The 144,179-nt window shown below is 44.7% G+C and overlaps 1 protein-coding gene across 2 annotated transcripts; it reads left to right on the top strand.

Moving 5' to 3' along the window:
• The first annotated feature begins 31,140 nt into the window (after window positions 1-31,140).
• Window positions 31,141-133,997, top strand: AJAP1 (adherens junctions associated protein 1). 2 transcript variants are annotated; one of them, XM_044996486.1, is made up of 6 exons: window positions 31,141-31,317; window positions 74,725-75,503; window positions 117,120-117,207; window positions 122,181-122,423; window positions 124,450-124,581; window positions 133,629-133,997. In XM_044996486.1, exons 1-5 carry the CDS (start codon window positions 31,289-31,291, stop codon window positions 124,520-124,522), a joined length of 1,212 nt encoding a protein of 403 aa, XP_044852421.1. In that variant the 5' UTR covers window positions 31,141-31,288; the 3' UTR covers window positions 124,523-124,581; window positions 133,629-133,997. The 2 variants fall into 2 exon arrangements, with proteins under 2 accessions (XP_044852421.1, XP_044852422.1); XM_044996487.1 differs by lacking the exon at window positions 124,450-124,581.
• Window positions 133,998-144,179: the final 10,182 nt, after the last annotated feature.

Raw genomic sequence — 144,179 nt, 5'->3', positions numbered from 1 at the left:
ACTCAAACTCAGATCAGATCCCGAAGGAAATCTTTTGGGGATTTCAAAAAAAGTTTCAATGACTTTCCCTCCTATTATTTATCATGATTGTTCATTTCTTCACTTCTGGCTTCCAGCTGTTATTGGAAGCCAAAATGCTGTTGTATTTCTGGAAATGAAATTCATGGGGGGCCACTGGTTTCCATGAGCTTTCCAGACCAATTTTGCAGACTCAATGTTTGGATAAATATCTGGGCCCAGATTTTCAGAAATGCACGTGTGCATCTGCACATGCAAAAATGCGTGGGCAGTTTCAGACCTAAATGAACTAATTTGCATGTATAGTGATCACGGGTACCTGTGCAGAGGGTTGGTTAAATCTTTTACTAGTCAGTTATGTGCACACTTATCATGACTGCGCACATTGTCGCAGTAACGCACATACAAACAAAATCAGATGTACAGATGCGCACCTATAACTATATGCTACCTTATGTGTGCAATTCCGTTAATCTGGGACCTGAACTTTTATCTCAACTGAAAATCAAACCTTTGGAGATTTGCCCTGCACTAACTAAACCACCCATCTGTCCCCAATATATCCGTTACCACCATTGGCTATTACCAAGACATTTTTCTTCAAGGAAAAATTCTAGTGTCGTCAGCCAATTCCTGTTGTCTGATTCATTAATCACAATCCACAATAGCGAATTGTGGGGGTCTGTAGCGATGCGGCGACTCACCGGCGTGGCGCCTCCTGCTGGTTGTCCTGGGAATTAGCTCTGTCCACTCAGGAGCACCCTCAGGAGCCGCTGTCTAGCTTGTCGCTGGCCCCGGTGTCCCTCCCAGACCCTGGTGCCCCTTCTCTCGGGGTTCTACCCCCTGCAGTACCCCACAATATCTGGGTCTCCCCTCCCTGGGGATCCCCCAAACCCCCATCCCCACCATGCCTCAGTCTTTGGCTACTGTCCGATGCCCCCCACATCACACCTCCTTCAGACTCCTTGTCCTTGCTGTCACAGCCCACCCCCTTGCCCCACGCCATTTTGCTCCATCACAACCCTCTCACAATCCCTGTGCTACCCCTGCCTGGGGCACCTGCCACACGCCTGTTCACCAGGCCACCTTCCCTGTGTCATGCGCAGCCCTCCTGGAACCCACTCTGATCGGAAATCTCCAAGAAGCGGGGAAGGGAAACTCTACCCTGCCCTCCAAACCCAGGGGTAAGGCTGGAAATGCTGCTCCATTGGGCGTGCTAGCCAGCAGGCTTAATCTGCAGCTTAAATAACATGCTGCCAGCCTAGGACCCTTCTCTGGGGTGCAGGGGAAACCTGCACCCGGCTTCCAGAATTCAGTGGGGCATGAGACAGCGCAGTGACTGTGATTCTTTCTTAAAGCCTCTGGAATTTGGGAGCGCCCTGGGTTCCGAAAGCCTCGCGGGCCCCCTCCCAAACGCCTACATTTCCCTCTCTTGGTGACGCTCTACGTGGCCCTGGGCTCAGAGGAAAGAAGCAGGTGCAGATCGGTGAGGACAGCACTGCACTTGGATTGGCAGACACTGGGGCTTTGCGTAAGGGGAGGGGAGGGAGACAGAATGCTCTTGTTTCTCTGCGGCGCGCTGGGTCGCCGGTGCCCCACGGGGAATGCACGAGGCTCAGCGGTTGTTTTATGAGATGTGTAAAGGCCTCGTAGCAGTGTTTAAGATTGCTCCTGCTGGGATAGAAAGGAGAGCGATGACGATTCGCCCACTTCCCCAGAAATCTCAGGGTAGCTCTGGCTTATTCATTTTAACTGAATAGGCCACAGCTGTGAAGTGCTAGACCGACAGCCCTGGAGCCAGCCTCTCGCTCCAGCTCCACCCCAGGTGGGGCACAGGCCAGGGCAGCCTCTCCCCTGGGCTGCCCAGTCCGCTACAGGACTCACTTCTAGGGATGCCGTTGCAACGCAGCCCCCGACACAGCCCCTGAGGGTGCCAATCAGCCCCGAGATGGGGGTGTCTGCAGTGATGGGCCTGCACCAGGACATTTCACACTCAGGCCCCTGATCCGTCCTCAGCCATGACCCTTGGTTACTTCTAGGGTGACCAGATGTCCTGATTTTATAGGGACAGTCACAATATTTGAGGCTTTTTTTTTTATGGACTTCTATTACCTCCCACCCCCTGTCCCGATTTTTCACACTTGCTATCTGGTCACCCTAGTTACTGCTGGCTTGCGCCGAGTTCACACGGACAAAAGGCTGCAGATCCATTACCAGCCCCAGGAGCATCCCAGGCCGTAAGATCAGCAGCGATGGCAGGACTTGGGTCAGAGCCTCAGCTGGTATAAATCAGAAGAGCTCTACTGAAATCAATGGAGCCACAAGGAACTGGCCCCTGGACTGTAACTGGTGAGTAGATAAAGCATCGTACAGCAAAGCCATCAGCAGGGGGCTGAGAGACAGAGCTGCAGCCTAGAACCCAGCCAAGGAAGGTTTTCCCAACCCGGCTCCTTCTGAATCTGAGATTGTTAAAGCAGCACTTTGAAAAAAAGAGGCTGAAATGTACTGGAAATAATTCCAGCGTTAAATGTATTCATCTCTGTTTGTTTGTTTGTTTTTAAATTAACATCGGCTGTAGAATTATTCACTGAACTACAAAGAGATCCCTCTGCTTGACAAAAATTACAGGTGGAATTCCCTCTGCTTTCAGTTATCACAGGAAACAGCATTTCAACATCGTGTCCGCTCAGCGCAGGGGAAAGAGTTTTGTACTGTGTGCTTAGACAACAAGAGCCTGATCAAAACATCTCGGGCATCAGCAGGGATTGCGGGGCATGGTTAAACTCATTCTCAGCACCTAATAATCTGCAATATTCTGACCTGTCCATTTCCCTGGTAGCACTGAACTTTGTGTGCATGAACTTGAGCCCTCTAGTGGAGCATTGTCCTATACAGTAAGCTGCAATTGCTGTTCCTTGCATCACTCAGCTTTTGGACAATCAGAGGCTCGGGAGCCAAAAGGAACCATACAATCATTCAGAGGAACTGAAGTTTGACAGCCTGATTTTCCTAACAAGACAGAACTGATGGCATGAGAGCAGTTTTCCCAGAGGAAGTAGACTGGTAGCAATTTAAACAGACCCTTGCCTCAGGTTGGAATGGGCAAGGATGGAATCCTACTTTCCCAAGAGTTTGTAAATTCTCGACTCTTTCTGACTTGCCCAATTCTGGTGTTTTCTCTGAGATTCCTCCAGACAACACAGTTCCTGGTTCTGAACATCACTGAACCTGAGTCCCTGAAAGGCATGACTGGGAGAGAGAAAGAGATCCTTGCATGAGAGCTCAGCGCTATAGAACGTACAGATCCCCTTTAGGAATCCTGGTAGTCATCTCCAAAAGCCGTTGTTTTCCAGGAAACACTGGATTTGTATCTATACATCACAAAGACCTCTGTACCCAACCTCACTGGACATGTCTAGGAGAAGAGGAAAGCCAGTGAGAGGGCAGGAGGTCTCCCATACTCTCAGGAAGCATGTGCTATGTTCCACTTTAGGACAGGGCTTTTATGTGCTAGCAATATTGACTAACGAGGCCAAGAGGAAGCACAGACAAGAACAAGTGTGTGCTCAGAAGGAGAAGGAACAGAACTCCGGCAATTTGCACCCAGTGTCAGAAAATAAAAGTTGCTCACTGATTCTCTTGAAGAAGAAACCAAGATTTAAAGTGTGAACTCAAAAGACACGGGGGGCGAGAGAGAAGGAGAGAGGAAAATCCACACTGCAAGCTCCATCTCAGGGCTGTCTGCTCCTTGCACCCCTGGTGCTGCAGAGTATGGCTCTCTAGGATAACCAGACTGCTCCGGCTTTACCTCTGCCCCGTGCCCTGCTCAGACCCACCCTGCAGATGTACAGGAGCTGCCCTGTTTTCCCATCTTTCCCTGCAGGACTATCCTAGCCCCGCCCACACTGCAGCCAGCGGATAGTGTGCTTGGGTATCAGCAATGGGTGCACAAGCAAAACCAGTGGTCAGCATCACATCAGAAACCTGCTCTTCTCACACTGGGGTCTCCACACCCTGAACTTTCTGTCTCACGCAGGCTCACACTCCCCACCACACAAACACACAGACACAGAGTCCAGCATCCTATTACGAACCTCCCCTCCCCTTTCCCCTTGGTTAAATTCCTGCCAGCGCCCCACAGCCCTGGCTATTGCAAGGGACTCTAATTGTTCATTAGCCATAGATATTTTGTGCACATTGAGGTGATGACAGTAATGATGATAGAGATTAGAAGCCGAGGCAAGGAAAGCAGGGACAGATGAGCTGGGCTAGCCAAAGAATACGGCAAGCCCAGGGCAATAATTAGACATTTGGGAGCGAATGACCTTGTGAAGTATTAAGGAATAGGACTTATAATTAGGAGGCAAGGGGGTCAGATCGTCTAGAAGACACGAAATTGGTCTGGATGACTTTATTGCCAAGAAGATTAGGGAGAGAAGCTGACAAGCGCTAGTAGAAGTGACCAAGCAAGAAATGCCTGCACATTCTTTTAATGGACAGTATAGGACTCCAGGGCAAGATGGTAACATGGAAATGCCAGTGCTGATGGGGCGGGGCAGGTGGGGGAGGGCATTTGCTAAGCAATGGAGCTGAGAGTTTTAACACAGATCAACAAAGGGAGGTGAAAGCCTGTTGGTAACACGGGTAGGAGTGTGGCAGGCCCAGTCAGTTCTCCCTGCTGGTATCTGCAGGGCAGGTTAAGATTACTGAGCAGTACGGTTTTTAGGTGGATTAAATATTCGCCTCATTGATGAAACTGATGAGGTTTTGGTTTGTGGCAAAACCGATGAAGGGGTGTGTTGGGGGGAAGGGGAGAGAACTCGAGGTTACAATTTCTCATATTTCCCATGATCTTAGTGGGGGACTCTCTTTCTCTGACTGTAATGCCTCGGGATCTAAGCACAGAACAAATTTATATGGAATCAAAAGAATCCAGAACAATTGGCATTTTCTTACCTTTCTCCTGGCATTTGGAGAGGCAGAATACAAATGCCCACTTTTTAAACTCTGAGGAACATCCAGTTCTTGTGAAATGTGCCCTGAGATCTTCAGTGACCACAGGTTGCTTTTAAAAGCACTTCTTGTAGAACATTGACATTTGTACGGTTAGCTCTCTGTGGAACCCAGAAGTTCAGAGGCTCATGAATATGGAAAAAGAAGTGAAGGGACCTTAAGCAAAGTTTGTGGGTTGGCTGGTTTCTATTTTTATTTGAACTAGGTTGCCAATTCATGCTTTAAAGCTTCCGACATTTCCAGATTCAACACTGTGCTAATAAGCTTGATGATCAAGCTCTCTTTTTCTCCATTAGGTCTCTTTCCAGCTAGTTAATGAAAACAAATAGCATCTGAAGATCAGGATCATCCTTCTTATTTGTCTTCTCCGGTCCTTTGGAATTAGCTCACTTTAGACTTCTTTTTTTATATCATTTTAACAAATGGACCAAATTACATCCTGGCTGCTCTCTGATATACCTAATTCTCCCAATTTAATGGAGCTGTTTCTATTCTCTGGCCATTAATCCTATTAGTGTCAGATTTTGTGTTTGGTCTTAGGCATGTGAGATATAATAAGTTGCATTAATATGGCACAAAATAAAATAACAGCTCTTTGGAGCACATCCTTGCATTAGGCCCACAGAGAACAAGAGCAGTGTTTATTAGCAGATTAACAACAGGCTAATTTCCTTTCACCTGCCCTCTCCCTCTTTCCAAATATGTCTCTGAATTAAATCTCTGAATCTATAGAGAAAGCTGCTGAAGAGTCCAAGAAAAGCTGAGGGATTTGCATTCCTGTGTCACTTCCCTACAGGCGATTATCTTAATCCTCTGTGTGTACAGTCCGGCAACAGGCAGTAATCTCCCAGCTGATTGATCTAAAGCAATGCGGATTGAGATGGCTGCTCTGCCATGATTGTTCACTACATCTCCAGCCTTGCTGGCCCCCTCTTCGCCTTCTGCCCCAGGTTTCAGTAAATGGGACAACTCTGAGGAGGGTGAATGCTGAGCTGTTTTAACCCTACTTGAAAAGGACACTGAGATCTCACGGTTAGCACTGGGGGGAGGGGGGGGTCAATTTGTTCCAAACATGACTCTAGTTTAGACTGGATGCTCGTCACAGGAATTCAGGAGTAGATAGTGGGTCTATCTATGCTGCACCAAGTACCTTTGTTTTTATCTGTTTGTAATATACCACATCAACAAAGTGAACACCTGCTTGCCTATTTAACATGTATGTTTACTGGCGTACTTACCTGTAAATGGAAAACACTTTTTAATTGAACAAAGTTTAACCCCAAAAGACATTTGTAAATAACAATATTGACCAGAGCTCTAATTGGTTCATACACCGCACGTCTTATGGCCCGAATTCTCAGGTCTGGAGGAGTTTCTGTGCCAGCCGAGGAACAGCTGTAGTGCTCCGACACATCCTATCCCGCCAGCAAACCCCTGACATGCCCCCTATGCTGGAGGCAGTGTTGTAGAAAGACAAATGTCAGAAGGGGTAAGGCCTTGTCCCATCACACAAACACAGAAATGGGCTAGATCCTGTCTAGCTGGGAGAGCGATCCCAGTGTGGAAATGGGGATCTTGGTGGGGAAAAGACCGAGACCCACTCGTGTGGGGGACACCTGCCTCTGGCAAGTTATGCTGGATTTCTGACCCCTTCACGCCAGCAGAGCAGCGCCGGAGGGAGGAGGACTGGGCTCTCTAATCTCACATTGCACCATATCATGGCACCAGTTTTCCTTTTTCTTTGCCTCCCACCCCTTCTTTATTTATTCCTTCCAGAAGAGCTGGGTGAAAGGGAGCAAGTCCTTTCACGAGGCCTCACCCTCTTTCCAAGTTAGCTTCTGGGGGTGTACAGCCCTGCCCTGGGGTTTCAGTACACCGGGACTGTGGAAACCACAAGGTTTGGAAACTGGCCCACAGTTTGCAGGAAAATATATGTTCATTTCTCAGAGAACCTGCACTGAGATGTGTTGTGTATTTGGTTGTCATGGGTTTTGTTACTATGGCAACTGAGTTAGACTATTAAGGGATAGCTCAGCCGGTTTCAACCGGCTGAGTGAGCTCTCTGTTTCTGTAAATAAAATGGAGGTTTTGGTTAGCTGTCTGCTCTCTGGCCTCAAGTGATTGCTTCCTACACCGGCTGCCCCTAGGACATAACAAGATGTGATACACTAATGAAGTCCCGCATCAGGGGAGCGGTGTGTGCTTTCCGTCTTCAGACAGTTCTACTGTGAGTCAGCTTAGCTCTGGTAAAAGGTCCTTTATGTATCCACAGAACAGGAGCATCAGGGCAAGTTTCCTTCATCTCCTGCCCCAGGCTAGTCCAGAAAGAAGTGGAAATGTTATTGCAAAGCCAATTTGTGTGCAATTTTCCTTCTGATATCCAGACCAAAGCAGTACGTATGTGTCTAGGACACAGCCAGCTTGCAATTCCTACTTGCCCATCTCCACAGCTAAAACATGCACAGAATCCAACATGGGACGCTCCTAGTCTGTTCAGTCCCCATCTGGGTCCCATCCCATTGTCTCCTGGCTTTATTTTGTTTTTGGACTTGTCGGCTTGGTAGCATTCCAAGTTGTTGTTGTTTTTTAAAGAAATCCTTTTGAGAGAAAAGGGCTGGACCGAGGACTATAATAAAATCTGGTATTTCAGCTGGTAAAAATCCAATCCCTTTTTTAAAGCCAGAGAATTAAAGCTTCCTAGGATGGCTCATGACAGAACCCTAACAGACAAAAACATGTAGAAATTAGACAGCAGGAGGGGATACTTGTGCAATAAACCAGTCTTAAGAACATGCAGGCAGGAAAATAAGAGTTGATGAGAATGAACTTGCCTGCAGCAGATTCTGAATTGTTGCAGCTGATATTCCAACAGCAACCAAACCTCATTCTCTCTTAAAGGCCCCGCAGCTTTAAGATCACTTCCCCTTCAATAGTCCTACAATATGAAAATAATGTGTTGATTCTGTAGCAGTGTTTTTCAGATTATTTTTGTTCTGAAAAAGAGACAGAGATTAACAGGCTAGAGAGGAGAAGCGCCTTCAATCAAAATTCCCAGCTTCAACTGAAACTGATGGATAGAGACTTTTACAGGACAAATTTGCAGAGTAATGTCTTAGTTGCATTTGAGAAATGTGTGTGCTCACCTGTTGCACACACAAACCGCACAATTGTGTATTTCCACTCTTGTAGCGTGCATGGTTTTCATGCACATTGTGAGGACAATTTATATACCTGTACAAGAAAACTTGACTTCCATGGTGAAAAGTGCCACTAGAGTTCAACTAATAAGGCACAGCAAGAGTGCTGTTGTAATGAATTTTTTAAAGCTACTCACTGTGTCTGTGTAATGAAAGATGTCTGCTACCAATTATCTATTAGATTTTCCTTCCTCCTATTGGGTTGTTTTTGTCACACAGTCCACATGTTGTCTGTGTGCAGTTCCAGTTGTAAATGTAGTCTGGTGACGTTTTAAAGGCCTGTCTATGCATTATGATTTCTATTACTGTGCTGCCCCGGAGTCCTAGTCATGGGCCAGGACCCCGCTGTGCCAGGCGCTCTACAAACAAAACAGAAAAGACAGTCCCTGCCCAAAGAGCTGACAGTCCACATATGAACTATACAATATATGCATTTGTACTTTAGATGCCAGATCTCAGTGTACTGCACTGTTCTCACGCAAGCCCCAATACCTGGACCAACCTCCCCATCCAGCATCTAATACTCCCTCATTTCCATCTCCTACCCGTCTCCTTAAAACACACTCCCTCTTTCACCCAGCACCCATCACGGATTGACTAGGACTGTCTGCTGCCCCCCGCATGCCTCATCCTTTTAACTGTCTTTATCGTAGTCATTCAAATTAAATTCTCAGCTCCTTCAGAGCGGCCCCAGTGCAAGCTGGTGGTGGTTCTGTAAAGGAGTGTATACAGTGAGGGTGCTACCTGAGGGGTAAGTCTAGTAAACACTAGCACCATGAAAACCAGATGGGATACTTTTTATTGACTATTATGTGAAATCTATATTCTGTGCTCTGCTGCTGGCCTTGCTTTCCCCAATCTCACAACTAATCAGCTGACTCTACACGTGGCTGTTTGTAGAAGCTACATTGAGTCTTTGAGTATCACATCGAACATTTCATCTCAGTAACATCTGAGCTCAGGCCAGGGAAGGAACATGACACTGGTCCAGAGACAACATCTTTCAAAGCCTTGGAATGGCTTTGGGCCAGTAATCCCCGGCAAATATTTACAATGCAAGCACCCTCTCTGCTGGAAGAATGAATACCTTCATGATACAAAAAGGAAAAGATTGGTGCCCTGCCTTGGGTAGATCCAACCAACCAATGCAATATACCCAGCCAGTGACAGATAATGAATTTAACTGTACTTCACTGGCAGAAAAAACCCTGATGAAGTGGATTATGGACAAGCCTTCCCTCCAGGGGACCATGCATGCACAGGTCAAGCTCAGTGAATAGGAAATGCCAAATGGAAGTCATTCTGCTGCTGAGGGATTTGAAGTCTGCAGAGTCTATGCAAAGATCTGAAAGTCTGATTGTTTTCATGTTCACACTGTGCCAAGAACTACGTCCCACCCAGTACTGTGAAAAGAAGAGTATAACTAGAAATAGGAGACGACAACAGAATTATTTTCTTCCTGTCACTGTCTCCTCTAGCCCGTTGTATTCTTATTTGTCTGTTGTATTTTTATTTTTTGAGAATAAAGCTTTACTGTTATTAGCCCTGGGTGAAATTGAAAATGTTCAGTGCTTCAGTTAGGACAAGCATCCAAATGTTTACATATTACTCTGCACCTCTCTGGTCAGGAATTGCCATGAGGGACTCCAGGAGATTTTAAATATTTCCACTTCCTATCCTGGCTGAAATCAAGACATCACAAGCAGTACAGAATAAATAACCAATCAAAATATTAGAAGACCACAAACAGAAAAGTTCTACATACTTTTTCCCACCTCAGAAATATTTGGGGTTCATTTTGGACATTGGTGCCAAGATCTGGTTCTGTTCTTATCCTATCAGAAAGAATTCCACCCAGCTCATTCAAAATAGGACCACAGCAAAGGGGTTGGTGCTGATATTTGCATATAGTGAGTGTCTATTAAAATACAGAAGTGTATCATGTCACACTGTTCCATATGCATAGAATGAGATAGTCCTCATATGGCATGGAAACTTTCACTTCAGAGGGTGGTTAAAGTGAAGTATTTCAAGGTCCCTTCTGTTGAGGTTTCTTTTTCCTGGACAGAGTTTCACAACAACGGTTGAAAAGTATTTTAAGTTTCAGGTACAGAAATCTCCTATGCACATGCATCTCTGGCTGGGGATTCAGTAGAGTCCTGTCACTTACAGAAGCCCTTTAAAGTTCCTGCAGCAGTAGAGTGCCCTCTTTAGAGGAACTTAGTGTTATTAATGGAATGTATCCAACAGGACAGGTATTTGTTTATTAATATGACTGTTTATTTGTATTGTCCTGGACCAGGAGCCCAGTATGTCAGGAGCTACACCAACACAGAACAAAAGGATGGTCCCTGCCTCAAGGAGCTGACAAGCTACAGAATGACTAGTCTTTTCTCTGACCCCATCACAATAGTACCTTTGAGCACACACATTAGTGAATTGATCCTCACAAGACCCCAGGGGAGGGGAAATACCATTACCCCTGTTTTACAGGCACAGAATCAGAGCACAAGGAGCTTAAGTGTCTTGCCCAAGGTCAAACAAGAAGCTGCAGAGGCTGGAATCAAACTCCGATTGCCAGTCCAGTGCCTGGGTTGTCAAAAGACCAGAAAAGTATTTGTGCAGGCAGTCTGTACGTGTGTGCCTGTGTACATGCAGTTCTGTGTGATCCAGGCAGTTGGAAGAATAATACCTATTATCACTAAGACATCCTCAGTCTGATGTATCACGGTTCTTGAAATAAAACAGCCGATCTCTGGTGTTTGATGAGAAAATAATGACTGTGTCCTTCACTGAAGGACAGCGGCCGTGAGCTTTGTGACTGATGGATGCAGTCTAGCACCATTTGTACAGGACATTTGAGCTGTACGGTAAACCCACTCCAGGTAAGTGCTGTTTCAAGATTGTGAGATGAGAACTTGCAGAAACCAAGAAGAAGCTGACAGAGCCCCCCCCCTCTGCAGGCACACACCAGGGGATTTTCCGAGACACAGTGCTATGGCCCCAGCCCGCCAACCTTAAAGAAACAGGGAGTTCTCTTCCTGCCTGTGTGGGAAGACGAGTCAGACGCACAGAAGCCATGATGCTTGGTGTTTATTGGCTGGGTAAGATGGGAGGGGAAAAGAGAAGAACATGGAGATGGGACAGGCAAGAAAGGAAATGCTGGCTATTTAATCAAGCTGACCTGACTGTTACTGAGGCGCAGCACTCATTGCTCTTCCAGGCTTCGGTCTCCCTAGCTCTGCTGCAGTCTGGACCTACAGCGCCCTGGCTGGCCCCGGCTCAGGGTCTTTCTTAGGCTTTCTGCAGACATGCAGCACCCCCAGCTCTTCCAATCTCTTCCCCCTGGACACAGGGGTGGGGTGGGTTTCAGATATGGACAAACAGAGGTCAGGCCGAGACCTCCCCAAACTCATTTCACTTGAGCTCTGAGCCTCGGTCTCCAGGGATGAAAGACCCGTGTGCAAACACAGAATCTGCATGGCCCTATGGATCATGCCAGTGTCCTGTCTGTAGCTAGCAGGGACAGCCCGCCCTGACTCTAGCCACTGCTGCCAACTAACTCTCATGATTTCAGCAGGAGTCGTATGATATTGGATGATATTCTTGAAGCCCTGGCTCCTAGAGCCCTGTGATTGCTTGGGAATGGCAGCTTTCAGTCTGAAAACAAGGTCCGTTTCCAGCACTCATGGTTGCAGAGTAAAGCCAGAACAGGCTCAGAAAGCAAATAAAAAGAACTCACAGTTTATTAATTTTAAAATCTCCTGATTTGGGGGGCCTGACTCATAATGTTTGAATGCCTGGATGGGCAGCATGGCATCACAGCAGCTGTGCTAAGGGCTAAGCCCATTTTCCCTCATTTATTTTATAAGCTTTGCAATGATTCCAACTGGAGGCTCTTTCATGTCTGACCTTGGGCCTAAATCGTGCTCCTGTCTTCCATGGGTACAGCAGGCTCCTGGCCCAACAGAACTGCTGTGCTCCATCTGTACAGAGGGTAAGCAAGTCAGCAGGAGCTTGTGTAGGAGACGTGCACCCTTTGTGTGCTACTAAATGCAACTCTGTGGGCAGGGCAGGACCTCTCCAGTTTTCTTTTGCGATAGCAGGTGCAAGGGCCACAAAGCATGCTCCTGCCCTGGCTGGCATGGAGTCTGTGAAGTGATTCTGCTCCACAGCCCTGGGGAAGAACTTCTCCTATATTCCACAAAGGGTACTGGTGGAATTGCCCAGCTGGGGAATATAATCCGTGCCTTGGGGACCCACCCCTTCTTAGCAGGCTGGTTTAGTGGGTGCTAATGAAAGGAGGATTTATCTTTGAGCATTTGTTCTGCTTTTGTTCCCTTGAACAAGACATCTGCCTTTCAAACAAACAAAGCCATGAATTGTCATGCCAGCGAGTTTCAAGAAAAAGAAAAAGTGGAGCTCTGATGACAGCACAAAAGAAGTTTTGTAAGGACATGAATTCCTTGAAATATGGCTGGGAACTTCCGTTCCATAAATATATTTCTGATCACTGCTAATAAATCATCATAATTATCCTATAAATAAAGGAAAGGAGCATTGGTTGATGCTCAAATTTCTCTGTGGGTCCCTAGAGCGAATTTGTTAGTGTCTTAAAATAAACTATTTGCTCTAGATAGTTTGTTTGCGTTCTGCAGCTTGTATTTGTCATTGTCTTCGGTTTGGTCCTTGGAAATCCATGCTGGGCCTTTTCTCCTGCTTGATTCTTACAGAGAGATTCTTTTCTTACAAGGTTTCCTTCTTTTCTTTCTTTTTTTGCAATAAGAGGCCTTGAGGGCAAAGACCAAAGTTCCCTTCCACATCCCCCAGGTTGGCTGATGTCATGCGGTTCTGTTTTAGGAGGCAGCACATCTTCCTCCTGCTGAGTCTACTTCTGCTTAATGTCCTCAGGGAGGAGAAAAGAGCATGGCAGAGCAGTGCCAGCCATCCAGGTATGGTCCAGCCCCACTTACAGCTCTGCTCTCACGTCATCTGGAGTTCACAGAGGTGCCGAGTCATTATTGAACTGACCCATTACACTATATTTGACTCCCTGGGGTAAGCAGCAGGAGAGTGGATCCCTGGAGATGTAGTGGCAGTAGGATGTGAGCAATCTGAATTTGGATTTCCATTGGGCCATCAGGATAGGGAGGCACCATACTTGGTCAATGGCAGGGAGAAAGGGACTCACCTTTAGGAGCTTCATTAGTTCAAGTGCTTGAGGCGTGTGTTCGTGGAGCTGACGGGCTGCCAGGATTCCCAGCCCAGATGTGTGCGGGATTTACCTTGTAACTGTATCTGTTGTCCACAGAACAGTGGTTCATTACAGTACACTGAAGGGTCATGATGCCACAGATCAATTGCCTCACACCACCTGAGCTGCACAGCATTCTGGTGTGTTCAATATGTTAACCTGCAGGGTATTACTGATTTGCTATAATAATGTTGCAAATTAATTATCTATAAAATAAACCCTTCAATGCTTTTAACACACTTTGTCCCCTTGGATGGGCATGATGGTTTGATTGGGTAACAAGCATTGATGCTGCGTTATTATGCTCAGCTGGAACTTGGCCAGCCAGTCAGACTGTCCCTTTCCTGATGCCCGTTGCACAGAGTTGTTTATGTCCAGACTCAGGTGGGGAGAGGAAGTGAGGTTTCTGGAGAGTGGGAGGTTCTTGAATAACACTAAAAGGGGCAGGCATTGTTCCTGCTTCCCGGTGGGAGATTGCTAACAGGCTGAGGCCTTCATATCAGAAGAGGTGATCGCTAAGTAAGCTGGAGACGGAAAAGCTTTCACAAGCCGTTTAACCTATTGTGACATGCTTTATAGATCTGTATTCTTATCTGATACAGCTCTTCAGCTGGACTCCATCAAGGCAGGAGTGGATTTGAAACCCAGGCTTGCTGTTCTTATTTCAATAGCAAAGATTTAAAGTGCGAATATGGCAGAGAAGATGAAAAATAAAGTCTGGTTTTGATTACGCTTCAGCACTCACAGGAAATTGTCTCACACTCTCAGGGAAAAGGGAAATTACATGAAAATTAAACCATCCAGCTAGACCTGCACCAAGCCTTTCTCCTGTGACGTGTCAATTGTAGCTTTTGTGTCCAGTTTGCTACAATATCTTTTATTTATCAACCTGTTGGTTTTGCCATACGGCATTTCATAATGAACTACAGTGTAAAAACACTCCATAAAACCAATGTCAAGTAATGACACATTGTGCACCATATGTCAAATGACTGTGCAAATGAGGATACACTGCACTGTGCAGCGGAGACAGCATTTTCATTCCTGATTTGCCAAATCTACTCCTGGGAAAGCAGAATCTGTTGCCGGCAACACCTGCACCAAAAGGTGCTGGAGCATCATGGAAAACAGCAAGAAAAGAATTGTTTTCAAAATGTCAAATGCTGTTTGTTTTATTTCCTTTTACATCAGTAGGAACATCACAGTCCTACACAGTTTTATACGTAAAGCTACATTTTCAATACGCAGGGCAGGAGGGAACCCAGCATCAGGAGTGAAGCTTAAGCACAGTCACAAAATCTGTACATTCAAAGCCTTCTGTTATGGTGCAAAATGGTCACTGTAGGCATAAGCATCTATTTGTTTATTTAATTCATTTACTTAGATTCATTTATTTTTTTTAAACCACCCCGAAACCTACCCCCAGCCTGACAACGATTTAAAGTAACAGTCCATACTAGCATAACCTGCATCAACGTAACAGACTCGCCCCACCTCAACAAATCCAGCCAGTAATTCAAAGGCAATAAAATATACCTTATTCAAAACCCCATTGCACCCAGGCCTTCAAGTCCCCATGCCCAAGCCCTAACATACAACAGGTCACAAAGGCCAGGATGCCAGCAAAGCATTGCACACATGGAATTGTGCCTGTTGTTCTGTGCAGAGCATGGGACAATGTGGCCCCCCGAGGTTTGAAAATTTGTCCCCAAATTTTCATCCTTGGCTGCCCACAGAGACTCGTGGCCTGATTACCATAGTGCTCAGCCCTCTCAGCTCGCGTTGATTGGATTAGCTCTTCGCCCTCCCCAGAGGCCAAGCAATACAAGTCCTGGCTCTTTGCGGATACAGTGCTGGCCGACCTGCCTATGCTACGAATGTCCCCAAAACAATCCGTGTTACCAATATGATAAATTAGCCCTACTTTATGGTTTTGCTGGGAGATAAATGCACCAGGAGCATCCCTATTATTCTTTTATGATTGTAGGTAACTGCTGAAATTGGATAAGTCAGTGCATTTGGCCATCTACCTCAGCTACCACTACTGTGACTCTAGAACAGAATAGGTCCAGGCCTATATAAGCACCTTTCATACTGAACAAGCCCCTCCTCAAGTGCTTCTCAAAGGTACGAGGCAGATGCCAGCGACAGAAGGACAGATCCTTGAGGGGCAGAGCATCCTCGACTCCTACTGAAGCCCCCCTCATATTGGAGCACTGGGCAAGCCAAGTGGCTTGCAGGTGGAAATGGACACAGCTCTACGGACCTCAGTGTAGTTTTGCTCATGGAGGCCAGCAGAGGAGTTGACCCGGCATCACACAGAAACAGGCCCATGGTGACTCAGTAGGTAAAAGTGGCAGCCACTCAGCCGTAGCTCACACCTGCCTTGGTTTCCCTGTGAGAGACGAGGGGTAGTGCAGCCAGGACCCTGGGGTGGGTACTCTGGGATCTTGGTGTCTGTGGCATGTCATCGCTGCAGTCAGAGGCATGATTGCAGCTCAGGTGGACATACCCGTGCTAGCTTGAATCTAGCTAGCACAGCTTGGCAGTAATGATGTGGTGACAGAGGCATCAGCACAGGCTGTATAAGCCTGCCTGGAATTCTGGATACTTATCGGCATTGTTAGCTCACCCTGGGGTTCTGCCCCCAGAGCTGTCCGTGCTAAAGAGGCCTGAGGTTAACGTCTCAGCCACAGTACTAGAAACTTGCACCATTCCCCTTTTCTTTCTGAAGCAACATTACTGTTTATTGGAAGTTTACCATTTGGAAACTGTCCCATGTAAATTAAGAGGAAAGTAACATGAGACTCAGTCCTGGGGGAGGAGAAAGCTAACCACGAGCACAGTTACAACACTGAGGCAAAGGGAAGGAATTCAACCACTGCTCCTCTACTTTGCTGTGGCTCTTTTCAGACATCTCAGAGCACTTCACTGAGCACTTAATTACAAGCTGGTGGAAGAAATACTATGTTAAGACAACTTCAATGGCTGTTATGAGCAAGTAACATCCTGCAGCCCGTAGCGTACGGGCACAAATATATGCATTAATGTCAATTAAACTGCACAATAAATCACCACATTCTGTCTGGAAAATGAGCAATGTATTGAGAAGATGGGATAAGGAGCTTCTGCACTCATATAAAACAGAAATAGAAAGTGGTTGGTTTTTTTTGAGGCATGGGCCATTATTAGAGAACATTCATTCATTGCATGCACTGCAGTGACAAAAATGAAGTTCTCTGAGTGAACAGTAAAATCGCTCAGCGCTCTGTGTGCTGGAGATGGCTTTACTGGTAGAATCATGCTTTGAGATTTGGCCCAGCCTCCTCTCTCACAAATTCAGCATGCAGCCTATTCATTATCAAGTACCACTGGCTGGAAGTTAAAACCAGACAAATTCAAAGGAGAAATAAGGCACATGTTTTTAACAGCGAGGGCGATTAGCCATTGGACCAGATTACCAGAAGCTCCTCCTCTGGATGGACTGGATGCCTTTCTGGAAGATGTGCTTGACCCAGACACAAGTTACAGGGCTCAATTCTGGGGTAACTGGGTGAAATTTTATGGCCTGTGTTACACAGGGGCGCAGACTGGATCATCTAATGGTCCCTTCTGCCCTTAAAACCTATGAATCTATTAATTATGCTTCCCCCTTCCACTCGCCCTTTTTAGGGTTGGTGGTGGAAGAGTTTAGGCAGGCCTTCCCTGGCTCACTTACTGAACAGTGTTGTATTCTCGTCACACTCTTTTCTAATGCCCATTGATCTAAATTCTCACATCTGCACAGAGAAAAGAGATCTCTGAATTTTCAGTTGATAGGCTCAGGTATTAGGATTCCTAGGACTTTAGCTTTCTTTAGAGGTATGTTTAATAATGATTAGTATTTTAATTACATGCATTTCTATAGCACTTATCCCTGTAATATCATTCTAAAGTATCATTCATGTCGCTTATGACTGAGCCTCTATGTAGCTCAAAGCCAGGGGATGAGGATGTGGCCATAGCACTGTGAGGATGTCAGCACATAAAATACAGACCATTGATTTGAAGTCATTGGGACCGAGATAAGAAAATGGTTTGTGGGCTCTTTATAATCTCAAATCTGCAGAAGGGATAATTATCAGGGCTCCATTCACATTTAGCAGTTACTGTTTTAAAGCGATGAGGTTGAATGTAAATTCTTGTTAATTTCCATTCACTTCCTTTCATTTTACAAAGCTGTTCTCATGTCTGGGGCAAGCCTGTGTTGAGTTAAATCACTTATCCTGCAGTGATGTAAAAAGACTCCAACTCAAGAATATTGACATGCATGAAAGTCAAACTCACTTCTCTTCCTGAACACATGAATTCTGACAATGATTAGTTATCAATGCAATACACCTGCTATGCATTGATAAATACTACTGCCAGATAATAAGGACTCTAGGCAAAGAGAAAATAAAAAGCTTAGCAAGAAGTGAACAAAAATGATTTAAAATATGGCGCAAATGCCTCATGCATTACTCTGATTTGCAAGATTAAACCGATGCACAAGTGACAAGAGCACTGAGATTAATGAGACACAAATATGGCTAAAGGAAAATGAATCTACAAAAGGTTTTGTAAAGATTCCCCAGGGATTTATGGAGGCCCTGTCCTTTATGAAAGCAAATGTGCTAATTCCATTATTCCACAGAATCAGAGATAATATAGCAGGCTATTTCACAGCAAGAGAGCATCTAAAAAGCCTATCAACTAGGTAAGAAAAGAGCAGAAGGAAAATCCATTAACATACTAGACAGGAAAGGTGCTACTGCTAAAAATACATCATTTCCATGAATGCCACCATATACATGGAATTGTAGAGCAGAGCCTGTGTATAAGATATGCCATCATCATAGAAAACCATCTCAGTTTGTTCCGGATAAAATATTTCTAATGGAGTGTGTGAGAAATAAGCCTGCTGCTACAGATGTGCAAGAAAGGGATAAAAAAAAACCCCACAAAGGAAAATCACAGATGTCCATACATCAACGCATTCAAGCTCTGCTGAACTTAACATTGTGTTCTCTAATGATCTCACTCTCTATTAGGGACAATGGGTTTATACCAGAGGCCTATGGTACCTGTGTAAATCCCACTGAAATTAGTGGGAACTGCCTATGAGTGAATGAAAGTAGAATTTGGCCTCTTATATGAACTTCCTCTGGGCCTAAGTCTGTGATTGCTTCAAACTCCACTCCAACTTCAAAGTACCTTGAATTAAAAGTAGTCTAGAGAGAAGCTAACAAGACAAAGTCTAGGAGGGTGGTGAAGCACTGGAATGAGTTACCTAGGGAGTTGGTGAAATCTCCTTCCTTAGAGGTTTTTAAGGCCCGGCTTGACAAAGCTCTGGCTGGGATGATTTAGTTGGGGTTGGTCCTGCTTTGAGCAGGGGGTTGAACTAGATACCTCCTGAGGTCTCTTCCAACCCTGATATTCTATGATTCTAGAAGTTCCCTTTTTGGTTGACCTTTAATTAAATCAGAAAGAACAGAGGCTTCCTATATTCAGGAAAACAAAAGGCCCATTAACCCTCCCCTTCATTTGGGTTCTATTGCAAAGCATTACACATTGCACTTGAGTACCACCATACCTTTAACTGCCAAGTAAAGGGGAGTCTTTCACATGCCATCAGATGTTTAACCTTTCCCAGTCAATAATTCAACACCATGACTGAAATCTTGGCCCTGCTGTGGCTAATGGGAATTTTACTATTGACTTCAAGGGGGCAAGCATTTCACCCTATGTGTATGTAGTCCAGGCAGACTGAGAGAGGACAGGGAGCTATCAGTGCACTATGCAAGAGAAGGGGAGCTGCAGAGAAGCCCCATTTTCCCAAGCCAGCGAGCTTCCCCTTTTGTTTGCAGTACAGGAAGGGGAGCTGTGCACCCCCTACTCGCTCTAATTTTAAGCTCTGCGGTGCAATCCTGGCTCCAGTGAAGTCACTGTGAATTTTGGTATTGATCGCAAGGACGACAGGATTTTCCCTCTGGGTTAGTGTAGGTGGGTTACGTCCTTGAGATACAACTGAGCTCTTTCAAAGGTTTTTCTATTTTTTAGTTATAGAGAAGTTTTGTTCAGTGACCTTTATCCAACCATAATTGTAACATCCAGTGCATCAGGTGGTAATTAGCATCCAGACTGCTTGCACTAGAAGAGCTCAGACACTTGGGGTTATTTTCAAATTCATATTTTAAAACCAGGCCCCTGCCCCACTTCCAGGGGACAAGCTGCCCACTCGGGGAAGGCCAGTGGCTTGAGGACAGGATGGGATTCTGTGTTGGAGTTTGCAGAACCTACAAAGAACATATCAGCCGTGTTGGAGTTTGCAGAACCTACAAAGAACATTGTGAGCATGGCTCAGCAGGCCTGGTATCGCCCCACCGTTGAGAGGTTTGCATCTGTGGGAGCCCGCCTGCACAGCATGGTGAGCTGACCCCTTCCCTCCCCACTTTGGGCACTTTGCACACCAGGAGAGACTTGTGATATCCAGAGCCTGTCCCCCAATCTGTGCCCAGTGAACTTTCTGGTCTAGGGACTAAGTTGAACTTCCCAGGGTTCACTCAAGCCAATTACCCAGCACTGAGGGAAGAGCTCCATAGCTGTATAGAATAGTCAACACTGAACATCCAGCTCAGTTCCAGCAACAAACTGTCCCAGTGGTTCATGTCATCCACTATCTGTTCTTCAACCAATTACCTGGCGACTATAGCTTCTAGATGGCCTGTTAGAATTGCAGACAACAACAATGAACACCCTAGTCTGTACAAAATTCAATAGCTGTCAGGGGTGTGATACCATTGGAGACCTGTGATGTTCCACTGCTTAGTTAGTTGCACAAGGGACAAATCTGTTCTTTGCAAATCTGCCTTCAACTCAGCAAAATAACTAGGGTCAAAAGTGAGGATTTGGTACTTTCCATCCTTTTTTTGGTGTATGTACAGTACAGGCAGGGTATTTGCTTCAGAGAGAGATGTTTACAGGACACATTTTAGAATTTGAAGGAATTGATTAGCAACATTTGGATTAAAAAAGCAAAGGGAATAATGTACAAGTGGCCTAGATAAGCTAATGCAATGCAGGGTGCTGGCTCGCCTGTACAGTAACAAATTACTCTCTTTATGTGCTGAGACAGTCCCAATAAAGGGCGAATGCAGCTGTGGGGAATTCTGGGGTGCCCAGACAGGTCTGAGACAGGATGTTTACAGAGTAATGCTAATCAGGGGAGGCAGGAAGCTAAAGTTTCTCTCCATGGGAAAGAAGCATTGGGGCATATGCGCCTGGCTAAGCAGTGAATTTCCCTGTGAAAACAGGCAGAAGAAAAAGACAGGCTGGGCGCACTTGGGAGGCAGCTGTGCCCAAGGTGAGTGGCCGTGTAGGTGCCCTCTGCAGGGGATGTGGCTCCGGCTACAGGAAGTGAGGCTCAGCAAGCAGCAAGGCAGGAAGAGTGTCATGCTCCTTTTCTTTTAGACTTTGAGAATGTGCAGAAGATAGAGGAGCTCCTCCAAATGCTACTTTGTTCTTGGCTCTGCCAAAGCTTCTCGGTCCTGAGGTCTAGTGTCCCTGCTCCTCCATCCCTGCTACTGTCCCTATGTATTTCTTTTACAGTGCTCAAGAGTGTGCGTGCATTCTGAGGGTTTGGCTTCTCTCTCTCTCTCTCTCTCTCACACACACACACATACGCTCGCACACACGTTAGTGATCCTGGGTCTAATTTTCAAAAGCACACAGATGATTTAGGAATACATGTCTCCTTGATTTTCACCAGGACTTGTACTCCTATGTCACTTAGGCAGTTTGGTAAATCACACCCACTGTCAACAGAATTCTGTGAGATGGCCAGAAAAATCAAATTTCAGAATAGCAAAAAGGTAAAAATCACATCACACTCCTGCATCCCTCACAGACTTTAAGTCAAATTTAATTACATCCATAGGATGAGGAAAGGGTTAAACTTTACCTATTTTTATTGCAAAGACCATGCTGTAATCCTCCTTGGTAACTGTATCCAAGACAGCATCTTTCCTTCCACCTACAGGCAAGTTAACAGATGCCTTCTTAAGATCATGATCCAACAAATCACAAAGCATGTGGAGGTTTTCCTAATGACTTATTAGCAAGTTTCTTAGGATCCCCACACTTACATACAGAAAGAAAGGTTACAATGGGGAGAAGATGCTAGTGAAATTATCAGTAATAAAGTCAATGCAGATCAGAGACACTATGGATAAAATGCCTGCTTTCCTTCAAAACACAGCTCTCCCTGCAGATCTATATAATGAAGCAGTTGGTCATTTATAATCACATTTTTATACTCCTTTGCCAGCCATTAGGGGTTTTAAATGAGTTGGTGAGATGAGGAACAAGTTGCACAAACCAATTCACTAAAGGCTTCCTCCCCTCCTACTTAAACTGTCGACTAATTCACATTTCCTGTCACCAAAGTGGGCTGTTCTCTCTCTCATTCTCTTTAGCTCATGCCTCCCATTCACTGCTAGGCAACCCCAGCAGTAAATGAGCTAGACACTGCTAGGGCCAAGATTTTCAATAGGCATCAGCCCTGCCCTTCAAAACCACACCCAACATTTTGTGCCCACAATTCTGAGAGGGCAAATAGAATTCTGACATGTCCCCATCACCCGGCAGTCCTATTGTCTGGAAGAAGAGAAGAATGTGGAAGAGACATCCAAAGTGGCTCAGAGAAGACGATTTTGTCCTCTTAAGATTTATTTTTCAGACACAATAGGAATGACCCCAGAGTTTGTCCCCAATTCAGAATTTAACCTGGAATCATTCCCAAAGTATAAAAACTTTCTCTGTGTGTTTGCTTTTGCACTGTCACAATCTTCTGCTCTCCCTTGATATTTCTGGGTCAATAATCCTTTGAGAATTACCTTCCTGGTGGTATTTTCGACCAAAGGCATTAAGGTCTGTAGGCCTGCTTCCTAGATGCTGAAGAGCAGGAAAGGTGTTTTGTAGGGGAGTGGCTGGCTGAACTCTGGTTGGATTAATCATTTTAAGGCTGCTGGGATGTCAATTGTGTTGTTAATGAGCCCAGGGGCACACAGCGCCTTATAGAGGAGTCTTTTCAGCGATTTTAAAATCAGAATGAATAAACAAATAGAAGGATGATTTCCAGCCCAATTTCTAGGCAAAAGAATTCTGAATAAGTATCAAATCCCATGAAGGCTCCCAGGTCTGACGTTACTCCCTTTGCCTGCTGGAATACCAGCTCTCCGTCTGGCATGGCAGGACTCACGCATATGAAACCAACCTCAAGGCTGATTACATTTTGGCACAAACTCATAAAACATTTTTGAAAGGTGGGGAAGAGGAAAGATGATTTCCGCTCAGAAATGGCTGCAGTTAACAGGCTTCTTGTGTTTAAGCCGTAAGTCATTTTCTTCTGCTTAGCAACCAATGTGTTCAGTATATCACCAGCCTCTCACACTGGCTTTTGTAATATTGGAAATTGCACTGTGTCACTCCTGAGTGGCCTGTGTTCTCCACAGACCGTTTATGTGTGGAGTTATTATTTTCAATACTGTGCACAAGGTGCTTGGTGCTGTCAAAACATATAGGGAGACAGTGGCTAGATTTGCAATACACATTTGCAATACTGAAGTTGGACCCTTATGTTAATGTACCCCAGGTATCCAGAAAGGAAATTTTCAGGAAAAGAAGTGCAGGATTTACCTGTGACATTTTGCTAAAATTGTGTTAATTTACAAAGATTAGCTCCATCATTGCTAAAATTTAACTTTTTTACAATGAATATGATTATTCATTATTAATTATTTGCATTACCGAAAGGCCTGCATGATGGCAATATCAAAATTTAGCACAACTCACTGTGTCCATACGGAGAAGGGATTAGTATTTTAAATGGATAGCGCTGCGATCATATCCATAACGGAAGTTTTCTTTACAACTTAGATGAACATAGGTGATTTATATTGCACCTTCTAAAACTAATTGACTATAGAATATTACAGAAGGAACAAATCGTCTAGCCTATGAGTTAATATTTCATCAGGTGTTTTACATTAATGGTGCCCAAACTGTCCTAATCTGCCAGAAACAAATAATAATAATAACAAATCAGTCTAGCCAGTTTTTAAGTTATATATTAAAAAATTCCAGTTAGAAATTGTGGGTATTGTTCTGCTGCCAAAACTCCCCTGGATTTCATCGGAAGGAAACTCAGGTCCTGGAAAAGAGGTTTCCAGTTTCCAGCAGTTCTATCAGACAAACAGTTGTGTTCAGGTGGAATAAAGATGGTAGAATCTTCAATACAATTTCATTTTACAATGAGTCATTCATACAGCTATCTTCCCAAACGTTGGCACAGTGGAAACACTACAAGAAGATGTGAAACTAAATAGGGATCAAAGACAAAGTGAGGCATGAAGGTTGGGAATTGTAAGAACTGGTAAGAAGCAATGACCCCAGATTTGGGAGGTGTAACACTGAGGCTGAGTGTGGCTATGTAGTTAGAACAGTAACCCATCCACAGAGGTGGCTAGAGTTGAGATGAGGCAAGGACATAACGTGATTTTCATTTTGACTTAGGTTTAAATGGGGGCTAGAAGTTTAAAACTATGGCAGGGCTGGCGGTTAGCTTTGGATTAGAGGGTGCCGAAATCTCACCAGCTGTCCCTCACAAGGTTTCTGCTCCAAATGTGTGAACTCTCATGAGAACAATTATTCTTGAGCAGTCTCCTCAATCACCTGAATACAGGCTCCTTCCAGTGCCAGACCCAACCCAGAAAATAACTTTCGGGGCAGCTTCGGAAGCTGGAATTCAGATTTCAAACCATCTGACAGTCAAAGGGGTTCAGCTCTGAATGCCTGGTTTGGACACATCTCGCATGGTAAGCCAGGGCATGCACAGTCACGGCTGACTGTTCTATGCCTAAATCCTCTGCAGGGCTGAAATTCCTACTGGGCAGCTGGTGACGTCATACACTGAGCTAAGACTCCTGAGACACCGGTAAGGACAATGCCATCCCCAGTTCTGGATTCCCTTGCTTTAGTCACAACAACAGCAGTTGCTTAAATAAAGTTTTTATGTTTGTGAGATTAATTTAGACAGAAGCTGGAGGAGACGCGTGGTAGCAATGATCTCTTAGAGCAGGGGCAGGCAAACTTTTTGGCCTGAGGGCTGCATCGGGTTTTGAAAATTGTATGGAGGGCTGGTTAGGGGAGCGGGTCGTGGCCCGACCTCCGTCCCCTATCCGCCCCACCCCAGGACTCCTTCCCCATCCAACCCCCTTGTTCCCTGATGGGCCCCCCTGGGATCCCTGCCCCATCCACCCCCACACACTCTCTGTCCCCTGACTGCCCCTGGAACCCCCGCCCTTGACTTCTCCCTGCCGCCCTATCCAACCCCTCCTCTCATTCCTGACGGCCCCCCGGGACCCGTGCCCCATCCAACCAGCCCTACTCCCTGTCCCCTGACTGCCCCCTGCCGCCCCATTCAACCCCCTCTCCTTCCTGACTGCCCCCCCGGGACCCCTGCCCCCATTCAACCCCCCTGTTCCCTGCCCTCTGACCGCCCCAATCCCTATCCACACCCCTGCCCCCTGACCACCACCCCAAACTCCCCTGCCCTCTATCCACCCCCTGCTCCCTGCCCCCTTACTGTGCTGCCTGGAGCACTGGTGGCCCGGCACCAAGACAGGCAGCCACGCCGCCTGGCTGGAGCCAGACACGCCATCGCCACCACGCAGCACAGAGACGTGTCAGGCCAGGCTCTGCAGATGCGCTGCCCCAGGAGCTCGCAGCCAGAGCATTGCGCCAGGGCAGAGCGAGCAAGGGGGAGGGGGAACAGCGGGGTAGGGGCTGGGAGCTGGCATCCCGGGCCAGGAGCTCAGGGGCTGGGCAGGAGGGTCCCGCAGGCCCGTAGTTTGCCCACTTCTGTCTTAGAGAGAAAGCTGTGTTCATTAATGAATTAATGGCTGGTGCTGCAGAGTCCCTTTAAGAAAAATTAGTTTTGTTCTTGTAATTAGTCTTTTGCTTGCTGGTCCTTTCATATGGATTTTGCCATTTGGCTCTGCATATTTTATTGGAGTAAAACTGTGAGTTATTTAGAGAAATGGTCCGTTTGCTCTTTTAAGGAAAGAGCCCAAAGAGAGTTCAAAGTCTGCAAATTTCAAATCAATTTCTCATCTATAACCGGGGGGAACTTAGAAAAATCTGTCCCCAAATTCAAAAGGTTCCCTTTTATTATAACAATTGAACAGAACCCACAAAGGGGAGGTTCTCATTTCTAAAGAAGGCTGTTTCCTTTAAAATCCTAGTTACAGCAATAATTCTGTGTCCTACCTGCAACACCGCTGGAAATAAAGGGGCCATTTCAGGCTAGGATCAAACATGTCTTAAGATGATTGAAGTATTTGCCAATAGCTTTGTTTTTGGTTTAAACAATCTATTGGTTTTTAGATAAACATGAAGAAAAAATACACAGGTAGCTGAGATTTTCTGAAGGAAACTTGGCTGATTCTTCTATACCTTGGAGCTGGGACTCTTGGGAGAAATCGGCTTATTTGGGAGACTTCCACCACTACCTGAAAACTGGTTCAGCGACTGGTGGGAACAGTGGCTTTTGGCCTTTCCTCTCCCAGTCTCTGGCAGAACCAGGAAGTGCAAATGCAGCTGTGATCTCTGTGAGAGCGGCTGGCAAGGCTCTGAAATCTTGACTCTTTTTCTTTCTCCCAGGCTGAGCAGAGTTTGAACATAGCAGTGCTGCACTTTGCAGTGAGCAGCTGCTCAGTAAACGCTGGGCCACCCACACCCATGTTCTCCATTGCTCCACAATCAGTTTTTCCACTCAGTTGCAGTCTCTATTGACAGTGGTGAGCTTTTGATGTTGTCTGAGACTTTTCCAGAGGACAATAAATGACAGTTAATAGCAGAGAAAGTGATGCCACAAGAACAATTTTTATCAGTTGGGCAAGACTTTGGGTGAAGGGTAGGCAGAGTAGGGGCAGGGATTGGAACCAGGGTTTAAACACACAGCCTGAAACTGGGCTGGGAGTCCAGTCCAAAAAGTTTGGCACTACTTAATCCTATCTTGGAGCTGCAGGGCAGGACAGTTGGGGAGCAGCTGTACATGCAGGCTATAGAAAGGGTCTCCTGTGTAGGGAGTGGGCAGACCAGGGAGAGCCCTCAAGCTCTATTTTTATACCTCAAATTTATTTGGAGTAAGTGGTCTCCAAGCACAAGTGGTGTGGCGGGGTTGTGATATCTCTGCCAGGCCATGGATTGGCTTAGAGGCCCAGGAGTGTCTCTGGAGGGTGAGGAGGACAGTGCTGCAGATCTCAGCCTTACCCTCGGTGGTCACTGATGGATTTCACCTTCCCAGCCCATTTGTACTCCACTTGCATTGATCCTGATGGTTCTGACATTTCCCTTCAGCATTGCATGACAGAGCTGCCAGCTCTCGCAATTTTGCGGCAAGTCTCGTCATATTTCGTGTTTTTCTGCCTGACCGAGGGGGCAGGGCAAGAGAGTGATTTCCAAAGCTGTGAGTCCTCCCCTGAGAGTGTATGTACAGATTCTGGTCACGGATGGAACTAGCAAATGCAGAGACACATGGGCTTTGGTAGGAATGTGGTCAGACCTAGATGTCAGGAGCCAGGACTCTTAGTTTCCAGCGCTGCCACTGATTCACTTTATAACTGTAAGCAAGTCATAGCCCCTCTCTGTGCCTCAGTTTCCCCCACTGAAAAACGGAGATGTTTATAAAGCACTTTGAGATCTTTGGGGGGTATTGTAACAGGAAAGCATATGGGTTAGCCCATGTCAGTGCAAGACATTTATTAATTGTAGCAAAGATAATAAAACTTCACTGGACTTTTTCAAATACAAGATAACACTTAAATTCAGTTCACTTTGGGTTTTGGATGAAGATTAATGTTACTCTTTTTATCTGAACTGGTTTTCTTCCCCTGGAAGTAACCTCTTGTCCGTCTGAAAAAATGTTTGCTACATATGACGCTTCTTTGTATGACACCTTCTCAGGTACATTGCAGATTTCATCTTGTCCTTTGGTCCTTTTCTATTTCTTTTTGTTCTGTGTTTGTGTAGCACCTAACACAATGGGGTCAAGGTCCAGGACTGGGGCTCCTAGGCACTATGATCATACAAATAAATAAATACACCTCTACCTCGATAGAATGCTATCCTCGGGAGCCAAACAATCTTACTGCGTTATAGGTGAAACCGCGTTATATCGAACTTGATTTGATCCGGCGGAGCATGCAGCCCGGCCCCTCCGGAGCGCTGCTTTATTGCATTATATCCAAATTCATGTTATATCGGGTGGCGTTATAACGGGGTAGAGGTGTAATATTAGATCCCAGAATAGACACTCTCATTCAGAATTAAAGTGGCCAAACTGAATTGAGGCCACTTTAATTCTGAATGAGCGACCACACATGGTTGTAATGTGGTTTAATGCATTTTTACATTCACAGTTTTGGTGAATTTAGATTAATTTTCCTGAGTGTCCCCATGTAGACAAGGCCAAAGCCTGTTTCACTGGAAATATCCTTCTGCTCATACCAACGCCACCTCTTGGACCAGAACTGCTTCCCGCAGCTGCAGCAGAGTGGCCAGGCTCTGTTCTGTCAGACTGAAAGAACAGAAGGACTCTTTGGAGCTGCTCTGAGAGGCAAATGAGTGGCATTTGCTTGGCACCTCTACTACATCATCAAACATACAGGTTCAGATTTTGAAAATCAAGATTTGGCGAAAAAGGATGTTCGTTGTATCTCTTTCACCTGAGTCTGTTTTGCTTGTGCAGCCAGCTGTGGTATATATTGTAGCCTACATACTCCACTGGTATTTGCATGTACGACAGACTCAAGCTGTGAAGCATTGTGTAGAACATCTCCCCTCCCACAATGCAACCATGCTCTAAGTGTATTGAATTAAATGAGGAAGTGCCATAAGTAAAGCAGTCTGCTGCTCCTCCCCTACAAGCTGCTGGCATATCTTGGTCTTCAGTACTTTCAAAGCACAGATAAAAAATGTATCCACTTCCCGTGCCCTAGAACAGAAAGTTACTTCAACAGCACTACATTTCATTTTGGGGAGACACCCTCTGACCTCTAGGGGATTAAAAGAAATCAACATTATGACAGCTTATATATAATTAAATAAATACATAAACTTGACTGCAGGGCATGGATGCACCTTCTTTCACTGAAGTACTAAATAAAGTATCGTTTCACAAGCTTTTCAGCCACAATGGCAGTACTCAGAAAGCATGGTCTTTATGTTACACTGATGGACACAGTGACAGACAAACAGAAGTGATGGGGAAACCATCTCACCTGGCACAATGAACCCACGTTTCCCAAGTCCATGGGCAGGGGAGTTGTTTAGTGAAATACACAGAATTCTAATCTAGCCTTTCTTCTGAAACATTCCCCAGGTCTGCTGACAGCAGTGAATTCTCTCCCCCCCCCCCCATCCCCTCCCTGAACTCTACTGTAGACAAGAATACAGCATTTTAACCACCATTGTCTCAACCTGCTTTGAACAGTTATGCAAAACATGGCTGTTCAAACACTTGCTCTTGGTCAGTGGTAGTGCTCTGACTATTGTTCCATCACCCTCACCAGAAGCAGGGCATATTTCAGTGTCCTAGAGATACTAGGTACTCAATATAATATATCCGCTTCTGCAGTGAAGTCGTAGACCAGAAGTGCCATTGCTTATTGATCTCTCTGGATTATTGGAGAAGCAATTTTCAAAATTGGAATTTACCACATTAGACTACTGTGGTCAGTCCAGTAATCCTGTCCTGCCTTTTATCATGCTTCCAATGGGGGCAAATGAAACCATAACAGTGCCTACCCACCTATGGAATTCACTGCCACAAAAGGAGATTGCGGAAATTATTGTGGTTGCAGATTACAAAAGGATGAGGGATTTTATGACCCGAAATGTCATTCCCTGGTATGCAGCTAGGACGAGGGCCATCACATATCCTGTGATTGCCAACGTGGCCAAGACACAAGTCCGGCTCTATGTACAATAATGCACAACTGGCTCAGCACACTGCTCGTCCTCCTCTGAAGCATCATGCACTGGCAACTGCTGGAGGAAGAAGTTCATGTGCAAATTAAGTACGAGCATGTGTCTGCAAGGGTGACTCCCACCTGCCTCCATCCCTCTGCCCTTTCCCAGTCGTGCAGCCCCAGCACAGTGCCCAGGCAGTCCGTCTGCCCCCCTTCAGTTCCCTCCACCTCACTCCTAACCAGCCCCTTCGGCCCCCTGCTGCACTGGGGACCAGGTGGGAAACTTCCACTCCTCCACAAGCCTCCCAGTTGCCATGGAAACACTATCACGCGCTCCGATCCCAGCCCTCCCTAGCTCCTGAACGGCTAAAGGGAGGGGGATTGAAAGGAGCCGGTGACGGCACAGATCTCGGGATAAACTGTCAGGCAGTGCAATCGCCCTCCCCGTGTCCTGCCTTGTAACCCCCCACGCCCTGCAACCCGCCCCCTCACATATACACTGCAATCCCCCAGGCAGCCCTATGTAGTGCAACCCCACCGCATTCCCCTATGCACCCCAGTAGTGCAACCCCCCAGATGCGCTGCAAGCCCCTATGCACCCCAGTAGTGCAACCCCCCAGATGCGCTGCAAGCCCCTATGCACCCCAGTAGTGCAACCCCCAGACACCCCGCAATCCCCTAAGCACCCTTAGTACTGCAACCCCCCAGATGCGCTGCAAGCCCCTATGCACCCCAGTAGTGCAACCCTCAGACACCCCGCAATCCCCTAAGCACCCCTAGTACTGCAACCCCCCAGATGCGCTGCAAGCCCCTACGCAACCCCCTCTCCTACACCCCCCAAACCACTGCACACCCATGCCCTACACTGCACTGCACATCCGTGCCAGTCCTCACGCCCCCCGCGCATTGAGTGCCCCCCCGGTGCAAGCCCCCCGGCACACCCCGAGGCGGGGCCGCGCGGACCCTAAGGCAGCTCGCCCCCGAGGCCGGGTGGGTGTCGGTGGGGGCGGCGGCGGCGGCGGGGTCCTGCTGCTAACGGGGTTCAGCATCCTCCGGCGGGGGGAGGGGGCGAGTGACGTCAGCCGGGGCTGGCCCACGCGGACCTGGGACCCGCTGCCCGGGAGGCGGGCGGTGCAGAGCGGCCGGGGGAGCGCGCGGGCTGCACCGAGACCCTCCCGCCCCTGCCGCCTGCCCCGGCAACTCCGCGGCCCGGCGAGCCCCGCCCCCCATGGGCTAGGCACCTGGCGAGCCTGTCCGCCGGCCGGCAGCGCCGGGTGCACATGGGGCTGGCTGGTGCCTGGCGGGGGACGCGCGGGGCTGCGGCGCTTCGGGGAGCGACCTGACGGGGCGCGGGACACCCCCGGCTCTGCCTGCCCCCAGGCGGGGCTCCGGCTAGACACCGCCCCGGGCTCCGCTCCGCTCCTCTCCGCTGCCCGCCGGCAGGAGCCGGGGGCGCATCACCCGAGCGGGGCTCGCCAGCCATCCCGCCCGCCCGCCCGCCCCGGCTCGTCTCCCTCCCAGCCCCGCGCCGCGCCGCGAGAGTCTCCGCAGGGATGTGTCGGTCCCCAGCCGCCGCCACGCGTCCGGCCCGCTGAGCCGGCGGCGAGCGGCCATGGAGTGAGTGCGCCCCTCGGTAGCCTGCCTCGCCGCTGCCGCCGCCAGCAGCCCGGCCCGGGAACCCGGCGTGTAACCTCGGGGCGGCGCGCATGGCCGGGGAGATGAAGGTCTGAGCCTCAAATATTTGAAACGTGACCATGTGGAGAAAACAGCTTTTAGCAATCAGGTAAGCGGCGCGAGGGCACTTCCCCCCATCCCCCTGTTGATTTTTGGTTCTCCTGAGTTTGTGTAGCTGGGTGCCTGGGATCGCATTTTTAGACATTTTTTTCCCGTGGTTGGCGTGGATTGTACAAGATGAAATGACCTTTTGCTTCCTCCGTTTAGTTTTCGCCAGGCTAAGGTCTGTAGGGCACTTTCTCTTGCGGAGTGAGGGTGAACCGATACATGGCAGAGAAATCGGTTTAGCTAAGGATTAGACCCGACACCGCCAACCATGGTCAGTAGTTACTTTTCAGCCGAAGTGTTGATCCGGTTTGCCCTATCATTGGAACTTGAGTAGGACCAGATTCCTATATTGGGGGACTGAGTATGAACATGCGATGGTATGTGGAACCAGTGTATTTCAATCTATGCATCCATGTCATTCTGTAGTTCTACATAGGCGCGCTCCACGCACCAAGAAAATACCTTCTCCAAGCACATTGAGGATGTCCGTACAAAAGTATGCATATACACAGAGATATAAAAACAGAGAGCTTTTATCAACATGCTGATGGCTGCAGTGATGCTGACTGAAAAACTGCGCTCGGTTAATGCGTGTGTTTATAGAACTATCTGTTTGTAAATAACCATGTCTATATATACACGTGAATATACTGCATAGGTTGTACAAATGTGTAGGCAACAGTCTGTAAGTACACATGGAAACATATACACAGACGTCTTTGTTTGATATATTTTTGTATTTGTGTGTTTAATTAGAAGGAAACAGTGGATGAATAGAGCTGTGTAATAAAATAACTCTAGCATGTAAGTATCTCCCTGTGCATCATCTTTTAAGAAGGGAAGAAGAAAACAATTCTCTCTCTTGCCTCTAAAGTGATACGTTGAAATAAATCATTGGGATTCAGATATTAAGCTGATAAAAGGATTTCTGTATATAGGTATGCAGTATTTACACACATATATAAATTACAAGTGCTGATGAACATCAGACATGCTAAGGATAAGTGGTACCAGCTGTATTGAAGGCTTAACTTCTGTGTGCAAGTATTTGTGTTCCTTGGAGAGTGAACGTTTTGATACTCTCTGTAGAGTGATGGGGGGGAAACTGTGAAAGCAAATGTGTTTTTCTTATGTCTCTCCACTGGGATGCACTCTAGACTCTTGCTTTGGACAGAGAAAGAAAGGAAAAGGAACCAGATTTTATGAGCAAGCTCCCACCTCCGCTAAAATCTTTCCAAATCCAGTGAATGATGATAGAGATTCATTGCAAAGCTATGTGACTCAGTAGTCTGTTTTGGGGTGTGTGTGTGTGTGTGTGTGTGTCTGTGTGTGTGTGTGTGCACGCATTAACCGTTATTCTCAGACTGATATATGTATAAGTCTGAGAGTAATGGTTAATAGCACACTCTTTATAATGCAGAAGTAAAATCCTAATCTTGTAAAATACTCCAGGAAGTTTCTATGTAAGAGTAGACATCAGTTGGTTTATTGTATCAAGATAGTATCAACCTGATGTAGGATTATGTAGGAGTTTTCTTGTCACTGTGGAAGGACATAAGGTGCAGTGTTGCAGTGAACATTCCAATGAGCATATTTGGCAACATTTAGCAAATCTATTTCACTGAACTGTACTAAATAAAGGCCTTTTCACACAGATTGTGCTTTCACAAAGGAGAAAAAAAGCAGATATGATGGGCCTTTTAAAGAGTTAAATAATGAACTTGCTGAGGTTGGGTTTGAGTTGAGTGTGAATCCAGACAGCTTGTCTACTTTCAGAGAAGTACTCATACAGACGCTAGCTAGTCTTTGTTCCAGACAAAATGGAAATGCTCATTCAATCTCACTGATCCCCTATCAAATTTAGTGTCTAATTTGCTCAGTGCTTTGCCTTCTGCCCCTTGTTTTCTATGAACTCTCAAAGCAGTAATCAGAAAACTTGCAATGCTTCCAGGTGTTTCTTTAGTACAGTGAAAGGTATCATATGATTACTGCTGGTAGGAAAGGAGGTAGGTAGACAGACAGATAGACAGATGGGCGCAAGTTTTAGATTAATCAAGAACTACAATTCAAGGGGAACAGAATCTAAGTGTTATGTAACACATTTCTATTACTGCTGCAAAGTCATCTGGCTGAAGTCTTGTTCTTACTATGATGCTGCATATAGGAAGCAAAAGCATAATTCTTTCTGCTGATGTTTGAATAATTAAAAGAATAATTATTTTTCTTTACTTTCATTGTGCTTTAGTGGGGTTAAATTTAAAGTGGCAATATAGAAAAAATGACCAGTGAAGAATACTACGTTGCTCTATGATTCCCAGCAATTTCCTAAGTGAAATTAAAGAGGATTGTACTATGATTTTGGTCAAATGAGTAAGGTAGAGTTTAAGTCACAGAAATAAGCTGTGTCTGCTGTTTGGAAGAACGTTATTAATGTGTATGTTTTTATTTTCCTGGTGGGACAGTCACATAGCCTCTTCCAGTCTCTTGCTGTAGGGAGCTGTGGGTCCAAGTGTCTGCTGGACAGAGTTCTCTGCTCATTCCAGCTTGCTGCCCTTTGCATGATGGTTTGCTTTGCTGTATAGAACCAGTACAGACTACTTATAAAATTGTGCTACGCAGCTGTCACCCTGCAATTGAAAACCAGGGGAGCGGGGCTGTGAGGCTGCTGAAATGGACAGGTTGAGATGAAGGTAGCGAACAATCCTAACTTAGCAGGGGCATTGATAACATGAGACAAGAGGTCTTTTCCATCACTTAGTCACTGTGTGTCTGTGGCACAGAGCTGGTCTCATTAGGAGCGGGGCTTTTTTTTGTTGATGGTGAGCCTTGAGCCTGGGGAGGCCAGCAAAGTAGGCAGTGTGGACTGAATTTTGAGGGAGCTGTGTTTAGGATATCAGAGACCTTAAACATCTGATCCAAAGCCCTTTGATGCTAATGGAGGCTTTCCCACTGACTTCACTGGGTTTGGGACCAGGCCCTAAGAGAGAGAACTGTCCACTGACTTTTGATCAAGCTCTCGCTTAAGCTCTCGAGTATGGAGAGGTTTTATTGTTTGTTTATTTTTATATATTTTATATTATTTTCCCCGAGCTCTGTTTCTTACCATGAGGTTAATATACACACAGCCACCAACTATATCTAGGATGGTGACAGCCATGTGATTAATTCAAGAGCCAGGTGCCCAATAAATGTATCATGCACCTTTGACTGCATCCCCTGCCCTCTGCCCACTAGTCTGTCTTCCTGCACCTGTTGTAACATCCCAGCCCTTCAAGCATCTTCAGGCTGTCACAATCAATCAGTGAGGGAGATGCTGTTTAGTAGCAAGGATGAGGTCTTTAAATTTGTCTGTGGTATTCAAATTGTGTCCACAATGACCCTATGGAATTACTGCTCAGCCAAGTATGAAAGATATTTTTCATTGCTTCTCCCAACTTGAATTGACTAGAAGGTGAAGGCAAAAGTGAAGTAGGCAGGGTTGTGGTGTCATGCTGGAATTTGCAGAAGACAATACTCATGGAAACATCGCAGACCTCTGTTCTTTAGTGCTTAAGCCTTAAACTGTCAACAGGAAAGCCCTGGCTATCACTTCCCTCTCCTGATCACTTTAGGGATTCCTTTGTTATTCCTGTGGAGTCCCACACACATTTCCATCTCCTCGGAACTGTCGTCCCCGCTTGGCCTTATCAGCTCTCTCTCTCTCTGCCTCTGTTTTATTTTTAATAAGAGATAACAAGTAACTTTACTCCTAACCTTTTCTGCTGCTGTAGCCTTTCTCACCAGCTTCCGCTTCAACTCTAATTATGTTCTGGCTTCATTTCTGACCTTTCCCCTGTAATTTTTCTCATTTTCCTTGAAGAGCCACTAGGGAAGCAACATCAAAAAAAGCGACAGACCCTTCCAGCTCCCAGCTCACCCCAATACTTTCTCCCCCTCTAGGGCCTGATGACTCAGAGGGATGTTTCTCTGGTCCTCCAATAAACTGATATCTCCTGCTCCAAGGGCAAAGCTGCAGAGTCTGTAGCTGCAGGTGTCAGCTTGGAGACCAGTTGTGCTCCTAAAGCAAGTAGGAACAAAACTAACTCCTAGACTTTTAACTTTAGTTTGTCTTCAGTTCTAGATTCTCCATTTTTTAAAATGGGAACTTTCCACTTCTAAAATTCTTCTGGGCAGAGAGAGTGAGTGATCCTCAAGAAACTCAACCTCTTTTAACAATTTTCTAATTTCCCCCCAGCCACTGAGAGCTTCCATTAATAGTTGTTATCCTGACCAGCTCTGCAACTACCCTGATCCATCCCATCCCACTCAGAGACATGATCTATAGTGCCATGTCCAGAAATGTGACTGTCCTATGGTAAATTGGACTGCAGCTATGTATGTATAAATCCAACAAAATTGGAATTTCACATATTTTCTTTTAGCTGTAGCTGTGAATGTTCCTTCTTTGGGTGGAAATGGGATATTTTAAATAATATTGCATGGTCTTTACAGCATTTTCAGATCAAAACCTATTGGTGGTATAAATAAACACGTTGCTTGCAGTTTCCCTTTGGTTATGTAAAACAAGTCACTAAAAGCATATAACCTGGCATATTTGTGTTGCGATAACTTTATGGGCACTATAGTTGGTACTGAAACAAAAAGTTAATGTGCATTTCTCACATCAAGTTCACATAGATGCAGCCAGCCATCAAAGATGGGAACCTTGCATTCTCAGTGCTAGTGTGAATACCAAATAGTGGGAGTTAATGGTTTCCACTAAAGAGGTTTTCACTTCTAGTAAATCCATGCCGTGTCTGAGTCCCAGCAAGCTGTTGCTGGATGAATTGATTGCCACAGAAATTCATCTAGTGTCAGTGACTATGATAGTTATCAGCTACAATAATACTTGAATAAACTGCACTTTTATGCAGCAGTTCATACCTTGTAACAGGCAGCAATTTCACAGATGAGAAAAAGGGAGATGTGCTGATATTAACACCCCTCTTCCCGATGGTATGAATAATTGTTGTAATAATATTGGAATCATCACAGTATTGCCTTTTATTGTGTATATTCAACAGAGCGATAGCTGGGAAGCTGGCTGAGTCATTGAACAGGAACCTCATCCTGCAGAGGCTTTGGAGGCTTTTATTCTGGAGCGCCTGCTCCCTGGGCTGAGAGCGCCTAGGAGCTTCATAGAGATTGTACCTTGTGTTCTCCAGGGAGGGGTCCAGCTTGCATTTCTCTCCTATGCCCGAACTATGGAGCAGCAACGATTTCTGCATTAGACATGCCTGAGTGCTGTCCTAAAATGCTGGCCCTAGAAAGGCTACTTGCCAGTCCAACGTTCACTTACACAATAACCCACTGAATCCTAGATTTCCCCAAGCCGTCTTTTGGAAGAGTGCACTGTAGCTCATCCGTATCCATAAAAATGATATCTTGGATTGTTGTATGGATAAATGTGATGTTAGAATGATCAACTCGCTGCCCATCAGCTCCGGGCTTTTGCACAGTACTGTTTCAGTTTGCCTTATATAACAGTCATATGTTTAAACTAAGTCATTGCTAAATTTTCTTCAAAGGGTAATGTGCAAGCAGAGTCTAAATGGCTGTAAAGATTAGCTCGGAAAGCTGACGGTATGCCTGATCTCAATTTTTCTGTTTGAAGTCTGGCCCAAGAGGCCTCATTGTGACCCAGTGCGTTTATGTATGTATACAAGCAGTGGAGAGACACGAGCCGAACTGCCTCACTCAGCAGCTTTATAGGGTATATGTGGCCGCTCTGGGCATGTCTGAGATGCATTATGAAAATATGCTTACACCTTTAAATAGAGTTGATAGGAGACTGACTAGGAGGAAATATTAAGGGAATTAAATATGCACAGCCTGGAAGAATGGAAGACACGGTTCTAGTGTGCAGATACGATACAGAATGGAGGAAAGCATTACTGTAATTAGTTAGGAGTGATGATAAACAGTTTACAGTAAAGCAAGGGGGGAGGGATAGCTCAGTGGTTTGAGCAATGGCCTATTAAACCCAGAGTTGTGAGTTCAATCCTTGTGGGGGCCATTTAGGAAACTGGGGTAAAAATCTTTCTGGGGATTGGTCCTGCTTTGAGCAGGGGGTTGGACTAGATGACCCCCTGAGGTGCCTTCCAACCCTGATATTCTATGTTTAAAAAAAAAAGACCAGTCCAGTTTGGATACTATAGAAAGAACTACTTCTGCCCCGCCCCCTCCACAAAACAAGCCATCTTGCCCAGGACCAACCCAGGGAATGGATCCACAATCTAAGATAGGTGGTGGAATTCAGACTTCTCAATATCTCCAAGTCCCAGCTTGGCAACCACCTCTTGGGTCCTTAAACTGGGTGCTACCACTCCTAAGGGACACTCAAAGAAGCCTAGCAAAAATGAGGTGGGAATGGAGGAGGAAGGATTTTTCTTGTTTTTCCTTTGGACTTGCCGAAGATGGGACCTGGCCCCAAACATCCAATACTGCACACCAAATAGTCTCAGAGATGAACATCTCCCATTTTATGCATGGTGACACAGAGAGATCATTTTCAAAAGTGACCAGTGGTTTTGGGTGCCCAATGAAGCCTGATTTGTCTGAAAGTGCTGAGTACCTGGTTACTGCACTAAAGACATCTTACCAGTTATAAATAGCTATAAGACAAACATCTGAACCCAACTGTCCCTTTAAAGAAAAAGTCAGAACAGCAATGCATATTTCTTTTGACTCATTTATTTTGACCTCTGCTATAGCGCTTGATGGTTACAACTGACATTTCTTATGATAGGGATGCACTTAATTTAATTTCTCTCTGAAAGATGTTGATAGAATTTGGACTGCTGAGAGGTTTAAACTCAATCTCTGTTGCCTGAACTTAACTGTGGGAGATTTACCCACCTTTATCCTTCAACATTAATTTTAGTTTTAGGGGGATTCTTTCTGAATTGATATTTTGCCTGGCATTGAATCTCTATTACTTTCCAGCTTTTATCAATTTCTTCTCTGGTCTCAGCATCTGCACTAGTCAATTCTGCATTAAAACCTGCCTCCCAGCATTTTCTTGGAATGGCTTTAAGCTGGTTAGTACATATCTATGAAGAGATACGTGCTCAGACACTATGGTGATGTGTGGCACTGTAAAATCCTAAGATAGATAGATAGATAGATCATTAACTAGAAAATAATAGAAATTCTTCTTCCTGCAGAATATATTCAATAATTCTGGGAAGTATTTTACTTAAATAATACAGGGAAAGAGCTGTGTGGTTTTAGTATTACAGGCCCTCTAGGAATGAACTGTTTTCAAGCAGACCCTTTGCAGTTCATCTCTGACGCAACAACATAAACATCTCAGTTTCTCTAAGGTGCACAAGAGTATTAGGAAGCAGATCCTTTTTGATGAGGTTTACTAAGTAAATGAGTGAAAATGAGTGATGGAAGAAAACACAATTTATTTTAGCAGCATTGGTTGCCGTTACACAAGGGAGCATACAAACATTTCTGAAATAAACACAATGGACAACCAAGGTGCATGGTACCCTTTAAAGAAAAGGTCTCTTTTGGCTTTCTTTCTCCTGAAGGTGATTACCCTTTGGAATTCCTTGGCTCAGAGCTTCTCTGGCCTAACAGGTTCCACATTACTGGGAATGAAGAAAACACAGAAGACAGGTATCAGTGGGTGTATCAGGGTATAAAATGGGATTGAATATTGAGCAGTGAAGAATGATGCTATTTAATTGAATCTCATCTGTCTCTCAAGGTGTTTCTAACGTACCCAGTCACCATAGTATTTGGGCACAGAGTTGAACTTGATAACTACAAAGTAGGAAAGAAATTTGCCCTCAGCTCATATTAGTGAGGCACTTGAGGTCTTTGTCAGCTTCCCCTTGAACGCTGAGGAAGGAGTAAATATGGAGGGGGTTTAGGAGCATAAAGTCTCGAGCCCTGCTAGCAAAACTTTGGGACCTTCCTTACAGACTCCTTCTTCCATTACTCCTTCCATGGACTCTTGTCACCTCATACTTCAGGGTTTACACCAGCCTCTGGCTATTAGGGGTTAGTATGAGACCTCCAAGGGTGAGATTATCCCACATCTGCCTACTGCGGTGTTTCTTGCCCTTATTCTGAAGCATTCAGTACTGGCCACTGTCAGAGACAGGACTAAATGGACCTATATCTTCCCCTCAACTCCTTAGTTTTATTCCTAAATTAAACCTTCCAGTTCCCCGCCCCCAGCAGCAACCGACTGGGTCCAGCACTGACATCTGCAATTCTGCCTCAATGTTCTGGTGTTCCCCCTTCTAACTCCAGGGAACCAGGACTCCAGAAAACACCCTGGGAACATCCCTTTATACTCCAAATAATAGACATCCTGCAATTTCAGGAGAGCCTCAGTCCTTCTATTCTTCTCTTTCAAAGATTATTTAAAGAGAAACCTTGGTACCTAAGGAGAGCATGATCTGTTGTTGCAGTGTGTCATACTCGAGGTCTGGAGAGTCACCTGAACCAAGCAGTAAGAAAAACCTTTTCTTCAAGGGTTTGAAGACTAATATTTCATCTGGAAGGCCCCTTTCCAAGAAAAACATTTCAGAGCTAACAGGATGGATTAGTAGATAGTGGTTGGTTTGCCTGTGATTTCCCTGTGGATTTTAATGATCTCAGGTGCTGGCTCAGGCTAGTTACTTGGTGAATTTGTAATGCTAGTTACAAGTTTCAGGATGCGTGAGTTACTATAAGGAGTAGAGAGCATATGGCAAAAGAGAGTTTAAGTTCCTTCCCCAGCCAGCCCTTTCAGCCTCCTGATGTCCAAAGGTGGGATGAAGACATCAGAGGAGAACCCCAAATGCAGGGGAATTTGGAGGAGTTGGAGATTAATTTCCTTAAAATTTCCTTCCATCAGTGCTCAATGATGCAGCATTTCTGAGGCCGAGCAACAACAATAAGAGGGAGAGAAACCAGGCTTGCTAGAGATGGATGCACAATTGTGCCTGAAATAAGCATGATCCCAGGCAGTGGGAACATTTAAAAGGAATAGAGCCAGCTAGTATAGAGATAATGGCCTCTGCCAGAGTGATACCTCAAATCTTATCCTTGCCTGCAACAGCTCAAGTGGTGAGAAGGGGAAGAGAGAGTCTGTGAGATCAGGATTCAGCTGCATTAAGACAACACTGTTTCTCAGCACAGGGTCACCCTCCCAGCCCAGCATATAGCCACAGAGAAATGCTTCTGAGCTTGTTTCTCTTATAACCTCTGCAGAAAGCCTATTCCACTCCAGCCCCGCCCTCCCCACCTAGGCTGGGCTCTCTGACAATCAGTGAAGAGAGGGCAAATACCTGAGTTAGATCTGCTGTTCAGGCCAGCTGCTGGAGGGGTCTATACACCAGGTACTAAATTCTTCTCTCATCTACAGGGGTTTAAACTGGAGCTACTCCATTGATTTTTCTGGATTTACTCAGGTGTATCAGAGCAGAATCTGGCCCCTGTTACTCCCTCTCCTTCCATTGCCCATGGCAGTTATATTATTTTTTTAATTTAAGTTGTTTTGTGAATTCTAGGGCTGGTGGAAGGTGTGGAGTCACCAGGGCACAGGCAAGACTACACACCCTGCCCTGCTGTGCCTCTGACTGTGTCTGGAGAGAACCCCCCTGTAGGAGTCAGAATGGAGCTCAGTTTCCACGGCCCTTTCTGTGCTTGGCTCTTGGCTCAGACTGTCAGCCGGGTTCCCAGCTTTGATTCTGTTTTTGGTGCTGTTGGGATCTGGGGGGAGGCAATATCTTTTATTGGACCAACTTCTGTTGGGGAGAGAGACAAGCTTTTGAGCTGCACAGAAAGCTTGTCCCTCTCACCCCATAGTTGGTTCAATAAAGGATACTGCCTCTCCCACCATGTCTCTCTAATAGCCTGGGACCGACATGGTTGCAAGTACGCTGCATGGGACCCAGCAGACATTTTGTGTGGCCACCTGAACATCTATTGATCTCATGTATTTAGCTGGCTCCAGTGATGAGCTGCCAAAATCTTAACAACTGGTTCCCTATAAAAAGTTCTGATTTAAGGGGGAGGAGTGGGGGAGGGGCCACGGAGAGATCCTCGTGGGGCCAGAGGCCCCTGCAGGGCCTGGGCCAATTGCCCTACTTGCCTCCCCTCTCCTCTGGCCAGCCCCCCCCCAACACACACACACACACCTTGCTAGGCCATTCAAAAAGCGGCAGCAGGACGACTCCAGAGCTCAGCTGAGCTGCCCAGCTGGTGCCGGCGGCTGGCCACGCTGCAGCTGGGGGGAAGCAGGGGAAGGGCCGGGGGAGCCTCAGCCTCCCCAGCTGGGAATCCTGGGAGCAACAGGATGGTCCGGCACACAGACCAGAGTTCTTTGCCCACCCTCTGGCCCTTGAACAACCGGTTCTCCACGGAGGTCTAATTTTAGCAACCGGTTCTTGAGAACCTGTGGGAACCTGCTCCAGCTCACCACTGGCTGGCTCCCATCACTGCAGTGTCCGAGTGCCTTGCAGTCTAATGTGTTTATTCTCACAACACAACTGTGAAGCAGGGCAGTGCTATTGTCCCCATTTTACAGATGGAGACCCTAGGCACAGAGAGACCAAGGCTCTAATCCTCAAAGATATTTAGGCTCCTAACTTCCATTCAAATCAGTGGAGGTTAGACACCTAAATATCTTTGAGGATCGGGGTCTAAATGACTTGCTCAATGGCCCATATGAAATTAGAACAGCAGGAAATTGGACCCAGGTGTCTGAAGTCCCAGATTATGCCCCTGATGACTGGACTATCTTTCCTCTCTAATAATTGACAATAGATGCTGGCTTGTACTGAATTGAAGTTAGAGGATAAAAGCTACCATGTGTGTTTGCTGATCTCCCTGAGCAATGCAGCACCCACCCCCTCTTTGCTACTTATCATGAAGACATTAAACTTAGGTTAAAAAAAACCCACCCCAACTCTGGGCATAAAGCAGAAATGTTCCTAGAAATGTTCATTTTCAACTTTAATCTGAAAAGTGCCATCTCTGAAGAATTGTGGCTTATAAATAACAAAGGGAGGAATTATTTTTCAAGTCAACGAACGTGAATTTTTTTAAAAAAAAACCCATGCTCTGAAGCTCTTTCTCACAAGCTGTAATTTTATGGAAATGTTATTGCATCGGCAATTGCATTGTATTCTTTCTTATAATAGCAGCTGCTACCTAATACATTCTGATGAGTAATACCACCAACAATTATAAATACAGTGCTCTTTTCACTTGATACAGCATGTGAATTTGTGCTTGCTGCTGTAGGATATAAATGCCATTTCTTAGTGTTTCCTCTTGTTTGGAGCCCTTGCCTACAAGATGTTTCTGTAATGAAGAAGGAGGTTCTGTACACATCCAGCAAGAGAAGTGTGGTGCACAGGCAGAAAAGGGGTATGGATTGAATTTACCTCTGGGCATGTTTTTAACTGCCCACTGTACAAAATGCTGTCAGTGCAATGTATGTGTCGAAGCTGGACAGCAGGGCCAAACACTGAAATGTTTCTCAGCCTTTAATCTAGTGAAATCCCTCTCAAACTCCAAGAGAGTTTTGCCTGAGTAATGGCTCTGTAAAAACTGATTTAAAAAGCTCAGAATCTGGCCCTGTCTGTCAGTAGTAAAGAGCCTCTTGCAAAAGCAATAAGGTTTGTGGTGGCATGGTGTGTGTGAGCTGAAGGAGCGAGTGAATGTATATGAGTGTGCCCCAGTCAGGCAGAAATGAGCACACAAGGGAGCTTGTGCAGATGTAGCTGTGTGTGTGACAGAAGGTGTGCGTGGAGTGAGCGAGGAAGGAAGGAAGAGGGATTGTGTGTGTGTGTGAGAGAGAGAGTGGAGGGCTGAGTATGTTTGAGACACTGTAAGTAAGAGGAGAACTGAGGGTTTGATCCTACACATTGAAGTCAGTGGTGCAGCTCCCAGACTGGGCAGTTTTAGGCCCTGAGTGAGGATTGGAATGTATAAAGCTTTAATGGTATAAAATCCAAGATGTGTGTCCCAGAACTTAATGCAGCCACTTTCTAGTCTTTTTATTGTACTCAAATGAAAACACGGTTTTATGGAATTTAACCACAATCTCTCTGCAATCATTCACTCCCATCTATAGGGCACTTTAGCAAAACACACATTTCTACAGCAGCAGCAGCAGCAGGTTTTAAGAAGCACACTGCTATGATAAACTCTCAAGCATTGGTTTATAGCTCTATAAATAAGAGATGTGAATGTCAGGTTAGCTGAGTAACTATATTAGAAACTGAGACACTCAAGAGTTACAAGGACTGGTTGATCACCCTTCAGGAAGCAAGACATGTCTGGGTAGCTTAAGAGCAAATAGTCGGACCTGTATGTTTTGCCATTTTAATGTCTATTATTTAGGATAAGTGACAGAGCTTGGACTAGAACTCACAACTCCCAGCTTTGTACTTAGGCCCCTAGACAGGACTGTGCATGCTGTGGAAGGCTTAGTGCACCATGTTGTCAGGTATTGGCAATGTCACCTTTTCCAGGTGTAATGTTTGCCTCCCTATAATTAGTCCCTTAAAATGACACAAGACCTTGCGTTATGATGTCACCTCCTCCTTTCCCTCAAACAAGGCTTTAAATAATGGAGTGTTAATTAATGCTAAATTGACATGAATTAGAACATCCACTTCAGTACCCAATGAAACTGCAGTGACTAATGCCATGGAAGCAAACAGGAAATGAATGAATAATCATTTCCTGCTTCTTCAGCAGTGTGATCAGACATTTACATCTGCCTCTGCCCCTCTGGAATCACTTTCACTTGACCAGTTGAGGTGCCACATTGTGAATCTCTGAAGAGCACGTGTGTGTCACTTACCCTATGCTAAACCTCCTGTGTTTTTAATAAACTTTTTCTCTGCTTGGAACTTCACTTGTTGGAATTTTTGATTTTCAAAAAGCTGCATCTCCAAAAGGAATAAGCTCATTTTGCTACAAGCAGTTGACATTTAATAGGTTTTCTCATGAATGAATGGGGGAATGCTTTACATGCCTTGTTCCTTGACTTTATAAGAGGCTCTGTACTTCTCTTTAGCACTGAAGTTCTACAAAGTGAAAAATTCAAAATTTATTCTGGGTTCCAGTCAAAGTGACGCATTCTCTGCCAAAATTAATTTTGATAGTTTTGATGCAACGGAACGGCAACATTTGTTATGGGCTTTACCTTGAGGCTGGGCAGCACAAATAGCTTTTAAGAGGAAAGGATTAAATTCGTTATATTTTCCTTTCATCCTTCTCTGAACTGAAAAGGTCCAGGCCCTTAAGCATTGCAAACCAGCTGGACCTTCATTGTGATGGTGAAGTACAGAAGACTGGACCAAGGATTCTTCAGCAGGACTTGTATCTTAGAGGGGGCTGGGATTGACTCAATACTAGTTTCACATTGGCCTGCGAGGCTCCAGCGAGTCCCCTATTCTCGTTTTCCCCAGGGAATGTAAGAGGTGACGGCCATAATGCAAGATGAGGCTATAGTTTTTCAGGTAGCAGAAACTGCAGTATGATACAGATTAGCGATTTAGAGATGGAAGGGACCTATTCGATTATTTAGTCCATTCTCCCATAATGGTAGCATAGGATGTGTCCATGTAGGCAAAATCGGGTTGAGAAGATTCAACCACCCATTTTCTCTGAAACTGTTTGTTCAGGAGGAGTCTCTATTGGTTACTCAACTCATGGGGATAGCCCCTTCTGGCCAAGTATTGCCAAGGGCACATTGTCCTGTAAAACTTGCTCCAAACATATACAGTCAAAATAAAAGTGCATGTATGGGGAAGATATTTTAGGCTCCTGCTCATAGTTCACAGTGAAGTCTGTCACCAGAGCCCAGTCAAGGGGCCTAATTCTTCTCTCACATCAGTGTAAATTAGAAGTAACTGTTGAAGTCAATGGAGTTAAAGTGGTGTAAGATTGGTGCATTTGGAGTATTCTTGGGGGAAGAACTCTATGACAGGACACAGCTTGTGTTGCATACACAAGCCAATAGTGCGAGGGGTGAGCCCTTAAGAACAGCACCTTCACTGCTGCCTTCACTTTCTGAAATCAAGAGCCAGATGGCTATTAAAGTCACTGTGACACCAGCGTGAATGCCTAGAACTAATGTGTGCAAGTGTGCAATGTGTCCCTGTGGTGCAATGTGTGCAATCTGTCCCCCTGGTGCAATGTGTTCCCATGGTGCAGTGTGTCCCTGTGGTACAGTGTGTGTGATGTGTCCCCATGGTGCAATGTGTCCCTGTTGTGCCATGTGTCCCCATGATGCAGTGTGTCCCCGTGGTACAATGTGTGCGATTTGTCCCCGTGGTGCAATGTGTGTGATGTGTCCCCGTGGTGTAATGTGTCCCCGTGGTACAATGTGTGCGATTTGTCCCCGTGGTGCAATGTGTGTGATGTGTCCCCGTGGTGTAATGTGTGCCCGTGGTGCAGTGTGTGCAATGTGTGCCCGTGGTGCAGTGTGTGCAATGTGTCCCCATAGTGCGATGTGTCCCTATGGTGCAGTGTGTCCCTGTGGTACAATGTGTGCAATGTGTCCCTGTGGTGCGATGTGTCCCCATGGTGCAGTGTGTCCCCGTGGTGCAGTGTGTCCCTTTGGTGTGATGTGTGCAGTGTGTCCCCATGGTGCAGTGTGTCCCTGTGGTGCAGTGTGTGCGACGTGTCCCCGTGGTGCAGTGTGTGCGACGTGTCCCCACGGGTGGGAGGAGAAGATGTAAAGGGGTGTCAGGCACAGCAATGTGAAGCAATGGAAGGCAAGGAATGGTGGCCTGCAAGCCTACCCTTTCCTACAGAAATGCCTACAAGAAGCGGAGGTCAGGCTGCATCTGTGGCTTGAGGAGATTAAGCAATAACAAAACTGAATAAACTGTAAAGCTTGAAATAAAGGAATGAGGAAGGAGAAACCCCTCATCATCATCACCAGTCTGCCGGATTGAGACCTTGGACTTTCCTTTGCAGAGAATTATTTGAAATGTTTTATATTTCTTGCAAAAGTCTTTTTTTTTAACAAATTGCAGCTCAATCTAATATCTGACTAGCAATTAGACTTGACAGCATCTATGCCCACAAACATGCTCCTTACAAAAAATAATGCCTCTGATGATTCACGTTCACCTTTATCCTGCAGAAGTTCCCCCCTGCTGTTACTGTAACCATTATAGCCTCAGTCAAAAGTCTGCATGCTGCCAAGATGTAGCTGTGATCTTCTTCTCTGTGTGTAATAAGATGGCCGTGGCAAAGAGTATTTCTATTCTCCACAAAAAGGAAAAAAAGAAGAAGAAAAAGAACTTGCTTTACACTAAAGGAATGTTGTGGACCTCTGTGTGAAGAGGTCAGAGCCATTCCCCTGGGGATTGCTCTTGGTGTCTTAGGCATTTTGTTTTTCTCCATCTTTTTAGCTTGTTTTCATTTTCTATTACATAGAACCGAGTTATAAAACTTCTCCAGAAACAAGCCACAATCAGCAGTCAGCAGTTTCAGCTGTATTCAAAGATTTTTTTTTCATTGAAACTTGTGCTTTTAGGGATGAGAGCAACACTAGAGCAGAAATTGGGACAGACAAGGACCTCCCTGGCACAGCAGAATGGGCTGACGTGAGAGTTTCCAGGGTTCTCAACATCGGTCGTTATAGCTGTGTAATTTTATTTTGAAAGCCTGGATGCTGGCAAAGTGGTTAAGCCCCATGCTTACCCATAGCACTGTGTAAACAATAAACAATTAGCAAACAGTTCAGCTATTGCATTGTGTAGGGTGTCCCTGTTCCTGCTGCCTCTTGTTCTATTCGGAGTAAATGAACCACATTTCTTCTGCTAGCTACAACTCAGTACAGAAGAGACTGTCTTTACCACATGTTTGTATAGCACCCAGCACAATGCGGCCTTGATCTATGCTTAGGTACTACTGTGATACAGATAATAATGGTAATTATTATATTCAACCCTTGGTTTTGTAGCCATGTCTTTGTATCCATAGCCTTGTTGCGCCACGGCAGACATGCTTGAAGCCGGTGGAGTGGCTATGTCTGAATCTCTCTCACTCTTCTTCAGCACCTAAACTGAACTTTGCTTGTTCCAGCTCAGAAAGCCTGCCTAATTTCTCTAGTGCATAATTGTTTTGTCCTTTTAATGAGAGAAGTGCCCAGGAAATGAGGCAGGGCTCTTTAATAAGAAAAAAAATGACTTGGATGAAGATGCAGCAACTGGAGTTGAGAGGCCATGGATTTTTGAAGGCAAGAGACCTGCTCCGGAAGGTTTGCTAAAGTCTCCAATTACATCATTTTCATGCACAGTTTCTGTTTGGTTTCATCTAAAAGGGAAACTTCTTTGACTTCCTGTAGACAAAATTTCAGGGGCCGAGTCCTCTCTCACTTGAACTGGTTTTTAACCCGTGTAATTCCATTGAATTCAGTGGAATTACTCCTGATTTACACTGGTGAAGGTAAGAGGAAAACCGAGGCCCCATGTATTTTAAGGCCCAACCCTGCAAACACAACTGAGTGTAGTGCTTACTTCTGAGAGTAACTGACCACACTGGGAGTAAGCACCGTGGTAGGCACTACTCTCAGTGCTAAGTATTTGCTGGATTGAATAGCGTCTCACTCAGACCTGGACATCCCCAGCTGTGGCAGCTACAATGACATATAATGTAGTAACAATTCAACTCGACTCTTTCCTTGCTGATGTAGGTTTTCACGAGTGGCTAAATTACCAGGTATCACAGCAGATGTGCAGTGAGGTGGAAGATTCATTAAGAAGAACAAGGCAAACTTCCCCCCACCCCTCCTCCTCCTCCTTGACTGTTGCCTTCTGAGTAGAGAGGACACTGAGGCAGTGCGGAGACTTGTGTTCTCACTGATCACATCAGCATTGAACAGAATCATCTGACATGTAATGAGCAGCTGCAGGGAAGCAATGATCAAAGAAGCTACCGTTTGCAACAGAGCTTGTGGAACTGACATTACTAAATAACAACAGCACTGCAGGTTGCTGGGCTGGCTGGCTAGCTCTCTGTGGCGCCTCTCCTTTCTTGCTGCACCAGATATCATGCCTTCCTTTCTTCTAGTCTCTTACGCTGATATTTTAAATGTTCTTGCTTTTCTTGTTCCTTTTGTGTTCTGTAAATGTTTGTAGAGGTTCCAGTCTCTCTTGCTTCTTCAGCTGTCATTGGGTCTTTTTTTGCCACCACCCTTTTGTCCATCTTTCATTTCCTTGTGGTGACATTCAGAATTCTTGATGCACTGTGCACTAGCTTGCAAAAGTACCTGCTACTTTAAAATCAGAGGGTCAGAGTCTGAGCTCAGTTACAGCGGGGTAAATCTGGAGTAACTCCATTGATTTCAATTGACTTGCACCCAGTACCAGATCAGAATCAGGATCCGTTATTGTCCGTGTCCATCTAAGCCTCAGTAACGCATGCGTGTACATGATTGTGTAAGGCTATTGTGAAAAAGTGACTACACAATGGACTTAGGGTATGTCTACACAGCAAGAGCTGCGTATGTGTTAGCCTACTGGAGCTAGCTTGAATCCAGATAGTGCGGGTAGTAATAGCAGCAAAGACATATGTGCCCAGTGTCTGTGCCAGGCTTGTACCACCTGTGCTGTGGTGTCTTCACCAGTATTGTTACCCGCATTAGCTGGATTCAAGCGAGCTCAGGCAGGCTAGCCTGTCCAGAGCATTTACTGTGTAGAAATGCCCTTTGGCTTCAATTCAGCAACTAACTTAAGCACATGCCTAATTTAAAGCATGTGAGCAGTCCCATTGGAGTCAGTGGTTCTGTTCACATGCTTAAAATTAGGAACATGATCAAGAAAGTTACTGAATCAGGGCCATGGGCCATTGTCCATCACCAGGGCTAGATGAATGAAAGAGTCACTGGAGTCATGGTGGTCTGGGAGTCCCTGAAACAATTGTATTTAATACAGTAACATGCATATTTTAGTGGTTTGAGGAATTCTTGAGTTCTAATCCTGGCTCTGACATTGATTCCTTAGGGGCTTGGGACAGAGCTTCTGTACCCCATTTTCCCCATCTGTAAAAGGGGAATAATACTCCTGTCACCTACTTTGCATGGGGTTGTGAGGGTTAATTATTTAATGCTTGTAAAGTTCCTCGCAGGTTGAAAGTGCTACACAATTGTTGCTAGTGCGATAATCATATTTTTATTTATTAAGGTTCCATACAATAATGCTTCTTACTTTTGAAATGGTCAGTAGCTCTGAAGATTCCAGTGGTCCCAGGGATCCAGTGTTCAAGATAGAACAGCCCTTTGAAAACATCCAGTCCCACTACGGGAGCCAGTGCAGGATTGTGTCCTAGAGCATAGATAAGTGTTTTGTTAAGAAGTTACAAAAGTCTTCCTTTCACTAGCCTGTTCTTTTATGAAAAGCAACCCCCTGTCACCTTTCCAAGGGCTAACTGGATTTCTATCCAGCTTTTAAAATGTTGTTTTGTTTATTTTGTCACATAAAAAAAGCTTGATCATTCTGCAGAAAATCTGGTGGGTTCGTAAATTGATTAGACAGGCGATAAACATGTGGAAAAAGTCTGAAAATTCAAGAGCAAGGCAGAGAATCCTGTCAGAAAAAAACTCATATTTCATTTGTGGCTACAGGGAAAACACAGGTTCCTCATACAGCCACATCGATCAGTGTCTGCATCAAGGATGCCAATAAACTAAATCTGGCAACTTTACTTTTCAACTTCTTGATGAAAACATGAATATTGCATTGCTCAGCTTTGGAGCAATGACAGCAAATTTGATACCATTTGTTACAAAGGGTATGTAATAAAATAACCCCCTGAAACAATAGTATGACTTGTATCACACTGTTACTATTATTATTATTGTTTATACTGCCCACAGTGGGCTTGGTGCTGAACAAACACAGAGGAAGACAAGGTCTCTGCTCCAAAGAGTTCATAATCTGAGGGTGCGTCTACACCGGAGCTGGGGATGTAATGTAGAGTAGACGCATGTGTTCTAGCTTTGATGGCGCTAGCATGCTAAAAATTGCAGCGTGGCCGCAGCGGGCAGAACAGGCTAGCTGCCAGAGTATGCACTTCGAGGTCTTTGATGGGACAGCCAGCCTATCCTGCTGCCTATGCTACCGTGGCTTCACTGATACGTTTAGCGCACTAGCTCACTGAAAGGTAGCATGCATGTGTCTATTTGAGCTGGAAATGTTGGGAATCATTAAGATAATAAGACAGAAAATATTATATCACCTCTATATAAATCCATGGTACACCCACATCTTGAATACTGCGTGCAGATGTAGTCTCCCCTTCTTAAAAAAGATATAGTGGAATTGGAAAAGGTTCAGAAAAGGGCAACAAAAATGATTAGGGGTATGGGACAGCTTCTGTATGAGGAGAGATTAATGAAACTGGGACTTTTCAGCTTGGAAAAGAGATGACTAAGGGGGGATGTGATAGAGGTCTATAAAATCATGACTGGTGTGAAGAAAGTAAATAAGGAAGTGTTATTTACTCCTTCTCATAATACATAAACTAGAGGTCACCAAATGAAATTAATAGGCAACAGGTTTAAAACAAAGACAAGGAAATATTTTTTTCACACAGCGCACAGTCAACCTGTGGATCTCTTTGCCAGAGGATGTTGTGAAGGCCAAGACTATAACAGGGTTCAAAAAAGAACTAGATAAGTTCATGGAGGATAGGTCCATCAATGGCTATTAGCCAGGATGGGCAGGGATGGTGTCCCTAGCCTCTGTTTGCCAGAAGCTGGGAATGGGCGACAGGGGAGGGATCACTTGATGATTACCTGTTCTGGTCATTCCCTCTGGGGCACCTGTCATTGGCCACTGTCGGAAGACGGGATACTGGGTGAGATGGACCTTTGGTCTGACCCAGTATGGTCATTTTTATATTCTAAATTATGCCTCCAGCTCCCAGGTAGACATCCCTTGACAGACAGATGATGGGTGGGGGAGAGGGGGAAGTGCTGTTTGACAGTGGCTACAGCTGATCTAACAGAGAGACGCGAGTGCATTAGTAGTGCAGGAGGACTCTGCATGGTCATGGGAGACCCTCTAGAGATGCCCAACAGCCCGGAGCAGAAGCAGGGGAGGTGGATACTGGGAGTGAGCCAGGGTTGGCAGTTAGTTGGTGGAGGGAGTCAACCCCGGAGTCAGGGAAAAGGAAGTAGGTGGGAGGGGCATCAAGCTCCATCACTTCTGGTTGAATTAGAGGGCAGCTGTTAGAATCTGCCTTATTCCCTAATAAGGGAAATGAAGAGGAAGCAATGGGTTGAGGGTCATGCAGTAGTAACCAGCCTAAAACCCAGGTCCTTTGCGTGCTCAGGCGTGCCCCGGCCAGTGGCCCATGCTCCTTCCTAGCTCAGCCCTGCTTTACTGTCATTCATCATCCGGTGCCCCAGATCCCCCGAGAAAGAGCAACATCACCATATTTTGTGAGCCATGATGAACAGTGGGACTCTGAGGTAAAAGCTCCTCAAGATGCTGTTTGATCGTCTGGGGAATTAACAGACCTGTAATTTTGAAGAGAATATGTATGTAGTCTGGTCAGACAAATCAGTATCATTCTGAACTTGCCTGGGCCTGAAGCTACAGTAACCTGTTTTTATTTATTCCTCATAGCAGTAGAGATAATCTCTAAACACTTTGGTGTATTGGCTTAATACATAGGTCACGGTCGTTTTCCTTTAAAAACACAATGTTTGTGTGTTTTAATGCTTAGGTGAGGTTCTCTAAGCCCTCTGGGTGTGAACAGGAGGTAAGCACAGAGTGTGGAAGCTTCCCCTACGTGCACTGCCAACAGCTCTGGGTTGGACAGTCCCGCTCTCGGGATGAGAGAAGTTTTCCAGGCTAATGCAATCTTTCTCTGCTGAGTCTGCCTGAAAAGGGGGCAGCGTGGTTGTGGCTTGTGTGGTGTGGGCCTACCCATTGAGAAATGAGCGGAGGTCACTAAACACACTTCAAACAGTCCCTTAAACCGACACAGACAATGGTTCTGAGTCACCAGGATGTTAGTTGGGTTTTGTGCCCGTGTAACTTCCCTGGTTTCAATAGGGTTACACTGCTATTGAACTGGGGTAACGCTGAGGTGATTCATGTCCTGCGTGTCATTTCTAATCCCACAGACATGACGCTTTCAGCTCTTTGCAAATCTATTTCCTGGGTTTAATTAAAAAAAAACAACAACCCCCAGTCCTTCCTATCTATTTTAATTTCTCTGCCTTTTCTTAGTTGCACAATTTATTGGGATAGTTCTTAAGTAACTTTTATTTTCCTTGTACTCTTTAAAAGGCAACAATTGTATAAAATGGTGAAAACCCCCAATGTCTGGCTATCAAAGTAGCTCTTGTGGTTTTGTTCTCTGGGTGCAGGCTAGGCCTTCTGACAAAGTGCTGCAGCAAGAAGAGTAAAATCTAGTCACCATCCCATGGGAGCTCCTGTAAGGACATCCATATATGCTGCATGTCTTGGGATTCCAAACAGATTCATTTAGATGCTTGCTAATTAGGGAGTATAAAGTGAACAGACTGTATATCCTTAGCCTGCCCAATAACATAATGTGAAAGCTCGTTATAAACGTGCCGGTCATGTTCCTTTGTGAAGTTTAGTTATTGCTTTTGTAGTTACTCTGCTGTATACTAAATTGTATCTGTTTTCTCAGTGTTGTGGATCCCTACTTTGTCTTTCCAACATATTGATATTTTGAATACATGTGTGTCTGTCATGCAAAGAGCCAGATATACTGCTACTAATTATATATTTATATTTGCACCCAGTGAAGGCGTGGTGCTTGCTAATAAATACAATGGCTTCCAATGGAGGCAGAACCAGAAAACTGCGTTTCCCTTTGGTTTGTTTTTGGAGCTTTGTACCCTGAAAATCTGAGTTAAGGAGTACGACTTTTCTAGAAGCTTTCTAGTGGATTTGGAACGATTACTAAGACAGATTTCCAAGAATTTTCTGTTTGAACTGCAGCTCCCTCCTTGATTCTCCCTGGTAGCTGTTACTGGTTCAGAATCGTAGGGGGAAGAGTTAAATCAAAGAGACAGGTGCAGTTTTTAGTTTAAACAGCCAACTCATACAAAACCCCTTTGTCAAGACTGGACAAGCACTGAGTGTTATTTCAGACAGTTGGATGAAATGCCCTACTGTCCCTCCCGAGCACATTAAATACATGCAGTGTTTGGAAAACTCCTTCGGAAGCCTGCATTTTCAGAAACACTGACAGCGTGCAAAATTGTTGCAGACTGCAACAGAGAACAGAGTCAGAGGAGAGGAGCTATCAGTGATTTCTTTAAATGGCCCCTGTCTTTAAGAGAATGGACCTTCACCAGGGAAGGCGAGATATGCTAGGCACAATCTGCACTAGAGGGTGCTGCTCTGATGAGCTGAAAAGAAGAGCTGTAGCCCTGAGAACTCACGATTTGTTTCTCTCTCGAATCTCTTCAGCCTCTTTCTGGGGCCTGTGGCTGTGAAATTCTGGCCCTCCCATGTGCCCATTGATGCATTTTATTTCCTCTTGTATTTGCCAGCTAATCATTAAAAAATGAGGTATTTTCCTGATCACTTTACATGGGGGGCCTGATTCTCCACCACCCTGCTCCAGGAACAGTTGTTTGCACCAGTGCAACGGGGGTACCTAATGCTGCCAGACCAGAATGGGCAGCATTTTACATCCATTCATCCCTCATTTGGGACAAGAGCAAATGGTGATACTGAGTGCTGGGCCATGGACAGTCCGGTGCGTGCCACCGTATTCCCTGCTGCCTTGTTGGAGGACTGAAGGGATTGAGCTCCTACCGCAAGATCCTAGGGACTTTAAGAACAGAAAGAGGTGTTCCACGTGAACTTACTGGCACCTTTTAAAATCTATTTTATCCCCACCTTGCTATTTCACCAGCCACTGCTCTTGTCCTCCAATCCGTTTTCCTTCTCCAGACACCAGCCATTTCCTTCATATATACTCTTCATATTCTCTTTGCCTCTATCATCATCCTAGTGACACCATCCCTTTGATACCATTCTCTTTGCCTCTATCATCATCCTAGTGACAGCATCCTTTACCCTCCGCATGGAGCACTTTTGCACAACTTCCCTTCAAGTTTCCTTAATTTTTGGTGGTGTACTTTAACTCTGGACAGTCTCACTGGTGTGACAAAGCATCTTTAATCCGACACAGGTCCTTGCTGTGCTGATCAGCTCTGGATCCGGGTTTGCAAGTAGATCCACACTTCCCCCAATATTGGGTGCCTTTGAATGGTTTGGGTCCATTATAGAGACAGGACCTGAGGCGCAAGGTCCCGACACTGCACTGCATACACTTCCCCCGTGGAGAACAAGTGACACATGACAGATGTTAGTCATACTGCGTAACACACTGCTGGAAGGCGCTCAGATACTACAGGGCTGGGCATAGTGAAAGAATCTTTGCAGAACAGAATCTGAACTTTCTGGGTGTCAGATCCGGGGTTCCACTCGAGGCCCGTGTTTCTTTTTAATTTCTCACAGCATTTCCAAGAAGAAAATCCAGCTCCTGTAGCTTTTCCTCAGAACTTCTATTTTTTAGGCCCAGCTGGTAGCATCTTTAATTGCCTTTTTCTACCCCTTTCAATAGAAGTGAAGCCTGTCACTCAGAAAAGAGAGAAGCTGATGCTATGAGTCCTACAGCTTTCTCAGCTCTACCTTGTGATTGCCGAAGGATGAAATTATAACCCAAAGAATCTTCCTGGGGGGACCTACAGTATATATGGTGGGGCATAGACTGCTTAGAGCAGCAGCAAGTCAGAGCAACCTGTGAATAACTGAGCTTGGATTTTATAAGGAGGTGTCTGTGGTGAGATGTCGTCCCTTAGAATTCAGATGTAGATTTCATGTGGTTCTTCCCTTGTTTCACCACCCTTCCCTTTCACCCCATAGCCTGAAATAATCCCATGAGAGCAGTGAAAGCACCTAGAGATCTGTCTCTGACATTTTCTTCACGTTAGTTACAGCAAATCTCAGGTAATATTTTCCTAAATGACCTTAATTTTAATTATCTGGTGCTACATGAGCCCAGCGCCCGTGTACAGCTATTGCTTGGTGCCCTATGAATCATTCTCCACTCACTCCCAAGCATGTCAATGCAGGTCAGTAGCCATGAAGACTGCACAATGTGCTGCAATGACGTTGGGTACAGACCTCAGCAGAGAATTGAGCCCTGTGTGTGCCAGTCTGTACTTATTTCCCCGTGTCCTGTAGATGAATTTGTGAATAACAAGGTCACGGCCAACATTTTCAAATCTGGGTGCCTGAAGTTAGCACCTAAAGATCAATTTAAGCACCTAGATATAGGTCTGATGTGTGTCTGATTTTCCCAAAGTGCTGAGCACCCACAAATCCCATTGACATCAATGCAAGTGCCTCAGTAACTTTGAAAATATGAATTTAGGAACCTAATTTTAAGCCTCCAGCTTTGAAAAATTTGGCCCATGGCATTAATAGAGATTAAGCAGCTGGCCCTTGTGAGCTAAACTCATAATTCTCTAGTGTTCCCCACACACTGTCTGCCTAGACTTGTAGCACACTGCAGGGCAAAGCAGGAAAAAATGTTTCTCATACCACTGAGAGGTCAAAAATATTCCTCTGGTAAAGAGATGAACTTCACTTTCTCCATGGCGTTGTATGGGCTCTGAGGACTGGCAATGCAGGGCTTCGGATGTCTGCTAAACAAGGTCCATACCCTCAGCCAACCTTAGCTGGACCATTGCTTGGTTTTGGAAATCTCTTCTCTGTTCATTATGAGGCACAGACACAGGATCTAAATCTCCTCCCATGGTGATTTTGCCTTGGGGTGACTCATCTGACTTCAGTGGTGTTACCTCTGATTTCCATCAGTGTGTGCCAGAGGCCTTAGGGCGTGTTGGATTACTGTCACTGATAGAGACCTCACTCCCGTTCCTGATATCTCATTAGTTGTCCCCCGCAATTATTTGGTATCATGGACCTGTGGATCCTCCCCTTAGGCCGGGGGGAGGTCCTTTAGCAGTTGCCCACCCACTTCCTGGATCCCAACAGTAAATCCCAGCCTATCCAAATGTTGCCAGTTTAATAGCTCCTGGGGAGAGAGGGAGAAATTAAGCAGCTTTACACATCTTTAAAGTTATTTTGTTAACTAATGCTTTTATCAGGAGGTAATCCTGAAGCTGAGTCCTGTCATGTAAACATGTATTGATGTGGCCCATTTAATTTACCTGGATACTTCAATATGTCAGCGGTGGGGACTTCATAGCCGATCTCAGCTTCAAGTGTTTATAGAGCCACATTTTCTAATACCTGTAAACATATTATGAAACAATATCTGACTCCAGGTAACATAAGGGACTATAAACCCTACCAGCCCTTTTCTGCCCGGCTTTGTCACGTTGATTTGAGAGGTACTCTTTTGGGAGTACAGCATTACTGACGTGAGTAAGGGTTGTGGAATTAGCGTCTCAGGGGAGGATGATTGACAGAGATTAGGGTGACCGGGTGTCCAGTTTTCGACCGGAACACCCGGTGGAAAAGGGACCCTGGCGGCTCTGGTCAGCACTGCTGACTGGGCCATTCAAAATCCAGTCGGCGGTGCTGCGTGGCTAAGGCAGGCTAGTCCCTACCGTCCTGGCTCCGTGCTGCGCCCCGGAAGTGGCCAGCAGCACAGGGCTCCACGTGTTGTCCCCACCCCAAGCACCGGCTCCACACTCCCATTAGCCAGGAATCTGCAGGCGAGAGTAGCACGTGCAGCCACCTGCCGTTCCTCTGCCTAGGAGCCGGACCAGCTGGCTGCTTTCGGGTGCAGCATAGAGACAGGACAAACAGGAAGCCTGCCTTAGCCCCTGCGCTGCGCCGCTGACTGGGAGCCGCCAGAGGTAAGCCTGCGCCCCAACCCTCTGTCCCAGCCCTGAGCGCCCCCAACACGGAGCCCCCTCAATGTGGACTGAAGCTTCTATTAACCCTGAGAGGAATCAAATGAATCCAGAATGTGACAAGAGCAGAGAAGAGTAAAATATTCAGATTCCTCCCTCTTATTAGCCGCCACACGAATGTGTCTGAAGTCTGTGTGGTCTGGCCACATGCACGTGTTTCTCTTAAGCTACTCATGGATAGCTTTCACTATTGAAGGGTGACCTTCCTTTGAGGAACAATTTTCCTAAACTGTATATCAAAGTAAATTCATTCTTCATCACTGGAAATATGGAAAACTAGACTGGCCCATCACTAGGAAATATACTACAGGGAGACACCCTTTACTGGCTGAGGGATGTGACCTGTCACCTCTGTTCTGTTGCTAATTTCTGGGACTCCTTAGTGTACCCTTATTGTGTTTTCCACAGTCTTACTTCCTGGGTTTGCGCTTTGTATTTGAACAGGATCTTCCTATCTTCTTCTCTCCCAGCCCAGCTACCTATGCCATTCACTCTTTCAGTGAAATCACAGTGCTGAATTGCCACCTATTGTAGGTTCATAAACACAGGACAGCGAATACACTTCAGGGTTTGGCACAAAGAGAAGTTGAGCTGAGGAAAGAGAAAAGCTGCAGCACAAACATAGATAACTGCAGTACCAACAAAGGGAGCACAGACAAATACAGGGCATGTAAACTGCTGTCTGCAGCGACATTCGCCTCTCCATCCGTCCAGTGTGAAAGTCTTCCTTTGAGACATGGCTGGGTTTTTTTCACACTAAGATAGTGAATTCTTGTAAATTTCTCTAATAATAAGTCATTTTCTGCACTTCATTTCAAGAAATAAAACTGTCCTGGCAAAGATGCTTCTTCTTTCTCTTTAGTATACAGACAATATCTGCCTTAGTAAAGTCAGGCTGCTGTGAGGAAGCCTCATTTTGCTGGAACAGAAGCTAACATCGTTTTACAGCTCTCGTTACAGCAAGTGGTTGTACTTCTGGCTTTTGTGGGAATATTTTTTATCTCAGTTTTGCTTGGTCTTCGGAGCTGTAAACTGCTCTGAGTTAATAAATCATCAAAAACAAGGACATAACCTTGATTCTGTGTGCAATATCAATGCATTACTTAATGCAATCGTGAAATGGAAGAACAGTTCTAATTGTATAATTCTGCATTAAAAATCAGCAGATCTCTGCATTTCAAATGCTGCCTGCAAAGTGTCTCCACCGCCATGGGAATGAGGGCGCCCCTTTTATCATGGGAAATAAGTAGCCTATGAAAAGGATGCAAATGAGCATTTCTGTGCCATTGCCTACCCTACAGAGCCACACTCCGGTGACGCTTTTGAGGCTTCAATGAAATGGATTTGCAAACGGCCTGCAAGCTGGTGACAATTTGTGTGTTGCAATTTGTCTAAGCCATTCTGTGGCCATGATCCTAGTTAATTGCTTTGACAGATTACCAAAATCAGGGATTTTGAATCTGGTGGGCATACAGTGAGCATCTTATTTTGTCAGCTGCTGGGATTAACCCCTTCCCTACCACATAGGATGTTAGTAGCTCTCCTTGGGTTCCACCTTCATCTTGCTGGGAGCCCATAGCCCTTTATGAAGGAAGGATATTAGTCTGAGAGGCATCTCCCTCAAGGAAAAGAGCCTTCTTCTCTAGTCCTAGGCCTGCTGTTGGTCACATGATTAATATAAACGTGGTAGGAAGTGATTCCTTCATTAATTTCTGTTTGTTGAGTCCCTCTAGGTATAGTCAGGGACTTCAGGAGGCACATGGAGGGTGTGTATGTGTTTGACCTTCTAGATCCTAAGAACATTTCACCCCAAACCCAATATGAAATACTCTCCTCCTCCCATTTCCCTCTTGCTGTTCATCATAAATGTTAAGCGTATATTTGGTTTATTCCCTCTTCTGAGTGCAACTCTCTTGTGAGTTTCTTTGCTGTTGGTGAATCTCAGAGCACTCTCTCACGCTCACTCCTGTGTCATTTGCTCTCATTAATCCTATGCTGTAAAAAATCAAAACCAAAACCAACCACACTCCATGAGAGATGTGTGTAGGAGCAGGAAGTTAAGCCCGCGTTCTGTGGGTGGAGATATAAATGACACATTGTGGTCTGACCGCATCTCCATTTATTTACTCTTCTATGGTGCTCAACACCACGGTATTTGAGCATTTCCACTCACTTTGAGAAGTTGTGCTCTCTTGCACCAGGGCAGTGTTTGGTCTGTAGAATGCTAAACAATGCAGCTGGCTGAGATCTGATGTTGATTTTGCCCCATGGCCCTGCTCATGGGTTTTCAGTGGCTTTCAGTAGTTTCCAGCAGCAGGTTATTCAAAGATGTCTCAGTGAACTGGCTCGTGTTTGATAACTCTCTGGCAGGGCCATTTGCAGCCGCTCTGTTGCACAGCCCCTGCTAAGCCTTCAATTCCGAGTGAGAAATAGCTGAGACAGACCAACAGAGACTAGCCGTACTCTGGGCATGCAGCAATTGGAAGCTACCCCGAGTGACGCAGAAGTGGATAATTTCCAAAACAATGTCACTTCCCAAAACAGAGCTGGATTTTATAGACCTGAAAACATGGCACCCGGTGAATTAGAAAACAGGCATTTTCCCAAAATACCAGCTTTTCTGAAAGGATCTCTTTCTTGCCCAGTAAGGGCATCTTCAGGCAGTTTTGACCTCCTGCTCCCTGAGTCACAGAAGCACAAACAGCTGGGATAAAGAAATTAGCTAGTGCAAAGTCAGGGACTGAATAGGTACTGTCCCCATTTCCTCAAGGCCTCACATCTCAGCATTTTCCCTTCAGCCAAGGAGAGTTACCTGTGATGTGCTACATTTGCCATCCACACCACATTGCTGGGCCACTGAAGAGCAATGCTGGGCAATCTTCCCTTGTCCTCTTAGAGGGAAGAGTTGATTGTTTATTACTATGAATTACTTGGTTGGCATTATTGTAATGTGAGACCAGGGACCCACTGACCCAATGTGATAGAAACACACTGTAAGAGACACTCCTGCCCTGAAGACCACACAGTGGTAATGGAGAAGACAGGCAAAGGAAACCACTGTTATCCCCCTTTTACTGAGGGGAAACTGAGGCCCAGAGAGGCTGAATGACTGGCCCAAGATCATATGGGGAATATGCTGCAGAGCAGAGAACTGAATCCAGATATCTGAGTCCCAGTCCAGTGCCTCAATCACAAGATCATCCTTCCTCTGGGCACTGGAATAAAACACTTGTGGTTGGCAGTTCACATTAGAGATAGAAGATGACTTCTGGATAAGAAATGGACAGAGCTGTCAGCTGTAACTCAAAGTGAACTCATCCCATTCTTCACTTTGCAAAGGTTGGGTCTTTGTGCTATGCTGTAGCTCATTATACTCTCTATATGTCCGACAAATCTGATACCGCCTTGGGGACCAATACCACATACGGGATTGAACTCACAGAGGGTTTGGCCAGCTCTGCTGGGTCCTGTCTACAAATGCTGCTTTCAGGTCAACGTTATTTACAGTTTGGAGAATCCTTGTCTATTTAACCAGTTAATCTCCATTTATTTCTAGTTGTCATCTCAATGGCAATTGTGCAAGGGACTTTCATAGCACTTCTGGAGCAGCAACAAGTAGCCGGTCGATTGGAAGGAGAGAGCAGCAGAGATTGACTTCTGCTGTGGCAGATGGTTGTCCAGAGCTGAGCAGCTCAGAGTAGAATGCAGTGACAACACAGAACACAGGCAGCCAAGGCAGCAGAGTCTCAGAGTATCCCCGCCTCCTCCCCGCTAGCCCCACAGCTAGCCTCCTCAAAGGGTGGACTATCCTCCGAGATCTGTTACAGTCTCAAGAGGCCTGTAAGTTTCCACTAGAATATTGCAGGGATCATATCAAAAGGAGGGAAAGAACATTTGTAATGGGATCCGCCTTTGAAGAAGAAGAAGGAATCCTCTCTCCACTAAGGCAAGAACAATGCTCCTTTTCAAAGGGAAAATTCAAAGGCAGTCTGGGCTAACTAACCAATTAACTAAATACAACAAGCCCCATATGAATCCCGCTGATTAAGCAGTTAGATTGTTGTCCTTTTGCCAAAGAGTTGCCTGATTGCATGTTCACTTGCTAATTCATTACATGGAAAGCACCTATTTTCTAAATTAGCAGCCAAAGGTGCAGTTATTATGAGCATGTGAATGCAAATGCAAAATAGGAAGTTAATGTTGCGAGTCAGGACAGGAGGTAATTTACTCCAACTGTCTTCATGGTTTTGAATGAAATTGTTTTTTAAGGTTCCTGTTTGCAGGATATCGCTCAATGCCAAGTTCAGAAACCCTGGTGATATTATTATACTAGGAAATACAAATTGCATCATTATCTTCTTTGGAAAAAACAAACACAAACTTTTCTTTACTGCTCATTATCTTTTCCAACCCATAAGATTGTATCTAAAGGATGTGTGCGTGGGGGTCAGATTGTAAAACTGATACAAAAACTCTGGACCCCGATCTGTCACGAGGAGGTAGATTTCAGAATGACAGGGCACAAGCCACATCCCTCGGGATTCTGTCAGACAGGCTGAGAGAGGCCTGGGGCTGTATTTGGTGTCCACTATGCTACCCATTTACCCATGGCACACAGTCAAGGGCATAGGTGGGCATTTAGAATATAGAGAATAACAACAACAGCAATAATAGCCTTGCACTTACACAGCATCTCTCATCCAAAGCTCTCAAAGCGTTCAGGGATCTGAAGGACATTAGCTGAGCATCACAGCATCCCTCTGAGGCAGGGACTCATTACAATCCCTGTCTGTACTGATGGGAAAAATGTGACATAAGGAGGTGACGTGACTAGTGGTGCTCAGAGCCAGGACTAGAATCCAGAACTTGTAATTCCCAGGCCTCCTGGCTGTCGATCGCTAAATGATGCTCCCACTACAGATGCAGCAAGCTCAGGGGAAAGAGCTTCTCTGGGTACCTAGGCTTCCTCAACCTGGCCCAGGGGAGCTACTGCATAGACTTTAAAAGGGTCATTTCTTTTCTGACGCAGCATTATAAATGGTTGGCTGCTGACCCAAACCTTCTAAACCTCCAGAGCCTGGAAACCGGGCTGAGAACTTAGTTTGACCGGGTTTTCCTAGGAGTTTTTCTGGCACTTCTTGTTCCCACCGCAGCAGGGGGTACAGCACAAATAATGTCTGGCAACTCTGGTTCTGGTTTAGGCCAGAGCCTGAAAGTGAACAAAGTAGATTAGGACATTTAAGACTCTTCAAGCATTCATCAGTTTGAGTTTAGCTTTAAAAATGGGTGCACGTTTTAGGGACTGCTTCTCCCATCCCTTGCCACTGAATGGATGGGGAATAAAAAACTTTGCCAGCAGAGAAGGCAGAGAGCTGCTGTAGCAAAAGCACAGTTTTCTAAATGATATTGCCCTGGCATGAGCATGGAGTGAAGCGATTTTAAATTATTTGTTTCAAACTCCCCCAAATTTCCGAGTTTGGCTGCATCAGCAGCAGCAGACTTGAGCCTTGGACATGAAAGCACAGCATTGTACTTTTCAAGATAAGCAAAGAGTGCAGCTTGCTGAGAGCCTGAAATTATTGTTTCCTAAGTGCCAACTTTCTACTTCATCAAAGCAAATTGCTCTGTTTGGAAGAATTTAAAGAGGGACTTTCATACTGGGGAAAACTTTCAAACATATCACTTAAAGCAGAAAGCCAGGCACTTGGTTCTTCAGAAATGCCTTGCTCTGTGTTCAGAATACGGAACACAATCATGTTTAAACAGAGGGACCCTCCCTGTCATCCTGCCTTGGATCCTGCAGCAAAGTTATAAATTTGAAGTTGGGATGACAAAAATAGCAACGCACTGATGCCACAAATGCAAGATTAAGGCTCTACTGCTCGATCTGGCAGAAAAAGGAGCCATCTATGAAGGAGTAAACTTTCCTCCTTGCACGGGTAGTGGATACCAGCAAAACTGATACAGGGAGAAACCAGCCAGGCAAACAGGCTTTAACTCTCAAGCTTGTCAGCCTAAAATGTAAGCACCAAAACTCATATCCAGGCATCTAAGCAGGTGGTTTGATTTTCACTAGTGCTGAGTACCCACAGCTCCTGTTGAAGGCAGTAAAAGCTATGGTTGCCCAGCTGGAAAACAGGCCACTCTTATTCAGTTGCCTAAATACAGATTTAGGTGATGAGCTTTAAGCACCTACATTTGGGGGTGTGCTGACCTTGGCTGGGAGGACAGTCCCACTCTAGGTCCTTGGAACAGACAGCATTGGCAGCCCCTGAAATCTGCCAATGTAACCCCTTTTTTCCCCCATAGAGACCTGAGTGCAGGAATCTCCGCTCAGCACTTGCAGGAACCAGGAACTGAGCTGCAGGAATTTTGTTCTCTGATAAATTTATTCATGATCCTTAATTCCAGAAGTAAGTCCTGTGGCTGTGCCATGGATTTACGTGCACCACAGCGGGGACCCTGGACCCCATGAGGGAACTGTGGCCCAGCTCCGAAACAGTTACCTGCCACACTCCTGTAAATGGTGTGTCCTGTCCACACTGGGAACAAACACCGTGTGGGAAAGTGGAGCCCGCTACCAACAGCTGTGCCCTGCCGTTGTTGGGCTTGTAGTGCCAGTCAGCCCATTGCTTGATCACCCTTATCTGTCGGCTGCTGGAGGCCATTCCAGGGCACGCTGAAGACGCTGTTGGTGCACGTAGAAGAGGTGCTTGGAGTTAGTTCTACTGAGGGACCATAGAGGCGCATTTCACAGCGGTCAGACCCCCAGTTCAAAGGCACCGTGCCCACCTCTCTGTCTCTCTCAGGTAAAGCTGACCCAGAACACTACGGGCAGATTCTCACCGACACGGTTGCCAAATGTATGTCAGAAATGATTAGTGTGAAGGAGAGGAGAAGAACCTCCTTGGCTGACATTAGGGGGCAGGTAAAGGAGAATGCGTCAAAAGCTGGACCGTCAGCCTTCATGCCCTGGAGGGGGGCTAGGGGTGGAGGGGCCTTCCCCGCAAAGCTTCCCCCACTATTGCTTTTTCACCACTTCTCTCACATGCCACATTTTCCCATCGGCTCAGTCCCGTGGGCCCTGGCTCTGTGTTTGCTCTGGTGAAGCGGTCGGAATGGATGTCTGTCAGAAGGCAGGGGCTTCCCTGCAATGGCAGTGCTGCTTCTAGTAAATAACGCACCTCTGGTCGGCCCGGGGCTAAAACCAGTGTAGCAAGATAGGCACCTTCCTGGGGGCATCTCGCTCTCAGGCAAGAATATCCCTGTCAAACGTACTACCCCAGAGCCAGATCCATCCTGGGAGAACTCCACTTACTTTGGCAGGACCAGGACGAGTTTGGCCTCCAGTAGCGTTACCCTGGAGACAAAGAGAACATCCCCTGGAATCAGTATGCTGGGGTAAAGTGACTCCCCCTCGGGAGGATATCCCAGGGTACCCCTATTCCCCCAGTGTCTCTATCCTGAGCTAAAGCACTCCCTCATTGCTGAGAATTAATGACTCCTCAGTGAGAACAGTCACGGCCAAACGCCATCCCTTAGTATCTTCAGTTAACTTAGTTGAGACACAAACCCTGCCCTTTGTAGTCACAGTCACGGGGTGGCTGCAGTCACTTGAATGCTACCAGCCTTTCTCCCTCTCAGACCCACAGGTCGCTGCCTTGTGCCCCCATTCTGGGCCCTGCTCAGAGGTGCAAGGAGAACACAGCCCTCTGCAGGGAATTGCAGGTGCTAGCCTCCCCAGAAAGGGGGTCAGACAAGAGTGGGGTCTTGCTCCCCCCCCCATTCCTGGGGCAGTAACAGTGGCTGGTTATAGGGTAGGGAGAACATGCTTCACCCTTTCCCAGATAGTGGAATGGCTGCTGCCTGGTGTGCCCTTGGGGCGACCCGGAAGGAACCCTGGCCGTGATCTCCACTGCAGCAGCCATGTGTGACGCAGTGATGGTAGCCAGAGGATGGGCCCTGTGCACCTTGCCTTGCCCTGGAAAAGTCACTTTTACTGCAGGTGCTGCTGTTGCTGGCCCTCGTCTTCCTCTTGGATGGGCATTGCATTGCTGTTCTCTGCAGTGGTACAGGGAGGACAGCAATTTGCTTCATTGTCCTCATCCTTTAATTCCTTTTCTGCATCATGTGCTGAACAACAATGCCTGAGCCCTCTCCTTTGGTCTCCCACCTCCACCCTTCTATCTCCCACCTATCCCCAGATTCTGCCCTAGCCATGCAGCCAACCTGTCAGAGCCGCCACCATGCCCTGGCTTTGGGCATGAACCTCACATTCTCCCACACATCCACTTTCTCCCAGAGTCCTTCACTCCCCCGCCAACCATCAGTCTACCTTCTTTCTTACAATCAAGTTAAAAGAAAAAGAACCTAATTAAAATCTAAATAACAGACTTGTAATTATCATAGTGTTTAATCCTAGACGTTGTGCCTTTGACGCACTATAATTTAATTTTGCGACTAATTATAAACTAGCAAGAAAGCCAATCTATTTTTTGATAAGAAAGATGTATTGCAATAGATAATGTACTCTGGAAGCCTGTCAGCCAGCCTGACATACACTCTTCTTGGAATTAAACTTTTCCAGCAACAGTTTTAATCAATGTCAGAGCCATTGGGACAGTTCCTGTTAACGTTTCATGTTAGCCCCTGATCTGGAAAATATTTACCACTCTTGTGCTTAAAGTTAAGCCAGTAGGTGAATGTTTGAAGGAGTTGGGGTTCCTGTGGAAAGCTAAGGCTTTCTTTGCCTCGCATTAGATAGCATGAGTGAATTTAGGGCTCATAACGCAAGGGACTGATCGCGAGAAAAATGGTGTGTGTGGGGGGGGATGATATAAAATGTCATTGACATTGTTTCCCATTTTTTAAAAATTGAAATTCAAAATGTTGATGAAAATTTTTCTTAGAAACTCCAAAAATTCAGGCTAGCTGTATAGCTGGTCGAGAAATGGGGAATAAATATTGCACAAATGTTCAATATTTTCCTTATTTTCATTGAAATTCAGAATTCTCTGAAAAAGTCATTGCAATATTGAACTTCTGCAAACTCCAAGCAGTGCACTGATAACACATCTGCAAGCCCTGCCATTGCATCTCATGCCTGGGCTGCAGCACCCCCTGCTATTTCATTTCCCCGGATGCACGCGCACACGCAGCTCTGCCACCGTGCCTTGTTCTTGGCATATAGCACATCCCCTTATATTCCAGTCTGCATGTCTCAGCACATCAGACTGTTTAACCTAACTTAGAACTTGAACCGCATCTTCAAGTGCACCAGCCTCTCAGCGATCTGTATGTACCTTCAGCCTATTGACCCTTTTCTAATGGGATAAAATGCCTCCCTTTGGGGTATTTGGCAATAAATTATTCCAACTGCTGAGAATGTTTTCCTTAAAACTGTTCTTGCATCGATCTGCTATCAGTGAAGAAGATGTAGGCAGCATAACTGAAGAGGGGAGGCGTGGCCATTTCTGTGTGATTGACAATGGTGCATGTCCCAGCAGTCCTGCGTCTCAGAATGGATGCACTAGTCTGGAGCTAATCCAAAGAGTATTTATTATCTGACAGACACCACCTAGAGAATGCTCAAAACCTTATCAAGATCTTCCACTATGGACTAGTATCCCTAGTAGCTAACAAATTGCTAAGCAGTGGCCTAACTCTAAAGGCAGGAGCTGGTCCAGTGGTTCTATTCTTCACCAACCTGAGCACCATCACCTGACAAAGGGGTTTCCAGGCCAATCTGAGAACTCACAACATGGATCCCAACCTGTGATTTTGAGGATGAGGAGCAAGAGGGAGGCAGTTATTGGTGGATGCATTAAACCTGTCTTTAGCTTGCTTTATGAGGGAGGGACGCCTACGAATGGGATGCAAAGTTACCCAGATCCAGATTCCACCTTTTCCTATGGTTCCCCCTGGAAGTTTAATGCAAATTTGAGTTAGAAATACCTGAAGTAGACAGAGAGATGCTGTCCAATCCCAGAGCCCTTCCCACAGAACAGAACCAAGTCATGTCAATTGATGGTAATTAATAATGAATAATAACCTTATAGCCAAGATGACTCTATCTAAGCCACCTATTACTGTGCTAGCCAACCAGTGAGGATCTCAAAGCAATTTACAACCATCAATTAACCTGTAAACCTCATGAGCAGCCAGTGAATGTGATCATCTCCATTGTAGAGATGGGAAAGCAGAGGCACAGAATGGGAATATGACTTCCCGACTGCTATATAGAGGGTCAGGGGCAGAACCTGGCACAGAACCCAGGAGTTCTGACTCCTGCTCTCCCACTCTAACCCTTCACACACAGTGCACCAAGGGCTGACGGGAGGGAGCACTCTTCTTGCGGAGCACCAAGGGGCACAGGCACTGAAGTGCACCTCGCTTGTTCTTTTGGAGTGACTGCCACAGACTTTTCTGTCGGGCAGCAGAGCCCCCATTGTTAGTTCTGAACAGTGGAGTGGCGTGTTGCCTAGACAACCAGAACTCCTACACATTGCTATTTATTCTGAAAGACATTTTACCTTCTCCGCTGTTGCGAAGCCCTGGGAAGAGTGGGGGTCACATAAGATTCCCTCCTGCAAGGGGATGGGGCTTTAGATTCCTGTCCCAAATGCCCACTCCTGAGTGAAGCCATTAGGCAACTGGGCAGTTTGCTTGGCTGGCAAAATGTCATTTAGAGTAAAGTCCCCTGACCTGACCCCACTCAAATGTACTGAAAAAAGTGAAGCTAATTGGGATGTCCACATAAAACTGGGACAGGGTCAGATGCCAGCCAGCCGTTATTAGCATTCCTGGTCTTTGCATTCCAGCAGTGCATGGAGTGTGCTAGGCACTGACCACCCCCAGGAAGACCTGGTCTGTGCCCTGGTGAGCTTATACTCTAAGGGCAGAGTTGAGTCTGGGAATGATGCAAGGAGCCTGTGCATGTGCTCTTATGTTAATATCTGCTAAACCTCCTTGAAACAGCAAACGCACATTTGCAATCCTTCTCCGGGCTGCCTACGTGTTCCTGTGTCCATATTGGCACTGCTTTTTACTGGTTTACTGATAGCACCAACGTGCTGTGCTGTTTGTGCTGGTGACTGGCATGCTGCATACTCGTATTGGGATTTTGGCTGTGCTCGGGGCTAGCTAATTGCACTCTGCTGCGTATATTTTGGCAATGCAGCAGGGTCAGCTAACAGTATGCTGCATCTCCCATTCCTTGCAAGGAGAAATTCCAAATGTATGTAGACCAGTAACTATGAGCCCGGAGTTTGCATTTTTGTTTTAATGCGCTGGTGTTCCTAGAAACCAGGGCCACCCAGAGGATTCAGGGGGTCTGGGGTCTTCGGTCGCGGGGGGCCCCCGCCGCCGAATTGCTGCCGAAGACCTGGCACTTCGGCGGCGGGTCCTGCAGTGGAAGGACCCCCCGCCGCGGGTCTTCGGGACACTTCAGCGGTGGGTCCCGGAGTGGAAGGACCCCCCGCTGCCGAATTGCTGCCGAAGACCCGGAGTGGATGAAGCTCCGGGGGCCCGGGCCCCGCGAGAGTTTTCCGGGGCCCCCCAGAGTGAGTGAAGGACCCCGCTCCAGGGGCCCTGAAAAACTCTCATGCGGGCTCCTGTGGGGCCCGGGAACTGAGGCAAATTACCTCCTCCGTGGGCGGCCCTGCTAGAAACAGAGCAACAAGGAGATATAAGGCCAGTTTCTCAGCTAATGTAGATCAACATGGCTCTGTTGATGTCCATGGAGCGGTGCTGATTTACACGAGCTCAGGACCTGGCCCTATTATTTCAGCTTGGTCATGTGGCAAATGAACAAGGGAAATATGAGGAGTGTAGAATATACCATATTCTTGTAGACTGTGAACCCAAAGCCAGAGAGAGTTTGGATGGGTCATTGGGAAGATCAAACACAGCAGCTGAAGTGTGGCCACAATGAGATTATGGCTGGACCGGGCTTTGCTGTCAGCATTTAGAGGCTACTAACAAAAGCACATCGTTCCCATCCTGTTTTCTTCTGGAGAACCAGCCAAACAGCGAGTGACTGTGTATGTGTGTTTGTCTGCGCATGCCATAAGAATGTACTTCCTAAGAGGGATATGTTGTCAAGGAAGGTAGACTGCATCTCCCATTCCTTGCAAGGAGAAATTCCAAATCGTATTAAAAAGTTAGACAAAGACCAAAATGGAGTCTGACATGCCATTAGAATGACAGCAGGGCTGTGAATATTATTAAGGTGAATCCGGTTTTAATGTTCTCACTGGAAAACTGAACTCCTCAGTTCTAACCAGCACAGAGTGGGTGTTACCTACTGAGCCACTGACATGCAGCATATGGAAAATGGCCCTTATGCTGGAATATAATTGCTTTCACATAGCAGGTATGGTAAACCTAGGCTTTGAACATCCAGCAGGGGACCATGCTGCATGTTTGACTCCAGAGAACAAACCCTGGTAAAAATCCCATAACAATGTATGATGAATAAAATAACAGATTTGAACTTTTCTAATAACAAAACAACAACTCTGGCCAGTAGCTCCATTATGTGCCGTGAGATACACTCCTGTCAGAATGTGAGTTCAGCCATCTCAAAGAGTTTGCAGCTTAGTGCAGAGAACGTGAGGAAAGCTGGTGAGTGTGCAGTCATGTCCTGAAATCTCTCAGAGCGTCAGGAATCAGATTCCTGTATGGAAAAGAAACAGAAAAAACAATAAAACTGACCTGAGTTTTGGGGGAAAGATGCCACCCCTAGAGACCTATAGTACAGGCTTCCCCTCAGCAGCAGGGGCCATGTATGGGTGTGAGACAGGAATGCCATCTCCCCTGCCCATTCCGTCCTTGGCTTCTCTCCAGCAAGGGGGCATCTGGTGCCAGTTGTACTGTGGTTTCTAATCTGATTTGGGCACATGTCTCCAAGGAGCTGGACAGAGCTGACTAGCTCCTTTGGCACGCTCTGCCAAACCGTCCGCAGATAATAACCGCTTGGATTGCTGCTGGCTAGAGCTGGGCTGACACCAGTGACTTGGCGGGGGAAGGCTGCGTCTGCCATTCCGAGTCTGCAGAACGGTCCAGCCACCAAGAGGCGGGCTGGTATAATGCAGCAGCCACTGTGAAGGCCCCTGGATGGTTTGGCGGTTCCCTTTGTCTCTCCTCCTGTTGCACTGAGTGATACTTCAGAGTGCTGCTATAACCACACCACTCCGCCTGCTTTGAATCTCTACTCTGACTTCCCATTCTCCACCGCATCAGAGCCAAGCTTCTTGTCTCTCTTTGAGGCATTTTCATTATTCTGCCCATCCCTGCTGGTCAGCTGTTGTAATGCCCTCCCCTCTGCTTCCCAGGGCTCTGAGAATCATAGAAATGTAAGGCTGAAGGGACTTGGAGAGGCCATCTAGTCCTGCCCCCTGCACTGAGGCAGGACCAAGTAAACCTAGACCATCCCTGACAAGTGTCCAAATCTCCAATGACCCTCAGAAATTCCACAGCCTCCCTTCCATGCCTGTTCCAGAGCTTAACTGTCCTTTTAGTTAGGATGGTGCCAGCTTTGAATGCCCATGGACAGCTCCATGCTTCCTTCCATGCTGCCCTTATGTGTGGAATGCCCTCCTTATGCCAATCTGCAAAGCCACTACCCTCTCCTCTTTCACATCTCTCCTCAAGACCCATTTCTGCTATGACTCCTACAAGAAATCCGCTTGCCAGTGCTGGCCAGATGGGGAGAGAGGATTTATTTATTTAAAAACAAATCAATATTAAGAGATTTTGCAATGGTTAATGGTAATTTCATCATCTCATTTTTGTTACCTATGACAGGTCCCCTCTTTATGTTTGCTACACTCATTGTACCTCATCTTAAATTCAGTGGTAAGATCGCTGGTGTAGGGACAGTGTCTTTCTACATGATAACTCTATTGCCAAGGGAATCTCACATCTTCATACATAGTGGCACGAGTGAGGTTCTTATTGAGTTCTCACAAAAACATTCCCTTTAGTTGGGGTCCTAATGGTTTGGCCCATCAGATGATGCTGTGCTGTGTCGGACATTGTTTGGTTTTCTAATTCAAGGGGAGAGTCTCTCTCAATTTTGCAGTTGCTTGAAAGGATGATAGTAAGGCTCCAAGGAAGAAAGCGTCTAGCCTCCCTTTTTGAGGATCTAAAAGAGTATAGGGGGCATGATCAGGTACTTGGAGGTGCAAGTACTCAGATTTGTGCTTCTGTTTCAGTTGTGGGGGCAAAGCATGAGGGCAGAGCAAAATTCACGACAATTTTTAGATGTGATTTTTCAAGGAAAAAATCTCAAGCTAAACATTTTACAAAACCAAACCCCATTTTCAATGGCTGAAATAAGGAGAAAATGGAACAAAGCTGTGAAAGGAACAAGGCAGTGAAATGAGGGAAAACCAAAGAGAGTTCATTTGGGGGCATTCAGTTTATCTGTTGAATAATTGGAAAGTTTCAAGAAGACAAAAGTTTTGGCCAGCTCTGTTTGCAAGTACAATGACTTCTAAGAAAGAAGAGGAGGATGTGATTTGGAAAATATGGCCCTACATAGAGAGGTAGCTCTTTAAAGTGGCGGTGGACTGTGTTTCTGAGTGGCTGAGTCTTATTCTTATCTACCTTCATTTACTCAGGCACCTCATGGATGTAAAAGTGTTACCAGAAAATAATGGTAGGGATTCGCCTCTGCTTTGCACTGGCATGAATGACTGCACAGGGTGTCAGGCAGGAAAGGGTTAGTCCATCTATGCATGAAAGGCACCTATTAACTCCCACTGACTGCAGTCCCAGCTTTCCAGGGGTAAATTCTGTATAAAGCCAGCTAAAGATTTCAGGAGTTTTAATGGTAAGAGTAACTAACCACTGGAAGTGCTCACCATGTGTGATGCTGGATTTTGCATCACTGGTCATTTTAAAATCAAGATGGGATGTTTCTCTAACAGATCTGCTCTAGGAATTATCCCGGAGAAGTTCTCTGGCCCATGTTCTACAGGAGGTTAGAGTAGAAGATCACAATGGTCCTTTCTGGCCTTGGAATCTATGAATCTATGATTTGGCCCAACGATTCTTAAGAGAAAAGGATACGGGCGTGTATCTCAGACATTGTGCTGATTATAATTTTAGCTTCAATATGAAAGAAAGTCTGAATATTTTAAATCAGAGCAAAATAAAAAAGTGACTTATGGTGACAGTTCAATGCAAGGTACAGCTATTTATTTTATGTGCAAAGACTAATTAAAATTAAAGTGCACCCCACTGCACTTTCTTTATTGCCTGTAACATACCAGACCCCTTAATAAAACCTAGAGCACAGGGTGTGCTGCAGGGATGTAAACTGGTAGTTAATGATGTAATATACAATGTATTGCATTGCTTAGCCAAGCAGGTCAGCCTGGTAAATGAACTCAGGAGATAGCTGCTCTGTTTGAAGCACCTGATTAATAACAATTGGGTTACACATGCAGAGCAAGAGTACAGCCACTCTCAGCCTGTAGCTGATTAACAAATTTGCATTCCATGCGCTTTAAGAAGAACAGAAAACCACTTAGAATATTGTCAGTTCCCCAGCCTGTTTTGTGTTAACTCTGTATACCTGTCTGATCATGCCAGATCCGATCATTCGTTGTGTACAGTCAGCAGGCTGTAGTTCATCTATTTTTCTGTCCTGTCTGGTTCTGTTTCATTTCATAAAATGTTTTACAGCCCCGTGGAGGTGCAGTGTAAAAAGGAAACACAGACTCTTATTCCAGGATCACGTCATCACAGAAAGGAGAGAAGTGACCCATTAGGTCAGTTTCCTAGATGCTGCTGACAACAGCGGTAGAAGGATATAAACAGTGATCCCATAAGGAAACTAAACTCATCATTAATATAATGTTATGTTGTTTTAAAGCTGTGTATTGGAACTGTACTTGTGTAAGTGGCACACTGCAGCCTCAGCATTTAGCGTGGTACTCTTGCTAGACTGTCCGTGGCATAGCTATTGGTATCTGTATTTGGAATGAAGTTAGGTATATACCCAGATCTAGACTGTTGCCATGCCAATTTCACCATTGCTGACCGCACAGTTCCTGAAGATCAGCACCACTGACGTTGTGCAGAAGAATGAGGTTTCATTTCCTGTGGGCTACTTTCTTTATGGCTTTCGTGGCCTGGATTTGGGATTGGATTTAATTAGCGTGAAATGTCAGGTCTACTTTGGGAGCTTGTGAGAACGCTGCAGGTAGGGAAAATGGATCAGTCAATTTGCGTGCGTGTGTTTGTGTGTGTGTGTGAGAGACAGAGAGAGAATTTAATCTTGCTGGATTCAACCCTGAAGTTTCAGAAAAAGTTAATTTGTTGTATGTTGATATATTTTCTGTCTTTGAGTTTGGAAAACTCTTGCTGCTGAGCTTCTAATTTAATGATCTCATCTCCTTACATCTAATGGGCATGCACTCCAGGTAGATAAATAGGAAAGAGATGTAGGAAAAGTTTTTTTGTTTTAATTAGAAAAAATAATAATTTGATATGGAAAACCTGCATTTGAGATGCAAAAATTAAAATATGTGAATTTATAGATAAACAATATATTTAAAGGCAAGGAAGAGAATGAAAATGACTCCTGTGAAGGCACTGTTATTGAAGGCTTCTGGTGTGAATCTGTACATTGATAATTAATTAATTACACAGAAAGCCAGGGGAGACATCTTACCAGCAAGTGAAATGTTTATTCTTCATAACTACAAAGGCAGCCCCAAATTTGCAATGTGTTTCATGCAAGCAGTGTGGAGTATCCTTGAAGTCAGTGAAACCCAGTGGTTTGTGCATACCATTGGTTGCAGGATCTGGACCTTAGAGGTAGATTTGGGTTAATGAAGTCAAGCCTTTTATGCCAGGATTAGTAACATGAGTCTTCTTCTCAACCTGGCCATGACTGGAAATACATCTACTCCACTCGAGTTAGATTTAAGTTTGTGAATAAAGAGACTGAATGTTGGGAGCATGAATATCTGTTATATACTGTATCTAGCTAATATACAGTTCAGCTAAGAATGCTGAGTTCAGAAATGCAGACACTAGACATATTGCTAAGGACTTTTCGTAGTAGAATCCATTCTTGAGTCATTCAAAGCATGGCAGTGTATGGGTCCTGTTTCATATCCCTACTTAAAAAATATTTAAGCCAAAATTTCCAAACTGGACATTGATTTTGGATGCCCCAAGTTTTGGGGGTTCAACTTAAGACACCTTGAGGTCGCTTCTGAAAATGTTGCCCTTAATATGTAGAAAAGCAGATGGCTTATTCTTTTGAAGCTACAGAAGTCATTTTCATTACATTTCTTCTGGTCTGGTTATCAGATTTTTCTTCTCAACATGGGTAAACCTGGCATGCTATTCTAATAGATACACAAACATTGCATTCTAATCTGTTACATAAATCATTTTCTTTCTCTTTTTCTAATACAGTTCGATGTCTGTCCGCAGGTCAGGTTGCCCGGTAGGAAGCCATGCTTGGATATTAATAGCCATGTTTCAACTAGCCATGGATTTCACCATCTGTGAATCTGTAGCCCAAGGCCAAGGGTTTAGGCTCCTGCAAAGGCCTTCTCACTGGCATAGATTGTCCCATAGTCCTTTGTGGAGTTTTAAAAATGGACAGCAACTGAGGATTCCTGGCCCTTTTTGGAACCATGTTTCTTCTCATCCTGAACGATCTCATGGGCAAATACAAACATATCATTCAAAAAGGCCACACAAAGCCACAGACCAGTTAGCAGGCCTTCTTTATAAAAGCATGCAATCCAAGCATTCTGCTACTGCAAAATCAGCCCCTTTTGTTGTAGATGGGAGCAGCAGGAGTACAGACCAGCAGACTCATTTGAAAAGAGGGAAAAGGCACCTCCGAGGAAGCAATTTTGATCACAGAGACAGCAGGCCTACCACGGTGCCTGAAGTAATTGTATGGGGCCCAACAGGGGAAGAGGACTCCATAGAAACCAGTACGTTCCCTGGGAATTATGGCACCACCACAACTTCTGCTTTACAAACCAGAACGACTACTGTGGCAACCACCACCACCACCACTTCCACCACTGTACGGTCTAAGGGGTTCACAACATCACCTGTGCCAGGGCTTAACACACACAAGAACAACCCTGGCAGGATTAGCACAACGGAACCCTACACCAGCCACAAGAGCAATGGAAAAGAAGCCCGTCCACCTAAGATAATGGGAGACACTACAGGTATTTTCTGTCTGTTTATAGGGTTTTGTTTTAACTGTTGATTGGGCCGAGTAAGAGCAAAGAACCTATTGCCGAGGGCAGAGGTGTATCCTATATGATGGGCACCAGTGAGGAGACTGTAGTGTGGGCCAATGCCACAATATAAACAAGGTGCAGTGTGTGACGAAGGCTTCATACTGTGTTTGCTTTGCCAGGCTGCAATCATCATTAAGGAGTCATTAAAGAGAACATTATAGTATAATGTCCAGGTTTCAAAACAGTTAAGCAATTTTCAGTTAGTGAAAGGTGGGTGAACAGCTTTGGATAAAATAAAAACTGACCTGAATTTTTACCTGAAATTCAGATCAAACTTTTTTTGTGATTTGCATAACATTTGTTTAATCTTTCTATTGTATTTCAATCTTCCTCTGCCTTCTTGGGTTCCCCAGGAATATAGCAGTATTTTTGGCCTAATCAGCAACAGGAAATCTCACAGGAAAGACTATTCCAACAAGATTTGCAGCCTGGTTTTGCAAACTGAAGAAGCGTCCACATTTTGGGGTGTTTGTCCAACAAAATATTTTGCTGTTCACATATTTCTTTCTAGTGCCTTTCATACAATATGTCACTAATCATCCACACACTATGGTTGCTAGCTCTGAACTGCAGACAGATTCTATATGCAACATGCAAGTCTTAACAATCCTTGAAAAGTGTAATAATAGTCAATGTATTAATGTGGCACTCTGGCACAGTACAATATGCAAACAACATAGATTGTTAGCATTTCAGCTTCGGTGACTGCAGAGAAAACAATGAGTGTGGTTTTCACTATTCTTTCCCTAATTTAGATGCAGTTTTTCATTACACAGAAGCATTCAGCCACGCCTGCTGAAGTCATTCCCATCATTGTTTTCTGCCTTAAAATAGTACTTATTTCTCATGCAGACTGGACACAAAGGTTTCTTTAGTGCAGTTAGAGCTGGGAGAATGCTGCTAAAGAAATCACAAACCTTTGTTTCAATGAGAGGCACCGATTCCTTTCATTTCTATTCAGGACTCTTCTCATTTGTTCTCCACGAACATTTGTTGAGTGAGTTTGTGTTTGCAAGAATGTTCTCAGCTAGAGAACGTGCTGTAAGTATCCATGTTGTGATACATACCTATAGGTGTTGATGATAAATGTGTGCAGGCCATCTTAGAAGCTCTTTTTGGCCTCAGGAGTAGAAACAACTTCACTTGACTTAGGTGATCAGACACACCAAGTTCTGAATACACAAATGAAACAGTCGCATTGAGCAATCCATGTGCTGAAACGTGTTCACCTACAACATTCCCCAAGTTATTGTGATTAATTAACCTATTGGTAAAAAATCTGCAAAACAAAACAAAAAATCTACAGAAAACCCATGTTCTTATGTTCTAATTTCTTACTAGAGTCAGGGGATAAATCCTTCATTAAACTGTTCCCTGTGACTAGTTTGTTCAGTGTAATTCAGGCTCACCATCAGAGTCTCCTATCTAGCCTCTGCCGGGGGCTGTGGGCTTGCAACATCTCAGTTGGTTTCTGATCAGACTGCACTGTAAGTATTAGCCTGGGATCTCAAATGCTCCCGATTCTCCTCAGCATCATGTTCAGTGTATGGTATTGTGGGATTGTGTTAGAGGCAAGGTCTTCTGTCAGGTAAGAATGTTGCAGAAAATGGAGAGGAATTGGGCATTAAAAAATGAACACTAGATACGCAAATGAGAACTCTGATCCATCATCTTTATGTAAGACATTTGGTAGGAGTGTACAGAGAGTTTGCCTATTGCCTCTATAAATCCACAGGCTTAATCAAATTCAGTGCAGCACTCATTTACTGTAGTATTTAGTAATATTTAGGAAAATATACTATTTTCCACCGACACCATTTGCTGTGTGAGTATGGGTGGGAAAGCAGTTTTCCATTTATTCCAACTTATATTTATTTATTACTAAAGTAATACTGTGGGACAATATTATGTAGCTTGGCAAATTAATTCACATTACATTGATGGTGAGTAGTCCAACAAGTCAGATGCTTATCTGAGAAAGAATTATGGGGTTTCATAATGCAATCTCCATCCTCATTAATTTCTCTAATAAACCCTCTTCAGAAAAAAATGTCACTCCTAACTTCAAGAAGTTATTCATATCTGTGAAAAGGAGCCCAGCCTACACAGCAGTGGAAATGTCAGCCTCAACTGGCTCAGTTAGAGACAGAATATCAATCACACTCTCCAGCACAAGAAATCTAATCAGTTCATATTAAGATATTTGATGGAATGTTAAGATTTTCTTCCAAACCGTGTGTTGTTTTCAAAGCAGATAGTATCAAGTCCTATTGTTATTAGCAATACTTACATCTGTAGCTAACTACATTTGTACACACGCATCTGAAATCAAATCAGTGCCTTCCACACATATTTGCACTGAGCAAATTCCTGTTTATTGCTGTGACTTAATTACAAATGGTATAACGCTCTCAGAGTATTACAGGGTATTGTTCAGCTGCTGGGATATCAGAGGAATGAGTCAGAGGAGAGTGTTCCTCGCCCTGGACAAATGACATAGATTTTTTGTCTAAAATGTGACTCATCATTCATTATCCCTGTAATGTCAAGGTTCATTGACTGTGTTGCCAGTCAGTGGTCCTGTATCTGGGACACCGCTCTGTGATCTAGGCACATTACCTCGGTCAGTAGCTTACATCTGAGTCGTTGCCTTCTCCTCTGGTCTTTATATCAGGTAGCCAATGTTACGATATTTCAGAAGTGCCCAAGGTTTACTGAGTAGTTTGAAGGTAATACTGGCAGTTTGGTAAGGGTGTCTGACAGATATATATCACTATTCAGGGGAACATTGCAATGTGTTTCTACTTGAGCTATCAAATGACCACTGATAATTGTCACTGAACAAACTGGCTTTCAGCAGATTTCTCTCCTGCCCACTGGGATGACAGAGAAATGATCTCAGTAGATCCAGTTGAATGTTGGATTGGGACACTGAGGTGGTGTTTTTATTTGTTTTTCTCACCATTGTACTTTTGATTGAGTTGCTTTGTTCAGTACACTAACTCCACAATGAATTTGCTCTCCTGGTTTGGCTCAGAAGTGCCCACAGTGATTGTAGCAAAGTCTTAAATTTGTACTGGTGATTGACCTCCGGCGGTTCAGTCTGGAAGTGTTGTCCACTATTAGACAGCAGCTGGAGCCGGCCTCTAGAAGGATTCCTGAATTCAGTTCCCAGCTCGGATGCTGACTGGGTCTGTTAAGTTGATGAACTAACATAACCACTCAGTACTGCAAATTACCCATCTGTAAAGGGTGGTGTCATGGGGTGCTCTACTCACCAATGGGGGGCTTCCTTCTGGCAGTTCTGGGGATTATCTCCACCTAGTTCAGCACCCCCATTGTTCTCTTCCATTGTTGCCGTTCTCCTCCTGCTCATGGAGACGTCGTACAGCCATTTCATGATTCAGCCCTTCAGCCAGGTCACTGTGTTTTTTCATTCTAAGAGTCTTTCAGAGACTCTCTGCACCAGGGCTCCTGCCCCCTTTCTTTCTCCTTACCTCAGGGAGAGAGACTACAGGCTTCTTCCCTCCTGCCTCATCACCAGCCTCCTGGCTTGATAGGAGCCCTGCCTGTTCCCTCACAGATGAGCTTCCTACTAATTAGCGCCCTCTACACAGCCTAAATCTCCCCCATTTGCAGCTTAATTGGTTGATTGGGCCCACCTGGCCTAATTCAACTCTCTCAGGGCAGGTGTGGGGATCACACCCTGTCACAGGTGCACACTGAGACTTTCTGAATATCAGACCCCTTTCAGATATCTCAAACCGGGCTCCCAAAACTTGAGGCACCTAAAATCAATAGTCATGTCTATAAACGTAGGCCTAGAATTCTAATGGCTCTGCACTTGTGTGTGATGCATGTTTAACTGCTGTACAGTGAGGCACTACAATATACAACACACAAGGAGACAAACGTAAGCATGTTCTAATGAAAGAAAACCCTTTGATCTTCATAGCTATTCATAGTTTGTTCTCCAGCTCAGATCAATCAAAACTCAAGGATGAGATAGCACGGACCTAGATGGAACAATGCTTTGCAATTTTTATTTTTGTACTGGAATTCGCTTACACCTTTTCAAGGATGTTCCTCCAACTGCGTTGTCCTTGTCAGCGTGACGCCTCTAACATCCTTTATCGTGTTGATGTGCTGACAGTCACAAAGTTTTGCTGCCGTCTGACTGATGTGGCTCTTGCTGGCATTTTACCATTTGTGGGTGTCTGAACAGCTTCCTAACCTCAGCTTTGCAGTCCAGCTCAGTTGTGAGATCTGGACACTGTTCTAATGAGAATTACAAATGAAAGGGCAAGGTGCATGTCCTGAACCCTACATTTGGGGTTTAAATCCATGGTTGTTAGTCACCCAGGGCTGAATCCTGTGCCCCTCGCCAAACTGAGTATCCCTTCTTCAGGCCGCAAAGCTGCTTGAGGCTACAGTCGCCAGGTTGTTCCTGTGGGCTCTGCAGGGGACAGTGATTCACAGAATGCTAGTGGATCTGCACAGATCAACAGGCCTTCATCCTGCCCGGCCTTCACGGAGCCTGTGCTGAGAGATTCAAGATCCAAGCCAGCCTCTCCCAATTCTCCCATCCTGTCCCAATCCCCTGAAGGCTCACACTCAGCCTGTGCTTCTAAGACATCTGGGGACTGAAACTCGCCAGTTGGCTTTTATCTTTTAGCTCCTATCTCTCATTAGGGAGTTTTCAGAATGATTTGAGTTTCCGTTAATTGGCCTCTTTTACTGAATAAGTGAATACAATAAAATACTGTTGCTGGCTAAAGGACCTTTCTGACCTTAGCCCATCCACTCTAACTTCAATAAAACCTAAACTCTGAATATCCCTTTGTTTTCTTTATCCACATTAAATATGCCAGCTGCCTCAGAGACTTTTTTTTATGGGGGGGACAGGGAGGCAGCTTTCCACTCTGCTCTTTCTCACTTCCTAGGTTAAATCCTAATAAGGGCTTGCAGTTTTTTAGTTTTTTTTTTAAACTAACACAAACAAAATAAAAACCTCCCCCAAGATGGTTCATGATTCATACACTGGAGCACAAAAGATTAACATTCTAGTGGGAGTGCAAGGGGTGTAGAGAGTAAATGTTTGATGGAAACTAGTACAGTGTGGGAAACTGATGAAATAAATAAGAGGATCTAGGTATATACCCACAGTCTGGGCCAGATCTTCCTCCAAACTCCAGTGATGGTTAAGGGGTGTGAGCTGGGATGGAGCATCCTCAGGGAAGAAAACCTAGGTAAAATAAATATTGCTCCAACATCTAATATAACCCCCCCTTTTAAAACAAATACCCTATATAGGTACTTACTAATTTCACCTGCTCAGCTTCCCATTGGGACCCCAAATTATTTCCCGGGCCCTGGTGGTTTGCTCCTAAAGTGTGTGAGAAATACCAAATATTGCTGTGGTGCAGCTGCGTTAAGTCAGAAGAAACATTACAGTAGCAGTGGGGTCTCCCTGCATCCCCCCGTCACTTCTGCATGAAAAGGCAGCAGCCAAGTGTCTTTAAGCACTGAGTAAAATATCCTATCTTTATAATGACATACATATGTAAGGCCATGCATTTTTCAAATTCTGCTGCTCTCTGCTATAGGAGGCTGAGGCAATGGAAGTAGTTATACTTTGCCTGGAAGTACCATATGGTTAGAAATTAAGACTATGTGACTCGTCTGTACTTTTTTGTCTAGTTCAGTGAACATTACAAATCATTGTCTGGCAGTCTTGTTACATTAGTGCTGCAATAAGTGGAATGAATAAGTGAAGCGACTTTTGCTCTCAAGGCTGGAACACTTTTGTTTTCCACAACAAATCCAAAAAGTAAAGATTTCTATAGTGTTTACTCCCTGAAAGATTCAACTGAAGAGAAATACGCTTTAGTAATAGAGGAGGTGGATGTGAAAGGCTGTGGATTGTACCACAGAGCTGCAAACAAATAATCAAACTCAGCTGGACTACAACACAACCTCTGTTCTAATCCCACACCATTTCATAGGGATTGAATGCAGTTTACCTCATGAAAATGTCTCTCTCCCTCCACTTCTGTCATGCGCACGCGCATACACATGAACACGCAGGCACGAACACGCACACATACACACGTAGATGCTCATACTCAGACATTAGAGTCAGTCCAGATTTAACCACAGTAAGAGAGAAACGTGGTTCCTGTACTTTAAGGTTGATTATGGGATGAATGGTACAGAAAGATATGACTAAACAAAGTTATTGAATATTAATATTCTCCAGAAATGCTCTGAATGTAGCAGTTGACACTACATCATCCAAAGAAGCACCTGTACACCTGTGCTATGTCATAGAATCATAGAAGATTAGGGTTGGAAGAGACCTCAGGAGGTCATCTAGTCCAACCCCCTGTTCAAAGCAGGACCCACACCAACTATCTTTGGTCTTTCCTGCTCAGTGTGTATTAACAACAAAGGCCTTGGGAACAATCTTGGTATTTCCTTAGGGATTAAGAGTTGCTACATCCCAGGACATCAGATCCATCCATCTGGTCATTAATCCCCAGAGGTGCTGTGCCTCTCAGTTATATCATTGTTAATGGGTCTGCGTCCACTGTGATCGGCCATCATGCATTTTACTATTATTATTATTTTAAAGCAGTGCAGGTGTTTGTTGAACATTAGCAATAGCCCTGCCAGTGAACAAGATCTACATATAGAAGACCCTGGGGGCCAGATTTTGGCTCCCATTTCAGCCCCTCTGGAACATTTGGTGTCAAAAGGGCCGTAAATTGCCTTTACAAAGTGACCAAGCTTGTCCTGGCAGAGGGGGAACCCTGCATGCCTTAGCATTGACAAAAACAGCTCTATCGCCTTTCCTTCCCTCCAGGTGTGTCTGGGGCCAAAGTGCTGCTGCATCCCAAGAACCTTGGATGGCAAAAAGGCCCCACTGGGACTCTTACCAGCCAACATAGGGTAGAATAGCCTAGATGCAGTTCTAAATGACGGTCAGGGACAAATAGGCCCCCAATAGCTCTGGAAATCAAGGAAACAAAAAGGTGATGTATAGTCACGTTAGCCCACCCGACCGCCACAGCCAGGTTCAAGTATTGGGGACAATATATTGAATACATCCAGTAATCCAAAGGTAACTGGTTTCCACTTTGTTCATAAAAAGTCTTTCTATTCAATGACTGTAGTGCAGTAACAGAAAATGCCTGGAGCCCTGACATGTACTAATGCACCCTGGTATTAAATTAGTTTTGAGACTGTTAATTCTGATTAAATACCTCGCATATTAATACCTCTCTCTATAGCTAACAATACATCATTGTTTCAAAACCCAGAGGACTGGGTGGGAATTTACTTGCGTGGGAATATAGCAACTGAGGAAAGAATGAAAGGGCCTGGGTGAAGTGGCCGTACCCAGCCCTGTTCATTTGCAGACTTCCATACTTTTGAGGGAGAATTATTCTGTGGAAATTATACTTCATTTTCTTTGCATTAGGTAGACTCCACTGATACATGTGTAGACACTAGTTGTGCAAACACTGACTCTTGCATTCAGATATACCCATTGGAGCTGTCCAGTGTTGTTATAGTATTAATGTTTATTTATATATAAGATGGGCCCTGTCTCAGAGAGTTGTGAGATTGCTCATAAACCCAGGTGTTTGCAGGGTCCTGGCCAGAGATTTTAATTTACTAATTTTTATTCTGGTCCGAATCTGTGAGGGTCTCACTGTGAATATGGAATCTGCACTGGTCGCTGAGTGCTGTGCTCATTCCCTTCATACAGTGCCTCTCAGCATTTTCCAAACCAGGTGCCCGCTCCCATCCTCTGCTTCAGTACCTTCATCCTTTATCAGTAGTAATGAGGTGCACCTCTTGTCCTCTGAATGTCATCGGTGCCATATACCGTTACCTTAGAGACCCTGCAGATTTGTGTTGGAAGGCTAGACTCACGGAGACACAACAGGTAAAATGCTGCATTCAATATATGGTTTGTTTTTCTTTTGAAACCAACCCTCTTAGGCAAAAATTCTCTCTCTCTCCTGCCTTACTGAATAAAGGGAAACCAGAAAACAAGATTTATCTATGAGCCACTAGCTGCAAAGCAAGCTCTTAAGGTAAACTCGTGTGGAATAGAAAATATTCTGCTGGTAAGTAGGAAAGAGATAGAAAAGTGAGTATGTTTAATATACTTAAAATATATACATGAATAGAAAGGCTAGTCGGGGATGGTGGATTTAATTGTGCAAGGCTTTTTGTTTTCCCATTGAGGCAAATAAAATCAGGTATGTTTATCTGTGTGCAACCCCAATTTGTTCTGTATATGGCACTCCAGGCATGTGTTCACCCAGGCATAGTTTACGATTGTGCTTTTCAGAAGGTACACCTCCCTTTTGGGGGTTGGGGCTGTCATAATCATTTTACAATAGAGCATGTAAAGAAAGAAATAATTAAAATTCCATAGCGCTGCCAGACACAAAGGTTGTAATGGGACTTTTAACACAGAGCAGAAATGATGGTCTATGCAAAACCTCGTGTCTTTTGCAAAATGCTGAATATCCTCTTTTCCTATTGGCTAGGCTAAAAGAAAAAGAGGGCTTTTTTTTTTTTGTCTGGGCATGTCTGGCGCTCGCTGAGTTCTCTGAAGCTTTCTTTTTATTATGATTACAATAAAGTAATTAAACCTGTAAGTGCTTTCTAAGGCATAATGCAGCATAGCTCTCTATGCAGTCTGCTGCTCTGAATAGCTGTTTGAAAAGTGGTCAGTGTCTTAGTCCCATTCTTAATGGACAGGTGTCCACATCACAGATGAACACTGCAGCTGGTACTAATTAGCACCCTTGTTGAGAGTGGGGAAAGAGGTCAAGGATTGACTGGGTCCGAGCATCATCCTCCATCACTGAGGTATATGGGACATCACCCCTTGTAGGAGCTTTCTCCATCAGTGGAGGCACATGGGGGGGGGGGGAACGTTGTTTGGTACTGCCCAGAGGGCTTCAGTCTCCAGGGCTGACAGCTGGAATCCACAACCCCCTCCTCCATCCCGAAACCCAACTCAGTTCACTAAGAATTTAAAATGACGACATAAGAACAGAAATATTCTGCTGCCCCACTGAGAAATGACCCCCATCTTCAAAAAGCGGGTGTAGGATAGGGGGTGCTGGATGAGCAATCAGATGGCGCATGCCAAAGGCTTCAAAGGAATTAATTAAAGCTAAAATATGTTTTAAAGAAAACGCTGAGCAGTTGGAAGAGAACTGCCTCTTTGATCTGCTTTGCCAAGACATCATGATCTGCGGCAGACCAGGGAGCTCCAGTAGCAGCAGAGAGGAGTGAGAGGAATGAGGATAGGACAGATTTACTGGGAGACAGTAAATTTACCTCAAGAGGTGGCTGGTTTAAATTGTATTAACTGTGCAGGTGGATTTGACAATGATAGTGAGTTACTGGTGCTTGCAAGTCTCTGCTCCTTGGATGCTGTGTGAGGCACCCTGCCTAATCACAACTACACTAATGCAGAGCAAAGGGGCACCACTCCGTCGTGCAAGAGGAAAGCGAGACTCGTAGCTCCACATCTGTTGAAATGCCCTGCCTGTCTCTGCAGTGTGTTTCCTGAGGACAATCTCCAATGGCAATAACAACGAGGAATCCTCGTGGTCTCTAAGGTGCCACAATCCTTGTTGTTTTTGCTCATACAGACTAACACGGCTACCACTCTGAAACCTGTATCCTCTGGTAATGGATATTGGCTGTTTCCTCTACTGCATTGCCGTACAGTGTGGCTGCACTATAGGCTATGCACAGTATGTTTGAAACCCAGCCCCTCTGGGTCGCAGTGACTCACACACATAGGCCAGAGTTGGGTCACCACCTCTGAGATGTCAGTGAGGTCTGAGACGAGCTGCACTGGGCTGTGAATGTGAGCAGGCCCCATCAGACAAAAGCTTTGGGCATTTTAGATGTGGAACCCACATCCCACCACTCTCCCGTAAACAGTGTGGAGTGACTGGTTATTCATCAGTGTCAGCTTCATCTTCCGAGGGGTGAGTCGTCATTTCTAAGCCCTTTCACATCTTGCACTGGATAATGTCAGGCATCCTCTTTCAGACTCAGTGGGAGGAGATGTTACCAGTGGTGAGGAGGGAGGGGAACAAAGCGTATTAAGGGGATCCCAGAGTCCTGCTGTAGAATTCCAAAAGCTTTAGCCAGTCCTTTTGGAAGTGAATTCAGCACAGCTGAATAGGCACAGGCCGGAGCTGTGGCATGTAGCTGCAGAGCCGGCGGAGCTGGGAAGCTGCAGTGCGGGTTTGCTACGATGGCCTTGGCAAAGCAGTTCAGCCCTGACCTGGAGAGGACACTGGCCGTTGTGCTGAGGATGCCTGCTAGGAGGAGAAAACAGGGGTGGTCTTCCAAATGTGGAACATACTCAAACCTGCCCTGGCCAGGGGGAAAATCCATCAGGCCTAATGGATCTTTTTCAGCCCTATTTTCTGGATCTTGCATCTTCCCTCAGCTGGAGCAGGTTTGCTGGGACCATCTAATGGAACTAGGAGATGTGGCCAGCCCAAACTCTCGCCTGTATCAGCCGGGATCCAACGGAAGAAGCTAGGGAGGCCCGAGGGAGGGGCAGAACACACAGGACTGCCAGGCAGGGGCCAGGTCTTTTGGTCTGGGCTGCCCTGGAAGAAGGCTGATCCACCCACCGCTCTGCAAGGATTGAGAGTACAGAGGGCACAATGAAGGGATTTATAGTTGGGCCGTTAACTTGCTGCTAGAAGAGCCGATTGGTGTCCATGTTTCTGCTGAGTTGCGTAGCGACACGTTTTATTCACTGTGTTTGTGATCACAACTTGACAGGTTGGGGTGGAGGCAGTGGGCTGGTAACCTGCCAGCAAGATGATGTTGTGGGGGGAGGGGTTGACAGATAGGGGGAGAGGTCATAGCATGTCACCTAGGAGGAGAAGAGTGAAGAGGTGACGTTTCCTGGGGTGTGGAGTTTGAACCCTGAAGGCAGGTTGTGGAGGGAGGGCTGTGCTCGGGGGTGTGGAGCTGAGCTTCCAGCAGGGTGGGACCAATGCAGTGATACGCAGTAAAGGGGTAGCAGTCACGGCACAGGTGGGGTAGATCTGCGTGGCTGTCGTTTATAAGGTTGCAGCCATTGAACCTTGAACACAAGTGTTTTATCTCCATGTGGGGTTTTGTGACCTACCTGCAGGAACAAACAGGTCCTGTACCTCACACATCACTCACAGGATTAGGTGTTTTCCTTCTGAAAGGGACAAACTGATCTTTGTGGCCTCCCCCCAGCAAACAATATCCATTATTGCAACTGAATAGCAGCTTCACTAATGCCTTGGGTCTGAATAGCCTGGAAAATCTCTGCCACTTCTGTCCCACACTGCATCTCCAGATACCACCAGTGGAAAGATACAGATCCTTGTCTGATGTAAATCAGCACCGCTTCATTCACTGCAGTGGGGATATGCCAGTTGGCAACCGCTGGAGACTGGCCCTTCAAGTCCACAATGCAGGGCCGCCCAGAGGATTCAGGGGGCCTGGGGCATCTTCGGCAACACTGAAGGGCCCCCCGCCGCCGAAATGCCGCCAAAGCTGGGCCAGGGCTCGCGGGGCCCCTGCGGGACCCAGGGCCTGGGGCAAATTGCCCCCACCTCTGGGCGGCCCTGCCACAATGTAGCTCAACGAGCAGCAGTCCCTGTCACTTTTAATCTTCTTACAAGTGTGTTACCCCAGCTTCTTGCATTTGCCTGTGAACAGCCCATTAATACTGCAGTGGTGAGTCCAGCAGACAGAAGAAAAGGAAAGAAAGACAAACTCTCTTAAGTGCTCACCGGGAAGTCTATTGATTTTCAGGTTTATAATGGCTGTATTCTCTGCTGATTGAAATTTCTGTCCAAGGCCTAAAATAGCTCCTTACATGCTCAAGTTAACCAGAAATGAGCTGTGCTTTTATTAACTGGTCAGCCAGCCCATTTTCCTCCCTATTCACCTCCAGGCAGGGAAGGGCACTTTTGTTCCCGTGCTAAGTGTTTACTTGCTCCCTGGTTTGACAAGTGGGGCCTGACCCTCCAAACCTGTATGGTTAGGTTGGCTTGGCCGGGTCCTAACCTTGACCTTGCACAGGCCAGAGCAGAAGTGCTGCCCCTTCCGCTTGGCTGCAGACCTTCATCCATTCTCCTCCTCAGTGCAGATTCCGGCCAGTCACACTCCTCCCCACGGGGGGTCCTCCCTCCTTTTCATCTCACTGCTAAACATTGCCAGCACACCAGGCATCCTCAGCTGTTCCCCCTCCCCGCACCCCACTGCACTTTTGAACTATGACTATGCAAATGGCTATGGATTCCATGGAATTTAACTAGATGAAAGTCAATAAAGACAAGGGAAAAGCACAAAAATCAACTTTATAACTGGCTAGGCAGTGGTACTGCTGAAAAGGATCTGGGGGTTACGGTGTATCACAAACGAAATGTGAATCCACAATGTAATGCAGGCACAAAAAGGGCTAATTTTCTAGGGCATATTAACAACAGGGTCATATAGAAGACCTGGGACGTAGTTGTCCCATTTCACTCAGCACAGGTGAGGCCTCAGCTGGAATAATGTGTCCAGTTCGGGGCACCACATTTTAAGAAAGATGAGGGAAATTGGAGAGAGTCCAGAGCAGTGCTACCAGAATGATAAAAGGTTTAGAAAACCTGACCTGAGAAGAAAGGTTACCAAAACTGGGAATGTTTGGTCTTGAGAAAAGAAGACTGATGGGGAACTTGAGAACACTCTTCAGTGGACATGGAGAACAATCGATCCCATAACATATTTGAAGACAGGACAAGAAGTGATCACCTTAATTTGCAGCAAGGGAGATTTAGGTTAGATATTAGGAAAAACTTGCTAACTCTAAGGGTGGCTAAGCTCTGAAATAGGCTTCCAAATGTGGTTGTGGAATCTCATCATTGGAGGTTTTTAAGAACAGGTTAGACAAACACCTGCCAGGGATGGTCCAGGTTTACTTGGTCCTGCCTCAGCACAGGGGACTAGACCAGATGCCCTCTTGAGGTCTGCAGTTCTCTGATCCTTTGGTGCGAAGTACCACAGACTACGTCAGCAAGGGGACACAGTTACACTCACCAAGAGAACCAGAGCTTGACATGTTTGTGCATGTATGATCTCTTAGCTGCAGCTGGTGGGCGGAGGGGAGGTATTGCTTGGTTGGTGTTTTTTGCACTGCACTACCTACAAGGGAAAAGGAGGGATGTGATGTGTACAGGAGAGCAGTATGGGCCTGCTCAAAAGTCAGTTGCAATTCGTTCACTTGAACGTGCCCTAGATAAGAGTTACTCCGGAGGGCAGTCTGCGCCAAAAAAATAAAAATTCTGCACACAATATTTTAAAATCCTGCAAATTTTATTTGTCAGATAAATGTGGAGGCTCCAGAATGGCATTGGGAGCACAGGCCACTGGCTGGGCAGAGGTGGGAGATCACTGTGCAGATCCCCTCCCCCCGGAACACGGACTCAGCGGTGAGGCTGCACCCAACCCTGACACAGCGCAGGGACCGGGCCTGCCCCAGAAACATCCCAGGGCTCTGCCCCTCCGTGCCAGGTGCACCAGGTGTGGGCAGGCAGGCTCAGCGAGGCAGGATCCAAGTGTGGAGGGGTTCTGTGTGGTGCAATCTGGGTGCAGGCGGCTCAGTGGAGGACCTGGGTGCTGGGGGAATCTGGATGCACAGGGGCTTGTTGGGGGGTTCTTGGTGCAACAGTAATGGGATTCTGCAGTGGGGTCCAGGTGAAGGTGGTTGGGGCTCAGCAGGAGAGGTGTCTGGGTGTGAGGGGGAATAAAGCTTGGTGGGGGGTCTGGGTGTGGGGGGGCTCAGTAGGCGGGTGCAATGCTGGGGGAATGGGCCTCCCTGGGGTGGGGATCCAGGGGCAGCTGGTTGGGGCTCAGTGGGGTGGGCATCTGGGTGTGGGTGGCTCGCCGGGGTGGTCCAGGCACAGAGGGAGTGGGGCTCATCAGGGGGGTTCTGGGTGCGAGGGCCCTGAGGCTCGGTGGGAGGGCTCTGGATGCACAGGGGTTGGGCAGATGGGGGAGCAGCTCCATGTACAGTGGTCCCTCCCCCTGCAGCTGAGGAGTGATGGGTGCAGGAAGCATGGGGGTGGGGAGTTTTCAGAGCTTCCTACAGCCAGGGGAGAAATATGGGGGTGGGTTTGACCTGGCCCTGGATGCCGTGCAGGGGAAGAGGAAGTCCCATCCTCCGCAGCTCAGTCCGGACTAGCAGCTGAGCCTGGCGCAGGGTAGGAACCACCAGCCGGGTCTTCTCCAGTCCTGCCTCCTGCCCCACAATGATTTACCTCTCTGCTGGCTGCCCTGGGCACCCAAAACATACTGCTGGGGAGGGTCATATGACCACCCTTGTGGCTTCCCTTTGCTTCCCCATCAGAAAATCATTTTTCTGTGGTGAAACAAAGAAATCTGTGGGGGACATAAATTCTGTTCATGTGCAGTGGTGCAGAATTCCCCCAGGAGTAAAGCGTACGAGTGTGTGGGTGAGAGAGGAGACTGTTATTAATTAACGCACTCAGGTTTTTTGCCTGTTTGAGCTGGCAGCAGCACATGCACTTTATGCCCATTGCCCAGTTGGAGGGGAGCTGGAGATGCTGTTGACAAGCTATCACTAATTTTTCTGAAGAAATAAAAAAAAAATCTATTTCTTTAGTTGCTGCTACTTCGCAGCTGAGTGAAACAAATCCCATCCTGGTCTGTCTTACCAGGAGATCTGAAAGCTGGAAGGTCCCATATATACGAGAGCTACCCAAGCTTATTACATTACCAGGCTCTTCCTAAATGAGGTGCATTTTATGGAACTGAACTGAGCTGTTAGGACGACCTCTGTGATCTTTCCGCACAAGTGTCTGCCAGATTCGGGTTTACATGCCAATTAATTATCCCAGCAAGGCAGCTGGCGGACCCTCCTTATAACACCAGGGAGAAAAGAGCTTTTTTGTGTGTGTGAGGCACAAGAAATGCAATTGGCTTTTTCCCTCCCACTTGGAGGTTTCTCAAAACTTCTTTTTAAGACAGTCCCTCATCTCCCCAGTTGATCCAGCTTTTCCTGGAGATCAAGGCACTTGGAAAGAGCTGGGTCTGGAGTCAAGACAGTGTGAAATGAATGCAGTTGTGGGCTGAGCAGTTTTTGGCATGTGAAAAGCCGTCGTGTGTGTTGTGTCCACGTGTGTATGGGCCCACCCACCTGTGTGCGTGTGAGAAAGAAAATGGTAACTCGTCCATTTCATTTGAAGAGGCACCTGGTGATACTTGCTGTAGCACAGGAATGTATCTGCGACAATAAGCCCCAGCATCGTTGCGCTAAGGATCCAGGATCCCCATTCTTGGCAAAAGTCTCTCTAAACAACCAGAGGAGCCTTTCTCCTTTCACCTGCCAATCAAGGAAACAACCAAAGGAAGCTTCAAGGAGCCTCGTTTTTAGTTTGCTGAATTCTCCTTCCTCTCCTTTTCCGTCAGTCAAGGCAAATCAAGCTGCCAGCGTAGTGCTAGCCCACACTCTCGGGGCCTGGCTGAGACACGCTGATTTACTGGTAAGGTTGCTTGTCTGGCCTGCACTGGGTCACCCTAGGCTCTAACTCCACCACCCAGCTAGCACAGGCAGACATCACACCTTTAATCCCTAGTCTAGTCAACGCCTACTGCGTATCATGCATTCCCAACCCTCCCACTGCAGCACCTTTGCTGCTGTCCCTGCCAGCCCGGACTGGGCCGCTCTGGCACAGAAACCTGTTATTCACCCCATCCTATTCTAGGGTTCCCCAGGCACCACTTCCTCCCGCAGCCGCAGAGGGCTTGCCTTCGCTGCAACAGTTCGCTCTCGCTTGCCCTATGCAAGCGAGAGCAAACAACACTCCAGCTACACGGGGTGATTCGAATAGCAGCAGAAGAGTTGTTGAAAATCAGCTGCTGCATCCACACTGCACTCACTAGCGCCAGTGGCGGTGGTGCTCGAACTTCAGCCCCTACCCTGACAGCTAGCTCCAATTTAAGGCATCATTTGATTCAAGCTAGAGATTTGGGCCGGGGCAAGGAGCTAACAATATTGGGAAGATGTGGAACAAAAACTGCCAGCTAACTGGAGTCCCTTCTGCTCCTGACCCTGTTCTGTTGTTCTTGAGCTCTTTATTAACTCAGCATTGATTGAGTCTGGATGCCAAGTGCTGGGAACAAACTGCAAGGGAGACACAGTTCTGGGAAATCAGCGCAAGGAGCGATATGATAACGGGAGCCATACTTCTCACTTCCAGCAAGCCTGTGACAAGGGGGTTGGGTAGGCCCAGTATGCCCTTACCTCCCCAAATCTCCATCATGGTGGGCGGCTGAGAGATGAGTGTTGACATGATGTGAGGGGAGAGGAGGTGGGGCATGGGAAGCTTCTGAGTGTGTAAATCCACAGAAGGAAAAACGTGGAGACCCCTGAGCGGTCACTTTTTTTCAGCTGCCACAACACTGATGATTTTGGCATTTTCTAGCAGAATCCTGTCCTGTCAGCAAGTGCTCAGAGCAGTTTATGTAATAATTCATCTGCAAACAGAATTATGAATTTCAGGAAACTAAACCAGGCAACTGCCTCTTGAGTAGTGAATTTTCTCTTGCACAGTAAAAATGAGATTTACAAAATGTGCTCTCTGCAAAGATACTTAACGTGAATACTGTGTGTGTGTGTATGTACACACACACAGTGGAGTAATATATAATGTATAATGCATATGAACTGTGTAGAACTCAAGGTATTTGAATTGGGGATGCCGTGGGAGGATGTATATTTTAGCTCATTTACTATCCTGGAAAACAAGTACATATTGTTAGTAAGTAATTGACAAAGAAATAAAATGATGTTTACAGCAGAAATGCCTTTGACAATTTTTCAGGCATGGAGTAATTCTTTGATGTCAGTGGAGCTACTTCTGATTTGCATCAGCGTAACTTAGAGAAAATCAGGCCTAGAAGTGTTTTAAAAATGAATGAAGCTGATAGTGCTGGTGTCGTGGCCAAACTCCAACTTGGGTAACTAAATTCTGCCAACATAACTTTATGCCTGTGGTTTCATTTGGCTGTGGGATTCTTCTTTAGTTTCCACCCTAAATTACTGCTATGGACTGTTAAACAGCTGCTGCACTTCACCCTAGAAGTGGCTGCATTTCAGTGTTGGGGGAAGTGATTCTTGTATGTAAAGTCTGTAAACTCTTAGGAATCTTTCAGGAAGAAAGGCACTGTGTACATGTTCACATATTATTTGTTATCTCAACCGGAGATACTGCTATTCACTTGAATCTGACGTGGCAGCAATAATGGGAACCGCATGAGTTTTGGCTGTTATCTGCCTTCTGCTTAGTTTTCCTCACAGTATTTATCTGAAAGACAGAGCCTGTTTACAGAGTGAAAACTTGCATCCTGTTACTGCTAGTGCGAAGTGAAAGGTGCATAATTATCTCCCACGAATGCTGTGGAGACATGCAGCCATGCAGCGAAAGGAAAGACTATACGCCATGGTACAGGATGTTGTGTTGAATGCTGCCTACTCCAAGAAAGCTCACGGAACACAATCTCATTTAAGCAGTTTCCAATTTCTGGGCTGCCTCATTATCTAGGTAGCAAAACTAACTTGATATTTGTACATTTCTAATCTCCTGTTTTTCCCCCTCAATCAAAGCGTTAGTTAGAGCCTATTGCTTGCAAGTACTAATTAGAAATGTAGGCACGTGTTATTGATTGAGCATGGAAAAAGACCATTTTTGTCTATGATAGCTACAAGGGGGTCATGACACATTCATTGATAGAACGTGTCTATGATGACAACACCTGAATATGGTTTTATTTATAAGGTAAGGCCACTGAAGATCAGGAAGGGAGTCACATTTATCTTCAGAAAACTAATGTCATTGCTGTGTCTTTTGTATCATTGGAGACTACAGAGACATAAAACACTGAGCATATAATTGTAATGCCTTTTTCTTATACAGCACTTTTAATCAGTAGATCTCAAAGCACTTCACAGCCTTTCACACATTTATTCTCACAACACCCTGTGAGGTCGGGTAGTGCTGTTATCCCCATTGAACAGATGGGGAACCGAGGCACAGAGAGGCTAAGTGACGTGTCCAAGGTCACACAGGAAGCTGGCAGAGCAGGGAATTGAACCTAGGTCTCCCACATCCAAGGTGCTAACCATTGGACCATCCTTCCTCTCTCAAGGAAGTGGAGAGGATGCGGAAGCCAAAGAATGAATCTTTGGATTGGCATGCAGAGAGTGACAGAGAGCTGAGACAAGCTTAGCACAGCTCCTATGGCCTCAGCCAGGGAGAGGTTCCTTTGGTCCCGTTTGGTACGAGAGCTAGTCAGAATATTTTCTCTCTCCACGGTTGAAAGTTGGTGGGAAATGGAATTGTCGTCAGCTGACCACCAGGAGGGGCATGATTCAAATTCCATCATGTAAAGTGCAGGACACGTACGAACAGGAAGTCTGGTCACTCCATGCTAATTGAGCTAGATCTGCACAAGGTCTGGCCATTGTTTTACACCCATGTGTTACCAAGCAGGCTAAAAAATGCAAACGACATCCTCTGAATTAACATATACTCTGGTAACTCTCTTGCATTGTCCCTTTCCCTTCCCAACTGGAGACCTGGAGTCAGATCTTTAGCCAGGGTAAGTTAGCATAGCTCCTTTGACTCCTTCATTTACACCAGCTGAGCATCTGGTCTCTGGTTTGCATCTGTGTTTTTTGGGTGCACTGTACTGCAAGGCTAGTGCCTCTGGCTGCATATTCATTTGCTAGGTCTTCAGCGCAGACACGAACTGGTTAAATGCCAGTGGCAGTACCTAGGCCAGCAGAGATGACTTGTGCAGTTATTTAACGACCAGGTACCGCACTATCTCTCAGGCTTGACAATGCAGCATGAGTAGGGCCCTACCAAATTCACGGTCCATTTTGGTCAATTTCATAGTCATAGGATTTTCAAAATCAAGAAAGGAAAGAGGTGATTAAGAGAGGTAAAATTGCAAACACAAAGGGCCTGATTCTCCCTACCCTGATCTGTGTCCCTTGTGCCAAGTGGATAGAAAATGCTACCAGGTCAGAATTCTGCATTCCCTCGCAGAGGTAGTAGCTTTTCACAGTCTCTTGGCACTCGTTTTGCACAGACATAAATGACAACACAAGGTGGAAGGTACTGGAGAAGCAGGCCTGTGTGTTGCTTTTTTCCTGCTCAGGATTCAGTAGCCTATGCACCAGCTGATATTCCATTGTTGATGCATCTGCGACACTGAGGTTTCATGATGCGCCAGCCCACTTACAAATCCTGTGCCAGCTGTGTTCCAGGACTGCCTGGTTGTCCATGTTGTTACGAAGGTGACAGCATCTTTGTCAAGGGGAAGAACACCATACTCTCGTAGTTTTCCACAGACAAAGCAAATGCATCTGTACTGGGTGCATCTCCCTCACCTTATGCTTTTAGCTTCCGTGTCTGCTTCATCAGCAGACAAACACATGGATTCTTTCCCCAATTTTTATTTTCCACAATACATTGAATGAAGCGGATATGAGAGACACGTGACACACGATGGATTTCCTATCTGCAGCTCAGGCGGGGTCAGCCACATCCAGGCAGGGTCCACTCAGGAGAACCCCCTGACATACCTATTAAAATTGGTCTAGAAATAATTGGCCTCCCAGCTTCAATAAAACTGCCTAGTGATTCTGATCTGATGACGTAATTATAATAAGATTAGGCAAGACAGCCGTTTTCGCACGGGGTATTACAAAGAGAACTCTATAGAGACATCCATTTTAATGTGGTGCGGTCAGTGCAGCGCATTACGTTGTCTAACAAATTGCTCCAGGAGGAGAGAGAAACAGGAGAAAATAGAAGGGGGTGTATGTGTGTTTGTGAGTGGCAGGGAGCTAGGAGATGAGGGAGTATCTCTAAAGGTATGCAGGGGGTGTATGGAGGGAGGGTTTGAGGGATGGATAGTAGGGGTAGAAATGGAGGGATGTGTGTGATGGGTTTGTCTTGTAGCTTTGGAAGAAGAACATTGTATGATGGTCAGAAGGGTTGCAATGTAGGTGGAAGAAGGTACTGGTGTGTGAGAGTATTTGGGGGTGTGCGGGAGGTGGGAAGACAGGAGGGCTCTGGTATGTACAGAAGGATGGATGAAGTGCACAGGTAGTAGATTTGGGCTTGACACTGTGTGGTAGGACAGGGTAGGTGGTGTGTGTTGGAAGTTGTCAGGCATGGTACCTGGGTGGTGTAGTGCTCTTGGGGTGTGCAGAGGGCAGATTGGGGTTGGGACAATATGGGGAAAGCAACATGTGTACGGTGTGGGTTGTGCGTGGGAGGATAACCTGAGGGATTGGGACGTGAAGCTCAAGGTGGGTTTATTAAGTAGTTATGACCTCATGATGTAACCCTAGATATGTTACTTAGAACCTGTAACAAACCAGCAACCGTCAAGTCTGACAGAACCTGCCCCTAGTGAATCATCAGCCCCACTCCCTGGCGCATGTGGGGTGCTAACAAACTTCACTTTTGCAATCTAAACTTTTTTCAATATTTTTTTAACCATCAAATTGTCTTCAACTACTCAGGGTGTTCTTGAGAAGAACATTCCCAAACCAGTTTTGGGGAAAAAGAACAACTCCAGGTACAGCTCATTCTGAGAAGCAGGAGTCATTGGAACATATGAGCTGAGAGTACTTAAGTGCTAAATGTGAAGAAAGCTCTCATTGCTGACAAAGAGCAGGTATTCAAAGCATCTGTTACATTTCTACCATTAACAATAAATCAAGATCCGTATCCTCCAAAATAAAGCCAGGCACGTCTGTTTAGAAGTTTGTGCAGCTTGCAGGCATTGGTGAGAGTCTGTAAACACTTGCAGTTCATAGCTGTTTTGATTGGGAAAATGCAAAATATGGTTTTCCTAACCAATGATTTTGAAAGAAGGCCTAGGGGGCCCCTTTGTTTTTAATTAAGGACTTCTGCTTCCTGCTCACTGCCACTGCACGTGCTTCCTTTTATGGTCAGAGCACTGCAGAACGTTAGTCCCAAATCAGTTTTCTCATAAAATTAATTGTACTGGGCCTGAGCTGTCTAGTGGCCAGTCCCAAGGACTGCAGACTGCACTGAGCTGAAAGGTGTGACCTGGCCTAGTGGGTGGGGAGGAAGCGGTAGATGTGATGTATCTTGGTTTTAGAAGGCTTTTGGCATGGCCCTGCATGACAGTCTCATAAGTAAACTAGGGAAATGTGGTCTAGATGAAATGACTATAAGGAGGGTGCGCAACTGGTTGAAAGGCCATACTCCGAGAGTAGCTATCGATGGTTCGCTGTCAAACTGGGAGGGCGTGTCTAGTAGGGCCCCACCGGGGTCAGTCCTGGGTCTGATACTATTCAATATGTTCATTAATGGAGGTGAGATAATGGAGGTGAGACTACAAACACCCGTCAGGGATGGTCAGGGTCCACTCGATCCTGGCTTAGCACACTGGGTTGACTTGATGGTTCCTTCCATCATTTTGCTGGAGTCTGTGATATTAACTCTGTGTAGTCTTTTTAAAAAAAACTATTATTTTTTGCTTCTAGTGCATAAACTGCATTTTGTTTTGTGGGTGGGAGATAGTATAGGGAATTTGGGAGTGGATTCCACAGCCTGTTGTGTGTATGTTTACATCTCCGTGTGTATGAGTGCGTGTCTGAATGGAAGCATGTGCAATGGTATTCATGTGAATGGATACTGGGCCTTCTTTCTACCAGTGCCTAATGAAGCTGAAGTTAATTCCAAGCCCAAATGAGCAGATCACAGTCTGAGCTGCTCCTAACTGGATGGGAAGCTTGCCAAGAATGGCGTTTGCTGGACACCTCGGAAGAGTAATGGCTGCCATTTCCGATTCTTTGCCCCATGGTCTGTGGTGATTGTTTTGACCCTGACAGTATGAAACAAGTGACTTAGGTTTGTAAATTTCCCGTCTTCTTAGGTCTTGTCTATACTGGCAGAGATGACATCTGTGAATCATGGTGGCAGCTCCACTGGTGGTTACTACTCTGGTGAATTACACATCTTATTTTGTCCCTGCAGCTTGAGGGGAAGACCTCCCAGTACCCAAAGGGGGAGTCTGAAACATGCTTCATCTCACTCTCTCAAAGGTTCCCAGTGCAAAATCCTACAGGAGAGAAGCTGGAGGAAAAGAGGATCCTCATCCTTTCATTTGGAGATAGAAGGAAAGAGGTTGTGGCCCAACTCATTATCGCTCTCATTACGTAGCAGAGCAATGCTTAAGGCTCTCTAGAAAGCAATTTTTTTTCTGCCTATTTATAATGAATGTGTCTAATAAAACAGAGATGTAAGAGGATGTCTCTTTGCCATGAAGGCACCGTGCACTGGCCAGAGTGATCAGAAAGCATTTTACCCTGCTCTTGGATGAGTTACAAATCAGCATCATTGGGATAACACTGCCGGTCCCAGCTGAGACCTATACCAGGGCCACGCAAGAGTGGAAACCTCCAGCACACCCTCTGAGAGATGGGGCTCAAAGATCAGCTCGCATCCCCTCCAGTCTTCTGATACTTTTAAACCTCCTTCCCCTAACATGAGTACCAATTCTGTGGCCACACTTTAAATTCCATTGCACACCTCTCCTGTAATTACCATCCAGTTATATGGTCACTGAGTCAGTTTTACTGGTAAATACCCTGAAGCAGTAAAGGATTTGCAGTCCCACTGTGATTATTAGGTAATTACACTTTGTACAGCTCAAGGTATTTCCTGTGAGACCTATGTTGCCGTATCAGAGAAAGAAATATCCCTGTATTTATCCAGTAATAATATGGTTCATGCTATGTAATTATCAGCCCATGTACTACATAGTAATTAACATGTAATTAAATGGTCACCTGTTTCCGTAGCTGTTAAAAAAGGACTTAGGTGACACTGGAGCTTTGCAGTTTAAAGTGTTACCAGCTTGCTTTCTTTAAATTGTAGAGTCTTTCAAAGAGTTGCACAGGTCTGAACCCAGCACTCCTGAACAACCTCACAATAATAAGCTGCTGGGCAAACCTTCAGTACCAAGCTCTAGTGAGTCTAGGGCCCTTCTGAGCAAACACTACAGTAAGAGAGACGCTTGTGCACAACCTACATTCTCAAGCAAACCCTATAATAACTAATCATCCTCAGGAGTAACACTACAAGAAGAACCTAATCTCATTTACAAGCATTCAAACCATAATGACCCAGTGCGATCCTATATATCAACAAGTATCAGGACCCTACAATAATATGGAGTTTATTTGAGTGTCAAGCTTAGACAGGATTATTAGAAACAGTGATTTAAAAATTAATTTCAGATAGGTTGAACACAAAACTTGATATATTGTCCTTCCAGCGTCCAATAAAGGATTAATTTATAAAAAAAAAAATTACTTCAATATCTCTCGCCCTGTAGAGCACCCAACCCAGTTCACCACCCTTAGCCTCTTCAGATCTCATGTTGTTATTTTTTTTTCATGCGTAGTGAAGAAAATACAGAAGGAAAACTGATTTACTCTCTCTGCCACATCTCCACAGTGGGAGTTAGCATTTCCTCATAAAGTAACTGCCGTAGTCTTGGGGGTGACACTTTCCAACCATATTTATCTCCCTGCCGATGCTTATCTGATGTTCTCCTTCACGTATAACAGGGAAAGGAACACAAATGCTTGAGCAGCTATTAAGTAATAGAGACTTCAGCACAATAAGTTCAAATGCTATAGACACATCATATGATATGCTTACTACAAATTGTCTCGAAAGGAGGCGTGTGGCTTTCTCTCTTCTGAGCTTGCCACCTGCACACTTCCAATTACTAATGCAAACAAAGTTCCTTCCAGTGCCGTTTGCATGTCAGTCTTTAACAGTATTCATTAAACACGGAGATAGTTATCCTGCTTCCCAGAGACCGAGCGGTGAAAGCAACTAGAGAAATTGCAGGCCTCCAGCTCAGGCACAGCAATCAGCTGCATTCGAAAAAAGTGGATCTTGTGAAGTTGGAGTCAAGTTAAACTTGGGATTTGTGTTTTGAACTGGTTTGTTTCCCAGTAAAACCTTCACAAAGAAATAAATAGCGCCTGGTTAATAGAGCTGGCTCAGAAACATTGAGGGTTTTTGTGGGAAGAGGGAGGTTGTGAACATTTTTGATTGAAATGGAAAATTGTTCATTTTCCTTGTAATTTTTGGGCTCTTTCATCGAAAAACCCAAATACCTGGGGAAAAAAAGGTTTAAATTAAAACTCAGTAAATGCCAAAGAAAATGAATGTTTTCAACACAAAAATTGTTTCTATGAAATGCCCTTTTTCATCAGAAAAAACACTCTATGAATGAAAAGTTTCAGCCAGCTCTCCTGATTAATGACAATAGCCCCATTCTCTACAGTGAGAATCCTTTCCACTAAAGCTTGATTTTCCAAGGTGCTGTGTCCCTTCACTGTGACAGGAATGGTGGGTTCCAGGAGGAGTTCTGCATTTTACTGTAGAGGCCATGATTTCCCAAGGATACTGAGCATCCTCAGATCCCCTTGAAGTCAACAGATGAGGACATTTAGCACTTCATAGGACTGGACTGGATCCATAATAGTGGGCCAACCATCATAGATTCAGGGTGAAATCTTTGACTCAGTGGGAGCTTTGCTGTATCCAAACTGTCCAAACCTCTTGAATCTGCAAAAGTGGGCTGAGAAGCTCTCAAGAATAGGTTCTCTCATGCTATTTGAGCACTTCTGCTTTGGTCTCAGCAGTAACCTAGATATGCAAAAGCCCTTGCTTGAATATGAGATTCATTTTGAGTTTGGATTCTCCAGTGCATGAAGGATTGCAAGTGGGCGGGGTTGGAGGTGTTGCGGAGGATGATAATGACTTAATTTTTATAGCACCCAAAATTGTGCAAGTGCTTCATGACAAAAATTAAAGAAAAACAACCCAGGTCCGCACCCAAGCTGTTGATCAGTTTATAAAGTGAAGCATAAGGATAAATAATCCCAGTATTATTTTCATAATTAGGTTCACTGCAGACATTATTTTTCACATACAGTTCCAGTGTGTTGTGTTTAATTTTGCTGAGCTATTTGCCTCAGTACTATCATGCAGCAGAGAGTTCCATAGGTCACACACTTTGAGAGACCATACGGCCTAATGGCTCGAGTACTGGACTGGGACCCAGGAAATTTGAGTTATATTCCCAGTTCTGCCACTGACCTGCTGGGTGACCTTGTGAAAGTCACTTCATGGCTCTGTGCCTCAGTTTTCCCATCTATAAAATGGAACATTTTTAGCGCTTTGAGATGTACCAATGAAAAGTGCTGTATTGGAGCTAAATATTATTTAGTATTATGTGCAGAAAGATAATGCCTTTCATATGGTTCCTGTTTACACAGGAGTCCTTGATCGGCCACATGATTAATTATTTTATACCCCTCTCATCTGACTTCTTTTCCTTACCAAACTAATGGCTTGATCCAAACCCTATCAAAACCAATGGGAAATTTCCTACTGACGTCACTGGCCTTTGGGTCATACCCTAAGTATTCTGGACAGGTTTGCATAATCAAAGTCGATCACAGTTTATCATTTGAAGTTTAGGAAGGTGTCAGCTTCAAGAGGTGTTTAAGTAGCAAGTTCTGTTTTGATGAGGTTCATGTACAGGGCAACGTATGGGACTTACAAACGGGAACTAGAGGAAATATGTGCAGCAGCAGTGGGGGAAAAATACTAATTTTACTATATTTGCAGAACAGAAAAAATTTGACAGTTTCACATTTTTTTGTCATTTTCAACAAAAAATGAAAATAGCCTTTGACAGACTAAAATCTATCATTCAGTGTGAAAACAAACCCTGTTTATTTGCTTAGTAAATGGCAAATCTGCATTTCAGGCAAACCTGTGCAAAGGTACATTTTGCTGTAGGGGGGGAATTCATTCATTCTCTCCTGTGCACAACTCTGCTGGCTGAGGGAAAATTTCCAAAGATTGACCTTGACCAAGCTGAGCAAAGCTCACCAAAAAATCTTCAGTTTCCACATGCAAAAATTTGCAAAGTCAATATTGATCGTGTCACATGGCTCTTCTTAATGCTTGAAGCCAACATAAAACTGTTTCACAGAGTGAAACAGTTTAATCCAGTCTGAAGTACCTTGCTGCAAATATCTGAGCTGCTTATGTAATAATGCTCTCTGATGGCTCAAGGTTTAGTGCACAGCTGGCTGGAGGCTACTGGATGATGTACAGAGTAATATCTTGCCATTTCCAACTCAGCTGTTGGGGCTTTGCCTGCAGAGATTCAAACTGACAATCTTTGCTGAAAGAATAAGTAAATGAAGGGGCTTGTTTAAAGATAATATCCCTGTACAGGAGGACCCCAGAGAAGGGAATTCATGGCTCCTTACGATGCAAGACTAGAATGACACATTGGATGATGTTCCATTATTATTATTTCGGATAAGATTAGAAATATACTGATAACAACAGGGGTTGTTATTATTCACCAGCTCTAGAGGGGAAGGATTGTCTCAGGGTTAAGGCCCTGGATTGGAAGTCAAGAGAGTTGGGTTCAATTTCTAAGTGCCACAGTTTCCCTTGGGCAAGTTCTTGGGTAAGATTGTCTTGTCTGTTTAGCCACTGAGCAGTTCAGAGCAGGGAGGTCTCTTACTATGTATGTGTTCAGCACCTAGTGCACTGGGAACTCTGACTTACTGGGATGTCTGTTAGGGATCCACTTCTCGGTGTCTGGTTTTTCCATTCGTCATTTAAATGAAAAGTGGATTTCATGGTGTCCTTAGTTACTGTCCAGCCAGATACTAGCTAGCTCAGCCTCAGCTCAGCTCACAGCAGTTTAGGTAAGGTTTGGAAAATGTGATCTTTATGTAGAAGAAAACATACTGGGTGAAATCTGGCAAAACTCCCGTTGACCTGAGTGGGGCCAGGATTTCTCCCCTGTCATTTTATCAGTTTGTTCATGGCCTCCTTTCGGGATTGTGTTCCTTACTAATGAAAATATTTGTAAGGCAGCTACAATACATTTAGGAATTTCTGGACTTTATTTAATCATTCTGACTGATGCGCCGTATTTCAATCAGACTCTTCTGTAAGAGTGACAAGGAATCAGAAAATAATGGAAACTCTCCTGTAACTATTATAGACTTCAGCTTCTGCCCCTACAACACACAGCACAGATCACCTTGTGACATAGCTAAGGATGCATCACGTGTATGTATTAAGCCTGTCAACTTTATCCACGGCACAGACCTTTGGAAGTTGTTTGAGTCTTTGTGCTGATGAATTTTCAACAAGATTATTCAGCACTAGAAAAAAATAATGCTTCTTACCACTTCTTACCGAATAACAGAGCAGTAATGTACTGTAATGCCAGAAAAGAAAACATTCCACTGTCAGTCTCCATCACGGGGGCTTTGTGAATTTATAGATTGTTATAGTCCCCCTCGATTGCATCAGGGCATTCTGTCTTGAAAAGTTAGCAAGAAGAATTGGATTGCTATTTGCAATAATTGTAGATGATTCCCTTAGGCAGTGCATTACATTTAAATCCCGACAACACTTAGCATGCATATAGTACTTTTTGTTCAAGGGTATAAAAGTGCTTTAGAAACTTTATCTAATTAAGCTTCACAGCAGTTTTGTCAGACAGATGTAATTATACCCATTTCAGAGGTGGGTAAAACAAGGCACAGAGCTTAAATCACGGGGAGTCAGCAACAGAGCTGGGAACAGAATCCAGGAATTTTGGGCCTTCATCCTTGTTCTAATCGCTAGACCACGCTCCCTCCAAGAACCAAGAATAGAACCCATGAGTCCTGACTCCCAGGCCTCTGCTCCAACCAATAGAACAAACTCTCTCCCAGAGCTGGGAAAGTAATCCAGGAATCCTGATTCCCAGACATTGTCCCCCTAACCCCGCTGCTCTAACTAGCAGGTCCCATTTTCCTTACCTGCTTTGCCTCACTCATTAGCATTCAGGTTGTCATGAGGCAGTTAAATCATTTGCCTTGACTGAAGACTCATTTCTTCATGGAGGTTCCTTTCTAGTGAACACATCTGATGCTGCGTAAAATAAGATTGACCCCTTGGTACAAGAACTAATTGATCAGCCAGAGCTGCTTGTGGTGCAGGGCACAGCAAATTAACAAGGGTCTCTCTTTGGACTGAGTGAGAGATGTCACTCTTTGGACTGGCATGTGCGGTAGAGTTGGAAAAGCCAAATGAGAGGCAAGCTAAGAAGATTAACTAATACACATGACTCACAATAATTCCCCTTTTCAATTATTTTCATTCTTTTGCTCCAGAAGTTTAATTTCGAGGGCACTCCGTTTTCTTATTTATTTATTTAAAGTTACAGACTCACAGCTACTAACATTCAGAGTGAAACATTTTACTTCTTTCACTAAAAAAAGAAGGGCTGTTTCATTTGATCAGCTATTGATTTTACACTCCATATTCCCTTCCTCCACACAGATCCTAGAGCTAGATTTGCTCTCCTTGGACTTCTCTCTCTCACACACCATGTCCACTGTGGCTGTGAGGAAATGCCCCAAGCTCTTATATCAGGCTTTGTATATTGCATTTTGTTTCCTTTACATGGTACCATGTACTGCTTTGAGGGCATGCGGGAAAGGATGCTGCATTCAGCATAGGGTGACCAGATAGCAACGGTGAAAAAATGGGCCGAAGGGCGGGGGGGAGAGGAAATAGGCGCCTATATAAGAAAAAGTCCCAAAAAACAGGATTGTCCCTTTAAAAATGGGACATCTGGTCACCCTAATTCAGCAAATAAGAGAAAGTACACCTTCCCTATTAGCCTCTCCTCCTTCCAAAAGGACAAGCAGATGCCAGTCAGTGCTGTCACATCTTTATTTCTTTGCAGTGTTTTTGACACCTGGTTTGCATTAGTTTTGTATTTATGAATTGGTAGTTACATGACTTTAGTCCACAGCATCACTGAGCCGTGGTAGCCTACAGCAATTCCATACCTACAGCAACCCAACAACCTTGTGTTGTCAGGACATGGGGCAGGAAGAGGATAGCTCAGAATGCAAATGGGGAAGGGGAAGATACTCTTGGAAATTTAAGTTTGTCAGATTCAAAACTCTAAGTGATGGTTGCTTCCATTCCCTGAGAATCAAACGACAGCATTTCCACTGCCCTGTAGTATTGACTTTGCTGTCCTGGTCAGGATTCGCTTACGTAATTACACTGCCTCTTGAAATTCACCTACCTGTCTATGCAGAGTTGTACGTGAGGGGGGAAGGATCCTTCCTGAGCCCTGTAGTGAACATCTTGTATCCTGAAACATAAGACTTGATTTCCATTTGTCCTAGCTAGAGCAGAGTGAACAGCAGAGTTTTCTGGTTGACTAGCAGTTCTGAAAAATCAGGAAAAAAAATTATTTCAGGCTGAACCAAAAATATTTTCCCCCCAAATTTATAGCAAATCTAAAAAGTAAAAACAAACTTTAGTTTTGTGTTAGACAAAATGTTTCATTTTGATTTTGACCATTTTGAAATGATTTGCTTGTGACTTTAATAAAAATTAAAATGTTTGGATTTTTTCCCCAGATTTTTTTCCCCCAACCAAAATAGTTTGATGAAACAGACATTAATTTATAAAATGTTTTGGTGTCACCAAATATGCATTTTTCACTGCAAAAAGTTTTGGCTGAAAAATTTCACCCAGCTCTAATCCTAGCACATATGGCAACTCCTCTTATTCTACGGATCTAAAATTACCCAGCCCTTCTTCAAACATGCTGTCTGTGCCTTCTGCTTGGGTAGTCACAGCTCCTCAGTGGTGCAGAGCCACCTGCATTTCCACCATCTCTTCCCTACTCCCCAACCTTGCAGCAGGTCCTGTTGTCGAAGCTCCTGGCCTTTCAGAGAGTCCAGCACTAACGTGTTCTAGTATATTTTTAGAATTCATTCCTTTTTTTATCTTTTTGCAGCAGTGTCCCACTGGGAGCAGGTCCAGGTATTTTGTGTGATACAGTTAGATTGATTGCACTTTACAGCTGCTAGGATTTCTATTGCTTCTGACCTTGGGACGTGTGTGGCATCTGTGCTTCAACATGAACATTTATTGAGGCATTTTAGACAGTGCCTCTTTGGTGTGGGGAGCCAGTCCGTTTGGTCATCCGATCTGCAATACCACCTGCTCTATTGAGAGCATACTCTGGGCAGGGTTAGTATGGAACAGTGGTTCTCAAACTAGGGCTGCTGCTTGTTCAGGGAAAGCCTCTGGTGGGCCGGGCCAGTTTGTTTACCTGCCGCGTCCGCAGGTTCGGCCGATCGCGGCTCCCACTGGCTGTGGTTCGCCGCTCCAGGCCAATGGGGGCTGCGGGAAGCGGCACGGATCAAAGGATGTGCTGGCCGCCCTTCCCGCAGGCCCCATTGGCCTGGTTTGGCAAACCGCGGCCAGTGGGAGCCGTGATCAGCCGAACCTGTGGATGCGGCAGGTAAACAAACTGGCCCGGCCCGACAGGGCTTTCCCTGAACAAGCGGCGGCCCTAGTTTGAGAACCACTGCTATAGATGACCCCTTTGCACCTGCCAGTCTCTCTCCTAGGGTAGCTAGTGGGGCCCCATTCTGTACTCTGCCTTCATTCCATTGTCACAAAACTGTTACATGGCACTTATGAGTCAAGGTTGCTATAGAAGCCCACCCCCGCCCCAAGGGCCTGATCCAGACACATTGAGTGGACAGGATCTCAATAACTTCAGAGGGTTTTGGTTAAGACTGGAGTGTCCAGCGCTCCAGATATCACAAGGACATTCAATTACTGCTGGACTTTCTGGAACTCCCTTATTCCATTGGAAGAGGTCAAAGAGTGAAAGCCCCATCACCTCTTCTCCAGCACGAAAGGAAGGTTGGAGACAGAGCAATACATGAGCAGTTGTCAGGGCCTGGCTCGAAAGCTTCTCTCATGATACAGATAATCTCTCTGGTTAGGGTATGTGGGGGAGGCAAGGACAGTCTCCACCAACCATGGACCAAATGTCTTCCCAATAGATTCCACTGGCCAAGAAAGACATAGCTCCAGATGGTAGGTTCTAGTGTAGAACTTCCCCAAGAACCTCCAGTACTTCTCTGAGCAAAAATGGCCCTAACTCAATGTGGGAAGATACGTATTTCATTCCTACAGACACAAAACCGGAGACCCAATACACGTCTATGAGTCAAAACCCTTGTGGGTCATTCCCATAGTCGTCATGGCAGCTTTGAGATCTTGAGACACCTCTGTTGATATTTAGGGTAAGGTCCCCTCCCTTCACCTCCTCTGCCCTTGCTTTCCAGGAGCTCTGCTGAGCCGATACCTCTGGCATTCCTCTGACGGCTGGATGAATGACCAAGTTCCATGCCACCAGGCAGAATCCATGCCCTGATATGACTGCCCATCTTGACATCCTGCCTAAAGAGCATCCTGCCCTTCTCTGTCCCTTTGCAGCTTTTTGCTGCTAGTAAATGGCCTGCTAGATGATGAGGGTTCCCTGTAGGAATTGCACCTGAAGATGCTGACCGAGTGTGCAGCCAAGACATCGAATGTCTTGTTGCTTGGGCTTTATTTTATGTGTCTCTTTATCTTTTATGGTTTTTAATCAAATGGAAGCCGGCAGTGTAAACACAGTGGCTGCTATTTCACTTAATAGCATTGCCCACCAGGAAACCTTTCAGAAATCCCTGCAGAACCCCATGGGAAGGCGATTGATATTTAGCTTCTGCACTTGTTCCCTCCCTCCCCCTTTCAAAGTAACAGAGCAATTTCACCAAACTTTCCCTGCTCCATAGAGATTTTAATGAAACACTGAGATAACTATTTTCCTCCTGCTGCCTGGCTGCATTAAAGCCACAGTGGACTCAGGGGGCACTGGAGATAGTCAGCTGGACCCAGCCGTGCTCTTGTTTGGAAGCATTTAACCAGACACAGATGAGGTTTCGCTGTTTCCTCTTCACTCCCCACCCCTAGTCTCACTTTATGAGTAAATTAGACCTGATGATTTGACATAGCTGCTGCCTGTCATTCACCAGGGCTAACTGATTGGTAAAAAGCAAGGGCCTGCGCAGAAGAGTTATTCACCTTATAACCAAGCAAAAGGAGCCAGCTACTTCGGTGATAAAGAAGCAGTGAGGGCGGCTTGTCTGCTGGCTGGGACTGCGATCTAGCAGTCAGGACTCCTGACTCCCATTCACAGCTCTGCTGTTGCCTGGTTGTGTTATCTGGGGCACATCAGATATGGCTTTATTCCCTAATAGCTGAGCACTTGCAGATCCCATTGCATTCAGTGCGAGTTGGCGGTGGGAACAAAGAATGGAGGAGCACTCCATGAAGGAAAGCAATGTCAATAGGAGTCAACCAAGTACATGAAGAATAATATAATATTAATAATAATAATAATGCTTGAGTGCTCTTTGCCTGTTGGTAATGCAGAGATGCCCCTTGTACTAGGAAAGTCGTCTTTCCATCATTACAAACCAGGGTCATTTGATGGAGATGGCGAGTGTATTACCCTTTGGAGCCACTGACCCTCTTGCTGGCACCGATGGGCAGCCGTTCTTCACAAGCAGAGCCACGGTATAGTTTGCTTGAAAAACTGAAATGTAACTGAGAGTAAATGAAAGAAATGGGTCATCTGCAGAATTGATGCGTGAGCTTGGGGACAAAAAATACCCTTGTCTCACCTCCATCTCTTCCATTTCTCACCACAAAGATTTTGCTGGTGCACTGGCCAACTGCCACCCCTGCCGTTAGGAGTCGGGGGAGATGAGGCAATTCACCCATGATTGAGAAGGGGGGGAAACCTTGAAAATCGGAAATATGTACATTCTTGAGCATTTCACTGCCCATAATTTGAAGTGAGTCAGAGCTGGAGAGAGGTGCTGCTCACAGAAAGCCAAACTCTCCTGTTTGTCCACAGGAGATGTAAAGAGCACTGCGAGCTGCCCGGACCCACTCTTCTGCCTCTCTGCCAACGTGGCTTCCACAGGCCCCGGACAGGGTCTCTTCTAGAGCGCAGAGGGGAATGTGTCCTCCACGGCCCATGCTGTCCTCCACCTCAGAGCTGAGACTTCCCGAAAGAGCAGCCGTCGCTGCCTGGGGATGCCATGCTGAGGACATCCGTTCATTAGGAATTAGAGTGAGACAGTGATAACAAACCATTTCACGTAGGTCACTGAGCACCTTCGTCAGACAATAATGATTTTTAGCTGCTCCTGACTAATAACAAGCCTTGTATCTGATCGCCAGGTCCCCGAGCTGCTGGACCCAACAGCCTGTGCTTCATTTTCCTGTCAAGGTGGAACAGGAAGGGGTCTGCTTTCTGAATTTGGTGCTTAGAGTGAGGAGGCGTTGTTAGCAAAATGGATCGTTCTTAATCATTGGGGCTAGCACTTAGCTTTGTTTAGGACTGACAGTCTTTGTTGCTGAAAGGAGTCTGTGCATCTAACCTCCCTGCCTCCTGCCAAAAATATCTAGCCAATCTAGACATGCATTGGAAGGAGCCATGAGCTAAGCTAGACCTAAAATATCCCCTATGGGGTTTGATCATCTAATGACAAAGAAGTGAGGATGCTAAGGGGAGGAAGCCTTGTCTAGTGGTTAGAGCACAGGACTGGGAGTCAAGGGACGTTGGTTCTCGTCTTGACTCTGAGACTGGTTCTTTGTGACCATGAGGAAGTCATTTCACTTTACTGTGCCTCTATAAAATGTACTGTCCCCCTCACCAGCTATGACTTTATCACCAGTGACATCTGCCCAGTCCCTCCTCCCCCCCCTCCCCAATGGTCTCCTGTCCCTTTTTAAGACATTCTGAAAGTCCACTCCTGCTTCAAGTTCTCCTCATCAGTCTTTCACTCCCATGCCCCTAAGATGCTGGCAAATGCTGAGTGTGTGTTTCTTTCTGTGTACCAGCTCCCTCTTTGCTTTTATTGTTTTTAATGCTGCAAGTCTCAGCTGGTGACTGAAATCCTGACAGCTGATATTTCTGCAAATGACAAGACTGGGGCAATGTGGAAAGCAAGCTGCTAATCCCTGAGTGCTTTCAAAATGTCAGCACTGCAGTCGGTTTCCGCCTCCTCCAGTTCTCAATCCCTGCTGACTGTCTCACAGCATTAGCACTTTGAGTAGATTGAGCCTTCTCCGGCTGTGTGCTGGCAGAGGAGACATTTTACCTACATACACCCTGAGGTCAGTAAGAGAAGGAAAACTAAAGCCCAAACTCCACCAGTTTTGCTCATTAGGTGGCCTGTCAGCTGAGAACCGATGGTGCACAATGGGAACTGCAGTGGGTCGTTGGTGTAGAGTGACTGCTTTGGATTATGGGGCCATGAGGCAGGCCCCACAACTGGCTGCTCTGGAGAATGCTGCTGAAGAGAGGGTCACTGGCACCAGAACAGAGCCAGAAACACAAAACAGCGTAAGAATGAAGATGGCCAAATTCTTCAGGAGATTCTGACACACTGAAGGGAGAGGAGAAAGGTTTCCTCTTGCAGAGACACTGTCCTGATCAGCAGGGAGGAAGAAAGGGAGTTGGTCATAACACAAGCAGGCGCTGGTGGCTGGGGGAAGAGGACAGTGAGGTATGGGGAGGTTGTTTCTATAGAAACATCTCACACTTCCTCAGGGCCCAAGTTCCTTGACAGCAGGCCTGAGGAGAGGCAGGCTTGGAAAGGTTCTCTACCCTGAATGGCTAAGAGGCACCTGGGTCATCTCAGGCTCTTGGAGGGCTCCTGCAGCATGAGATAGGGGATGTATGAATGTGTGTTTGGAATGGCGCCTCTCGCCCAAGCAGAGAGAACTTGTTGCTGGTGCCTGCAGTCCAGGCAGCCCTAGACTGACTCAATCCTTGTGGACAGAGAGCACGGTGTGGTTAGCACAGACCGAACTGGGAGCAGCTGCAGGGCATGCTGAGCATGGTTTCAAACAGGAAGGAGTGGGCCTGGTTTGAGGGGATGGTGCGTAGGGATTGGGTGACACACATTCTCAGCACCTCTGGTGATTCGTTTTGTTCACCTTTATTACCAGAACCAGGCAAGCTCCATGGATTTGGCAGGTCTGTGAGCCCCATAAAATATTTTTTGTGTTCACAAAACGAGTCTCTTTTAATGCACCTTTTCTCAATCATTTAAACACCTCCCCCACCTCCCCACCCTCCTGAGGAGAAGTTAATAAAAATTACTCATTCCAGGGCTGAGTTTAACCCTTCTCTTCTTGCTTCAGGGAGATCTAGATATGGATATAGATAGATACATCTCCCTGAAGCAAGATATAGATATATAGATGCTAATGTAATTGTAATTTTAATTTAAAATGTGTTTTCTGTCTATGGCACTAGTACATTGTATTGTGCACTATTAAAGAAACAATGGCTCGAGGCAGAGGGATTATCAAGTTACACATCAGTCTGCAGGGTTTGATTTTATTACAAACCACAACAATACAGCATCGGGGGGGAGGGGGATCCTATTGATTGATTTATAACTTGCTGATCCATCTGTCCCCAGCCATTATTCCACGTATAATTTTTCATTATGTGCATGACAACTGATTCTCAGCCACATTAAGACACAATGTGCAATCACGGAGGAATACAAAGAACTACTAAATATGTTGGAATAATAATGCCTGACAGTAAAAGTTTGATGGAAACCAGAAGTGGCTGTGCGGGCGACTGGGACAGTCCTGGCATCTTAAAATCTGGAAATGGAATTTAATTGTTTACTTGTTATAAGGAATATTAAACAGTAACAACTGAGAGGCAGCGGGGACAACTGGGGTCTGCGGCTAGCTACATTAACTGCCCTTGGACAAATCGCTTCACTTCTGGGTGTCTGTTCCCCCTCTCCTCCTTTGTCTTTTAGTCTCTCAGGCCTTCGGGGCCAGGACTGACTTGTGCTGTGTGTATGTGCAGCACCTAACACAATACGGCCCCCATTTCAGTTGGGGCCCAGGCACTAATATAGTAATAATGGAACAGTAGGACCAGTTGGACACCCTAGTCACCTTCACCGGCACCTAGTAAGAATGGCCTAGAGATTGACCATGGCTGCAGTGTCCACAGGGGGATGAGTTCGTCTGATGTACCCTAGGAACTTTCCAGCTTTCCGGAGTTTCTCTTATAAGCATCTCCGCCTGTGAAGGGACATTTTCCCCAACGCAGCTGATAGCCATCGCGTCAGCTCTGCATATCAGAGTAGGCTGAGATTACGTGTGTGTGTGTGTGTGTGTGTGTGTAGTACTTGGTTGCACTGAGCCTGGCTAGCCCTTGTTCTCAGTCAGCCTCCCAGGGTTAAGTTAGTGAATCTGGATGTGATGTCTTGTTTAGATCTTCATGTCTGTGTCTTCCACCTCTTCCCCTTCCCCTCACGCCTCCCCGGCCATGGCTCCGTGGGAGTACGGGTCGTTCCTTCTGGCGAGCACTGTGCCTGAATAAACCTCCTCCCAGCGTTGTCTAAACCTGAATCTGCAGCATAGGTTCCTCTGCTGACACGGCCACCAGAAGCACTAATGGACACCAAGTTCCTCCTTCCAGCTCAAGGCTTTTTGTGCACCATCGTTTTGCTTTCACCCATATCTTCCTAAGCGTTGATGCTGCAATGACCATCAGCGCATTAACAGCAAACTCTACAGGATGTTTCTCCTGTAAAACTCCCCGTGTTTCATTCACGTCCATGTGACTGGCTTTTTGGTAGATATTCTTCTAAATGCGAGGGTTGCATTCAAAGGAGGGGAAGCATTAGCCTACTAGTTCTCACGCTGGGTTACTGAGGGGGCCAGGTATCTTCAAAACAAAGAGGTCTGACAAGAGTTGCTGACAGAATAGGTTTCAGAGGGGTAGCCGGGTTAGTCTGTAAGGTGCCACAAGGATTCTTCATTGTTTTTGCTGATACAGACTAACAAATTTATTTGGGCATAAGCTTTCGTGGGCTAAAACCCACTTCATCCATGCATCTGAGGAACTGGGTTATAGCCCACAAAAGCTTATGCTCAAATAAATTTGTTAGTCTCTAAGGTACCACAAAGAGTCCTCGTTGTTTTTGCTGACAGAATAGTTAACCATCAATGGGCCTCTGTGCCACAGCTCCCTTCCAGATGCCTGGTCCTAGCAGGGTACTCACCAGAGCTGGCTGCATCCTATGGTTCTAAGCGGTACTTCTGCTCTGTCATATCTAACAAACCAACTTTTGGGGCGGGGGGAAGTATCCAGTCCATTGCAAGCTATCATTACCCAAGCACTTGGCAGTGAAAGTGTTGGTAAATCCGGCTTGTTAAAGGTGACCTTGGTGTTATTGTATTAAACTGCCAGAGTTCACATTTCTGAGTGTCTGATTTATACTTGGTATGCATCTTGGCACAGAAGTCTGCACCACTTCTTAAAAAGATGTCACTTCTCACTGATGTTTTCAACATGCTATAAACAGCTTCAATATTTTATCCCTTTACTGCAATGTTGAGTAAAAGTCCACCTCCTCCAGGAGGCTGCCAGATGGAAAGTGAGGCTGCTGCAGTTTAAACTTGAGTAATGAAAAATAAATAATAGTGAGTAGTGTACATGGAGCACCGGTGCTCAGATCAGCAAAGCATAAATATGGAGGCAGACAGATATGTGGATAGACAGAATCTGGAGGGCCAGATCCTCAGCAGATGTAAATCAGCATGCTTCCATTCACTACTATGGAGCTATGCCTATTTACATCAGCGGAAGATCTGATCCTGGGTCTTCAGTGCACATGGGTAATCTTGAGTCTCCAGGCTAAAAGAGTGGAAGAGAGAAGGATGTATCTATCAGAGGGGCCTTTGGAAATGTGGCTCTCTACAGTTGTGAGGTAAGTGAGTAATCCCATTGACCTCCTAGGTAAGAACTAATCAGTGTGAATAAGGGTTGCAGAATCTGGAAGGAAACAAGCTACATAATGGCTGTTCTCTGTCGTGACATCTCTCTCCCTGAGTGACGTATGAAGGGCATTTTCCCTCTGCTCGCAGGGCCGGCTCCAGACCCCAGCGCGTCAAGCGCGCGCTTGGGGTGGCATTTTGCCAGCAGGGCGGCAGGCGGCTCCGGCGGACCTCCCGCAGGCATGACTGCGGAGGGACCGCTGGTCCCGCAGCCCCGGTGTACCTCCCGCAGAAATGCCTGCAGAGGATCCGCTGGTCCCGCGGCTTCGGTGGAGCATCCGCAGGCATGCCTGCGGGAGGTCCACCAGAGCTGCGGGACCAGCGGACCCTCCGCAGGCATATCTGCAAGAGGTGCCCCGGAGCCGCGGGACCAGCGACCGCCAGAGTGCGCCCCGCGGTGCGCCGCTCTGCTTGGGGCGGCGGAATTCCTAGAGCCGCCCCTGTCTGCTTGGAAGCTAACAGATGTCACAGTAGACTTCAGCTGTCAGGTATTGGTCCATGTCTTTCACTCTTCTTCAGGTCAGAAAGAAATTTCAGTGACATTTCTGGAAAATTAGCAGTACTTTGAATATGTGCGGGCAACAACTCTGAGTTAAGGTGAAAGCCAGTAGCACATAGAAACATCTCCAGATACTCATCTGTGTCTGACATCTCTTGGTGGTCTATCAGTGCCATCATCCAGGGGGTCTCAGCTGTCAATTAGCTTCTAGAGCACATCTCCTGGCTGGTGCGTGTAGGGGCCGTCCCTTTCAGGTGGAGCTGTCAGCCCCTGACAGGGGAAGATACTAGCCATGTCACACTAGTAGTAATGAGAGTCATAAATCCTGATGAGACACATTGATAAACAGGGAAGGGGGGGTGAATTTAAAGGGGAACTGAAGGCTTTGTATTTGATTAAAGGGTAAAGCAATAAATACAGGGCTAGATTGTGACGCGGACTATACAGAACAGAAGGGAATGAGAGCCCCTGTATATTCCCTTCCTAGAGCAGGGGAGTAGAGAATGGTTGGAGAGGGGCAAGGAACAGGCAGAACCTTGGCTGCATCTGACACATGGCCAGCATGGGGGAGAAGGTAAAGGTCCTCTTATGGACAGTCTGTTCTGGAATAATTAGTGCACTTCACACAAGGGGCTAGTCCGGCACGCCTATTCCGCAATAACCATGCCGATCAATTCCCACATGTAGACAAGCCCTTCCTAACTAGTCAGCCCCCCTGCCTCTTTCCCTACAGACCGTGAAACTCAGACTACGGGAAATTTTGCTTCGGAGTATTTCATTAATCCAACAGAGGATGCTTTGGGCTAGATCTGAAGCTGGGGTAAATTGTCGTAGTAGTACGGTGACTTCAGCTGAAGTGGTGACAATGAGATGTGCCCATTGTACTAGATCTTCTTTCTGAATGTGGGATGTACCCCCCAGGGAGCAGGTTGGGAATCCCTTGACACGGAGCTTCAAGACATGGAAACAATCAAACCAGTGGATTATACACATACATACATTTGCTGCTTTCAGTGCCACGCTTGCATTTATTTATTTATTACAAGTCTCTTACACCAGGATAATATTCACTGGAGTCCTAACATCTGTTTGCGAAAGACAGCGTCCTTGGGCGGCAGCCAGCAAAATCATTTCATTGCAAAATTGCAACTGTAACACATGCACAAAGCCACAAACCTACTGTACACTGAGATGCTTTTGTTTTCAAACTACTCATTAGGAATGATGCACAAGCCAAAATTATACCCCATGTAAGGTGAATTAGGAGAAAATGAGCTCATCTGACCTTCTAAGTGATAACACTTAGTACTGTAATTACTATCTATGCTTAATCCCATTCTCACTACAAAGCTGTACCAAAGTTTCCTTCTTTCCTCCAGAGGGTATATGTCTTTATGTTTCTTCAGTTCTTCATGCCTAATTCAGGCTGACAAGGAACATAGTTGAGGGGATAGAAAATAAGCCTGGTTTAAAGATTATTTTATATAATGCAAGACAGAAAATTAAGTTGCTGCTGTCTGATGGCGGCTTGCTGGCCCCGAGTGAAATGATTTGGGAGAGTGACTGAGTCTTGCTCTCGTTTTTCGGGGATAGGTGTCAGGAGCTAACGCTGCAGTGGGCACTCAGGAGATAGAATGGGGCTGCGTTTTCGCTTGGTCTGGCATGGCAAGGCTGAGGTATATTGTGTGGCCACTGTCCTTGCACTAGCAGTCTTTTGGGAGGGCTTTGATGCCCAAGGGGTCAGTCCAGCACTTTTCAGCTAAACCAACCTCATCAAAAAAAGGTTATTAAAAATAATTATTTATGCAAAATACTTGGGCCAGACTGTGATCCTCTGCTGTGGAGTAGCAGCTCATGCTGTGACTTCAGTAGGGCTGTTTCCCATTCCACAGCAATAAAGGTATCCCCATCTGGCCCTAAAGGACTGTGAGGAATGGGAAGAGGAGCTGGCAGGAGCAGGGAGAGAATTAATATCTCATGTTATCCCCCAAGGGTTGATACACGCAGCAAATTCTGAGACCTCAGGGTGACCTCAGTGGACGAAGCAGGATTTACAGGGACAGGGTTATTTCTCAGTGCCACCCAACGGTTATTAGGGGTTTTTTTGGGGAAGGCAGCAGCGATTGGTGGTGCGTGTAAATTTCATTCATATTCCCCGTCTAACTGAATTACATACTGTCATACTCCCATGCTGGTGTCAGGAAGCACCCCTACAGCCCCCCTGTGATGTAGTTCATACCAGAGCCGGACTCAGGATCTCTAGAGGGTTTGAATCCCAGCCAGTCAGTTTCAATCAAATAAACTCTTTCATTCCCCATGAATTACAGAACCCCGCCCTGCGCGTTTATGAATGCGGTGCCAAGCCCAGGGCTTAGGCCACTCCGTCGTGCTGGAGCAGGGAGCAGGCAGTGGCACTCAGTTAGGGACGAGGGGGACAGCCGTGCGGGGGCTCCGAGCTGCTCGGGACACCACAGAGTGAGTCACAATCTCTTGAGCTGCTGGGAGCAGAGCGAGAGCAGCAGGGTCCTGGAGAAGCAACAGTAAAAATCCTGAGAGGGTGATTGGAGGAAAGGGAAGCCGAGGTCGTGGGAGCCTTGTAGCCCTAGGAGCCTGGTAGGAAAGACGGGGAGGTGGCAGTGCCAGGAGACCCTGGAGTCTAAACGGCAGATAGGGCAGCATCTGGAGGGTTGCAGGGACCTTCCCTAGCAAGGTGACTGGTGGAAGGAGCAATGGGAAGCTGCTGTGCTTGCTAAGGGAGAGGTGGCCAGTGCAGACTCAGGTCCAAGCACACAGGGACACCGTGAGTTACAGAGCCACCATTTTGGGGTCCCCAGCCTGTACACCCTTCTCAGGCTTCGCACTCTTGTGTCATCCCCACAGAACCTGGGTGGAATTGTAGCCTTGTTGCTGGCTCTGCATCTGCTTCACCGAGCTTGGAAGTCTTGACTTGAGCAGAGCTTGAAGTTTTACCAAGTAATTCAACTGCAGTCTGGGTTTTTGCTCGTTATTATCCTGGATTCCTTTTGTTTCCTATCTCCACTCTCTGTTGATTTTTCTTCGCAGGTCTGGCAGTCCATCAGATCATCACAATCACAGTGTCCCTCATCATGGTCATAGCTGCTCTGATAACAACTCTTGTCTTAAAAAATTGGTAAGGACCATTGTAAATCTGCTTGGCCTGAGTGTTGGTGCTGGTGCTGGAGTGTGCGAAGGGGTAGACTGGGGATGAGGAGGGAGGGAGGGATTCCTTTGAATTGCAAAGAATTAAAAAAAATCAATAAATGCTCAGATGTCATGGGAATGAGCCCCAGAGAGTTGCAGAGAAATTAAAAATATTTTGTTTAGGATGAGATTTTCAAAGAAGGGCCCTCAACTCTCTTTGAAGTCTGTCTTTTTATTTAGAACTTAGAATTTGGTATTATGCCCAACCTTGCACTATCAAGCCGTGTTTGCAAGAATGGAAAACAAACCAGCTGGTGCCCACCGCATGGGCACCTGAAAAAACACCCCCACCACTAATGTGTCAGCTAAGCACTGTGGTGAGAGAAAGAGAGGTGGCACTCTATGACTACTGCTAGTCAATGCACTCACACCCCCAGAGTCTTATATCAAAATGCAGGCTACACAACTGTAGCTCATTTTAAGGCCCCTAAATCCGGGAAGTTTGCATATTGCCAGAGCTAAGTGATTCAGCTTCACTTCATAATACCCCTTGGACTTCACACTGGCAAAGTATGGTATTGCACACTCTTAGTTCAGGTGCTCAACAGTGGCATCTTCTAGTGAGGTCAGAGTAATTTATTCTACTGCTCTGGGTTTCCCCACAAGGGTAATGCACCCTGCCCTGGATAGAATGGCTTTATTGCTGAGTTACTGTCTGAACCTAAGCTATTCCTTTAAACACAAGACTGGCTCAGCATATAATAATTATATTTTCTGACCTTTTCTACAGCTCTAGGGACTGAATGCATCTTCTGAGCCTCTTGAATGCATCCAGTTTTACATTCACCATATCCCCTAGAGTGCCCATACGCTCCTCTAGCCTAATTTGCTCTCATTTATTCCTCAACATCAGCTATGCATATAGTAAAATAGGTTAGTTCTTAGCTTCAGGCATTCCTGCCTTTACCTATTTTCCAAGAGAAATTGTCCTACTTTGAGGTCAGTTTTTCTGGATGTAATAATGCTATTGCACCCGTGGGTAATCTGAAAAAATGCAGCGTAACTCTGCTTCTCTCCTACACAGTTCTCGTTTACTGTAGTCTTTTTCCCCCCAGCAACTATATTCTCTAATAGCTTCAAAGCTTATCTGTCATATAGTGTAATTTCCTGCAGGTGATCCCAGTATTCTCCTCACGTGATTGGATAAAATAAGATATTGACACTAGAAATATATTGAAAAGTCTGATAATCAGGAATCCCCTTATTAAACAGGATTGAGAAGGCTCATCTTATGTCCTGTGTAGTTAGAATATACACCCCTTCTCCACTGAGATGTTTTTGAACACAAATCACAATTGGGTATTGTTAGAGTCTTTCAAAAATGAAACGGTTGAAAATGTTTGTAACGTTCTTAGAGGAAGTGTTTTTGTCAGCCCTGTAGCAGAGATATATACTTCCACATGCCATTAAAATATGTATTACAAGGCAAGAATTTCTCAAATCACTAGTGATTTTGGATGCCTCTGTTTCTAGGTGCCCAACGACTTCTTGAAGGGGACTGGTATTTCTTAGAGCTGGACAAATACTGCAAAACATTCTGGGAGAATATTTACTCAAATTCATAAATGAGTTTGCTTTGGACATGCGGGTGGCTCTCGTCTGCCCACTTTCTGCAATTCAGTTTTCATGGCATGGATGCTCGTAGAAAGAGGATGTCAGAGTTTCATGTGCCAGCATTTGCAGAAAGCTAATTTTAAATTCACAACAGAAGTGCATATTAGACCTGGCCAACTTTTTTGGATGTCAAAATATAGATGAAAAAATAATCAAAATTTCACATTTTGATGACAAAACTGGGAAAAAGGAGGAGAATACATGAGATTTTTGCCCTCCTCCCCCTTTTTAACCAATTTAGCATCAGTTTAATTTTTAAACTATTATTCAAAAACTCATCAATATTACAATGAAAAAAACCTGGAAAACATTCAACAACCATTTTTGCCATTTCCCCCCTCTCTTTCCTGACAAACTAAAGTGTTCTACACTCCTCAAACCAGAAAACTGAAACAATCCTACATGATTTCTGTGATCAATCTCAACTAATCAGCACAGGTCAAATAGCAAGACTTGGAGAGAACTGCTTGGGATCAGTCCCATGTGGGGAAAAAATCTGCCAAAACAAAACATTTTTGGATAATTTCAAATAACAGATAAAATATCAGGAAATCTCACTCAGAGATATTACGCAAGAGCAAAACAGAGCCCAAATCCTTGTGGCATTGTGATCTATTAATGAGCTCTAATCTTTGTCAAATTGTATTTTGAGTCCTTGTATATACCAAGGAACCAAGAGAGGCAATGGGGTGCAGTAACAAGAGTGGTAGACAGGGAGATAAGATGTGTACATTGTGAACCCCTTCGCGCCAGAGACTGACTATGTGACCATTGGCAAGTCATGTAACCGGGCTGTGACTCAGTTGTCAGTTGTATGAAATGGGGTTAGTAGTTTACCCACTTTATAAACACGTCGAGATGAATGATTGCGCTATGCAGTGCAAAGTTTATATTATCTGTGTAAATTCGCAGTTTGGGGAACTGCTTATCTTTAGCAGGTGTCTATTTCAGTTTGAGAAATCAATGGAAACTGTACAGATCACCATTATGGGCATTATGGATGGACGTCTGGATGTACACAAGGGGCCAAATCAATCACTGGTGTAAGTGGTCATAACTTTATTAACATCAGTGGAATTGCTCCTGCTTATGCAAGCTGTGAATCTAGGTTATAGAGTTAGTGGATGGGATTTTCAAAAGCCTCTAACATACACAGGTGTCTAATTCCCCTTGACTTTCAGTGGGGCTTGATTGCCTAATTTCCTCAGGCACTTTTGAAATTCCCACTTGATACTTATAGCTAGCATTTTCGAGCCTACATGAAAAAAGTCAGGATCTTAATAAATCCTTATTTTACTAAATAAAGTGGCCTGATTTACCGCAGTGCTGAGCCATCTGATGTGCTGTTGAAGTCAATGCTCAGTAGTTTTGCACATTAAGTCATTTCTGTTCAGGATTGAGGCAACTAGCTTTAGCACCTAAGTTTGAAACTTTAGGCTTATTTAGAACAACATAAGAACAGCCAGACAGCATCAGACCAGGGGTCCATGTAGTCCAGGATTTTGGCTCCAACAGTGGCCAGTAGCAGATGGTTTGGATGAATGCCCATAATGGACAATTATGGAATAATGTGCTCTCGAGGGAAAGTTTCTTATTCACCTGCATCAGCTAGCTTGTTTTCTTATGGTCTGAAAGAAAAACAATATTATATCAAGCATAATATTCCCATTATCCATACAAATGCCTACACTCAAATTCTCTGTTAGTGTAAATCCATTGGAATGGAATTATGCCAGCAAAGAATTTAGCCCCTAATCTTTTTCTGAATTCTACTAAGTTCTTTGCCTCAATTATATCTTTTGCAATGATGATATTTAAACCTTGGAAAGCCACGGTGGTTGCTATCACAGGTATGGCATCACAAGTCTGAAAATGACCCCATGTCCTTTTTAAACTTCAGAACTATTTCTAACAATCCTGGGCTCTTTTGGAACTGGAAATACTTGCAACTATTCTTGGCTGGACTAGGGTGTGGGAGAGATCAGGGATGAAATCCTGATCTCAGTCAAGTCAATCTGAGCTTTACCTTCAGTGGGGTCAGGATTTCACTCCAGGAGTGAAAAATACATGAGTGTTTCAACCACATCAGGCAGGATAGTTAAAAGGCTGGTGGTGAGATAAAGTCCCTCCAATGATTGTGCCAATGAAAAATACTGACACTAGCATGTGGGAGGCTAATTTTTCAGTATTTCTAACTCAGCCAAAACCAAAGAGGCTGTAAGTCTCACAAGAAGCTTTTTCTTAGGGGATAGGGAAAACAAAGGAGTTGAGCAAAGCACTCCAATGCTTATCCTGAAACGTTGACTTTAGAGGTTAGCCTACGTCTAGATGTAAATATTCCTGATCGGTCTTAAGGATCCCCCTCCCTTTTTTCTCTCTAGCCCTTCCTCCCATTATTGTTATTTGTAATAACAAATGGCTGTACATCTTTCTTTTCTTTATCCTCATGCACCTTCGGGTGCCTGGGGTGTCCACCAGTTTCCACCATTTATTTTGATCTTGCGCTGGTCTGTTTAGGCTTCTGAGTATTGTGCTGATGGATTTGGCTTCTTTCACTATTGTTCTGCGTAAAGTTTCTCTAGGTCGCCATCTTTGAATTGTATGACTGTACATATGGTTCTCCAAATTGTCCAGGATATGTAATGTCTGTGTAGCAGGTGCCCTATTTTGTGCCTATATAGATCTTGAAATACAGTCTGTTTCTAGAAGCCAGAATAACATCCCATGTCAAACTCATGAGCTGCAGTAGGTGGAAGGGGCTGAAGTATAGAATCTTCCCTGTAGACTAACACACCAATGAGTTGTCAGGTGTGATTACATGAGGCTTCAGAATCAATGACTGAACCAATGTATGTGATATCCAATGTATCTGTACATGTTCTCTGAGTCCCAGTGCTTCTCTCACCGACCAAGTTCCTGCCATTATTTGCCACAACAGCTTCAAGGACACAAAAGGGTTAAGTTGATTGTTCTTGTTTAAAATCTTTGTGCAAAGAAAGCTCTAACTTCCTGCAAATATGGCTGCACCACTTATCTCAGTAATTCTTCTGAGCATAAAAGGCTCACATTTAAAATTTAAATTTAAACATAAAAAATAAAATAAATAAAGGGAATTGATTGCTTGATTATGGCTGATCTTTCCAAAGTGCTTATGAATTATAATCTAATATTAAATAATGTATAATTAATGGCAGGTAATGTAAGTTCCTCTCAAGGGTCACAGTTGCATTTTGGGTTGTGTTTTTTTTCTTTTCTTTCTTTCTTTCTTTAAAAAAATGTAACACCCAGTTGTGTGCAAAGTGGAAATACACGGCGGAACAGCCACCAACGCAAAATCAATCAGCAGGAGGAGAGTTGCCAGAACTTGACGGACTTCACTCCGGCCCGTGTGCCCAGTAACCTGGACATATTCACAGCCTACAATGAAACACTACAGTGCTCCCATGAGTGCGTCAGGACACCAATGCCTGTGTATACAGAAGAGATGTTACACTCGCCCGGTGATTATAAAACAACGTTCAATGGAAATAGGTAAGACAGGCATTGAGCAGTCTCTTACTCTACAATCTCTCATTCACATTTACATTTAGAGGATTTAAATTTATTTGGGGTTAAAAAAATCTCCTTAAGCTATTACACTCGAGTTATTATTTTGATATGTAACAGAAATTCCAATTAATAATCAATATCAACAAAATCCAGGTAGTGAAGGAAATTGACACCAGTGGATTCCAATGGTTCTTTAAGCCATGATGTGCATTTTCCTTCCCAGATTTAACAAGTCAGTTAGAAACATTTGCCAGCGCTGAGTCGGGTTTGGTTAGCACCATCTACTATGTAGAACCGGGAATTCCAAATTTCTCCGTCTTCAAAATGAGGACAAATGATTACTCATGGCCTATGTGACCCATAGCCATAGGCCATTGATTATTTTTAATGCCTGTAAAATGGCAATTTTAAGTACTGCTTTTGTCCTTGCAATGCCAGCTAGGCTCACCTGGAACACATCTTGTTAAGCTGTGCTGTTGTGTAGTACCACACATTTTTCAACTCCCCTCTGCCACTTCCAGCAAGGAAATTTACCTCAAATCTATCTTCCAGAATTTCTATGCTGCTTTTTTAAGTGGCATCTGGCAAACTATTCAGATTTAAGTGACAATGTGATTAACACAAGAATAGGCTGCATGAATCCATTTAGTCTGGTGTGAAATAATAATACATTAATAAGGGGGAGTTGACAGAATATGGAATTAAAGATTTGAACCATCCTTCTATATGTCTATTGTCTGTGTGGAAAGTGAGGCTGATTGGAGAACTTGGTAAGTTACCTTTACCCACAAAGAAACACTAAAAATGTTAGCCTTCTAGTAAAGGGTTAATTGCATGGGGTGCTGGGTATGTTGTTAGTTTTGTTTATGTTTTTTAGGAGGCAGATTTTCACTATTGATTGGTGCAGAGATTTTCCAGAATTGCCCCGCACAGTAAATGTATGTTTGCTGTCAAAGCTAGAAAACGATTTATTGGAAGTGAAAAAATAATAATCCCACCCCCCCAAAAAAACCTTCTTCAAATGTATAACCATGTTGAACTCTAAGGGATATTTATTATAAAGTCCTTTATCCTAAGTGCATGAAGAGCAGAAATCTAAAAGCAAACAATTATAATAAACATATTTTTAAATATCTTTGTGTGTGTGTGCGTGGAATTTTGCTAGCTGTCATATTCTGGGATTTCCTCCGATCTTGGGAGGCAGAGAATTGGCAAGGATTTTCAAACCATTTCATTGAGTGTATGTATATGTTAATTCTCACATGAACCCCAGCCACCAATGCTGGGGCACAAAAGGGGGAGATTTTTGTTCTGTTTTCCTGTCCTGTCTCTGCATGGTGCTGATCACTGTCAGTGTCTATTGTTTGCGCTGCTATTAATGCCGTCCATTGGTATATGAGCATTGGTTGGAAAGGGTTCATTGCTTTTTTGTCTTAAGGTAATGCTTTGTTGGAATATATTGGCCTCCACACTTTTCTCTGAAGCCTGGTTCAGTCTGAGCAGTCACATTATAAGTCACTAATGATGGCAAAGTCATATGTTCTCCCAGCAATAAACCAGCTGTCCCCCTTATGTACTGCATTTTTCCAGGTGACCAATCTCAATTTGTCATTGCAGTATCGGGACGACAATCATGCACTGCAGCTGGGAAAAACAGGAAAGTAGTTCAGGAGAAAAGGAGAGAGAAAAAAATACTTAAAAACCACGGAGATAGTGACTCATCTTTGGACTGTCTAAAACCCCCCCAGATTTGCATCCTTAATTGGCTTCAGAGTTACTTTATTTCAATATTTTCCATTTCCACTGAAAACACATGGCATTAAATTTCATCTTCTTTGTACAACCCTCAATGGCAAAGGTCAATAAGCCCATTCAAAGCATTATTTTAGAGAATTTTTTTCTTCTTAAAAAAAAAAAGAAACGCTAATTTTGGCAGCAGGCCTGACGAGGCTTGCTTGTTGTGTGTTACGTACCAGCACGCGCAAGCCCATTTTTCTGCTCGCTGCAGACCCTCTTCTTCTGATCGGCATCTAATTCCTGTGGCCTTTGTGTCTGAGAAATGGTTTGAAATCTCCTGCTGACTGGCCGAAGTCTGTTTTACTTCCTGGGGGCAGGGCAGACGCCATGTGTCTATTTCCTGGTACGTACCACTCTTACACATTTTTTTTCCAACCACTCCACCTCACATAACTATGAACATTTCTGTGCATAGCGAGGTCTCTTTCACCATTGTATTCCCTGTGTGACGCTTACCAGCTAGCTGATTCTTTTTTTAAACATTTGACTTGACCTAGGTGTCCCCTGCAGGGGATGGTAAATGTCTTCTAAGATAAAAGGGGGACTTGGTACCAAAATGGCTTTTCCATTTGGTGAATTAGAGGTGGGCGTGAACTGGAACTCAAGACCCATTCACCCCTGGATTTCCTGGAGTGATGGCCTCTCTTAGAGGGCCAAGCTAGCTCACCCAGATCAGAACACACTGAACCTTTTAGAAGTTCACCTCTGGATCCAGACTTTGAGTCCCAGGCGGGAACATCTCTAGAACTGGTTTGCTTTCAGCAAATGTTGTGAACATTAGTGCTGTTAAATGGCCTCCTTTTGTAATTAACCGTTTTGTTGCATGATGGAATTCCAGAGACTGCACATGTTCTATGCATAGTCCGTCGATAATCTAGAGCTGAAATGGCTGGGATTCTGGAATAAGCGACCTTTTCGTGCTTCCACTGCAACAGTAGCAACAAACCCCTTCTTTACCTTGCAGGAAACCATATCCGCCATCACTTAGTCTGTCTGGGGAGTCTTCAGAGCTTGGGGGCTGATACTCCCAAACTAGTATAAAAAACATTGTTTTGCAGATCTCTCCCTCTCTCTTTTTTGTTGTTGTTGTTTTTTTTAGCTTGTGCCATTTCCTCCTCCTTTTCTTTCTTTGGAAGGTGGCATTGCAGATAGCAGTGGGAGGAAAAGCAATTAGGATTAACGATGTGGCATTTTACTGTAGGGCAGCACCGCCCGTTTGAGCCATGCGCTCAGGCAAATTAATTGGTCAGTTCCAAATCCCTGCTGTAATGAATCACATATTCACTCTAAATGAAATTTCCAACCTTCCCTAACTGTGACTTACTTGAAATAACCTTTTTAACATGATGCTCAGTTTTTGAACACAGAAATATAATTAGATTAGCATGGAAAGAGAATAAAAAGTTAATAGTCTCTGCTGTGGCTTGGTATGGTTTTGTCTGGGCAGGCAAGGTGAAATGTGCACCTAACTAAGTGCACTGATTAGGACGGGATATACCAGATGGCAAATATTTTATCAAGATTCGCATCGGAGTCTTTCTTCTTTGTCTGCAATGCTATAATTATCACGCTGATTAAAGCTGCAAATGACACTCCTTTTGTAATTGAAAATGAACATGGCAACCAAGAACCTGGTTTATGGCTTGAGGAGTTTCATTTTTGTTGTGGTAAAATCTCTGTACCAATCAGAGCCAGACAGATGCAGGGCTTTTCCATTACATTAGAAAGATAATATGATAAACACACTACACCTTGTAAGCTATCACACACACCCTGACATGGCTGGGGCTCAGGTCAGTAATGGAGAAAAGTTCTTTCCCCACATGTACAGAAATTCCTTTCCAGGAAGTGTAGGAGGTAAATGTCAACAGGCCACGTCCCTGCTTCATTAATGAGGGGGATGTGAGTTGAATTATAAAGCTCCAAATCCCAGGATGCATCGATGCCCCAAGCACCTTATTTTCTAAAGCAGATGTTAGCTCATGCTGCAGAATATTTCCTGGAGGTGCACAGAGAGCACTGGGGACTGCAAATGGATTAACCAGGATGGGTTTGACCTCTAGGTCAATTTTGCTGTGTTTAATACTCAAAGCAAGGATGGTTTAGTTCCATGTCCCTTTTTATCCAACCCTCCAAATTCAGTGGGGATAGCAAGAGTCTACAGTTCTGGACTCTGTCTTTTTTTTTTAAAAACATTTCAATAGCGTCGTGACGATTTAATGCCACACAACATGTAGGCTAGAGACCCTGCCCCATGTGTGCCGCCACTGGGCTCTGTGGGGCTACTCACAAACATAAAGTTCTGCAAGATTGGGACCTTAGCTGGACCAAACTGAATACTTTAAGGTTCACACGTCACTACCTAGGACAAAGTGTCCTTAGAACAAGGATTGGCTACATTGGCTATATTTGATTGGCTATCTTGAGATATTTAACTTGGGAATTATTACTTGTCATTGTACTGTGCTGTCACTGGACTGACCCTTCAAAATGCAATGAGAAAATGCTGCAGATGTGAATATCTTCTTGGCTGGAATTGATAATACCAGCAAAGCAGCCTGAAGCTGAGTAAGTCGACTTTAACCAGGTGCATCTCAGGAGAGTTGGAAAGACTTGCTAGAGAGAGCAAAACCATTTATATACAGGGGTTGGATCCTGCATTCCTTTTCCCAGAGCATTTAAACCTCTTTCACTGAGAGTTTGGGGTGTGTAAGAAATGCAGGATTGGACTGGCTGTAGCGTGACCCAGGCCACCCACAGGGCATTGTTCACCATCCAGTGGTGGAAGTCACCCTAAATTATAGTTTAATTTATGGAATAATATAAATTATATCAGACTGAACATTTCTAGTACCTTTCCTCAGAGGAACTCAAAGTATTTTACAAGTGTTAATTAATTACACCTCACAGCAGTCTTGATTAGTAGTTATTATCCCAATTCACAGATTTGGAAACTGAGGCACAGAGAGGGTATGTGGCTAGAGAGGGAAATGGTGAAGAGCCAAGAAGAGAACATTTGGGTGGGTCTGCACAGAGCTTTTGTAAATTAACTGAAATCAGGTGAAACAACTAGTTCCGACTGAAAGTTGAAAGCAGATATTGAATACTAAAAAGACCACCAGCAGTGAAAAATTTGTGAGCAACTCAGAGGCTAAAATATGTTCTCCTTAAACATTAGCTGAATGTGAATAAGTTAGGACAATGAATAGTAATTGTGATCTGCTCACAGGGGATTTGCAAACCAAAAAGTTTGAAATTTGATGAATAGTTCATCCAGTTCCAATTACAAACCTGGAACGCAGGCCAAGTTTGTGACCTTCTGAGGTTTGCTACTTTAGGAGGAATTTCTGGGGACCCTGGAACAGACTACAATTTCCAATGGACATCTTGAAAATGACAGAGATTTTACATGGGTTTGACCTGGAACCAGACAAAACTTGGCTGATTTGACTGAATTTCATTTTGATTCTTGGCCTTTCTTCAAAACTGAAATTCAGAGTATCTCAGAGATAGAAACTGAATGGTATTGCACAGACTCCTATGAATCAAAATGTGGTGTTTCACCTGGTTCCTGTCCTGAATTCTGGCTTCCTGCTGTGTTTGACTAACCAACATGGAATGAGATCATATAAAATTCTATAAGGCACATCAATTGCTGGCCTAGTCTGCACACAGGAGCCCTTCAGAATGCAATATAAATATTACATACAGATTACAGTGCATTAATTAAATAACATTTGTACAGAGTTATGTAAGTGTTAAGCATTATTATTATATAAATGACTATTGGGGATTCTAAAATGCTAGCAGTATCGTAGGGCTGAAACTCTCCCAGCTTTCACACAGAGTAGGTAGAAGTCACAGCACTTTACGGTAATTCTCTGCTTTGAAAACTGCAGCCTGCTGCTGTGATGCCCTCATTCTGCCTAACAACAGTACATTTTTGTATTAATATTAACAGACAATGAGTCATCATAAAATATCCAGGCTTGTCTTATGAAGAATAATAGCACTGCGTATACAGACCTGTTACAAGAGATTAAGTATTCTAAAGAATCCAGTTAATTAAGACTTCAGTGCTTTCCATGGGTGAAAGCTGATATTTCTGTAGTCCCCTTCCAGCAAAAGACCTGAACAGATTGCATTAAAAAACATCAAACAAATTACAGACTACCTGTTTTTTCTAGTTACAGATAAAAAATGAGGAAGGTGCAAAGGATAATTTGGGCTCCCAACTCCCTAAGAACAAATTCTTGATAGTCTTTGACTTTCTCTTGTAGGAGATATTTTGCACTTGGGCAACCAGGGCACAGAGAGAACATAGAGCAGAACAAATGTACTGTGCCAGCAACGTGCTGTTTGGCTCCAGTCCTGCAAGGAGCAGAGCACTCAGGCTGTGCTGAACAGAACAGCATGGCTCAGGTGCTTAAAGTTAAACCTGTGCTTAAATGCTTTGCTGGATCATGGCAAGCTGCTCAGCACCTTGCATGCTGAAACCCTTATTGACCAAGGACATCTACCAGTAGCTTGTGGTCTTAAATTAAAGAACAAGCGAGCTTAAATTAGAAGCATTTAAAAAAACAACCAGACAGTCATCTTCTTCTAAGAGTAATAGCACTTTCAGAGTCCCAAGGAAAGGTCATTGAGAAACCATTGGGAAGTCATCCCCACTGCATGACAAATCAGTTTCTAACACTCAGGTAGAGATCTAAGTCAGTTCTACACCAGAAGCTTTTGTCAGCGCAGCACTATCAGTGATTTGTGGTGACATTTTGATACCAGCAATAGCCCTAGTATAAACACAGTTATACCAGCAAAAAATTGCTTTTGCTGGTATAGATTATTTTGCTCAGGGTACCAGTGTAAATTATGCCAGCAAAAGCAGTAGGTTAGACATAGTTATACCAGTGTAAAAACATAAGGATAGCCACACCGGTCAGACCAATGGTCCATGTGGCTCACGATCCTGTCTTCTGACAGTGGCTGTTCCCAGATACTTCAGAGGGAATGAACAGAACAGGGCAATTTATTGAGTGACCCTGTCATCCAGTCCCAGCTTCTGGCACTCAGAGGTTTAGGGACACCCAGAGCATGGGGTTGTGTCCTTGACTGTCTTGGCTAATTGCCATTGATGGACCTATCCTCCATGAATTTATCTAATTCTTATTGAACCAGTTATACTTTTGGCCTTCACAACATCCCCTGGCATCAAGTTCCACAGGTTGTCTGTGCATTGTGTGAAGAAGTATTTCCCTATGTTTGTTTTAAAGCTACTGCCTATTAATTTCATTGGGTGACGCCTGGTTCTTATGTTATGTGAAGGGGTAAACAACACTTCCCTATTCACTTTCTCCACACTAGTCATGATTTTATAGACCTCTATCATATCCCCCTTTAGTTGTCTCTTTTCTAAACTGAACAGTCTCAGTCTTTTTAATCTCTCCTCCTATGGAAGCTGTTCCATCCACCTAATCATTTTTGTTGCCCTTCTCTGTACTTTTTCCAATTCTAATATATCTTTTTTGGTAGGGGGTGACCAGAAGTGCATGTGGTATTCAAGGTGTGGGTGTACCAGGCATTTATATTACGGCACTACGATATTTACTGTCTTATCGATCCCTTTCCTAATGAGTCCTAAAATGGTGTTAGTTTTTTTTAACTGCTGCTGGACATTGAACAGATGTTTTCAGAGAGCTATCAACGATGACTCCAAGATCTTTCTGGAGCGGTAACGGCTAATTTAGACCCCATCGTTTTATATGTATGGTTGGGATGATGTTTTCCAATGTGCATCACTTTGTATTTATCAACATTGAATTTCATCTGCCATTTTGTTGCCCAGTCACCCAGTTTTATGAGATCCCTTTGTAACTTTGGACTTCACTATCTTGAGTAATTTTGTATCATCTGTAATCTGCTGCTTTTTCCAGATCATTTATAAATATGTTGAACAGCACTGGTCCCAGGACAGATACTTGGGGGCCCTGCTGTTTACCTTTTGCCACTGTGCTGTAAAAGTGCTTTTTCAGGTATAGCTTATTTTACTCAGGGAACCGGTGTAAGCCACACTGGCAAAAGCCTTGTTTTGCTGGTCTAAGTTGCATCTGCACTAGGAGAGCTTGCTGGGATAGCTTATAATAGTATAGCTATACATTAAACCTTTCCTAGTATGGACAAGTCCTTCTCCTGCAGAACTGAGATGTGGCAACCTGATCCAAAGCTTATTGAAATCAACAGGAGTATTTCCATAGAGTTCAGTCATCCCCAGGGCTTGATGGACATACATGGGAAGCAAACAAGTCTGAGCTATTGAAGTCCTCAACTTGTAGTTTAAAGACTTCAAGGTGCAGAGAATCCTCCAGCAAGTGACCCATTCCTCATGCTGCAGAGGAAGGTGAAGCCCCCCGCCAATCTGCCCTGGAGGAAAATTCCTTCCCGACCTCAAATGGGTATCTGGCTGGTGAGCATGTGGGTTTGTTACAGGAGTGGGTGGGTGAGATTCTGTGGCCTGCGTTGTGCAGGAGGTCAGACTAGAAGATCATAATGGTCCCTTCTGACCTTAAAGTCTATGAGTCAAAGAAAGACAAGTCTTGCAGTGAAAGTACTAGACTAGCCTCCCAGAAACCTGGGTTCAAGTCCCAGCCCTATCACAGGTGCCTAGTGTGATTTTACAGAAGTCTCTGTTTGCCTCAGTTCTCCCTTATTAAATAGTCGTGATGATGATACATCCTTTGTCTAGCTTGTCTGTTTAGGATGTAAGCTCTATGGGGATAGGGATTGTCTCTTACAATGATTTTGTTTAGCATCCAGCACAATGCTCAGACCTCTACATGCTACAATAATTAATAAGAAGGAAGGTGTTTGAGGACTTGTTCCTCTCCATTCACCTTAGTCAGAGTAATCATTACAGAGGAAAGACCCTTTTGATTTAATAAGATGCTTATCTAAAAGACAATAACTATCAATTAATTGTGAAGATTTAATTAATGTTTAATAACTAAATGAGATATGTATCTCTTACATGGCAGTTAAGCCTCTATAAATATATTTTAATTATGATGTAGTATTTATTTAACATACAATCTTGTCTTCTTAAATCTAAATTAAATGCATATTTGAAGCATTTAAAGTGTTATGAAAATTTCACTCACGCACACACACATGCACTCATTACATGTCATGTTTGCACACATATGCACTCTCAATTACATGCAAAAATTACATATGCACATGCCCCACAGACCATACGAAGAGATATGCATACATCATGTCTACACATACACAGGTAGTCACCTCATGCATGGAGAAGCACAAATCATATATTCACACATAGACATAAATAACAGCCCACACATATATGTGCATATATGCAAAACCACACATGCATACCGTATATATTCAGCACATACATGCACATCCAAACTCTAACATGCTCATTATTAGAAGCAACAATTTCCATGTAGAAGATTTAAAGAATATTATGTTGTGAGCGAGCTGTAAGAAAAGGACAAATAAACAGATAAAGAGAAATTTCAGTGGGATCTCTATTGTTTGTGTTTAACCAATTTTCTATGGATTCCTTCAGGGCATTTAAACTTTAGAAAATCGCGTTAGTGCTCATCTTCTTCGCATCTGCCAAGCCACTCAATATGCTGCTTAGTCTGAATGTGAAAAGGTCTAGAATTCAAGGATGATCAGAAATAAATTATATTTCGGAAAACATATTTACGAGATAAAACTGTAAAATAAGAGCAGCTAAGCGGCAAAGTCATTCCCACTGTTCTTGAGAAGCATCTCTACCAGCAGGATTGTTGGAAAGCTGCAGCCTGATGTAAAAGGCTTTCCCCCAAAACACATGCAAGTTTTAGGTGAGCCGTACAAATCTGAAGCTTTTCAAGAGATGTTTAAGTAGATAAGCCAATCTGAAATGCTTATTTAAAAACAATGATTGTGCTGTATCAGTCTCATAACAGAAATATGCAATACAGCTGCTAGGGATGTGTGACCATTAACAAGGTTTGAAGAGCCAGGAATTCTCTGGGTAGAACAGTCTGGGTACATGCCAACCCACAGAGGACCTAGTTATGTGTCCCTGGTTCTAGCTGCAGTTTTGCCCCTGTTCCCGGTACCCTCAATAGTAAATGACTATGGCCCCCTAAGTCGTTGTTCATCAACTGAGTACAGTTGGTGCAGAAGCATTTTGCCCACATTCCCTCTAACCAGGCTCCTCCTGGCAGGGAGTGCAGAATTAAGTGAGAGTTAAGAGCTGGCTGCCCGGGAGATTCAGCTGCTTTGCAGATCCTTTGGACCAGAAGAGAAGTGCAAAAGGGCTGGTTTGCCGTTGAGAGGCTGGCCCCAAAGTCTGGGGGTATTTTAAGAACATTATCCCAATTTCTTGGTTTTGTAAAGTTGGGTTGGAAAGCACATGGCAATATGCCTCCCTATTAAGACCTTCCAGTGTTTACTGCTTCTGGTGTGACTAGCAAAACTATCAGAAAAGATTTTTCTTAAGGTATTTTAATAGTCGGGTAATTGCTGCTGCATGGTGGCTCTCCATCAAACATCAGGGCTTCGGGTCCCCCATTTTGGTAAAGGTCCCCAGGCTCCAGGAAAGCAGCAGAATTTGCTAGCTACTGGCCAGCAGGCTTAGCCTATCCATTTACATCAAGCTGACTGTGTGGTTGTGTATTTACAATATGGATTTTTCTGCTCAGCAAGCTCGACTAAATGAGGAGCACCTGGTGCTCTTCCTCTTGTTACCCTGCAACCCTTCCTCATAACTGTGGGCTTTTGTAGCTTTCCAGCCAACCGGTAAGATATTAATGGACTCAGTTTACTCATACAGTAATGAGTCTAGCAGCCAAGTTACTTTGTCCTTCACAGGAGGAGTCTAGTATGAATGAAACTGGAAAGTGAGTTAATACTCTGCAGTGTATGCAGAGAAAAGCTACCGCAGGCAAACAAATGAAGTGGCATACATTTTGGATGCAACAGTTTTAACAGACACAGGAGCTCAGCATGTCATTTCTGTGTGATGTTTAGTGATTCATTGTGTAGTAAGACTAAATGTCCCAGTCTGGGCGATAGAATCTATCCCTAACATCATTCTTTGACTATGAACTATTACCATTGGGACACTTACCAATTACCATTTTCATTTGTATCCATAAATCTTATTGTGGTACTAAGTTTCATGAAAGATGGAAGCATCCAGTGTCTTAAGAGGATAAATATTAATAATGATGGTTTTAATATAGGGAAAAGAACTAGCCAAGTATTCATGAAAACATGCGTGACTGAGACATTACCAAAAGAAAACCCAACCCAAATATACTCTGGCTAAATTTACCCGTTATAATTTAATCTTTATTTTCTTTTCATCCTTAACAGGATTCCATTGGTGAACCTGTAAAAAAAAAAGGGTTACCTATACCTACTATTTCTGTTTACCAGTAGGAGACTCAAACAGCAGCACTCTATGTGCCAAATATATTTTTATAAAAATGAACACACCTGTAGGAAACTGCATTTTCAAAGCGCGCATTTATGGGAGAAGAGAAAAAAATGTGCAAGCAAAGAAGCCTATGAAGAAAGAGGAAGTTAAGAGGAAATAAAGGAAAAGGACTGAACATCTGGAGTTTGGGATATGGACTCTGATTCTGAACCTGTGCCAATAATACCATTATGTGCCATGTACTGATCTGAAAGACTTCACAAGAAGCTGGAGCTAAGTGAATTACACATAGAAATATTAGAGAAAACCGGGGTGGGGACTTCTGATAGAGTCAGTATTTCTGGTTAATATACATATATACATATAGATATAAATATATATATATATATACACAAACACACACACACAAACACAAACACTTTTTGTACTGTAGCAATTTTTGAAAATCTTAAATATTCATTTTTTAAAAATTGTGTCATGGGTTACAAATCTGATTTCTTTAACATTCTTAGTGTGAACTAAATAAACTGATGTTTTCTACTTTGGCAGCTTGCCTTTAAAACATATATATATATATACACACACACACTATATATATATGAAATACATTTCCAGTAGGGAACAAATTATTTGCCAGGCCCAATAAATCATTGATTATAGAGGATTCCCTGAGAAGGTACTGAAACTCTGTTAAAGTGACAGTTCTCTTATCCATTGTAGAGTTGCCAGAGTGCTAGCAAGACCCATAAGGGATTTTGTTAGACCTAAAGAAGAAATGTATGGCAATGTTCATTTATATAATCAGTTGGTTCTGACAATTCTCAAAAGAAAGAGAATGGTTAATAGTATTTGGGGCTGTTTTGAAACAAAAGCAGAATTGAGATGTGTTTTGAATACAGTTAAAGTATAGATGCTGCTGGGCCAAATTCACAAAGTACATTCTAGTTATTGTGAAATTTAAAAAAAAATCCCCAAATTTAAACCATACAGGCAAGTAATCAGTAGAAGAGCCCATGAGCACGGCCCTTCAGATACTTTCAGCTCTTAGCCCAGAATTCAAGTAACAGCATTGCTATGAAATAGCAAGGAGCTACAAGAGCATTCTGTGTTTGGAGGGTAAATTTAAAACCAGACTTCATTTCAAATGGCCCTGGCTGATACTAATTAAGTGGCATGGCTTCTGCTCCATATAAACCATTGTGCCCTGGCCAAGATTGTCAAAAAATACCACATGCTATTTTCTTTGTGGTAAAATCAACAGAGACAAATTCCCCCCTTCCATTCCTCAACCCCAGTCACTAGACATTGCAGCTGTAAAGACACCAAAGTGATCAGCTCTCCATAGTACTTTCTAGTTTATGGTAAGACATATGAGGCTGAGAAGATGCACTGGACTGGACTGCTGAAAATCTAAAAGCAGAGTCTGAATGCAGCATCAGCACCTGTATCCATTCATTAAACAGTAAATACTGAAGAAGCTTCACAGAAATGAACAGTTGAAACCAGCAGCAAGGGTTACTCTCACTTTAAACCAGGTTTAGGTGTTATAGTGGTTGCCCAGGGAAATTGAGCGGAGAACTTTTTTTACCTTTTGGATTAATGTATCAAGAAGGAGCATAGAAGAAAACCCTGAAAACAACTCTAAGTTTCCTCCATTTTATAGTGCCCTGACCCCTATTTGTATATTTATGGTGTTATATCTAGGGGCTGGCCAGGGACAAGTTTTAAACATTACTCAGTTTGTGGGGAAATGTAGGAGAAGCTTCCACTGTTGACAGTGTTGTATTTCGCTCATATCAGTCTCATCTTATCATGGCAAATTATGAATCACCATATTACACAAAGCCACTGCATTGATGATGGGTGAAGTAGCATTTTACAGTCCTTGTTCCCTGGTGGAGCTGCGGAGTACTTCCCAAAACAGGCGTGCAAATATTCAGTCTGATTTTTAAATGCATTCACGGTGGCTGTGGCTCTGGGTATGCCTCTTCGGTGTTTGCTTCCTGTGAACTTGTGACTGCTGGTGTTTTGTTGCCATAAAGTGAATTTCTAAGTCAGACGTGAGTGCTCTTGGAGACTGAATTTCAGATTTCTGTGTGTGATTATTCATGCCAGAAAAGCCTCCACCTCTCATCTTATCAGAGAAGAAAAACTATTCTGTGTGACTCCTTTGGTCAGTAACAACTAACCAACATTGGACCTGATTCAAAGCCCACTGAAGTCAGTGGTGTCCTTCTATTGACTTCCTTGGTCTTAGATTACGTTTGTAGCATGAATAGCAAATGCTGATAAAGAACTACACAGCCAGTAAAAAAGACCTCAAATTATTTTTTATAATGAATAAAACTGAATGAATGTATCAGTCTGCTCACAGGGATTCCGCCAGCAGAAAAGGTGAAGGCAAATTTCTTGCGATAAATTATGCTTTTGTTTAATCAGCTCCAGTCTCTTACTTTCTAATAACGTATCACATGATCCTTTTAGTGTCCATTCTCGGGATATTCTTTTTTGCTAAGGGTAATAAACTATTTTGAACATGTTGACCTATGCACTAAAATTTTCTGTTTTAACCTTTGCAGTAGTATTGGGGTTCTGATAATTGGCAGTAGTGTAGCAGGCGGGGACATGCTGGATAGCTAGATCAAACCCAAAGTTAAGTTTGGCTGTCATCTTTAAATGCGAGGCGTGGGAACAGCTCCACCCCACTTACAGCTGCTGATATCTATCCAGGGATTGCTTCTACAGATTGGCAGGTGTCCCGTTGTGTGCACACCTTGACAAATAACTGGTGACTCTTCAAGATAGACTTTAGAAAACAGTTTTCAAAGGCTCCTCCTATCATTAAAATCTGCCCCCCTCCCATGCCTGAAAGAGGGCACCCCCCATTTCACAAATGACTTATCAAACTCCCAAGGCTTGTAGCTAAATTTTTTAGATAGTGGCATCTGAATCATTTTAGCTGAAGCATCCGCCACAAATCGTTAATATGACCTGACTTGTCTAAAATACCAAACTCTGCTCTAGTGATTCTGATGTAAACCTGGAGTAACCAATGAAATAAATGTCAGTGGAGTTACTGTACATCAAGGTAACTGAGAGCAGCTTTTTTAACCCAAAACCCCTAAATCCCCTTTCTAAATTGCTCTCTCAACATTGGGATTATCCAGAGCTACATCTATATTTAGACATTAGGTACTAGACTCAATTTCTGTATTACATTCAACATTTAATTATTTTAGAAGAGAGTGAAAACACTCCTCATATCTAGGCAATGGTGCACATTGCACCCGTGAAACATTGTAACTCATGCAATCGCTTGTCTTTCTATATTCCTTTCTCTCCATTTTTAATGCACCTGTGTTTTTCTGATCTGCTGCTGAGCTCTGGGAGGAAATCTTCCTTGCCCTGCTCCACCAGAACATTTATGGGCTTGACTCAAAGCCCTTTGAAGACATTGGAAAGACTCCTAGTGACTCTGATGGACTTTGATTCGTGCCCTAAATTCTTTTTCTCAGAAGACCCAGCCACTCTGGAGCCACTCTGGTAACATATAGGAGAAGTATAATAGAATTTTGTCAATATGCATGATGTTATATTTGATCTGCCATTGTGCTGCTCAACATTTAATTGTCTACATCCAGCTTAAGTTTCTCACTGTCCTTCACAGGTTTTATAAAACAATTAATCAGCAAACTTCATCAACTCAGCATCCATTTTCCCTATGAATATTAACCCCCAAAGTAACCTCTCTCCACTGTGTGCTGCAGCTGTACACTAGCATCATGTTTCATAGAGCACCTAATCAGTTTTTATTCCATGACAAAACTTTTCTCCGGATACTATGGTCATTTATTGCCTGAAAGCCAGATTCTGATCCTCTTAAGTTGAGTAAACACTGCTTGACTTCAGTGAGACTACTCACAGTCAGGCACTGTTCAGTATGAGTTAGGGGATCAGACATTTTCCCCTTAATAATATTTTATGGGTGACTTCAGCAAAATCTTTCAGAAAATACAAGTAAATTGTGCTCCTGTGTGACATTATCTGCTAACTATTTCAAACAACTCCAAGGCTAGACAGACATGTTAGATTACATATACTTCCCCAAGTACTCCCTCTTTTGTGATTAGTTAGACTCTTCTATTGTAGCAGGGAGAAGTTTGCTGATCTGTAATTCTAGGATCTCCCAGAGCTACTTTTTAACGAACTTCACCCCTGAGCGCCACTGAAGTCCCATGTATAGCCTATTAAGCAGGATTTAAGTGGTACATAGTCCTTGTTTCCTGTTCTCTATACAGGGGAGAATTTCACATCAAAGGACTGAAGCACCTTCAACAAACTTCCCTTGGAAATATAACGTACGTGTATTCAGTGCTTTGCTTCCACCTCTCCAAAACATTACTGCCATCGGGGCAGATACTGTCAGGCCTTTCTCCAGTCACCAGTGGAGTGTTAACCCATGGCCACGTAACAGCTGACTTCTACCTCGTACATTCAAATTCACTGAGGTGCTATGCTCATCCAGTGTGACATCCCAGACATAATGATGCAAGCACTACATTCACGGAGGAGAGGCTGCAAACATACACTAGATTGCTTTAGTAGTGCAGAGAGCTTAATTAATAAGCATAACTGACTACCCTGTTTTGATTAATAATTCTACTAATCAGCATTATTATTTCTATATATATATGGGCCTCATTCTCCTCTAGCTCACACTGGTGTAAATCAGGAGTGACTCCATTGGTGTCAGTGGAGTTACACCAGTAAAGCACCTTTAAGTGAGATGAGACCGAGATCCCCCAGCATGCACGCCTCAGAGTCCTACCCCAGTCTGTCAGCATATCACAACTTCCATACAATGAGGGTTAAGCAGTCCTTAGCACCACCTAGTGCACTCAACAGACTGTAGAGGCACTGATCACAATTAGTGATATACCTAATAAGCAACACTTCTTTTTAAGCAAGCAGTTAAACCAAAACTTGCACGATTAATGTGATTTTGGGGTGATTACTTTGGTGCAATCTGTTGATTCAGTATATGGGGGCTTTTGTATTTTACCAGTGTAAACAGTGCAGCCCTCAAAAACTATCAAAACTTGCCAGCACAGAGTATATGAATTTTCCTTCTTTGTTTTACTTATGTAGCGTTGACCTTCTTCCAACTATGAAGACTGTGTTTTGTACCTTTACCCATTGATCTTCTATTTATTTGTATCTGTTGGCTGCACTGAGTAGTACTTGTGGGTATTCCAATGTAATCCTAATGGCAGTTTGACATCATAAAATATATTTCAAAGCCCTTATTCCAAAATGTTTGAAGCATTGTTATGTATTTTTGCATCTATGGTGTTAGTCTGAACTAGACTGCAGGAATATACTATAGTAGGGAACGGAGTGAACTTTGTATCCCATGTGAGGTAAGCAGGAGGGGCCCAAACTCCCATGGGATAAGCATCTAGCTAAGCATCCACAAGAGAGAATACCTTGGACCTCAGGAGACTCAAGTACGATTTCAGAAGCCTTCCATACAGTCTGCAAAGGGACAGATTTGGTCACTGTGAGACCAGACAGTGGCAAAACAGAAAACAAAACAACATGCACAAACTTCCCTTATTTGTAAGGACCAACAGCACTTGCACTTTATCAAAAGAATATTCACATCCCTATGCATGCTAAACAAACCAATAAAGGGACCAGCCAGCAGACCCACTGGCAGGAGACAGAGAATTCAAAACTGCAAATACCATGGTTCACCGTGCAGAATTCTAATGTCCTGGCCTTTTATATGTTCAACTAAAAAACAACAACTTAGGTTGACTTCATTTCTTGTATCTAATGGAAGCCAAAAAAAAAAAGTAGAATTATGTGGTTATGTGGAATAGATACTTACCAATTCTTTTTCCGTTAGAGACAACGGGTTCCCCCACACTCTGTATCTGATGATAAGAGTCAGCGGGTACATTCTTCTGTTTAGATTTACGTTATGCCTTCAGCCAGATTTCTCCATGGGAATCCTACAACAGCAGCATGCAATCATCTTTCAATGCATCCCCTTTCTGGAGAACACGTAGGCCACATCCGGGGCTGGTGGCTGGGGCATAGTTCCATCGACTTCAGCTGTCGCCAGCGGAACATCTGGCCTCAAATCCTTTAGCAATGAAGAGCCAAATGCTTATGCTATAGAATTACTTTCCTCATGCGTGTAGTTCCACTGAGTTTAATGGGACTTACTCCTGTGAGAAAATTTACTCAGGTGGATGTTTGTAGGATCAGGCCTAAGTAAGTATTTTGTATTGCAATCAGAACCAAATCCCTTATCCTGTACATCAAAAGAGAGCACGAAGATCCTGGACATTTTAGTTTTATTTACATTTACTTGGGGCAATAGCTTTTTCCACTCACAGGCAACCAATGTCAGAGCAAGTCTCCTGTAAATATGCCTTATATTTCAAGGGAGATACGCTTTGCAACAATGTCACGCTATGGAATATGGGGTATATATTTATTGTGAATAGACTAATAGACACTAAATGTCAATAAGCAACCATGTATAATACTAAGACTAGCCTTCCATCAAAGGGTTCTGCTGACACTCAAAACAGAAAGGATGGGCTGCTTTTCAGCAGAACTCCATGACAGAGTTCTGTTGCTGCGTACGTGGGATATATAATATAATATGCAAACCTTAGAATGTTTCTTTCTGGAATTGTTTTCAGTTTACATTCCATGGGCCTGATTCTGCTAGGTTCTAAGCACTTACTGGACCCAGTGAATAGGGCTGATTTCAGTGGGATTGGAGAGAGCTCAGCACCTGGTGGGAGCAGGGTCCATGTTCCCAGAAAGTCATAACAAAAGTACTACCAATGTGATGTCACAACAGAATTTATAGATGGACAAGAGGTTTAGAGAGGCAGCACTGCCTAGCTGAATGAGCACAGGGTTGGGAGTCGAAAACTCCTGTCCTAATCTCAGCTCTGCCAGAGACTTACTGAGTGATTTGGGACAATTCACTTAAACTCCCTGTCTGCCTCTTTTCCTTCACCTGTAATATGGGGGATAACAACGCTTCCCAAATCTACCTGGCAGGGGTGTTGTGAGTATTAATTATCTGCTGTCTGTATTCTGTTTTGAACATGTTTAGCACAATGTAAGTGCTAAGTATTATTATGTCCAGTCAGTAGCACTGCAGTAGGGAATGCCATGTTGTCTGCTGGTCTGCAGGAATTCTCAGAGACCATGGCAACATTACAGATAAGACACCCGTGGGTTGCAGTGGTATCCAGATATGTACACAACACAAGATACAGGTTGTAAGCCAGAAGTATGTGTATTTCATTACATCATATACCCTGAGTGTGTCATATCCCTAAAAATATACATTTGATTTTTCATCTCAGTGCATCGCAGATAATGCAGTTCAAACAAAGAACTGTGGTGTTTGTCATGCCAGACAATTTCAGTTCACCTCTTTCAGTTTCCATTCAGTTCATTTTATTTGACAAAGAACAAACAAATACACTACAACAATTAAGTTGCTATAGGATTCCAAAATGTGCAGCAATCTACTCTCTCCCTAGTGCATGTGACGCTCTCTCAGTAAAGGTAAGAGGTCGGAGTCAGAGGGTTACATACACCAGGAAGCCGCCAGTCCTTTTGCCCTGAAGCTAAACTAGCAACATGAACTTACTCTAAGGTTCAGAACCGTTTGGTTCACTTTTTGTACCAAATCCATATCCAGGCCTTTTCCTGCCAATTGTAATAGATGTGAGCTGGGACTGGTTGCATCAGGCAACGTTTGAAGGACCAGAGCCCTCCTTTTTACTTGCTCAGAAAAAGCTCCCATGGACTTCAGTGGGGATTTTCCCCCAGTAAGGACTGAACCAAAATTTAGGAAGAACTTCAGACTTGGGGCCTGTTCTAAAGTTCTCTGAAGTCTCTTTAGATCAGGATTTTTGATCAGGCCCAAGGCCCTCTTATCTGCTGGTGTTATCTGGAAATAGAAGGCAACTCATGCTTGTACTTCCAGCCTTATTTCCATGCCAGACAGATTCAGACAAGCATCCAGTCTTTTGGCTGCTTACCCAGAACATTGCCAATCACTAGTGGGAGAACACTTAATTCCTTAATTTATTGCAAACTGAATATTTTCAAAAGGTAGAAACTGGTGTTAGCACCACTTGGAAAGATGTGCATCTTTCAGCAATGGCGAGATTTTGGGTAAATGCTGATGTGGTTTTATTGTCCTCCAGCCAAAGTGAAAAATAATTGTCTTCATTGAGCAGCTTTCTTTACAAATATCCGGATAGCTCCTTGTACCTAAAAATGTGGCCACTTCTCCCACCACATCTGTCCATTTGGCAAAATGGCTCAAACAGTCAGAAATATTATTTTAAAGATTTGTTTCAGTTTACTTCTTTTCCACTGGCAGTTTGTTCTGAAGGAATGCAATGGGGCTAAAAGATTAGTCAAACAGTAAATATTCTACACATTATATATATAATTCACCCATGCCCTTCATATATAATGCAGTTGGAAAATTCATTCAACCAGGTATGAAATATGCAAGAGATTTGCAAACCAGTAAGAAATCCCTCCCCATTTTAAAAGCCCAACCGGGGTCCAGTTTATATTGCAGAAGTCACATGATGCTTCCCGCACACTCTTTTTCTTATTTGCAACATTTGTAGACACATACTTAATATGTGTGGAAAAAATATATCTTGCACAAAACATACACTAAGGGCACAGTTTTCTGATCAAGATGATTTTAGGTACCAAGGGGGTTATTTTTTATTTGTGTTTATTTATTAATTATTATTTTTATTATTATTGCTTTGTTAGCACATGTGCAACAAAGTTTACAGTTTATCTTCATTTTTGCCAAAAAAAATGTCTAATGTAAGGAATCTTACTTGGTAACCACAATTTTACATATGGAATACCTCGTGTTATTTTTCTGCAAAAATTATATACCATTTGTGGATATACACCCACCCAACTACACACACTTACACACACACATTATCTACATGCACACACACACAAACTTACATACATGTACGTAGTGTATCAGTCTTAACGGGTTTAAACCGTTGTGTCAGTTTAATGTTGTACTATCCTTTTCTAGGCATATCATGGCCATATTACTAATAATAAATGACAATGGGTTTTCAGAGGGAGTTGAATGGCTGTGATTCCATACAGGTGAACTATTTTATCCAAGAGTGTTTTTTAATTTGTTTCTGTATTTCAAAGCTATGTACTTGGAAAGCACTGTATATGCGACCCTATAACAATTTCCCTGTGTATATTTAGTACTCTGATGTTGCTATTAAAAAAACAAGATGAGAAAAAAAAACAGTTTTGACTTTAGGTTCCTATGATCACAATTCTTTAAATATTCACAAAAAAACTCTCTTCAGAGATGTTGCAAATAATTTGAGAGCCTACAGAAATGAATGATGAAGGAGCTGCTATTGTTTGCCTTATTGTACTCATGGTGGTAATTTAATTCCCACAATCAAAAGTTAATATATGAGAAAAGTAGCAAACCATTTTTTCCCCATTATTCTCAATGTGCTTTGCATCCTTAATGTTCTTCTGTATGTTTCAAAATATCAGTCATTTTGCCAGGGGGTGGGGGGATTAACAAAGATCCAGGGGAGAAGCCTAGAGAGCACTCAGTGCACCCACTGAAATCACAGAGGTTAGACCGGCCCAGAGCCCACTGTTAAATCCTTGGATTCTGGATTGCCCAGAAAAGAGCCCCTGAATCTGTGGTGCTTTGCCCGCAGATGCAATATTTGTAATTTGAATGGAAGAAAACACCTGTCCCAGTCTCTGCAGTTTCGCCAATGGCTGTGAGCAGCTGGAAGTTCTCGCTGGCTAAATATCAAGGGGCTGGAGCATCTTCCTAGCAGCAGGCATTCTGAGTTCTCTGTATGCACCGGATCTCAGCTACAGTATGTTTCTGAGAGCTAATGCTGCACAATTTCATTTTTTCAGAAACAGGACCCAGCCCAGAGTGCTGCCAACAAGCTGAGGCACAAAATTCCTATTCACTTGTTTTTTTTAACTCTAAACTAGAGATTGTCTGGACATTACCCTGCATCCTCAGACCGCCAAGCTTTGGGAAATGTGCTCCAGGGTACAGTTCTACAGTGGGTTGCTGTTTGCCATCTGCAGCCAGCTCCTGTGACATCTTGTCTGGTATTACTTAATAATAGGCTAAGGTTGTTAACTATGTGCATCCAGCTCAGTCCCATTCCTGCTAGGCACGTTATCACATCACCACTGGGTGGTAATAGCCCCAGGGCTCAATAGGACACTGAGCTTCTCTCTGGCCACCACGAGTGGACATGAGGTGTATGGGCAGGGTGCTGTGGCTGGAATTTGACCAGCCTCTCCCCAGGATGCCTCCTTCGTGTGGATCAGGACAGGCCTTGAGCCTGCCAACCTGTGCATCTGGCATTTCTCCAATGAAA

This window comes from Mauremys mutica, chromosome 21, assembly GCF_020497125.1.
Source record: "Mauremys mutica isolate MM-2020 ecotype Southern chromosome 21, ASM2049712v1, whole genome shotgun sequence".
Taxonomy (NCBI): domain Eukaryota; kingdom Metazoa; phylum Chordata; order Testudines; family Geoemydidae; genus Mauremys; species Mauremys mutica.
Note: the sequence above shows the minus strand (reverse complement) of the source record. Positions and strands in the feature narration are given on the sequence as shown.

Coding starts and splice junctions, on each gene's coding strand:
- AJAP1 (XM_044996486.1), top strand. CDS start 31,289: ATGTGGAGAAAACAGCTTTTAGCAATCAG. Junction 75,504..117,119: donor GATAATGGGAGACACTACAG/GTATTTTCTGTC, acceptor TTTTCTTCGCAG/GTCTGGCAGTCCATCAGATC. Junction 122,424..124,449: donor ACAACGTTCAATGGAAATAG/GTAAGACAGGCA, acceptor TGCTCGCTGCAG/ACCCTCTTCTTCTGATCGGC.